We start from the raw sequence: 144,179 nt of genomic DNA, 5'->3' as shown, positions 1-144,179 counted from the left end.
GGGGGGGGGGGGGGGGGGGGGGAGGGGGGGGGGGGGGGGGGGGGGGGGGGGGGGGGGGGGGGGGGGGGGGGGGGGGGGGGGGGGGGGGGGGGGGGGGGGGGGGGGGGGGGGGGGGGGGGGGGGGGGGGGGGGGGGGGGGGGGGGGGGGGGGGGGGGTATCTTTATTATGGGTGATTCAACTTTATTACAGGAAATCAGCAAAAGACATAGACATAGAAACAGTGCATACAAATGCAAGCACAGATACAAGCCATAGACACAACGATAAAATCTAATTCACGTACAAAGCAGTACAAAGCAGTACAAAGCAGTACAAAGCAGTACAAAGCAGTACAAAGCAGTACAAAGCAGTACAAAGCAGTACAAAGCAGTACAAAGCAGTACAAAGCAGTACAAAGCAGTACAAAGCAGTACAAAGCAGTACAAATATTAACACAAACATATAACCTTTTCCTATTTCCATTACATGTTAATCTATGGTTACAGGAAACCCAAAACAACAAAACCACAGAGAAAACAACACTCACCCACCACAGACACTCGCTTCAAATAGCACACAAACCCACCAGCCCTCTCACCAAAACTACTACATTAAACCCCAGCAATCATTGGTCCACGGGAACGTGGTTCCCGGGAGCCCCCAAAAAATCCTCCTGCCTGACGAAAACCCCGGTCCCTGGCCGTTCCGTGCCCAAACTTTGGCGATGAACGTCGCCTCGCGGACCGACCGGGACTGAGGAAAAAAAAACCCAGCCGGGGGGAAAAAAAAAAAAACCCCCCGGCTGGGGATTTTTTATTCTAATTTTAAAAATTAGTTGAAAAACCTGAAAAGCAAACAGCATACAAGGTTACAACCCTACAGACCTTCAACAGGCACACACACACACACTTCAGCTTACACACAAACACACACTACCTCCCACATCAACCGCTCAGCTAACCCTCAGCACACATGCACACCGCTCCTCGGGAATGTGGTTCCCGGGAGCCCCCAAAAAATCCTCCTGCCTGACGAAAACCCCGGTCCCTGGCCGTTCCGTGCCCGAACTTTGGCGATGAACGTCGCCTCGCGGACCGACCGGGACCGAGGAAAAAAAAACCCAGCCGGGGGGAAAAAAAAAAAAAACCCCCCGGCTGGGGATTTTTTATTCTAATTTTAAAAATTAGTTGAAAAACCTGAAAAGCAAACAGCATACAAGGTTACAACCCTACAGACCTTCAACAGGCACACACACACACTTCAGCTTACACACAAACCCACACTACCTCCCACATCAACCGCTCAGCTAACCCTCAGCACACATTCACACCGCTCCTCGGAACGTGGTTCCCGGGAGCCCCCAAAAAATGCTCCTGCCTGACGAAAACCCCGGTCCCTGGCCGTTCCGTGCCCGAACTTTGGCGATGAACGTCGCCTCGCGGACCGACCGGGACCGAGGAAAAAAAAACCCAGCCGGGGGGAAAAAAAAAAAAAAACCCCCCGGCTGGGGATTTTTTATTCTAATTTTAAAAATTAGTTGAAAAACCTGAAAAGCAAACAGCATACAAGGTTACAACCCTACAGACCTTCAACAGGCACACACACACACTTCAGCTTACACACAAACCCACACTACCTCCCACATCAACCGCTCAGCTAACCCTCAGCACACATTCACACCGCTCCTCGGGAACGTGGTTCCCAGGAGCCCCCAAAAAATGCTCCTGCCTGACGAAAACCCCGGTCCCTGGCCGTTCCGTGCCCGAACTTTGGCGATGAACGTCGCCTCGCGGACCGACCGGGACCGAGGAAAAAAAAAACCCAGCCGGGGGGAAAAAAAAAAAAACCCCCCGGCTGGGGATTTTTTATTCTAATTTTAAAAATTAGTTGAAAAACCTGAAAAGCAAACGTCACACACACAAGGTTAAATCCACTCACCCTGTGCTCACACACACAGAGACGAGCACACACAGCCAAACACAGCCACAGGCTCTCACACATGCTCACACGCTCTGCCCGCTTACACGCTCGCTGCGGCCCTTACCTGAGACGCTGAAGAACGTGCTTCGACGCATGTTGTGGCTGCCCCTCCCTGACATCAAATGGTAGATTAGGGAAATCGGTAGCCTCGGGGACCTGTGAGACAACAGAAAGTGGTCAGCAAGTGCCAATCTGACAGCCGGGAATTGTCCCCGCTCTGAACCGATAAGTTTTCCACCCAAAACCCCACAAAACACAAAGCAACAGGAAAATTTCTATAACTGTTCCACCTAACTATGACTAGCTGCCAGGGCAGGGCAGCTCCGACCATAAGTGGTACAACATAGGTACGCATAATATAAGCCAATGCACAAAGTGCCAGTACAGACAATAAAATGCAATGCACTTACATACATTATAAGTACATACAGTATAAGCCAACACAGGTACACACAATAAAACCCAAGACAGGTACAAGCAAGATAAGTACATACAGTATAAGCCAACACAGGTACATGAAAGATAAGTACATAGACTATAAGCCAACACAGGTACATGCAAGATAAACCAACACATGTACATGCAACATAAGTACATACAGTATAAGCCAACACAAGTACATACAATATAAGTACATACAGTATAAGCCAACACAGGTACATGCAACATGAGTACATACAGTATAAGCCAACACAGGTACATGCAACATGAGTACATACAGTATAAGCCAACACAGGTACACACAACCTAAGTGCATACAGTAAAAGCTGACACAAGTACATACAGTATAAGCCAACACAAGTACATGCAACATGAGTACATACAGTATAAGCCAACACAAGTACATACAATATAAGTACATACAGTATAAGCCAACACAGGTACATGCAACATGAGTACATACAGTATAAGCCAACACAGGTACATGCAACATGAGTACATACAGTATAAGCCAACACAGGTACACACAACCTAAGTGCATACAGTAAAAGCTGACACAAGTACATACAGTATAAGCCAACACAAGTACATGCAACATGAGTACATACAGTATAAGCCGACACAGGTACACGCAACCTAAGGGCATACAGTAAAAGCTGACACAAGTACATACAGTATAAGCCAACACAGGTACATACAATATAATTACATACAATATATGCCAACACAGGTACATACAATATAGGTAGATAGATACAATACAAACAGGACTTAAGATCACTCTGGAAGATGAATTCCTGAGACCTATACCCTTTCAGAAGATGGAACCCATAGAACTACTGCAGTCACGTCAGGAGGGTATAAGACACTGCTCTAGAAGTCAAAGAAAATGTCATTGGGAAAAAAGGCACTACCGAAGCTGGTAGTGAGAAGGAAGACGGATGAGAACATCTTCGCTAATCCTACCTGGCTCAGAGTAAAAAGATAAAGAGGGCAGAATAAGAAAGATCCAGAAAGGCACATGAGTAGAATATAGGCAATATAGCACACATTAGTGCCGACAAAGCGTCGAGACGTAAGAAAGGCCTTAGGCGTGAAAGACAATGGACGCACACAACATAACACGGACGCAGATGACCTAACGCAAAGGCAAGCGCGAACTTTCCCCTTAGGGATCTGATATTGCAAACGCAAGATGAGCCACAGGAAAGGAAGACCTGTGATGATGGCACGTGATGATGAAATGTAGCTCGCAAAAAGAAGTTAGTGTCAAAGCAGTTAGGAAGACCCTCCAGACGCTCGGCCGGCCAACGGAAGGAAGCGGACTGCCGGATGACCGTGGCGAGAGCTGCGGACCCGAAGGCGAGCCCCTCGGGGGAAACGGCCGTGACTATGCCTAGTCGAGGAAAGCTGACGACGCAAAGTCCACGAGAACGTGGAGATGGGTCGGAACTGCCCTGCCCGGCAAAGGCTCTCGTGAGGCTGAGGACAAACCCTCTCTCTTTAATTGCAAAGAGCCCATCCCGCTACAGACCTCTCAGCTAAGCTGACGTGAAACTGCCCCCTGTGATAGTAAAGGCTTTTCCCCTTCTCCCGACCGCCGCCCCGACACTTAGCTTTTGAAAGACGAGCGGACAAAATCCATCCTCGGTCGGACGTGCGCGTTGAGATGTTCTCGATGTGTGTGATTCGGTGCTGCCGCTTCCCAGCTGTGGCTACGAGCCTGCTCAGGGTACCTAAGATACAACAGAAAATGTGACTATTGCCCTCAAAAACAGTAATGCCTGCAACTCCTCCGCACCGCAGGCCCAGCTCACCTCAAAACTTGATTTGACTCAGGAGGCATCCCAGAAGACACCTGCAAAAAGAAAATGTACACACTTAGGGTGCTGCTGCATAACCCTCCCCTATGACTCACCCTGCCTAAACACCGACTCACCTGCCCTCCTCTGTTCCTTGGTCATGCTTAGGGCAGCGACAGCATCTGCAAGGAAACAAAGCAAAAAAGCATGCTGAGATACTGGGAAAACACAACCTCCCTACCGTGACAAGTATGCCACACCGATACCTTAGGCTTGCACCCGCCTCGCATGAGCATCCTCGGCCGGGATAGATCACAAGTGGACCACCTAAAAGAATAAAAAAAAAGAAAAAAAAACAAGAGGAGACAGTTAGAGCTGCGCCAGAAACTGAGACCTCAGCAATAAAATTGCGAGTGTACGCTACGCAATGCTCACCTTGCCCGCTGGCCTGGACTGCAGCTCTCTGCCTTGACTTCCTAAAAGGAAAGGCAAAAGAGCTGTGACAGCCATAATTTATGCTTCCTCTACAGAGGAAAACAGTGACTGACCTGCTTGGGGGAAGCCCCTCACCCTAGATGCGGGGCTCGGCCCTGGATTTGATCCTTCTGCATCTGAAAGACAGTTAGGAGAAAAGTCAAAGGGCTGCAGGATAACTTAGAGGCTCCAGACATGTCATGTCCATTTACAAATCCCATCTAGACGCCAACTAGACCCCACATTACAAATTACAAGCCCCCGAGACGCCTCCGATTGCACCCGGCTACGGGGCAGGGCGGAGCAGCTCCGGCACAAATGTGTGCGGACACCCGTGACACGGGACGGGACGAGACAAACAACGAGGACAAAACACACACAGAAACCTGTAGGCAAAGAAAATGACTGCAAGGACTGATAAGATGAAAAATGAGATGACCAAAGTTAGACTGATGGTGAGCTGATGAGCCTCACAGATGCCTGGCAAAAGAAAATGCTAAACTTAATGATTCAGTCCAAGAACTGCAAAGATGAATGCCCAGGAGCCCTAGAGTCACAATGCTCTAACTCAGCTCACATGCTCACAAGTGCTAATCAGCCATAACGGAACCTTGCAGGGTGCAAGTGTCCATACAGCTGAGAACAAGACCTGAAAAGACCTCTGACAGACTGCTTCTAAAAAGAGATGCAATTCTGATGCCTGTCTGGGCTCCCGGGTGAAGAGTTCCGTGGCACGGCTGCCAGGGCAAAGAACGCTGAGATCACGGATGCTAGGAAAGGTTACTGAGAGGCCCCTCATACTGCTAAGGTAAAGAGACATGACATATCCAGACAGACAACACACAAAAGACAAGGGACACAAGACACACCGGGACTGCTCTGCCCTGCTGCCCGCCTCAGCACCGTAACCAAAACTGAGGCTTTGCTTTTGTGAGGCCTAAGGGGCCACATGTTGGCTACCCTCATCTCCAGAGCCAATTGAAAACCCCCACCCTGGGAGTCTGACCTAGCACCCCACTTTCATCCCCTCTGTGGTTCATAGCCCTCTACTTATCTCACAGACATCTGGCGATACTGCTCTGTATCGGGTGCAAAGGAAGGCGGCCTCAGCAGCTGCGGAGTTCCTGCTGCCACCGGGCTGGTGTCTCTCAGACAGCTAGATTAAAGAAAACCAAACATCAGTGCCTGATCTTGGCACCGCATGGGCCAAAAGCCACAAGTCTGCTACTCACTGTTGTCCTACCAATGGCCGATCGCCTGGAGTCACACACATCACCATGCTGAGACACCGATGCCACCATCACAGAGTACACCTGCATGAAGAGGACAGGAGATGATGTGGGATTGCTCAAAACTGCATGGACCCACGCTCCTCATCCCTACTTGCCCGACTTACCGGAATTCCTCAGTGGATCCGGACACCTACCCAGAAGACAGGGCTGACAAAGTCAGCAAACCCAGTCCTTCATCTGGTGGGGGATGGCAGCTTGACGTGCTCAGAGTGGCTTGACTAAGGCACAAAAACAAGAATGGAGACTTAGACTGGCCCCGGAAAGTGAGACCTCAGCAACAAGGAAGGCTACTGGTCACTGCTCACCTTGCCTTCCTGAACTTGACTGCTGAGATCCAGCTTTGCATCCTAAAAATAAAGACAAAGAACAGACCTGTAACAGGGTCACACTTACCACACACCCTGCACAGACAACTGTTGACTGACCTGATTTCAGGAACCCCCTCACCCAGGATGGGATGCGCAGCCATGGATGCAATGGACCTGCACCTGAAAGAAAGTAAGAACATAGGTCAAATACCAGGAGGATAACTCAAAATCTGCAAAAACCTTCTATCAACCTAGGAATATCATCTAGAGTCGAAGTACACCCAACATTACAAATTCCAAGTCCACAGGATTACTCCAATTACACCAGGCTAGGCAACAGGGCAGAGCAGCTCCGGCACAAATGTGTGCAGACACCCGTGACACAGGACAGGCAGGACAGGACAGACAACGGGGACACAACAAGAACAGAAATCTCTTGGCAAGGAAAATGGCTGCAAGGACTGAGAGAATGCAAAAGGAGATGACTGAGTTCAAACTGACGGTCAGCTGATGAGGCTCAGAGAACCCTGGAGGAAGAAGATGCTAACTGAAGGATTTATTCCAAGAACAGCAAAGATCGATGCCTAGGAATCCTATGCTCAGAATCCTCTGCCTGCCCTCACATTCTTACAAGTCCTAATCCACCACAATGGATCCAGGTGGGGCATAGCTGTCCGGACAGCTCAGAACAAGACCTGACAAGACACCTGACTGGATGCTTCCAAAGAGAGAACTTTTGACCGGGGAGCTCAGACAGGTATCAGAATCGCATCTATGGCCTGGGTGCCAGGCCAGGGAATGCAGAGATCACAGATGCTAACAAGGATGCCAGGTTTCCTGACAGGCCCCCCTAAGGTAAAAGACACGGCATACACAAACAACACATAATGCACAACAGACAAAGGAGACGAGACACACCAGGACTGCTCTGCCCTGCGCTCCTCAGCACTGGGACCAAAAGTGAGACGTGGCTTTTATGGGGCCTAAGGGGCCACTTCATGAACACCCCCCACCTCCAAATTGGACTCAAAAACCCCTCCCAGTAATTCCCAAACCAGCACCATGCCTTCATCCCCTCTGTGGGTCACAGCCCTCTACTTATCTCTCAGACATCCGGGGATGCCAGTCCGTCTCAGGTGCAGAGAAAGGCCACCTCGTCAGCTGGGAAGGTCCTGCTGGCAACGGGCTGGTGTCTCTCAGACAGCTAGATTAAAGAGAACCAAACATCAGGGCCTGACCTTGGCACCGCATCGGCCACAACCCCACCGCTCTGCTACTCACCGCGCTCCTAAGAAGGCCCGGCACCTCCTAACCCTGACCCTCTGCCACACGTGGAATGCATCTGCACCTGAAAGAAAGTTAGAACATATATCAAACACCACCAGGATAACTCAAAAGCAGCAAACACCTTATGTCAATCTAGGAAGAGCATCTAGAGCCCAAGTACAGGCCACATTACAAATTCCAACTCCCCATGGTTTGTCCTATTGCAGCAGGCCAGGCGGCAGGGCAAAAGAGCTCCGGCACAAATATGTGCGGACACCCGTGACACGGAACGTGACAAACAGGGGGACGTGAAACACGACACATCATGCTTGCGGTGAGGGCCTCGAGGGAAGAGGGCAAAAGGGACCCCAAAGACACACCAGGTAACAGGCACAGATGACAACACCAGACACACCGGAGCTGTTCTGCACTGCCCGCCTAAAAGCTGCCATCAAAAGTAGAGTTTCTCCCTTCACTTGTCCTAACATGCCCTTGGACATGATTGCTTCTGCCTCCGCTATTTGTTAAATCTGGCCCAAAAACTCCCAATCTCCTACACTCCCATCTCCAGGCCAAGGCCCCCGACTTATCTTTTGGATGATGAGTGATGGCAATCCACATTGGTCCTGAAATGAGTCTACCTCGGAGGGCCCGTGATAGCCTGTTAGCCTCTTGGTCAGCTACAAGAAAGAAAACCAAAACCAAAGTGTGAGTCCAGAATTATGGGGGACATACCCCAACCAGTCAGCTACTTGCCCGTTCCTGAGTGTGCCTGGCTCCCTCAGGCTCCAGCTTCATCCTGATTCCAAGGCTGTGGCCTTCATTAGGGGTGGCACCTGGGTAAGAGAAAGGCAAAGTTAAAAGGCATTGCTGTGAGTGCAGTGGATGACCTTGTGTGCTGCAAGACATGGGAATGCCTCAGCTAGGCTTCTGAACAGCCTTGTGGGGGGGGGCCCTCAAATAAACACCCTTTCTCACCCTGCTGCCTTCAAACCCCCTCCCAAGAACTCCTAACTGGATACCTGATCACCCACCCTCTCCCAGTCACAATCCTCAACTCACCTGAAGCCTCAATCTCAAACATCATCCTTGACACTGGGCAGATCTCTCTTGCGACATGATCAATCCGCTGAAATGTTGTTCTTGAGAGCTGAGCAATAACAACCACTTCTCTCCGCTGCTCACCTAGGCTGCTGGTATCCAGATTTATTTCCTAAAAACAAAGACAAAGAACAGTGCTGTAACACAGTCACCATACACACTTCTGCTGCAGAGACAAATGGGGCCTCACCTGCTCGGGGCAATCCCCTCAACGGGACGGGGCCCTCTGGCACAGATTTAATCCATCTCAATCTGAAAAAAAAGTTAGGACAAGAGTCAAACTGCTGCAGGATAACTGAGGAGCTCCAGATATCCTGTGTCCATCTACAAATCCCACCTAGAGTCCAACTACACCCCACATTACACATTCCAAGTCCCCGGGCCCTCTCCTATCGCACCAGGCTGTGCGGCAGGGCAGAGCAGCTCCGGCACATATGTGTGCTGACACCCGTGACACAGGACAGGCAGGACAGGACAGACAACGGGGACACAACAGGAACAGAAATCTCTTGGCAAGGAAAATGGCTGCAAGGACTGAGAGAATGCAAAAGGAGATGACTGAGTTCAAACTGACGGTCAGCTGATGAGGCTCACAGAACCCTGGAGGAAGAAGATGCTAACTGTAGGATTTATCCCAAGAACAGCAAAGATCGATGCCTAGGAATCCTATGATCTGAATCCTCTGCCTGCCCTCACATTCTTACAAGCCCTAATCCACCAAAATGGATCCAGGTGGGGCACAGCTGTCCCCACAGCTCCGACCAAGACCTGACAAGACATCTGACTGGATGCTTCCAAAGACAAAAGAGAGTCTGATGCCTGTCTGAGCTCCCCAGTCAAAAGTTTTGTGGCCGGGCTGCCAGGCCAAGGAATGCAGAGATCACAGATGCTAACAAGGATGCCAAGGTTTCTGACAGGCCCCCCCTAAGGTAAAAGACATGGCATACACAAACAACACATAATGCACAACAGACAAAGGAGACGAGACACACCGGGACTGCTCTGCCCTGCACACCGCAGCACTGGGATCAAAAGTGAGACGTGGCTTTTATGGGGCCTAAGGGGCCACTTCATGAACACCCCCCACCTCCAAATCGGACTCAAAAACCCCTCCCAGTAATTCCCAAACCAGCACCATGCCTTCATCCCCTCTGTGGGTCACAGCCCTCTACTTATCTCTCAGACATCTGGGGATGCCAGTCCGTCTCAGGTGCAGAGAAAGGCCACCTCGTCAGCTGGGAAGGTCCTGCTGGCAACGGGCTGGTGTCTCTCAGACAGCTAGATTAAAGAGAACCAAACATCAGGGCCTGACCTGGGCACCGCATCGGCCAAAACCCCACCGCTCTGCTACTCACCGCGCTCCTAAGAAGGCCCGGCACCTGCTAAGCCTGACCCTCTGCCACACCTGGAATGCAGCTGCACCTGAAAGAAAGTTAGAACATATGTCAAACACCACCAGGATAACTCAAAAGCAGCAAACACCTTATGTCAATCTAGGAAGAGCATCTAGATCTCAAGCACATCCCACATTACAAATTCCAACTCCCCAGGGTTTGTCCTATTGCAGCAGGCCAGGCGGCAGGGCAAAAGAGCTCCAGCCCAAATATGGGCAGACACCCGTGACACGTAATGTGACCAACAGGGGGACGTGAAACACGACACATCATGCTTGCGGTGAGGGCCTCGAGCGGAGAAGGCAAAAGGGACCCCAAAGACACACCAGGTAACAGGCACACGGCACAACACCAGACACACCGGAGCTGTTCTGCACTGCCCGCCTAAAAGCTGCCATCAAAAGTAGAGTCTCTCCCTTCACTTGTCCTAACATGCCCTTGGACAAGATTGCTTTTCCCTCCACTATTTGTTAAATCTGGCCCAAAAACTCCTAATCTCCTACACTCCCATCTCCAGGCAAAGGCTCCCAACTTATCTTTTGAATGATGAGTGATGGCAATCCACGTTGGTCCTGAAATGAGTCTGCCTCAGTGGGCCCGTGATAGCCTGTTAGCCTCTTGGTCAGCTACAAGAAAGAAAACCAAAACAAAAGTATGAGTCCAGAATTATGGGGGACATATCCCAGCCAGTCAGCTACTTGCCCTCTCCTGAGTGTGCCTGCCTCCCTCAGGCTCCAGCTTCATCCTGATTCCAAGGCTGTGGCCTGCATTAGGGGCGGTACCTGGGTAAGAGAAAGGCAAAGTTAAATGGCATTGCTGTGAGTGCAGTGGATGACCTTGTGTGCTGCGAGACATGGGAATGCCTCTGCTAGGCTTCTGAACAGCCTTGCGTGGGGGGCCCTCAAATAAACAAATAAACACCCTTTCTCACCCTGCTGCCTGCAAACCCCCTCCCAAGAACTCCTAACTGGATACCTGATCACCCTCTCTCTCCCAGTCACAACCCTCAACTCACCTGAAGCTTCAATCTCAAACATCATCCTTGACACTGGGCAGATCTCTCTTGCGACATGATCGATCTGCTGAAAAATTGTTGTTCTTGAGAGCTGAGCAATAACAACCACTTCTCTCCGCTGCTCACCTTGTCTGCTGGTATCCAGATTGACTTCCTAAAAAGAAGGACAAAGAACAGTGCTGTAACACAGTCACCATATACACTTCTGCTGCAGAGACAAATGGGGCCTCACCTGCTCGGGGCAACCCCCTCAACGGGATGGGGCCCTCTGACACAGATTCAATCCATCTCAATCTGAAAAAAAAGTTAGGACAAGAGTCAAACTGCTGCAGGATAACTGAGGAGCTCCAGATATCCTGTGTCCATCTACAAATCCCACCTAGAGTCCAACTACACCCCACATTACACATTCCAAGTCCCCGGGCCCTCTCCTATCGCACCAGGCTATGCGGCAGGGCAGAGCAGCTCCGGCACAAATGTGTGCTGACACCCGTGACGCAGGACACACAGGACATGACAAACAAAGCACACAACACACAGACAGAAATCTACCGGCAAAGAAAATGGGCGCAAGGACTGATACAATGCAAAAGGACATGACCGAGTTGAAACTGATGGTGAGCTGATGAAGCTCAGAGAACCCTGGAGGAAGAAGGTAACTGAAGGATTTATTCCAAGAACAGCAAAACCGGATGCCTAAGAATCCTATGGTCGGAATCCTCTGCCTGCCCTCACATTCTTACAAGTCCTAATCCACCAAAATGGATCCAGGTGGGGCATAGCTGTCCGGACAGCTCAGAACAAGACCTGAAAAGACACCTGACTGGATGCTTCCAAAGAGAGAAGAGAGTCTGATGCCTGTCTGAGCTCCCCAGTCAAAAGTTCTGTGGCCAGGCTGCCAGGCCAGGGAATGCAGAGATCACAGATGCTAACAAGGATGCCAGGGTTTCTGACAGGCCCTCCTAAGGTAAAAGACATGGCATACACAAACAACACATAATGCACAACAGACAAGTGACACGAGACACCCCGGGACTGCTCTGCCCTGCGCTCCTCAGCACTGTGATCAAAAGGTAGACATGGCTTCTATGGGGCCTAAGGGGCCACTTCATGAACACCCCCCACCTCCAAATCGGACTCAAAAACCCCTCCCAGTAATTCCCAAACCAGCACCATGCCTTCATCCCCTCTGTGGGTCACAGCCCTCTACTTATCTCTCAGACATCCGGGGATGCCAGTCCGTCTCAGGTGCATAGAAAGGCCACCTCGTCAGCTGGGAAGGTCCTGCTGGCAACGGGCTGGTGTCTCTCAGACAGCTAGATTAAAGAGAACCAAACATCAGTGCCTGACCTTGGCACCGCATCGGCCAAAACCCCACCGCTCTGCTACTCACCGCGCTCCTAAGAAGGCCCGGCACCTCCTAACCCTGACCCTCTGCCACACCTGGAATGGAGCTGCACCTGAAAGAAAGTTAGAACATATGTCAAACACCACCAGGGTAACTCACAAGCAGCAAACACCTTATGTAAATCTAGGAAGAGCATCTAGAGCCCAAGTACAGCCCACATTACAAATTCCAACTCCCATGGGCTTGTCCTATTGCAGCAGGCTACACGGCAGGGCAGAACAGCTCCGGCACAAATATGTGCAGACACCCGTGACACGGAACGTGACAAACAGGGGAACGAGAAACACGAGACATCATGCTTGTTTTGAGGGCCTCTAAGGGGAGAAGGCAAAAGGCATGCCAAAGACACACTAGGGAACACGGCACAGTGGACAACATGACGCAGACCGGAGCTGTTCTGCGCTGCCCGCCGGAAAGCTGCCATCAAAAGTAGAGCCTCTCCCTTTAGCTGTCCTAAGAGGCCCTTGGACAAGATTGCTTTCCCCTCTGCTAATTTTTAAATCTGGCCCAAGAACTCCAAATGGGCTACTCTCCCATCTCCAGGCCGTGACCCCCGACTTATCTTTTCAATGATGGGTGATGGGAATCCACGTTGCACCTGAAATAAGTCTGCCTCCGAGGGCCTCGTAATGACCTGCGTGCCTCTCGGTCAGCTACAATAAAGAAAACCAAAACCAAAGTGTGAGTCCAGAGTTATGTGGGCCAAATCCCAGCAAGGCAGCTACTTGCCCTCTCCTGAGTGGGCCTGGCTCCCTCAGGTTCCAGCTTCATCCTGACTCCAAGGCTGCGGCCTTTATTCAGAATGGCAACTGGGTTAAACAAAGGGAATGTCAAATGGCATTCCTGTGACTGCAGTGGATGACCTTGTGTGAGAAAGACATGAAAATGCCCCTGCTATGCTTCTGAAAACCTTGGGTGGGGGAGCCCTCAAATAAACACCCTTTCACACCCTGCTGCCTACAATCCCCCCCCCCAAGAACTCCCAACTGGATACCTACTCACCCTCACTTCACCTACTCTCAATTCTCAAATCCCCTGAAGCCCCAATCTCACGCATCTTCTTGGACACAGGGACGATCCCTCTTATGACATGATTGATCTGCTGAAAAATGTACTGGAGTTGACACACCCTGGAATCTGTGAAAGCTGCCCTCCTACTAAAAACAATAGAAGAAAAAAAAAAAAAAAAAACAAACACAAGAACAAAACCAGAAACTACAAACATATTTTACCCCCCCTAAACACAAAACTCGAAACCACAAACCTAAATACTCCCTGTATTCCATGGCGTTTTCTTCACTGTATTTCCCAAGCCTCTGTTACTTTAGATGCCCAGAAACACCTGCTGAAAATGAGCTGAGATAAGCTAAAAGAGACTCTTCACTGAAATGAGAGGAGAGCTCTTACCCCAGCAGTTCCCAGGGAGGGAATGAAGGCCCCCAGCCAAGGCTGGGGTTAATATACCCCTGATAGTGCCCGCCTCTTGTTCCCATGATGCCCTGGAAAAGGGAGGGGACTAATCCCACCGGGTATAAAAGCCCTCAGAAGAGCTGCAGCAGTTTGGCTCCTCTGACTCAGATTCAAGAGGAGCAAAGGGCTTGTTAAAGAAGAAAGCTCTTCATTGAAAAAACAGTGCTTTCCATTTTCACAGCGACTACTTGCAGCAGAAGAACAGAAAACTGGTAAGACATTAAACTTTTTCTTAAGGTTACATAGATAGATACATTGGGTGATAAGCTGCTGCCTTACATAATTAGTCTTTGGTAATTGCTAAGTAGAACATCATGTAGGACTGAGTAGGGTGGAGAAGAAGGATAATGACATAAATAGTCTAACTCCCATTGGGACTCCTAATTAGGCCTAACTGCATTAGAAATAAAAATGAGAAAAAAAACCTCCTGGGTGGCTTATGTGTTAAGTACACGCCGGGCTCGCTCTTCTCTAAGATACCGGCTCCAAAGGCACGGAAAAAAAGTGGCCAGAAATGAATACTTAAATTCTAAAAATGCTGAAAAAGACACAGCTTCCTTCAAGTGAACCCATAGAAATTAGACAGCGGGGCAGTTAGGTCCACTGAAACTGATAACATGACAAATAAACTGATTCTACCCTATAATTCGTTCTCCAAAAATATTGTGAAACGAAGGGTTCTCCTCAATTTAAATTCCTCAAGCAATGAAAAAACAGAATTTTTTCTGTCAATCAAAACCCTTAACAACGAGGGACAGCTGGGGAAGGTTTGCAGGAGGCACTTACGACTCACAAACTGACCTGACTTTCCGGTGGTGACGGCTTGTGTCTGTGAGACGTCTGGCGCGAGGCACGTTTTTCGGCAAGCGGCCGGCCGCTCTGGTCCGTAGACCTCTGAACGCCGGTGCTGGCCCTTATCCCTAGCAATGACAGCTAACTAACTCAGATTCAAGATGGTGATTTGCAAGAGGCACGTGGCACTACCAAAGTACCTTGAGGTGTCCCTGGTGCCAGCTGGAATCTGGAAGGCATACTTCACAAAACAGAATTTCAGGAGACACCGCACCGCTCCGGGCTACAGGCCCGTGAACGCGAACACCGGCCCTTTCCCCTGGCAAACGAAACTCACCTGCCCGGGTTGGTTCAGAGGAGGCGCTTGGGACTGACTACGCAGCCTGATTTTGCAGAGGTGCCGGTGTGGGCTTGAGAGGCATCCTGTGCCATGCAAAATATGAGGAGCCGGCTGGGCACTCGTGGCGGCTGAGTCCTGACCAAAAATGCCACCCCGTTTCCTAGGTAAACAAAACTAACCGTTCCGGGTTCCTGGTGTCCCTTTGCAGAAGGCGCTTGTTATTGTTAACGCAGCCTGAGTGTTCACTGCTGCCGGCTTGGGTCTGCAAGGCATCTGACACAATGCAGAATTTTAGGAGCCAAACAGCCGCTCCAGGCCACGGGCACCCAAACACCAAAGCTGGGTCTTTTCCCTGGAAAGAAAATGCAACAGACTACGTTCCTGATGGCAGATTGCGGGAGCCCCTTAAGACACTCAAACCAGCCTGACCTGCAAGTTGTGCCAGCTTACGACCTGGAAGCATCCTGTGCAATAGGGAATTTCAACAGGCAGCGGAACACGCTGGGCCTGAGGCGCCTGAAAAAAAATGCTGACCCGTTGCCCTGGGAAACGACGCTCAACGGCGCAGGGTCCTGATGGCAGATTCCGGGAGACGCTGGGCGCTGTCAAAGTAGCCTGACTTTGCAGTGGTGGCAGCTAGAGTCCGGGAGGCATCCTCTGCAATGCAGAAGTTCAGCAGGCGATGGGCCTCTCCGGACAACTGGCCCCTCAACACAGAGACCGGCCTTTTCCCCAATCAATCCACACTCACCAGATCACATTCGAGATGGCAGATTACAGAAGCCACTTAGCACTGTGAAACCAGCTAGAGTTGGAACTGATTCCACCTGAGGTCTAGGGGGCACCTGCGCAAGGCAAAAGGTCAGTAGGCAGACAGCCCCTAGGACCTGAACACAATAGGCAGCCCTTTACACAGGGAAGTGTAACTCACCGGCCGAGGTTCCTGATGGCAGACGGCAGGAGACGCGTGCTGAGGAAAAAGCAGCTGGAGTTGGAACTCGTGCCACCTTGGCTCGAAGAGGCATATTTGGCAATACAGAACTTTCAGCAGGCAGCCAGCAACTCCGGGCAAGGCCTCCTGAACACCACTGCCGGCCCTTTCCCAGAAGAAGAAAACTCAGCATCCCAGGTTCCTGATGGAATATTGCTGGAGCCATTTGGGACCCTCAACCGAGACTGACTGTACGGTGGTGGCAGCTTGGGTCTGGGAGCCATCCTGCGCAATGCAGAATTTTAGCCGGCTGATGGCCACGAAGGGCCCCTGGGCCCTGAATGTGAACACCAGCCCTTTTCTCGGGTAAGCGTGACTCAGCTGCCAGGTTCCTGATGGGAGATAGGAGACACGTGCCGAGGCCAAAGCGGCTGGTATTGGGACAGGGGCCAACTGGGTCTGGGAGGCAGATTGGGAAATGCAGAAGTTCAGAAGGCAAACAGCCGGCCACTCCGGGCCAAACGCCCCTGAACACTAATGCTGACCCTTTTCCCAGGTAAAGAAAACCGAGCAACCCAGGTTCCTGATTTCAAATTGCTGGAGGCGCTTAGGAGTCTCAAATCGTCTCGACTCGGCACCTGTGACAACTTGGATCTGGGAGGCATCCTGCGCAATGTGGAATTTCAGGAGCTAGCCGTCCACTAAGGGCCCCCGGCCCCTGAACGGGAACGCCAGCCCATTTCTCAGGGAAGCGTTACTCAACCACCCGGGTTCCTGATGGCAGATGGCAGGAGACACGTGCCGAGGGAAAAGGAGCTGGACTTGGAACTGGTGCCGGCTTGGGTCTGGGAGGCACATTTGGCAATGCAGAATTTCAGCAGGCAGTCAGCCGCTCGAGGCAAGGCCTCCTGAACAACGCCAGCCCTGTCCCAGAAGAAGAAAACTCAGCAGCCCAGGTTCCTGATGGAATATTGCTGGAGCTATTTGGGACCCTCAAACCAGCCTGACTTGGCGGCGGTGGCAGCTTGGGTCCGGGAGGGATCCTGTGCGATACAGAATTTCACCAGACAGCCGTCCACAAAGGGCCCCTGCGCCCTGGACACAAATGCCGCCCGTTACCCCAGGTAAGTGTAACTCACCAGCTCGGGTTCTTCATGGAAGATTGCTGGGGACATTCTGAACCTTCAAACCAGCCTGACTTTGCGGTGCAGGGAGCTAGGGTCTGGGAGGCATACTGTGCGTTGCAGAATTTCAGATGGCAGACAGCCAGCCCCTCTGGACCAGAGGCTCCTAAACACTAGTGCTGTCCCTTTTCCCAGGTAAGCAAAACTCAGCCCCCCAGGTTCCTTGTTGCAGATTAGTGGAGGCACTTGGGACTCTCAAATGAGCTCGACGCGAGTGAGGTGGCAGCTTTGGTCGGGGAGGCATCCTGAGCGATGCAGAACTTCAGCAGGCAGACGGCCGGCCACTCCGGGCCACGGGATCCTTAAAATTAGTCCTGTCCCTTTTCCCAGATAAGGAAAACTCAGCCACCCAAGTTCCTGGTGGCATATTGTTCGAGGCGCTTGGGACTCTCAAAAAGATCAACTAGGCACAGGTGGCAGCTTGGGGCTGGGACGCATCCAGACCAATGCAGAATTTCAGGACGCAGCAGGCCACTACGGGCCACTAAGGGCCCGGGACACCAATGCTGCCCTTTACACAGGGAAGTGTAACTCAGCAGCTCAGGTTCCTGAAGGAAGATTGCTGGAGCCACTTGAGACTCCCAAACCAGCTTGACTTTGCGGTGGTGGCAGCTGGGGTGCGGGAGGCATCCTGCCCGATGCGGAATTTCACCGGGCGGCCGGCCGCTAAGGGCCCCTGGGCACTGGACAAAAATGCTGCCCATTACGCAGGGAAATGTAACCCAGCCACCCGGGTTCCTGATGGCAGGAGACACGTGCCGAGGACAAAGCAGCTGGAGTTGGAACTGGTGCCGGCTTCGGTCTGGGAGGCACGTTTGGCAAAGCAGAAATATCAGCAGGGAGCCAGCCAATCCAGTCAGGGCGTCCTGAACACAAATGCCAGCCCTGTCCCAGAAGAAGAAAACTCAGCACCCCAAGTTCCTGATGGGAGATTGCTGAAGCCATTTGGGAGCCTCAAAGCCTCCTCACTCTGCAGCGGTGGCAGCTTGGGTCAGGGTGGCATCCTGCGTAATGCAGAAATTCAGCACGCAGCAGGTCACTAAGGGCCCCTGGGCCCTGAAAAAAGATGCTGCCCTTTACACAGGGAAGTGTAACTCACCAGCTTAGGTTCTTGATGGCAGATTTCTGGGGCCATTTGGGACCCTCAAACCAGCCTGACTCTGCGGTGGAGGCACCTTGGTCCGGCAGGCATCCTGCGCAATGCGGAATTTCAGCAGGCAGACAGCCACTCCAGGCAAGACCTCCGGAACACCACTGCCAGCCCTTTCCCAGAAGAAGAAAACTCAGCAGCCCAGGTTCCTGATGGCATATTGCTGTAGGAGCTTGGGAGTCTCAAACAAGTTCGACTCAGGTGAGGTGGCAGCCTGGGTCTGGGAGGGATCCTGCGCATTGCAGAATTTCAGAATGCAACCGGCCACTAAAGGCCCCTGGGCCCTGTATACCAATAATGCCCTTTACACAGGGAAGTGGAACTCACCAGCTCCGGTTCCTGATGTCAGATTGGTGGAGCCATTTGGGACCCTCAAACCAGCCTGACTTTTAGGTGGTGGCAGCTTGGGTCTGGGAGGCATCCTGTGCAATGTGAAATTTCAGCAGACATCCGGCCACTCCTGTCCCCAGCCTCCTGAAGACACATGCTGACCCTGTACCCAGGTGAGCAAAACTCAACCCCCAGGTTCCTTGTTGCAGATTGGTGGAGGCGCTTGGGACTCTCAAACCAGCTCGACTCGGCTGAGGTGGCAGCTTGGGTCTGGGAGGCATCCTGCGCAATGTGGAATTTCAGAAGTCAGCCGGCCACTAAGAGCCCCTGGGCCCTGAAAATCAAAGCCGCCCTTTACACAGGGAAGTGTAACTCACCAGCTCAGGTTCCTGATGGCAGATTGCTGGGCCCATTTGGGACCTTCAAACCAGCCTGACTTTGCGATGGTGGCACCTGGGGTCGGGGAGGCATCCTGCGCACTGCAGAATATGAAGAGCCAGCCGGCCACTAAGGGCCCCTGGGCACTGGAACCAAATGCCGCCCATTACACAGGGAACTGTAACTCACCAGCTCAGGTTCTTGATGGCAGATTGCTGGACTTACTTGGGACTCTCAAACCAGCCTGACTTTACGGTGGGGGCAGCTTGGGTCGGGGAGGCATCCTGCACAATGTGGAATTTCAGAAGTCAGCCGGCCACTAAGGGCCCCAGGACCCTGAAAATCAAAGCCGCCCTTTACACAGGGAAGTGTAACTCACCAGCTCAGGTTCCTGATGGCAGATTGCTGGGCCCATTTGGGACCTTCAAACCAGCCTGACTTTGCGGTGGTGGCAGCTGGGGTCGGGGAGGCATCCTGCGCACTGCAGAATATGAAGAGCCAGCCGGCCACTAAGGGCCCCTGGGCCCTGAAAACCAAAGCCGCCCTTTACACAGGGAAGTGTAACTCACCAGTTCAGGTTCCTGATGGCAGATTTCTGGGGCCATTTGGGACCCTCAAACCAGCCTGACTTTACGGTGGGGGCAGCTTGGGTCTGGGAGGCATCCTGTGCAGTCCTAAATTTCAGAAGGCAGCCGGTCCCTCCGGTCCCCAGGCTCCTGAACAGTCATGCTGACCCTTTCCCCAGGTAAGCAAAAGTCAGCAGCCCAAGTTCCTGGTGGCATATTCCTCGAGGCACTTGGGACTCTCAATCGAGCTCAACTCGGCTGTGGCAGCAGCTTGGGTCTGGGAGGCATCCTGCACAATGTGGAATTTCAGAAGTCAGCCGGCCACTAAGGGCCCCTGGGCCCTGAAAACCAAAGCCGCCCTTTACACAGGGAAGTGTAACTCACCAGCTCAGGTTCCTGATGGCAGATTGCTGGGCCCATTTGGGACCTTCAAACCAGCCTGACTTTGCGGTGGTGGCAGCTTTGGTCGGGGAGGCATCCTGCGCAATCTTAAATTTCAGAAGACAGCCGGCCCCTCCGGTCCCCAGGCTCCTGAACAGTCATGCTGACCCTTTCCCCAGGTAAGCAAAAGTCAGCAGCCCAAGTTCCTGGTGGCATATTCCTCGAGGCGCTTGGGACTCTCAATTGAGCTCAACTCGGCTGTGGCAGCAGCTTGGGTCTGGGAGGCATCCTGCACAATGTGGAATTTCAGAAGTCAGCCGGCCACTAAGGGCCCCTGGGCCCTGAAAACCAAAGCCGCCCTTTACACAGGGAAGTGTAACTCACCAGTTCAGGTTCCTGATGGCAGACTGCTGGGCCCATTTGGGACCTTCAAACCAGCCTGACTTTGCGGAGGTGGCAGCTTTGGTCGGGGGGGCATCCTGCGCAATCTTAAATTTCAGAAGACAGCCGGCAACTCCGGTCCCCAGGCTCCTGAACAGTCATGCTGACCCTTTCCCCAGGTAAGCAAAAGTCAGCAGCCCAAGTTCCTGGTGGCATATTCCTCGAGGCGCTTGGGAGTCTCCATCGAGCTCAACTTGGCTGTGGCAGCAGCTTGGGTCTGGGAGGCATCCTGCGCAATGGAGAATTTCAGCAGGCAAACGGCCGGCCACTCCAGACCGCAGGTCCCTGATCATTAGGGCTGACCCTTTCCACACGTAAGCAAAAGTCAGCAGCCCAAGTTCCTAGTGGCAGATTGTTTAAGGTGCTTGGGACTCTCAATCGAGCTCAACTCAGCTGTGGCAGCAACTTGGGTCTGGGAGGCATCCTGCGCCATGTGGAATTTCAGAAGTCAGCCGGCCACTCTGGTCCCCAGGCTCCTGAACAGTAATGCTGACACTTCCCCCAGATAAGCAAAACTCAGATGCCCAGGTTCCTTGTTGCAGATTGCTGGTGGTGCTTGGACTCTCAAACGAGCTCGACTCGGCTTAGGTGGCAGCTTACGTCTGGGAGGCATCCTGCGCAATGCGGAATTTCAGAAGGCACACAGACAGCCACTCCGGGCCACAGGCTCCTGAAAACTAATGATGACCCTTTCCCCAGGAAAGCAAAAGTCAGCAGCCCAAGTTCCTGGTGGCATATTCCTCGAGGCGCTTGGGACTCTCAAACAAGCTCGACTCAGCTGAGGTGGCAGCTTGGATCCGGGAGGCATCCTGCGCACTGGAGAACTTCAGCAGGCAGACGGCCAGCCACTCAGACCACAGGCCCCTGATCATTAGGGCTGACCCTTTCCCCACGTAAGCAAAAGTCAGCAGCCCAAGTTCCTGGTGGCAGATTGCTCAAGGCGCTTGGGACCCTCAAATGAGCTTGACTCAGGTGAGGTGGCAGCTTGGCTCTGGGAGGAATCCTGCGCCATGTGAAATTTCAGCAGGCAGCCGGCCCCTCCAGGCCGCAGGTTCCTGAAAACTAATGCTGCCCCTTACTCAGGTAAGAAAATCTCAGCCCCCCATGTTCCTAGTTGCAGATTGGTGGAGGCGCTTGGGACTCTCAAACGAGCTCGACTCGGCTGAGGTGGCAGCTTGGCTCGGAGAGGCAGCCTGCGCAATGCAGAATTTCAGCAGACAGCCTGTCACTAAGGGCCCCTGAGTCCTCAACACCAATGCTGCCCTTTACACAGGTAAGTGTAACTCACCAGCTCAGGTTCCTGATGGCAGATTGCTGGACACATTTGGGGGCCCTCAAAGCAGCCTGACTCTCCAGTGCTGGCAGCTTGGGTCTGGGAGGCATACTGCGCAATGCAGAATTTCAGCAGGCAGACGGCTGGCCACTCCGGGCCACAGGCTCCTGAACACTAGTCCTGTCTCTTTTCTCAGGTAAGCCAAACTCAGCCGCCCAGGTTCCTTGTTGCAGATTGCTGGTGGTACTTGGGACTCTCAAATGAGCTCGATTTGGCTGAGGTGGCAGCTTACATCTAGGAGGCATCCTGTGCAAGGCAGAATATCAGAAGTCACACAGACAGCCACTCCGGGCCACCGGCTCTCTAAAACTAATGCTGACCCTTTGCCCAGGTAAGCAAAACTCAGCCCCCCAGGTTCCTTGTTGCAGATTGATGGAGCTGCTTGGGACTCTCAAACGAGCTCGTCTCAGGTGAGGTGGCAGCTTGGGTCTGGGAGGCATCCAGGTGTTCCCCCCGACCCTGTGAGAAGCTCTCGCAGTCCTTCCATGAGACAGTGCCGGGAGCGGCCCATAAACCCCTCCACTCAGCAGCTCCATGCAAAAGGGAGCTGAGGCAAAGCCTCCCCCTAAAACAGCCTCGCCCTGGCAGGAGCCACCCCCTCATCATCCTCACACTCACACCTGGGCTGCTCCCAGCCCCCATCATATATTTTTCATATTTATATTCACATGTATATTTAGAATTTATATTACTGTATAATAAAAATTATATTATATATTGCATCTCTTCATGTTACTTACATAGATTTCTATTTCTATTTCTATTTCTATTCATAGTTTGGTACTATAAAATAAATATATAGAGATATAAAGATATATTTCTGTATGTCGATTTACATTTCTATAGTACTTATATTATTTAAAATAAAACCCCTGCCTCTAACGACATAAAAAGCTAAGACACCCCTTTCTTTAAAACACATTTAAAATTTTAAAAATAATTTTGTTTGTCATAATTCTATTCACATCTATATTTGTAATTTTCATTTGTTATATTTATAGATATATATATTGGAGAGAATACCTTTTTATATAATAATAGATACATTCTTTTGACACAATATATGTCTTTTACTTATATAAATATATATTAAATATTTATTGATATCGACATATATCTGATATATTTGCATTTCTAGTTTTATATTTTTTATGAAATCTCCAGCCCATACCCCAATAAAAGCCAAACAATCCCCAATTCATTTAAACTGTATTTAGACATAAATCCTGTCACAGCTGCGTTGCTCAGCAGTGCCCCAAGCTAATCTGACACTTGTTCATCTCCTGGACCTGAATCTGAACCCGCTCACCTTGATCGCACCTGGCAGAACCATTTTCGTACCTTCTTCTGGCATGTCTTGTTTTTGGTTTTTTTTGTCTTGAGTTTTTGTGCCCTTTATTGCCTCTCTTTCTTGCCTTGTTTCTTGGGGCTTTTACTCCCTTTTTCCTTGATTTTTTTCTGGCATTTCTTGGGGTTTTTTCTTCGTTTCTTCTTGCCCATTTTGGTGTTTATTCTGGTTTTTCCTTGCCCCCCTTGGGGGTTTTTTTTCAGTTTGTTTTTTTTTTTTTTCTTCCCCATCTTGGTTTTTTGTTGTGATTTTGTTTCTTGCCCATCTTGGGGTTTTTCTCTGGTCTGTTTTCAGGGATTTTTCTTGCCCATCTTGGTTTTCTTCTGTGGGTTTGTTTTTTGTTGTTTTTTTTTTTTTCTTTTCTTTTTCTTTTTTTCCCCCCTAGGTTTCTCCTTGCCCTCCTTGTTTTTGGTTTTTTTTGTCTGTCTTCCTTCCTTCCTTCTTTCTTCCTTTCAGTTCCTTTCCTTATTTTCTTTTTTTCTTTCTCTTCCTTTCTTTCTTTCTTTCCCTGTATTTCTAATCTTGGTTTTCATTTCTAGCTTTAGAATAAAAAAGCAGCAGTAGAAACTTTCAGGCTATCTGGGATTAAAAAAACTCCAAAATGAAAATGATTTAAAGAAAACTATTTATTTCCTGGGAACCTGAAATTTTCTACTGCTGCACGTGACATAGAGCGTTTATTCCTTCTTATAGATAGTTGATATTTCATACTTACTTTATACAGCGCTCCCTGCTGTGTGCACCGGCGCGCTGCAGGCACAGCGCCCCCTGCTGTCTGCACAGGCGCACTGCAGGCACAGCGGTGCGGCGACGTTCAGTTCTGTTTAATGAAACTCGGCTAGGTTCAGCTTGGTTCGCCTCTTGGTCTAAACTCATTTAAGTTCGGCTCTTCGGAACAATTCGCACAGTAACGCTTTACGGCACCTTTTACGACAGTCGCGCTTTACGGCACCTTTTACGACAGTCGCGCTATACGGCAGTCTTTACGACAGTCGCGCTTTACGGCAGTCTTTACGACAGACGCGCTTTACGGCACCTTTTACGACAGTCGCGCTTTACGGCAGTCTTTACGACAGTCGCGCTTTACGGCAGTCTTTACGACAGTCGTGCTTTACGACGTCTTTACGACAGTCGCGCTTTACGACGTCTTTTACGACAGTCGCGCTTTACAGCACCTTTTACGACAGTCGTGCTTTACGACGTCTTTTACGACAGTCGTGCTTTACGGCACCTTTTACGACAGTCGCGCTTTACGGCACCTTTTACAACAGTCGCGCTTTACGCCTGTATTTACGACAGTCGTGCTTTACGACGTCTTTACGACAGTCGCGGTTTACGGCACCTTTTACGACAGTCGCGCTTTACGACGTCTTTTACGACAGTCGCGCTTTACGACGTCTTTTACGACAGTCGCGCTTTACGACGTCTTTTACGACAGGCGCGCTTTACGGCACCTTTTACGACAGTCGCGCTTTACGGCACCTTTTACGACAGTCGCGCTTTACGACGTCTTTACGACAGTCGTGCTTTACGGCACCTTTTACGACAGTCGCGCTTTACGACGTCTTTACGACAGTCGTGCTTTACGACGTCTTTTACGACAGTCGTGCTTTACGGCACCTTTTACGACAGTCGCGCTTTACGGCCGTACTTACGACAGTCGCGCTTTACGACGTCTTTACGACAGTCGCGCTTTACGACGTCTTTTACGACAGTCGCGCTTTACGACGTCTTTTACGACAGTCGCGCTTTACAGCACCTTTTACGACAGTCGTGCTTTACGGCACCTTTTACGACAGTCGCGCTTTACGGCACCTTTTACGACAGTCGCGCTTTACGGCCGTATTTACGACAGTCGCGCTTTACGGCACCTTTTACGACAGTCGCGCTTTACGACGTCTTTTACGACAGTCGTGCTTTACGACGTCTTTTACGACAGTCGCGCTTTACAGCACCTTTTACGACAGTCGTGCTTTACGACGTCTTTTACGACAGTCGTGCTTTACGGCACCTTTTACGACAGTCGCGCTTTACGGCACCTTTTACGACAGTCGCGCTTTACGGCCGTATTTACGACAGTCGCGCTTTACGGCCGTATTTACGACAGTCGCGCTTTACGGCACCTTTTACGACAGTCGCGCTTTACGACGTCTTTTACGACAGTCGTGCTTTACGACGTCTTTTACGACAGGCGCGCTTTACGGCACCTTTTACGACAGTCGTGCTTTACGGCACCTTTTACGACAGTCGCGCTTTACGGCCGTATTTACGACAGTCGCGCTTTACGACGTCTTTACGACAGTCGTGCTTTACGGCACCTTTTACGACAGTCGCGCTTTACGACGTCTTTTACGACAGTCGCGCTTTACGGCCGTATTTACGACAGTCGCGCTTTACGACGTCTTTACGACAGTCGCGCTTTACGACGTCTTTTACGACAGTCGCGCTTTACGGCACCTTTTACGACAGTCGCGCTTTACGGCCGTATTTACGACAGACGCGCTTTACGGCACCTTTTACGACAGGCGCGCTTTACGGCACCTTTTACGACAGTCGCGCTTTACGGCCGTATTTACGACAGTCGCGCTTTACGACGTCTTTTACGACAGTCGCGCTTTACGGCACCTTTTACGACAGTCGCGCTTTACGGCACCTTTTACGACAGTCGCGCTTTACGACGTCTTTTACGACAGTCGCGCTTTACGGCCGTATTTACGACAGTCGCGCTTTACGGCACCTTTTACGACAGTCGCGCTTTACGGCCGTATTTACGACAGACGCGCTTTACGGCACCTTTTACGACAGGCGCGCTTTACGGCCGTATTTACGACGGACGCGCTTTACGGCACCTTTTACGACAGGCGCGCTTTACGGCACCTTTTACGACAGTCGCGCTTTACGGCCGTATTTACGACAGTCGCGCTTTACGACGTCTTTTACGACAGTCGCGCTTTACGGCACCTTTTACGACAGTCGCGCTTTACGGCCGTATTTACGACAGTCGCGCTTTACGACGTCTTTACGACAGTCGCGCTTTACGACGTCTTTTACGACAGTCGCGCTTTACGGCACCTTTTACGACAGTCGTGCTTTACGACGTCTTTTACGACAGTCGCGCTTTACGGCACCTTTTACGACAGTCGTGCTTTACGACGTCTTTTACGACAGCCGTGCTTTACGGCACCTTTTACGACAGCCGTGCTTTACGGCACCTTTTACGACAGTCGTGCTTTACGGCACCTTTTACGACAGTCGTGCTTTACGACGTCTTTACGACAGTCGCGCTTTACGACGTCTTTTACGACAGTCGCGCTTTACGGCACCTTTTACGACAGTCGCGCTTTACGGCCGTATTTACGACAGTCGTGCTTTACGACGTCTTTACGACAGTCGCGCTTTACGACGTCTTTACGACAGTCGCGCTTTACGACGTCTTTTACGACAGTCGCGCTTTACGACGTCTTTTACGACAGTCGCGCTTTACGGCACCTTTTACGACAGTCGTGCTTTACGACGTCTTTTACGACAGCCGTGCTTTACGACGTCTTTACGACAGTCGCGCTTTACGGCACCTTTTACGACAGTCGCGCTTTACGGCACCTTTTACGACAGTTTTTTTTCTTCCCAATTTGGAGTTTTTCCTGGGGTTTTTTTGCCAGTCTTGCGGGGTTTTTTCCAGATTTATTCTTGCCCATCTTGAATTTTTTTTCTGGGTTTTTTTCTGGGTTTTTTCTTGCCCATCTTGGTGGTTTTTTTCCCTTTTTTTTTTTTCCTTTTTTTTTTTTTTTTCCTTGGTTTTTTCAGGTTTTTTTCTGGTCCATCTTGCTTTTTTTCTTGCCCATCTTGGGGGGATTTTCTGTGATTTTTCTGGGTTTTTTGAGGATCTTCTCCTTGCTCATCTTGGTTTTTTTTTTTTGCGTTTTTTTCCTGCCAGTCTGGGGTTTTTGTTCTTGGTTTTTTTCTGGGTTTTTCCTTGCCCATCTTGGGATTTTTTTTCCGTTTTTTTTTCCTGGTTTATTTTTCCTGGTTTTTCCTGGTTTTTCCTGCGTTTTTTCTGGTCCATCTTGTGGGGGTTTTTTGGGATTCTTCTTGCCCATCTTGAGGTTTTTTTCCTGGTTTTCTGTGGGTGTTTTCTGCCGTTTTTCTTGCCCATCTTGGGGTTTTTTTCTGGGTATTCTCGCCCATGTTTGGTTTTTTTCCTTGGTTTTTTCTGGGCTTTTCTTGCCCATCTTGGTTTTTTTTTCCTGGTTTTTTCTTGCCGATCTTGGGGTTTTTAGCTTTTTTTCCCGGGTTTGCTCTTGCCCCTCTTGAGATTTTTTCCCTGGGATTGTTCTGGGTTTTTTCTTGATTTTTTTCTTCCCCATCTTGCAGTTTTTTTCCTGGATTTTTATGGGGTTTCTTTGTTGCCCATTTTGGGTTTTTTTCTGCTTTTTTCTGGGTTTTTCTTGCCCATCTTGGGTTTTTTTACTGGGTTTTTTGGGCCTTTTCTAGCCTATCTTGGAGTATTTTTCTGGGTTTTTACTTGGCCGGGACCAAAAAAAAAAAAGCAGCCAGGGTGGAAGGCAGCTGGGGATTTTTTATTCTCAATTTAACAATGAGTTGCAAAACCTGAAAAGCAAAAGTCATATACACAAGGTTAAATCCAGTCAGCATGCGCTCACACACGCAGAGACGAGCAGACAGACACAGCCACGTGCTCTCACACACACTCCTTCTTACACGCTCACTGTGGCCCTTCTCTGAGATGCTGAAGAAGGTGCTTTGACACATCTTCTGGCTGCCGCTCCTTGAGCTAAATGGCAGATCCTGGGGAAATCAGCAGCCTCGGCGACCTGTGAGACAACAGGAAGGGTCAACAAGTGGCTATCTGACAGCTAGGACTTGTCCCCACTCTGGACTGATGAATTTTCTACCCAAAATCCCACAAAAGACAGATGAACAGTAAAGTTGTTATAACTGTTCTACCTAACTGTGACTATGTGCCAGGGCAGGGCAGCTCCGATCATAAGTGGTACAGTCTACACACAATATAAGCTGACGCATACAGTGCAAGTGTACACAGAGTGTAAGTACACACAATATAAGGCGACATGCTTACATGCAGTGTAAGTACAGACAATATAAGGCGATGCACTTACATTGCATGTACCTATGCTGGCTTATACTGTACGTACTTATACTGTATGTAAGTACATACAATATAAGCCAACATAGGAACATACAATATAAACCACGACTTAAGAAAACTCTCTGGAAGATTACTTATTGAGCCCTGTATCCTTTGAGAAGATGGAACCTATAGAACTACTGCAGTCACGTGAGGAGGGTGTAAGATGCTCCCTCTAGAAGTTCAAGAAAATGGAAAAAAACCCACTACCAAAGCTGATAGTGAGAAGGAAGATGGATGAGAACATCTTGTCCCTGTGAGACATTCCTGTCTCAAAGAGGAAAAATGTAAAGATGCTGGAATAAGGGATATCCAGCAAGGAATGTGAGTAGAACATGGCACAGAAGAGAGCCGATAAAGCATTGAGATGTAACAAAGGCCTATGCCGTGGAAGACAATGGACACACACACCATAACATAGACACAGATGACATAACACAGAGACAAGTTGCAACTGCTTGGCACTTTCCCTTTAGGGACCCGAGAGTCCTAGCACAAGACGAGCCAGAGGCCAATGAGACCAAGGGAAAGGAAGCCCTATGACAACAGCACGTGATGATGAAATGCAACTCATTAAAGGAAGTTAGGGCCAAAGCAGTTAGGAGGATGCTCGAGAGGGTCAGCAAGCCTAGAGAAGGAAGCGGACTGCCAGGTGACTGCGGCTACAGCTCCGGACCTTAAGGCAAGCTCCACGGGGGAAAGAGCCGTGACGACTTCAAGTCGAGGAAGGCAGATGACGCAAAGTTCACGAGAATGTGGAGATGGGTAGGAACTGCCCTGCCCGGCAAAGGCTCTGGTGAGGCTGAGGAGAAACCCTCTCCCTTTACTTCCAGGGAGCCTGTCCCACTACAGACCTCTCCGCTAAGCTGACATCAGATTGCCTCCTGTGATAGTAAAGGCTTTTCCCCTTCTCCCAACCACTGGCCCCGACACTTAGCTTTTGGAAGACAAGCAAACAAAATCCATCCTCGGTCGGACGTGGACGTTGAGACGTTCTCAATGTGTGCGCTTCGGTGCTGCCGCTTCCAAGCTGTGGCTACAAGCCTGCCCAGGGTACCTAAGGCAAAACAGAAAACGTGACTATTGCCCTCAAAAACAGTAATCCCCGGGACTCCTTCGCACCCCTGCCCCAGCTCACCTCAAGTCTTGATTTGACTCCAGAGGCCGCCTGGAAGATACCTGCAAAAAGAAAATGTACACACTTAGCATGCTGCTGCATAACGCTCACCTAGGAATCAGCCCGCCTAAACTCCGAGTCACCTGCCCTCCTCTCTTCCCCGGCATGCCTAGGGCAGCGACAGCACCTGCAAAGAAACAAAGCAGAAAAGCATGCTGAGATACTGTGAAAACACAACCTCCCAACCCTGACAAGTATGCCACACTGATACCTTAAGCTTGAACCCACCTGGCATGGGCATGCTGGGCTAGGATAGATGGCAAGCAGTCCATCTAAAATAAAAAGAGGAATAATACATACCTAGAGCTGCACTAGAAACTGAGACCTCAGCAATAACAACTGTTTCGGTACCCTACTGAATGCTCACCTTGCCCACTCAGCCTTGACAGCTGCTCTCTGCCTTGACTTCCTAAAAATAAAGACAAAGAGCAGAGCTGCAGCAGCCACAATTTATGCTTCCTCTGCAGAGACAAACAGTGACTGACCTTCACAGGGGAATCCCCTCACCCAGAATGGGGGGCTCTGCCCTGGATTTATCCTTCTGCAACTAAAAGAAAGTTAGGATGAAAGTGAAAGGGCTGCAGGATAACTTATGGGCTCCACGTATCCTGTGTCCATCTACAAATCCCATCTAGAATCCAACTACACATTACAAATTCCAAGTCCCTGAGACTTCTCATATTGCAGCAGGGCAGAACAGCAGCTCCAGCACAAATGTGTGCAGACACCCGTGACACAGGACAGACAAGACGTGACAAACACTGGGGACACAACAGGAACGGAAATCTCTTAGCAAGGAAAATGGCTGCAAGGACTGAGAGAATGCAAAAGAAGAAGAGTTGAAGATGATGGCGAGCTGATGAGGCTCAGAGAACCCTGGAGGAAGAAGATGCAAACAGAATGATTTATTCCAAAAACTGCAAAGATGGATGCCTGAGAATCCTACAGTCAGAATCCTCTCCCTAACCTCACATCCTTACAAGTCCTACTCTGCTATAATGGATCATTGCGCAGCATGGCTGTCCGTACAGCTCAGAACAAGACATGACAAGACATCTGACTGGACGCTTCTAAAGAGAGATGCATTTCTGATGCCTGTGTGAGCTCCCCAGTCAAAAGATCTATGGCATGGGTGCCAGGGCGAGGAACGCTGAGATCACGGATGCTAGGAAAGGTTTCTGAGAGGCCCCTCACAGGGCTAAGATAAGAGACATGAGATATCCAGGAAAACACACAATACACAAGTGACACAAGACACACCAGGACTGCTCTGCCCTGCTGCGCACCTCAGCACTGTGACCAAAAGGGAGACTTTGCTTTTATGGGGCCTAAGGGGCAACATCTTGGCTAACCTCATTGCCAGAGCCAACTCAGACCCCCACCTCAGGGAGTCCTGACAAAGCACCCCACGTTCATCCCCTCTGAGGGTTGCAGCCCTCTGCTTATCTCTCAGACATCAGGGGATGCCTGTGTCAGGTGCAAAGAAAGGCCACCTCGTCACCTGGTAAGGTCCTGCTGGCACCGGGCTGGTGTCTCTCAGACAGCTAGATTAAAGACAACCAAACATCAGTGCCTGACCTTGGCACCGCATCGGCCAAAACCCCACCAGTCTGCTACTCACCATGCTCCTAGGAATGCCCAGCACCTCCTAACCCTGACCCTCTGCCATGGATGCAATGCATCCATACCTGAAAGAAAGTTAGAACATATGTCACACACCTCCACAATAACTTTAACTTTCAAGCTGGAAACACCTTATGTAAACCTAGGAATAGCACCTAGTGCCCAAGTAGAGCCCACATTCAAATTTCAACTCCCCAGGCTTGTCCCATTGCAGCACGCCATGCGGCAGGGCAGAACAGCTCCGGCACAAATACCCGAAGACACCCGTGACACAGAACGTGACAAACAGGGGGACATGAAACACGACACATCATGCTTGTGGTGAGGGCCTCGAGGGAAGAGGGCAAAAGGGACCCCAAAGACACACTAGGGAACACAGCACACCAGACAACAGGACACAGACCGGAGCTGTTCTGCACTGCCCACCTGAAAGCTGCCATCAAAAGAAGAGCCTCTCCCTTTAGCTGTCCTAACAGGCCCTTGGAGAAGACTGCTTTTCCCTCTGCTGCTTTTTAACTCTGCCCCAAGAACTCCCAACCTGCTACACTCCCATCTCCAGGCAGTGGCCCCCAACTTATCTTTTGGATGATTGGTGAGGGGAATCCACGCTGCACCTGAAATGAGTCTGCCTCGGAGGGCTCTGTGATGGCCTGTTAGCCTCCCAGTCAGCTACAATAAAGAAAACCAAAACCAAAGTATGAGTTCAGACTTATGTGGGCCAAATCCCACACAGGCAGCTACTTGCCCATTCCTGAGCGTGCCTGGCTCCCTCAGGCTCCAGCTTCATCCTGATTCCAAGGATGTGGCCTTCCATAGGAGTGGCACCTGGGTTAGAGAAAGGCAAAGTTAAATGGCATTGCTGTGAGTGCAGTGGATGACCTTGTGTGCTCTAAGACATGGCAATGCCTCTGCTAGGCTTCTGAACAGCCTTGTGTTGGGGGGGCCCTCAAATAAACAAATAAACACCCTTTCTCACCCTGCTGCCTGCAAACCCCCTCCCAAGAACTCCTTACTGGATACCTGATCACCCTCCCTCTCCCAGTCACCATCCTCAACTCACCTGAAGCCTCAATCCCAAACATCGTCCTTGACACTGGGCAGATCCCTCTTGTGACACAATGAATCTGCTGAAAAATTGTTGTGCTTCAGAGCTGAGCAATAACAACCACTTCTCTCGGCAGCTCACCTTGGCTGCTGGTATCCAGAGTTACTTCCTAAAAAGAAAGACAAAGAACAGAGCTGTAACACAGTCACCATACACACTTCTGCTGCAGAGACAAATGGGGCCTCACCTGCTCAGGGGAATCCCCTCAACGGGACGGGGCCCTCTGGCACAGATTTAATCCATCTCAATCTGAAAAAAAAGGTAGGACAAGAGTCAAACTGTTGCAGGATAACTGAGGAGCTCCAGATATCCTGTGTCCATCTACAAATCCCACCTACAGTCCAACTACACCCCGCATTACACATTCCAAGTCCCCAGGACTTCTCCTATCGCAGCTGGCTATGCCGCAGGGCAGAGCTGCCCCGTCCCAAATGTGTGCAGACATCCGTGACACAGGACAGACAGGACAGGACAGGACAGACAACGGGGACACAACAGCAACAGAAATCTCTTGGCAAGGAAAATGGCTGCAAGGACTGAGAGAACGCAAAAGGAGATGACCGAGCTGAGACCGATGGTGAGCTGATGAGGCTCAGAAAACCCTGGAGGAAGAAGATGCTAACTGAAGGATTTATTCCAATAACTGCAAAGATCGATGCCTAGGAATCCTATGGTCAGAATCCTCTGCCTGCCCTCACATTTTTTACAAGTCCTAATCCACCATAATGGATCCAGGTGGGGCATAGCTGTCCCTACAGCTCAGAACAAGACCTGACAAGACACCTGACTGGATGCTTCCAAAGAGAAAAGAGAGTCTGATGCCTGTCTGAGCTCCCCAGTCAAAAGTTCTCTGGCCCGGGTGCCAGGCCAAGGAATGCAGAGATCACAGATGCTAACAAGGATGCCAAGGTTTCTGACAGGCCCCCCTAAGGTAAAAGACATGGCATACACAAACAACACATAATGCACAACAGACAAGTGACACGAGACACCCCGGGACTGCTCTGCCCTGCACACCGCAGCACTGCGATCAAAAGTGAGACGTGGCTTTTATGGGGCCTAAGGGGCCACTTCATGAACACCCCCCACCTCCAAATTGGACTCAAAAACCCCTCCCGGTAATTCCCAAACCAGCACCATGCCTTCATCCCCACTGTGGGTCACAGCCCTCTACTTATCTCTCAGACATCTGGGGATGCTGGTCCCTGTCAGGTGCAAAGAAAGGCCACCTCGTCAGCTGGGAAGGTCCTGCTGGCACTGGGCTGGTGTCTCTCAGACAGCTAGATTAAAGAGAACCAAACATCAGGGCCTGATCTTGGCACCGCATCGGCCAAAACCCCACCACTCTGCTACTCACCGCGCTCCTAAGAAGGCCCGGCACCTCCTAACCCTGACCCTCTGCCACACGTGGAATGCATCTGCACCTGAAAGAAAGTTACAACATACGTCAAACACCACCAGGATTACTCACAAGCTGCAAACACCTTATGTCAATCTAGGAACAGCATCTAGAGCCCAAGTACAGACCACATGACAAATTCCCACTCCCTATGGTTTGTCCTACTGCAGCAGGCCATGGGCAGGGCAGAAGAGCTCCGGCACAAACGTGTGCACACACCCGTGACAGAGAACGTGACAAACAGGGGGGACAAGAAACACGACACATCATGCTTGTGGTGGGGGCCTCAAGGGGAGAAGGGAAAAGGGACCCCAAAGACACACTAGGGAACACGGCACACCGGACAACACCAGACAGACCAGAGCTGTTCTGCACTGCCCGCCTGAAAGTTGCCATCAAAAGTAGAGCCTCGCCCTTTAGCTGTCCTAAGAGGCCCTTGGAGAAGATTGCTTTTCCCACAGCCAATTTTTAATTCAGGCACAAGAACTCCCAACCTGATACACTCCCATCTCCAGGCCGTGGCACCCGACTTATCTTTTGGATGATTGGTGATGGGAATCCACGCTGCACCTGAAATGCGTCTGCCTCGGAGGGCTCTGTGATGGCCTGTGAGCCTCTCGGTCAGCTGCAATAAAGAAAACCAAAACCAAAGTATAAGTCCAGAGTTATGTGGGCCAAATCCCAGCAATGCAGCTACTTGCCCTTTCCTGAGTGTGCCTGGCTCCTTCAGGCTCCAGCTTCATCCTGATTCCAAGGCGGTGGCCTTCATTAGGGGTGGCACCTGGGTTAGAGAAAGGCAAAGTTAAATGGCATTGCTGTGAGTGCAGTGGATGACCTTGTGTGCTGTAAGACATGGCAATGCCTCTGCTAGGCTTCTGAACAGCCTTGTGGGGGGGGGAGCCCTCAAATAAACACCCTTTCTCACCCTGCTGCCTGCAAACCCCCTCCCAAGAACTCCTAACTGGATACCTGAACACCCTCCCTCTCCCAGTCACAATCCTCAACTCACCTGAAGCCTCAATCTCAAACATCATCCTTGACACTGGGCAGATCCCTCTTGTGACACGATCAATCTGCTGAAAAATTGTTGTGCTTCAGAGCTGAGCAATAACAACCACTTCTCTCCGCTGCCCACCTTGGCTGCTGGAATCCAGATTTATTTCCTAAAAAGAAAGACAAAGAACAGAGCTGTAACACAGTCACCATACACACTTCTGCTGCAGAGACAAATGGGGCCTCACCTGCTCGGGGCAATCCCCTCACCCGGGATGGGGCCCTCTGGCACAGATTTAATCCATCTGATTCTGGAAAAAAAGTTAGGACAAGAGTCACACTGTTGCAGGATAACTGAGGAGCTCCAGATATCCTGTGTCCATCTACAAATCCCAACTACACCCCACATTACAAATGCCAAGTCCCCAGGACTTCTCCTATTGCACCAGGCTGTGCGGCAGGGCAGAGCAGCCCCGGCACAAATGTGTGCAGACACCCGTGACACAGGACAGGCAGGACAGGACAGGACAGACAACGGGGACACAACAGGAACAGACATCTCTTGGCAAGGAAAATGGCTGCAAGGACTGAGAGAATGCAAAAGGAGATGACTGAGTTCAAACTGACGGTCAGCTGATGAGGCTCAGAGAACCCTGGAGGAAGAAGATGCTAACTGAAGGATTTATTCCAAGAACAGCAAAGATCGATGCCTAGGAATCCTATGGTCAGAATCCTCTGCCTGCCCTCACATTCTTACAAGTCCTAATCCACCATAATGGATCCAGGTGGGGCATAGCTGTCCGGACAGCTCAGAACAAGACCTGACAAGACACCTGACTGGATGCTTCCAAAGACAGAAGAGAGTCTGATGCCTGTCTGAGCTCCCCAGTCAAAAGTTCAATGGCCCGGGTGCCAGGCCAAGGAATGCAGAGATCACAGATGCTAACAAGGATGCCAAGGTTTCTGACAGGCCCCCCTAAGGTAAAAGACATGGCATACACAAACAACACATAATGCACAACAGACAAGTGACACGAGACACCCCGGGACTGCTCTGCCCTGCACACCTCAGCACTGCGATCAAAAGTGAGACGTGGCTTTTATGGGGCCTAAGGGGCCACCTCATGAACACCCCCCACCTCCAAATTGGACTCAAAAACCCCTCCCAGTAATTCCCAAACCAGCACCATGCCTTCATCCCCTCTGTGGGTCACAGCCCTCTACTTATCTCTCAGACATCTGGGGATGCTGGTCCCTGTCAGGTGCAAAGAAAGGCCACCTCGTCACCTGGGAAGGTCCTGCTGGCACCGGGCTGGTGTCTCTCAGACAGCTAGATTAAAGAGAACCAAACATCAGTGCCTGACCTTGGCACCGCATCGGCCAAAACCCCACCACTCTGCTACTCACCGCGCTCCTAAGAAGGCCCGGCACCTCCTAACCCTGACCCTCTGCCACACGTGGAATGCATCTGCACCTGAAAGAAAGTTAGAACTTATGTCAAACAAAACCAGGGTAACTCACAAGCTGCAAACACCTTATGTCAATCTAGGAACAGCATCCAGAGCCCAAGTACACCCCACATTACAAATTCCCACTCCCTATGGTTTGTCCTACTGCAGCAGGCCATGGGCAGGGCAGAACAGTTCCGGCACAAATACCCGCAGACACCCGTGACACAGAACGTGACAAACAGGGGGGACATGAAACACGACACATCATGCTTGTGGTGAGGGCCTCGAGGGAAGAGGGCAAAAGGGACCCCAAAGACACACTAGGGAATACGGCACACACCGGAGCTGTTCTGCACTGCCCGCCTGACATCTGCCATCAAAAGTAGAGCCTCTCCCTTTACCTGTCCTAAGAGGCCCTTGGAGAAGATTGCTTTTCCCACTGCCAATTTTTAAATCTGGCGCAAGAACTACCAACCCACTATTCTCTCATCTCCAGGCCCTGGCCCCCAACTTATCTTTTGGATGATCGGCGATGTGGATCCACGTTGCACCTGAAATGAGTCTGCCTCGGAGGACTCTGTGATGGCCTGTGAGCCTCTTGGTCAGCTACAATAAAGAAAACCAAAACCAAAGTGTGAGTCCAGAGTTATGTGGGCCAAATCCCACACAGGCAGCTACTTGCCATTTCCTGAGCGTGCCTGGCTCCTTCAGGCTCCAGCTTCATCCTGATTCCAAGGCTGTGGCCTTCCTTAGGAGTGGCACCTGGGTTAGAGAAAGGCAAAGTTAAATGGCATTCCTGTGAGTGCAGTGGAGGACCTTGTGTGCTGCAAGACATGGGAATGCCTCTGCTAGGCTTCTGAACAGCCTTGTGTGGGGGGGCCCTCAAATAAACAAATAAACACCCTTTCTCACCCTGCTGCTTGCAAACCCCCTCCCAAGAACTCCTAAACTGGATACCTACTCACCCTCCCTCTCCCAGTCACAATCCTCAACTCACCTGAAGCCTCAATCTCAAACATCATCCTTGACACTGGGCAGATCTCTCTTGTGACACGATGAATCGGCTGAAAAATTGTTGTGCTTGAGAGCTGAGCAATAACAACCACTCCTCCCCGCTGCCCACCTTGACTGCTGGCATCCAGATTGACCTCCTAAAAAGAAAGACAAAGAACAGAGCTGTAACACAGCCACCATACACACTTCTGCAGCAGAGACAAATGGGGCCTCACCTGCTCGGGGCAATCCCCTCACCCGGGATGGGGCCCTCTGGCACAGATTTAATCCATCTCAATCTGAAAAAAAAGGTAGGACAAGAGTCACACTGTTGCAGGATAACTGAGGAGCTCCAGATATGATGTGTCCATCGACAAATCCCATCTAGAGTCCAACTACACCCCAAATTACAAATGCCAAGTCCCCAGGACTTCGCCTATCGCACCAGGCTGTGCGGCAGGGCAGAGCAGCTCCGGCACAAATGTGTGATGACACCCGTGACACAGGACAGACAGGACAGGACAGGACAGACAACGGGGACACAACAGGAACAGACATCTCTTGGCAAGGAAAATGGCTGCAAGGACTGAGAGAATGCAAAGGGAGATGACCGAGCTGAGACCGATGGTGAGCTGATGAGGCTCAGAAAACCCTGGAAGAAGAAGATGCTAATTGAATGCAGTTATTGGAATAAATCAAAGATGGATGCCTAGGAAACCTACAGTCAAAACCCTCTACCTAACCTCGTAATATTACAAGTCCTAATCCACCATAATGGATCCAGGTGGGGCATAGCTGTCCCTACAGCTCAGAACAAGACCTGACAAGACACCTGACTGGATGCTTCCAAAGAGGGAAGAGAGTCTGATGCATGTCTGAGCTCCCCAGTCAAAAGTTCTCTGGCCCGGGTGCCAGGCCAAGGAATGCAGAGATCACAGATGCTAACAAGGATGCCAAGGTTTCTGACAGGCCCCCCTAAGGTAAAAGACATGGCATACACAAACAACACATAATGCACAACAGACAAGTGACACGAGACACCCCGGGACTGCTCTGCCCTGCACACCTCAGCACTGCGATCAAAAGTGAGACTTTGCTTTTATGGGGCCTAAGGGGCCACCTCATGAACACCCCCCACCTCCAAATTGGACTCAAAAACCCCTCCCAGTAATTCCCAAACCAGCACCATGCCTTCATCCCCTCTGTGGGTCACAGCCCTCTACTTATCTCTCAGACATCTGGGGATGCTGGTCCCTGTCAGGTGCAAAGAAAGGCCACCTCGTCACCTGGGAAGGTCCTGCTGGCACCGGGCTGGTGTCTCTCAGACAGCTAGATTAAAGAGAACCAAACATCAGTGCCTGACCTTGGCACCGCATCGGCCAAAACCCCACCACTCTGCTACTCACCGCGCTCCTAAGAAGGCCCGGCACCTCCTAACCCTGACCCTCTGCCACACGTGGAATGCATCTGCACCTGAAAGAAAGTTAGAACTTATGTCAAACAAAACCAGGGTAACTCACAAGCTGCAAACACCTTATGTCAATCTAGGAACAGCATCCAGAGCCCAAGTACACCCCACATTACAAATTCCCACTCCCTATGGTTTGTCCTACTGCAGCAGGCCATGGGCAGGGCAGAGCAGCTCCGGCACAAACGTGTGTACACACCCGTGACACAGAACGTGACAAACAGGGGGGACAAGAAACACGACACATCATGCTTGTGGTGAGGGTCTCGAGGGGAGAAGGCAAAAGGGACCCCAAAGACACACCAGGTAACATGGCACACGAGACAACACCAGACAGACCAGAGCTGTTCTGCACTGCCCGCCTGAAAGTTGCCATCAAAAGTAGAGCCTCGCCCTTTAGCTGTCCTAACAGGCCCTTGGAGAAGACTGCTTTTCCCACAGTCAATTTTTAAATCTGGCGCAAGAACTCCCAACCTGATACTCTCCCATCTCCAGGCCGTGGCCTCCGACTTATCTTTTGGATGATTGGTGATGGGAATCCACGCTGCACCTGAAATGCGTCTGCCTCGGAGGGCTCTGTGATGGCCTGTGAGCCTCTCGGTCAGCTGCAATAAAGAAAACCAAAACCAAAGTATGAGTTCAGACTTATGTGGGCCAAATCCCACACAGGCAGCTACTTGCCCTTTCCTGAGCATGCCTGGCTCCCTCAGGCTCCAGCTTCATCCTGATTCCAAGGCTGTGGCCTTTATTAGGAGTGGCACCTGGGTTAGAGAAAGGCAAAGTTAAATGGCATTGCTGTGAGTGCAGTGGATGACCTTGTGTGCTGTAAGACATGGCAATGCCTCTGCTAGGCTTCTGAACAGCCTTGTGGGGGGGGGGGGGGAGCCCTCAAATAAACAAATAAACACCCTTTCTCACCCTGCTGCCTGCAAACCCCCTCCCAAGAACTCCTAACTGGATACCTGAACACCCTCCCTCTCCCAGTCACAATCCTCAATCACCTGAAGCCTCAATCTCAAACATCATCCTTGACACTGGGAAGATCCCTCTTGTGACACTATCAATCTGCTGAAAAATTGTTGTGCTTCAGAGCTGAGCAATAACAACCACTTCTCTCCGCTGCTCACCTTGGCTGCTGGAATCCAGATTTATTTCCTAAAAAGAAAGACAAAGAACAGAGCTGTAACACAGTCACCATACACACTTCTGCTGCAGAGACAAATGGGGCCTCACCTGCTCGGGGCAATCCCCTCACCCGGGATGGGGCCCCCTGGCACAGATTTAATACATCTGATTCTGGAAAAAAAGTTAGGACAAGAGTCACACTGTTGCAGGATAACTGAAGAGCTCCAGATATGATGTGTCCATCTACAAATCCCATCTAGAGTCCAACTACACCCCACATTACAAATGCCAAGTCCCCAGGACTTCTCCTATTGCACCAGGCTGTGCGGCAGGGCAGAGCAGCCCCGGCACAAATGTGTGCAGACACCCGTGACACAGGACAGGCAGGACAGGACAGGACAGACAACGGGGACACAACAGCAACAGACATCTCTTGGCAAGGAAAATGGCTGCAAGGACTGAGAGAATGCAAAAGGAGATGACTGAGTTCAAACTGACGGTCAGCTGATGAGGCTCAGAGAACCCTGGAGGAAGAAGATGCTAACTGAAGGATTTATTCCAAGAACAGCAAAGATCGATGCCTAGGAATCCTATGGTCAGAATCCTCTGCCTGCCCTCACATTCTTACAAGTCCTAATCCACCATAATGGATCCAGGTGGGGCATAGCTGTCCGGACAGCTCAGAACAAGACCTGACAAGACACCTGACTGGATGCTTCCAAAGACAGAAGAGAGTCTGATGCCTGTCTGAGCTCCCCAGTCAAAAGTTCAATGGCCCGGGTGCCAGGCCAAGGAATGCAGAGATCACAGATGCTAACAAGGATGCCAAGGTTTCTGACAGGCCCCCCTAAGGTAAAAGACATGGCATACACAAACAACACATAATGCACAACAGACAAGTGACACGAGACACCCCGGGACTGCTCTGCCCTGCACACCTCAGCACTGCGATCAAAAGTGAGACGTGGCTTTTATGGGGCCTAAGGGGCCACCTCATGAACACCCCCCACCTCCAAATTGGACTCAAAAACCCCTCCCAGTAATTCCCAAACCAGCACCATGCCTTCATCCCCTCTGTGGGTCACAGCCCTCTACTTATCTCTCAGACATCTGGGGATGCTGGTCCCTGTCAGGTGCAAAGAAAGGCCACCTCGTCAGCTGGGAAGGTCCTGCTGGCACCGGGCTGGTGTCTCTCAGACAGCTAGATTAAAGAGAACCAAACATCAGTGCCTGACCTTGGCACCGCATCGGCCAAAACCCCACCACTCTGCTACTCACCGCGCTCCTAAGAAGGCCCGGCACCTCCTAACCCTGACCCTCTGCCACACGTGGAATGCATCTGCACCTGAAAGAAAGTTAGAACTTATGTCAAACAAAACCAGGGTAACTCACAAGCTGCAAACACCTTATGTCAATCTAGGAACAGCATCCAGAGCCCAAGTACACCCCACATTACAAATTCCCACTCCCTATGGTTTGTCCTACTGCAGCAGGCCATGGGCAGGGCAGAACAGTTCCGGCACAAATACCCGCAGACACCCGTGACACAGAACGTGACAAACAGGGGGGACATGAAACACGACACATCATGCTTGTGGTGAGGGCCTCGAGGGAAGAGGGCAAAAGGGACCCCAAAGACACACTAGGGAATACGGCACACACCGGAGCTGTTCTGCACTGCCCGCCTGACATCTGCCATCAAAAGTAGAGCCTCTCCCTTTACCTGTCCTAAGAGGCCCTTGGAGAAGATTGCTTTTCCCACTGCCAATTTTTAAATCTGGCGCAAGAACTACCAACCCACTATTCTCTCATCTCCAGGCCCTGGCCCCCAACTTATCTTTTGGATGATCGGCGATGTGGATCCACGTTGCACCTGAAATGAGTCTGCCTCGGAGGACTCTGTGATGGCCTGTGAGCCTCTTGGTCAGCTACAATAAAGAAAACCAAAACCAAAGTGTGAGTCCAGAGTTATGTGGGCCAAATCCCACACAGGCAGCTACTTGCCATTTCCTGAGCGTGCCTGGCTCCTTCAGGCTCCAGCTTCATCCTGATTCCAAGGCTGTGGCCTTCCTTAGGAGTGGCACCTGGGTTAGAGAAAGGCAAAGTTAAATGGCATTCCTGTGAGTGCAGTGGAGGACCTTGTGTGCTGCAAGACATGGGAATGCCTCTGCTAGGCTTCTGAACAGCCTTGTGTGGGGGGGCCCTCAAATAAACAAATAAACACCCTTTCTCACCCTGCTGCTTGCAAACCCCCTCCCAAGAACTCCTAAACTGGATACCTACTCACCCTCCCTCTCCCAGTCACAATCCTCAACTCACCTGAAGCCTCAATCTCAAACATCATCCTTGACACTGGGCAGATCTCTCTTGTGACACGATGAATCGGCTGAAAAATTGTTGTGCTTGAGAGCTGAGCAATAACAACCACTCCTCCCCGCTGCCCACCTTGACTGCTGGCATCCAGATTGACCTCCTAAAAAGAAAGACAAAGAACAGAGCTGTAACACAGCCACCATACACACTTCTGCAGCAGAGACAAATGGGCCTCACCTGCTCAGGGCAATCCCCTCACCCGGGATGGGGCCCTCTGGCACAGATTTAATCCATCTCAATCTGAAAAAAAAGGTAGGACAAGAGTCACACTGTTGCAGGATAACTGAGGAGCTCCAGATATGATGTGTCCATCGACAAATCCCATCTAGAGTCCAACTACACCCCAAATTACAAATTCCAAGTCCCCAGGACTTCGCCTATCGCACCAGGCTGTGCGGCAGGGCAGAGCAGCTCCGGCACATACGTGTGCTGACACCCGTGACACAGGACAGACAGGACAGGACAGACAACGGGGACACAACAGGAACAGGCATCTCTTGGCAAGGGAAATGGCTGCAAGGACTGAGAGAATGCAAAGGGAGATGACCGAGCTGAGACCGATGGTGAGCTGATGAGGCTCAGAAAACCCTGGAGGAAGAAGATGCTAATTGAATGCAGTTATTGGAATAAATCAAAGATGGATGCCTAGGAAACCTACAGTCAAAACCCTCTACCTAACCTCGTAATATTACAAGTCCTAATCCACCATAATGGATCCAGGTGGGGCATAGCTGTCCCTACAGCTCAGAACAAGACCTGACAAGACACCTGACTGGATGCTTCCAAAGAGGGAAGAGAGTCTGATGCATGTCTGAGCTCCCCAGTCAAAAGTTCTCTGGCCCGGGTGCCAGGCCAAGGAATGCAGAGATCACAGATGCTAACAAGGATGCCAAGGTTTCTGACAAGCCCCCCTAAGGTAAAAGACATGGCATACACAAACAACACATAATGCACAACAGACAAAGGACACGAGACACCCCGGGACTGCTCTGCCCTGCACACCTCAGCACTGCGATCAAAAGTGAGACTTTGCTTTTATGGGGCCTAAGGGGCCACTTCATGAACACCACCCACCTCCAAATTGGACTCAAAAACCCCTCCCAGTAATTCCCAAACCAGCACCATGCCTTCATCCCCTCTGTGGGTCACAGCCCTCTACTTATCTCTCAGACATCTGGGGATGCCGGTCCCTGTCAGGTGCAAAGAAAGGCCACCTCGTCAGCTGGGAAGGTCCTGCTGGCACCGGGCTGGTGTCTCTCAGACAGCTAGATTAAAGAGAACCAAACATCAGTGCCTGATCTTGGCACCGCATCGGCCAAAACCCCACCACTCTGCTACTCACCTCGCTCCTAAGAAGGCCCGGCACCTCCTAACCCTGACCCTCTGCCACACGTGGAATGCATCTGCACCTGAAAGAAAGTTAGAACTTATGTCAAACAAAACCAGGGTAACTCACAAGCTGCAAACACCTTATGTCAATCTAGGAAGAGCATCTAGAGCCCAAGTACACCCCACATGACAAATTTCAACTCCCCAAGGCTTGTCCTACTGCAGCAGGCCATGGACAGGGCAGAACAGTTCCGGCACAAATACCCGCAGACACCCGTGACACAGAACGTGACAAACAGGGGGACATGAAACACGACACATCATGCTTGTGGTGAGGGCCTCGAGGGAAGAGGGCAAAAGGGACCCCAAAGACACACTACGGAACACGGCACACACCGGAGCTGTTCTGCACTGCCCACCTGAAAGCTGCCATCAAAAGTAGAGCCTCTCCCTTTACCTGTCCTAAGAGGCCCTTGGAGAAGATTGCTTTTCCCACTGCCAATTTTTAAATCTGGCGCAAGAACTCCCAACCTGATACTCTCCCATCTCCAGGCCGTGGCCCCCGACTTATCTTTTGGATGATCGGCGATGTGGATCCACGTTGCACCTGAAATGAGTCTGCCTCGGAGGGCTCTGTGATGGCCTGTGAGCCTCTTGGTCAGCTACAATAAAGAAAACCAAAACCAAAGTGTGAGTCCAGAGTTATGTGGGCCAAATCCCACACAGGCAGCTACTTGCCCATTCCTGAGCGTGCCTGGCTCCTTCAGGCTCCAGCTTCATCCTGATTCCAAGGCTGTGGCCTTTATTAGGAGTGGCACCTGGGTTAGAGAAAGGCAAAGTTAAATGGCATTCCTGTGAGTGCAGTGGAGGACCTTGTGTGCTGCAAGACATGGGAATGCCTCTGCTAGGCTTCTGAACAGCCTTGTGGGGGGGGGCCCTCAAATAAACAAATAAACACCCTTTCTCACCCTGCTGCTTGCAAACCCCCTCCCAAGAACTCCTAAACTGGATACCTACTCACCCTCCCTCTCCCAGTCACAATCCTCAACTCACCTGAAGCCTCAATCTCAAACATCATCCTTGACACTGGGCAGATCTCTCTTGTGACACGATGAATCGGCTGAAAAATTGTTGTGCTTGAGAGCTGAGCAATAACAACCACTCCTCCCCGCTGCCCACCTTGACTGCTGGCATCCAGATTTATTTCCTAAAAAGAAAGACAAAGAACAGAGCTGTAACACAGCCACCATACACACTTCTGCTGCAGAGACAAATGGGGCCTCACCTGCTCGGGGCAATCCCCTCACCCGGGATGGGGCCCTCTGGCACAGATTTAATCCATCTCAATCTGAAAAAAAAGGTAGGACAAGAGTCACACTGTTGCAGGATAACTGAGGAGCTCCAGATATGATGTGTCCATCGACAAATCCCATCTAGAGTCCAACTACACCCCAAATTACAAATTCCAAGTCCCCAGGACTTCTCCTATCGCACCAGGCTGTGCGGCAGGGCAGAGCAGCTCCGGCACATACGTGTGCTGACACCCGTGACACAGGACAGACAGGACAGGACAGACAACGGGGACACAACAGGAACAGGCATCTCTTGGCAAGGGAAATGGCTGCAAGGACTGAGAGAATGCAAAGGGAGATGACCGAGCTGAGACCGATGGTGAGCTGATGAGGCTCAGAAAACCCTGGAGGAAGAAGATGCTAATTGAATGCAGTTATTGGAATAAATCAAAGATGGATGCCTAGGAAACCTACAGTCAAAACCCTCTACCTAACCTCGTAATATTACAAGTCCTAATCCACCATAATGGATCCAGGTGGGGCATAGCTGCCCGTACAGCTCAGAACAAGACCTGACAAGACACCTGACTGGATGCTTCCAAAGAGGGAAGAGAGTCTGATGCATGTCTGAGCTCCCGAGTCAAAAGTTCTGTGGCCCGGGTGCCAGGCCAAGGAATGCAGAGATCACAGATGCTAACAAGGATGCCAAGGTTTCTGACAGGCCCCCCTAAGATAAAGATATGGGATACACAAACAACACATAATGCACAACAGACAAGTGACACGAGACACCCCGGGACTGCTCTGCCCTGCACACCTCAGCACTGGGATCAAAAGTGAGACGTGGCTTTGATGGGGCCTAAGGGGCCACCTCATGAACACCCCCCACCTCCAAATTGGACTCAAAAACGCCTCCCGGTCATTCCCAAACCAGCACCATGCCTTCATCCCCTCTGTGGGTCACAGCCCTCTACTTATCTCTCAGACATCTGGGGATGCTGGTCCCTGTCACGTGCATAGAAAGGCCACCTCGTCACCTGGGAAGGTCCTGCTGGCACCGGGCTGGTGTCTCTCAGACAGCTAGATTAAAGAGAACCAAACATCAGTGCCTGACCTTGGCACCGCATCGGCCAAAACCCCACCACTCTGCTACTCACCGCGCTCCTAAGAAGGCCCGGCACCTCCTAACCCTGACCCTCTGCCACACGTGGAATGCATCTGCACCTGAAAGAAAGTTAGAACATATGTCAAACACCACCAGGGTAACTCACAAGCTGCAAACACCTTATGTCAATCTAGGAAGAGCATCTAGAGCCCAAGTACAGCCCACATGACAAATTTCAACTCCCCAAGGCTTGTCCTACTGCAGCAGGCCATGGGCAGGGCAGAGCAGCTCCGGCACAAACGTGTGAACACACCCGTGACACAGAACGTGACAAACAGGGGGACATGAAACACGACACATCATGCTTGTGGTGAGGGCCTCGAGGGAAGAGGGCAAAAGGGACCCCAAAGACACACGAGGGAACACGGCACACACCGGAGCTGTTCTGCACTGCCCACCTGAAAGCTGCCATCAAAAGTAGAGCCTCTCCCTTTAGCTGTCCTAAGAGGCCCTTGGAGAAGAATGCTCTTCTCTTTGCTAATTTCTAAATCTGCCCCAAGAACTACCAACCCACTATTCTCTCATCTCCAGGCCCTGGCCCCCAACTTATCTTTTGGATGATCGGCGATGTGGATCCACGTTGCACCTGAAATGAGTCTGCCTCGGAGGGCTCTGTGATGGCCTGTGAGCCTCTTGGTCAGCTACAATAAAGTAAACCGAAACCAAAGTGTGAGTCCAGAGTTATGCGGGCCAAATACCTGCAAGGCAGCTACTTGCCCTTTCCTGAGTGTGCCTGGCTCCCTCAGGCTCCAGCTTCATCCTGATTCCAAGGCGGTGGCCTTCATTAGGGGTGGCGCCTGGGTTAGAGAAAGGCAAAGTTAAATGCCATTGCTGTGAGTGGAATGGATGACCTTGTGTGCTCTAAGACATGGGAATGCCTCTGCTAGGCTTCTGAACAGCCTTGTGTGGGGAGGCCCTCAAATAAACAAATAAACACCCTTTCTCACCCTGCTGCCTTCAAACCCCCTCCCAAGAACTCCTAACTGGATACCTGATCACCCTCCCTCTCCCAGTCACAATCCTCAACTCACCTGAAGCCTCAATCTCAAACATCATCCTTGACACTGGGCAGATCCCTCTTGTGACACGATGAATCGGCTGAAAAATTGTTGTGCTTCAGAGCTGAGCAATAACAACCACTTCTCTCCGCTGCTCACCTTGGCTGCTGGTATCCAGATTGATTTCCTAAAAAGAAAGACAAAGAACAGTGCTGTAACACAGTCACCACATACACTTCTGCTGCAGAGACAAATGGGGCCTCACCTGCTCGGGGCAATCCCCTCACCCGGGACGGGGCCCTCTGGCACAGATTTAATCCATCTGATTCTGGAAAAAAAGTTAGGACAAGAGTCACACTGTTGCAGGATAACTGAAGAGCTCCAGATATGATGTGTCCATCTACAAATCCCATCTAGAGTCCAACTACACCCCACATTACAAATGCCAAGTCCCCAGGACTTCTCCTATTGCACCAGGCTGTGCGGCAGGGCAGAGCAGCCCCGGCACAAATGTGTGATGACACCCGTGACACAGGACAGACAGGACAGGACAGGAAAGACAACGCGGACACAACAGCAACAGAAATCTCTTGGCAAGGAAAATGGCTGCAAGGACTGAGAGAATGCAAAAGGAGATGACCGAGCTGAGACCGATGGTCAGCTGATGAGGCTCAGAGAACCCTGGAGGAAGAAGATGCTAACTGAATGATTTATTCCAATAACTGCAAAGATGGATGCCTAGGAATCCTACAGTCAGAACCCTCTACCTAACCTCGTAATATTACAAGTCCTAATCCACCATAACGGATCCAGGTGGGGCATAGCTGTCCGGACAGCTCAGAACAAGACCTGACAAGACACCTGACTGGATGCTTCCAAAGACAGAAGAGAGTCTGATGCCTGTCTGAGCTCCCCAGTCAAAAGTTCAATGGCCCGGGTGCCAGGCCAAGGAATGCAGAGATCACAGATGCTAACAAGGATGCCAGGGTTTCTGACAGGCCCCCCTAAGGTAAAAGACATGGCATACACAAACAACACATAATGCACAACAGACAAGTGACACGAGACACAGCGGGACTGCTCGGCCCTGCACACCTCAGCACTGGGATCAAAAGTGAGACGTGGCTTTGATGGGGCCTAAGGGGCCACCTCATGAACACCCCCCACCTCCAAATTGGACTCAAAAACCCCTCCCAGTCATTCCCAAACCAGCACCATGCCTTCATGCCTACTGTGCGTCATCACCCTCTACTTATCTCTCAGACATCTGGGGATGCTGGTCCCTGTCAGGTGCAAAGAAAGGCCACCTCGTCACCTGGGAAGGTCCTGCTGGCACCGGGCTGGTGTCCCTCAGACAGCTAGATTAAAGAGAACCAAACATCAGGGCCTGAGCTTGGCACCGCATCGGCCAAAACCCCACCACTCTGCTACTCACCGCGCTCCTAAGAAGGCCCGGCACCTCCTAACCCTGACCCTCTGCCACACATGGAATGCAGCTGCACCTGAAAGAAAGTTAGAACATATGTCAAACACCACCAGGGTAACTCACAAGCTGCAAACACCTTTTGCCAACCTAGGAATAGCATCTAGAGCCCAAGTACAGCCCACATTACAAATTTCAACTCCCCAAGGCTTGTCCTACTGCAGCAGGCCATGGGCAGGGCAGAACAGCTCCAGCACAAACGTGTGCACACACCCGTGACACAGAACGTGACAAACAGGGGGACGTGAAACACGACACATCATGCTTGTGGTGAGGGCCTCGATGGAAGAGGGCAAAAGGGACCCCAAAGACACACTAGGGAACACAGCACACCGGACAACACGACGCACACCGGAGCTGTTCTGCACTGCCCGCCTGACATCTGCCATCAAAAGTAGAGCCTCTCCCTTTACCTGTCCTAAGAGGCCCTTGGAGAAGATTGCTTTTCCCACTGCCAATTTTTAAATCTGTCCCAGGGATTCCCAACCTGCTACTCCACCATCTCCAGGCCGTGGCCCCAAACTTATCTTTTGGATGATCAGTGAGGGGAATCCACGTTGCACCTGAAATGAGTCTGCCTCGGAGGGCTCTGTGATGGCCTGTGAGCCTCTCGGTCACCTCCAATAAAGAAAACCAAAACCAAAGTGTGAGTCCAGAGTTATGTGGGCCAAATCCCAGCAAGGCAGCTACTTGCCCTTTCCTGAGCGTGCCTGGCTCCTTCAGGCTCCAGTTTCATCCTGATTCCAAGGCTGTGGCCTTCATTAGGGGTGGCACCTGGGTTAGAGAAAGGCAAAGTTAAATGGCATTGCTGTGAGTACAGTGGATGACCTTGTGTGCTGCAAGACATGGGAATGCCTCTGCTAGGCTTCTGAACACCCTTGTGGGGGGGGGGGGGGCCTCAAATAAACAAATAAACACCCTTTCTCACCCTGCTGCCTGCAAACCCCCTCCCAATAACTCCTAAACTGGATACCTGAACACTCTCCCTCTCCCAGTCACAATCCTCAACTCATCAGAAGCCTGAGTCTCAAACATCATCTTGGACACTGGGCAGATCCCTCTGAAGACATGATGAATCTGCTGAGAATCTGTTGTGCTTGACACAGCTTGGAATTTCAGGGAGTCTCACTCCTCCATTAAAGAAAAAAAAAAAACCAAAAAAAAAAAAAAACAATAACAACAACAACAACAACAAAAAAAACTAAACCAGAAAACAAAAATAAAAAAACCCAAAACACCTAAATCCCCACAAAAAAAAAAAAAACAGAAACTACCAAAAAATCAAAGAAAGCAATGAAAACCAACCAAAAACCCCAAAAAGAAAACCTAAGAAACAAAAAATTCCACCAAAAAAAAATCCAACCAAAAAAAAAAAAACAGTGCAAAACCAAAAATTTCAAAGGCACTTTACCACCCCTAAACACAAAACCCAAAATCACAAACCTAAATATTCCCTGTGTTCTATGCTGTTTTCTTCACAGAATCTTCCAAGCCTCTGTGCTTTAGATGCCCAGAAACACCTGCTGAAAATAAGCTGAGACGAGCTGAAAGAGCCTCTTCCCTGAAATGAGAGGAGAGCTCTTACCCCAGCACATCCCCAAGAGGGAATGAAGCCCCTCAGCCACGGCTGGGGTTAATATACCCCTGATGGTGCCCCGCCTCTCGTTCCCATGGCACCCAAGAAAAGGGAGGGGGCGAATCCCACCAAGCCCTCAGAGCAGCTGCAGCTGTTTAGCTCCTCTGACTCACATTCAAGGGCAGTAAAGGGCTTGTTATAGAAGAAAACTCTTCAGAAAAGTAACCGTGCTTTCTTTTTTGCAACAACTACTTGGAGCAGAAGAACAGAAAACTGGCAAGATATAAAACTTTGTGGTAAGGTTACATAGCTGGATAAATTGGGTGATTGGGTAATTTGCTGTTACCTTACATAATTATTCTGTGTTTAACAAAAGCCATCTAATAAATTCACACCCAAAACTCCAGCAGCCCAGCTGGCCCTACCAAATCTCTATGTTTATGCATACAGTAAACAAAACCAAAATCCCAGTAATACCTATGAGAACTCTGTGAAAGAAACCTATTGAAATTGATCCTACCTCAAATACAAAACAACCCATCCAAAGTTAGCTTCACTCAAAAAACAATTTACACAGAGTTAATAATACCAAGAAATAAAACAACACACCATATATCACCAATGAATATAACAGTGAAGAAAAAAAAACACTTTTTTTTTTGTTTTTTAAACTAACTTCTTTTATTAGCTAGAACAAAAGATTTTGCCAGGACTGTAACAACAACTTCTTCTCCTTCTGAAATGTCCCTTCTTCTTCCCAAATTCCTTACAACTTCTGAATTTACATCCAAGCAAAAAGCAAAATTCGTGCACTTGTGCATTCGATGCTCCTGTCAGATTCTCTGTTTCCCTCCACATCTTCTTACACTTTCAGTCTTCACGCTGTCCTGCCGTGATGAGTTTGACGGAAGAATTGGTAAACGTTAAGAGAGGATTTCCCTGCCTCCCTCCCCAGAGCTGGTTTCCTTAGCGCATTTCACTCAATCCCAAGCCGGCAACGATGCACGCTCACCTCAAGGCTCACAGCTGCTCGGCTAAACTCGGCTCTAGTCGGCTAAACTCGGCCATTGTCATCTGCATTCGGCTGGACTCGACCCTTCGGCACGGCTCGGCTCCCTTCGGCCGGACTCGGAGCTGTTCTGTGCGCTCGGGGCGCCTCGGCTCGCTTCGGCCGAACTCGGAGCCGATCAGTGCGCTCAGCGCGGCTCGGCTCGCTTCGGCAGAACTCGGAGCCGCTCTGTGCGCTCGGCGCGGCTCGCCTCGCTTCGGCCGAACTCGGAGCTGCTCTCTGCGCTCGGGGCGCCTCGGCTCGCCTCGCTTCGGCCGAACTCGGAGCCGCTCTGTGCGGCTCGGCTCGCCTCGCTTCGGCCGAACTCGGAGCCGCTCTGTGCGCTCGGCGCGACTCGGCTCGCCTCGCTTCGGCCGAACTCGGAGCCGCTCAGTGCGCGCGGCTCGGCTCGGCTCGGCTCGCCTCGCTTCGGCCGAACTCGGAGCCGCTCAGTGCGCTCGGCGCGGCTCGGCTTCATTCGGCCGAACTCGGAGCCGCTCTCTGCGCTCGGCGAGGCTCGGCTTCATTCGGCCGAACTCGGAGCCGCTCTCTGCGCTCGGCGCGGCCCGGCTCGCTTCGGCCCAACTCGGAGCCGCTCTGTACGTTCGGCGCGGCTCGGCTCGGCTCGGCTCGGCTCCCTGACGGCGGGCAAGCGGCGCCGCCTCACGTTAAACTCGCCCGGCTCGGGGCTCTCCTGCTGCCGCGTCCCGCGGGCGGCCCGGCCATCGCACGGACACGATCGGGAGCGCGGCGTTGCACAGGAGCTCATTGGGCTGTGACCGCACTCGCGCTAATTAGCGCGCACGAGAGCAGCGGGCTCGGTTCGGCTGAGCTCGGCTCGGTTCAGGCAGCCTCGCAAGCCTGGCCTCGGTTCGCTCGAGGCCGTCAGACTCCGCCGGTCTCGCCTTGGTTCGGCTGAGCTCGTTCCATTAGGCCGGAGGAGGCGTCGTTCGCTCGTGTTTTTTACAAATATCTTTCCATATTGACTGTATATTTCTATATTTAGTTTTATACTTCTATAATACTTCCATTATTTCAAATAAAAACCCCGTCTCTAACCAAATAAATTAAAAAAAACCCTTCTTTTAAAGGATATTGAAATATTTTTTATTTATACTTTGTATAATTACACATTCATATTTTAATTTATCGTTTCTTTGGATGTATTACATTAATAATGATATATTATATATATAAAATTTTAAAATAGATTTAAATTATTATTTAAATTATGTATAATATCTACTGCTACAACTAATTTTTTGTTATATTTTTAATTTTTATATTTATCTGTATGTATTTATTATATATTTCTAAACTTAGATTTCTACCTTTATATTATTTGTATTTATAATTTTTACTATCAAAACCCTGCCTATTGACCAATAAAGAAAACCCGCTTTATTTAAGTATTTTAAAAATATTTTCATGCTTATAATTGTCATATTTATATTTATAATTTGTTCATTATTAGATGAGAACACACCTGCTCCTGCACCCCAGTGGGGCTCCTTCTCCTTGGGACCTTGGGGTGCCCCAACGGCATCAGAGCCCCGAGTCTTCACCCCCTTCTCCTCTATTTAGAAACTACACTACAACTTTTTTCTGGAAACAAAGACATTACCTAAATCCTCTCCCCGTGTCCCAGACAGATGGATATTCAGTTATTAGTTGGCTGGGCAGCAGTTTCTTAAATATAATGATAAACAAGATGTGAACATTTTAGCTACAAGCAAATAGGCAAATCTGAACAAGGTACTGATGGCCAGCCACTGAAGTTATTTTGAAGGAATTTTTTAAACAATAAAATACTGATACCACAAAAATAAAGCAAAAAGCTAACTACTGGCTAAGAAAAAATTAACTTTTGACAGCAACAACATTCTAACTACACAGGCTTTTTCCCGATGTCATACCTTATAACTACCTCTCTTGGGAATTCTCATCATGTATCCCAAAAGGAATAAATACCTTAGAGCGTCCTAAAGCAAAACGTAGCACACATGAGCTCCTCACACTCCCGGGAGGCCAGCACAGCGTGCACTGAGTCTGCAATGAATTCTGCTCAGTGAGGGTCTGCAAACAAAGGTTCAACTGATGAATTTAACTGATTTTAAAGGGAGGTTTTCTAAGCACTGAGGCACAACAAAGAACAAGAAACAACAATTCTTAAAAAAATCTGCAAGTTTTATTTAGCATATATGCGACTGATTTCCACGCTGTTGCTTCTCACTTTGATTCGTCTGTAGGTTCAGGAAGATGACAATGCACACTCTGCCTTCCGTGAGCCCCCCACAGCAGCTGAGCGCTGCTCCGTGTGCTCAGATCATCAGGAACTGGATTACACGTGCCCGGATGGACTGGAACTGCTCTGCTGCAGATTCAGGAGACGATGGCAGAGAGGGGCTGGCCGAGGCGTCGTCCCAATTCCATTTCTGTGTGACTAGAAGCGGTTTGTTCCCAACAGCTGCAACAATCCCCAGCTCCCTTCCGTGGTGAGTACCGATGGCACACAAATGGCAGCCTGAGGAAATCGTGTTCTGGGCTCTAAGTGGGTGGGACAGGGTCTGATTTTTTGTTTTGTACTTGTATGATGATTAGTACAGCAGGGCTCTGATGGATGACATGGCAACACAGAACTAAAAACTCCTCGACAGGATTACATCGACTTCTAGGAAAAGACAAAAGCTTAGGACCCTTCTGAAATCTACTTTTAATCCAAAGCACGGGGATTGTCAGCATGCTGCACCTTCCAGCTTTTCAAAGCAGCTTACCTCTGAAGACCAGGAAACATTGATTTCTACAGAAACAATGGGCAACTCCTAGGCTAATCTCAGCACTACTGTTTAATAGGGGACCTGCCAGCGTGCCAGTCCAGCTTCAAGTGTGCTTTACTTCAGTCTAACATCCTCACACAATTCTTCTCACACCTTCCAACCCTGACATCTTATTTTCCCCTAAAGCTTCTCTTCATTAGCAATTTCCAAGTAACATGGTATTTTTACAACATTCAAAAATGTCATGCTGGACTGTGCTAGAGAGTACTCTGCAAATATAAGCTTAGCAAAGTTTGAATTGCCTTGTCCAGAGAAAAAACCTACAAGTGAACACCTACACCTGCCTACAAAGAGCTAACAAGCCCCCGGCAGCTACCAGCATCAAAGCACAGCAGATGTTTCTAATACAGGGTAAGGATAACAACATCACCTTTTGTTCTCTCCAGCTTCTTTTCCCTGCAGTCATATTTTGCTTCTTATGATTTTTTTAGTCTCTGTATCTTCTTGGACAGCACCGAGACCGACGACAAGGATATGAGAGTCTTTCCCTGCCGTAGGGAGAGAACCAGGAAAACAGTTAAAATAAGAACAGGGCAGTTTGAAATTCGTACTTGCAACGAGAAGCAGCGCCTAACTAACAGAACAAAAGTAAACAAAGCACGACACCTCCCTGGGGACAGAAGACTTATAAACACTCCAGGATTTACAATTCTAGCGACCATCCCCTTCAGGACAGCAGCCAAGTGTCCCATGGGGTGGTGCTGCACCAAAGAACCATCTGAGAGTGCCCAAAGAGTGAAATGCACAATATTTTGCAAAGACAAAAAATCTTGCAAAATAACAAAAATACAATAGATGTAAACTACAGGGCAAGAGTACAAGTGTTACCTTTGGGAGCTGGAACCATCCAAGTGAGCACCTGATAACTGGATCCTCACCAGAGTTTGAACCCTTCAGGACACAGAAGGGTTTTCCCCAGAAACTTCACAGACTGAGTTTTGACAGAAGCACGCTCGCCGGATCCTCAGAAACGTCACCCATTCTCCAGGCGTCTGGAGAGAACTGCAAATGGCTCTCACGTAGTTGGAGCTGGTTCTGTAAGGTCTCAGGGTGAATTTCACCAGATGCAACCAAATTGGGCCACTCCCAGTGGGACAGAAGGAACCCAAAGCTTGGGTAAGCAGACCTGCAGCAAATACTGAGGAAACAAACATAACAGCGTAAAAAATAATAAACCATCCTTTTTTTTTTCTCTTGCTTTTGTTTTTTCTTTTCTTAGTCAGATCAGCATAGCAATTAAAGAGAAGGTGAAAAACTCACCATTACTGAACATTTCATCATCGGTAAGCTGAGCATCCTTAGCACAGAGGACTCCGAAGTTAAAATTCACCGATCCCTGGGAAATAAAGCCAAATATCGTATCGTAAACAATCAAACAGCAGACATAAAAATTTGTTTCCTCTCAGGACTTTCAGGTACGTATGTATCTTTGCATTACACATTAGAACATACACTTTATACCATCACCTAACACATAATAATTTACCTTTAAATTTTGATAGTATAGCATGAATTTTTAACTTAAACTGGTGATCTATCATTATTAAGTTGGTGCATAAAGTTATTTCTGCTGTCACGTTCAAAAAAACATTAATTTTTTTTAACTGTAATGAGCAATTGATTTCGAAGTCATCACAAGCCCATCAAAATACAAAGCTGGGTTCACCGGACGGGTCTGTGAGCTAGAAGAAGTTAGGCTTGTACTTCCCTCTTGTTCTTCCAGAACCAATAAATCCTGTCAACAAAACCAGGATCTTTAGCCCGCTGCTGTGAAAGATTCTACAAGGATGATGGTTTGATTTGTGTTTAGAAGTTTTGATTTGAAATGGCCAGTCCAATGGATAAAGACAGTTTAAGTAGTATTACATTACTATTATTATTATTTCTATTATTATTTTTGCTAGTACTACTACTATTATTATCACCTGCTACTGGAAGAAACAAACCAGTAGCACCTATACTTAATTACTTTTATTTCCAGGAAATAATAAAGAAAAAGAACCAAACCAAAAAAAGTCACTTCCTACCTTTTATATCAAGGGATGAAAAATTTCTCTTGGGCTCTTCTCCAATTTATCAAGACTCATAGCACTGAAAGGCAAACAAAACAGTGCTTTATAGAAGGTCAAGTGCACGTTTCAAGGCTGAACCACCAACTGATTGCAGTGACAGCAGTTACAAAATGAATCCTTCCAAGGGCCTCTCTTAAATGGAATGTTCTGTGGAACTGCCATTTCTTTCCCAAAACACTAACTTCCAACACTTCCTAAACTTATTTTGCATTTTAAAAATAGAAATTAGTAAGACTCTGTGTGGAGGTCAGGTTTATTTCCTTCTAACGCACAGAGCTCTGTTCCATCACCCTTCACTTTGGCTCTACACAGAATCATGGTGAGCTTTTTAGGAGGGCTCAATAATCAATTCTATTTCTCTCTTTTCCTAGTTCTCTCTCTTCTTCAATAATTCAAGGCAAGTCAAATGAAAAATGACAAGTTCAGCATCAGAGTCACACTTTTTCCCTTTGTCTGGTCAAGAACAGGCTCTAAATCCACTTATTGCTGCCTTCAACGATTCAGACTTGCAAAACCATTCTTACATGTTTTACAGGTTTATCATAAAACCCACAGAACGCAAGCTCTGAATTACAGGAAAAGGTACACAGGCAAATATCTAAAGGGATCACTTAATTTTAAATACATACCTTGATAGAGAGCGCACTGAGAACCTTTCCGTGGGACTCTAAGGGACGCATGCTTTCTGAGCACCCTGTAAACAAGAAAAGCTACGATATGCTACAGGACATCCCCACTTTTTCCACATATTCAAATAGGATTTTTAATAAAAACAGTTCAGTTACAAAAGAAGGAAGAAAGCCAAGCTAATTTTACTCAGCTGTATTTACTGCCGATTTAGAGAAAAATGCCGGGCCCCGTCGCCCGTTGCGTCACACGCCGCGCCGGCAGCAGGGCCTGGCGGGAGCTGGAGTCTCGGGCTGACAGCCACGGCTCCGTCCCCCGCCACCGGGAGTTGCAGTCCTTCCCGGGCATCAAATGGATCCTTCGCCCCCGGGCAGGGAAGGACCTGAGGCAGCACCGCTCCTCCCGAATGCCCTCTCTTTTTCCCTCCAACTCTTTTTCTTTTTTTAACTCTGTTTTTCACCCCTTTCCCTTCCCTTCCCTTCTGCTCTCCTGCTTTCTTTCCTTTCCTTTCCTTTCCCCCCCCCCCCCCCTTTTTTTTTCCCTTTCCCTTTCCCTTTCTTTTTCTTGTATTTCTAATCTTGGTTTTCCTTTCTAGCTTTAGAATAAAAAAGCAGCAGTAGTAACATTCAGGATACCTGGGAGTAAAAAAAAATCCCAAAACTATAATGACTGAAAGAAAACTATTTATTCCCTGGGAGCCTGAAATTTTCTATTGCTGCACATGACACAGAGCTTTTTATTCCTTCTTATATATAGTTGATATTTTATACTCACTTTATACACCGCCCCCTGCCGTCTGCACCGGCGCTGTGCAGGCAGAGCGCTGCGGCGTCGTTCGGTTCTGTTTAAATAAACTCGGCTAAATTAGGCTTGGTTCGGCTTAGGTCTAAAATCGTTTCGGTTCGGCTTTTCGTCTAAATTCGGCTTTTCCGGCTCTTCGGCAGAACTTCGGCCCGGTTGGGCTAAAGTCGGTCATATTCGGCTCTTTGCCTAAATGCGGCCAATGTCGGCTACACTCGGTACCGGTTACACTCGGCTATCATCGGCTCTTCGTCTCAAGTCGGCCGTGTTCGGCTACAGTCGGTTCTTCGTCTCAAGTCGGCTGTGTTCGGCTACACTCGGCTCTTCGTCTCAAGTCGGCTGTTGTCGGCCACACTCGTCTCTTCGGCTCAACTCGGCTATTTTCGGCTGCACTGGGCTCTTCGGTTAAACTCGGCTGTTGTCGGCTAAACTCGTCTCTTCGGCTCAACTCGGCTATTTTCGGCTGCACTGGGCTCTTCGGTTAAACTCGGCTGTTGTCGGCTAAACTCGTCTCTTCGGCTCAACTCGGCTATTTTCGGCTGCACTGGGCTCTTCGGTTAAACTCGGCTGTTTCCGGCCACACTCGGCTCTTCGGGGAAACTCGGCTGTGTCCGGCCACACTCGGCTCTTCGGCTCTGCGGAACAATTCGGCCCGGCTCGGCTCCCTCGGGGCGGGAAGGCGGCCGTGAGAGGACCCCGGCACAGCGAGGCGTTTACCCAGATGCCTCTCACAAACCCGCCGAAATACGCCCGCCCGCGGCGCCGCTGAGACCACAGCATGTGTCGGGTACACTTGAAACGCCATAGAAAATACCACCGGGGCCGCGCCGGGGTCGGTATTCCGTGCAGGCAGTCCAGTTACACCCACCCCGGTCCTCCACTTCCCCGCCCTTTTCGCCGCCCTGCTGAGAAGGTCAATTAAAAGTCCGCGACATCCGCGACGCGCCACTCCCAAGGCGGCGGCCTCTCGGTGCAGGGCTGCAGTACCGCGCTCTGCCCACGAGATGGCAGCACTGCCGCCCGCCCCGGCCGGGGGCGCAGCGCGCCTCGGGGCTGCGGCAGCGAAGGCGGCAAAAAAGAACAGGGGCGACCCCCGCCGAAAACTGCTCTGAAATAAACGCCCCAAAACAACCGGGAAGAGGAAAAATAAACTTCTGCCTCTAATCTAATAGGATAAAACAAAACAAAACCCCAACAATTTCTTTAAAAAACAAAATTAAATATTTTATAAATTTTTTTTTCATATTCATATTCACATTTCTATTTAATAATGTATATTGATCTACACTGTCCATTTATACATTTGTTTTTATGAATACATTTCTATTCCATATTGCATATATCCCTAAAACTTAAATTTATTTTTATATTTTTATACATATTTTTACATAGTAAGTATATATTTCTGTTAGGATTTTTACTTCTCTAACACTCACAGTACTCAAAATAAAACCCCTGCCTCTACCCCATACATGGCAAATAAAACCCCCTTTCATTTCAACTGTATTTAAATTTTTTTAAAAAATATTTTTCAAATTTATATTTAAAATGTTTACTGATGTATGATCGATTTTGCATTTATATTTAGCGATTTATTTATAAATTTATATTCTATGTTACATGTGTTCCTATTACTTATATTTTTATATACTTTTACTCATATCTTTATATATTTATTATATCTTTCTGTGTTAGGATTTTTACATCTGTAACACATTATTTAAAATAAAACCCCTGCCTCTACCCACATTAAAGCCAAAAAGAACCTCAGTCTTCTCAACTGTATTTAAATATTTTTTAAAATTCTATTTTCCAGGTTCATATTCACTTTTACATTTAAAATGTATACTAATGTATACTCTTATTTGTATTCTCCATTCCATCTCTTCCTATTATTTATATTTACTTATATTTTGTGTTTACATATATATTTATATCTTGATTTTATATCTCAATATTTAGAAATATATAACAATAATATCTACATTCATATTATTTAAAATAAAAACCCTGCCTCTAACCCAATAATAAAAAAGACCCAAACCCTTTCTTTTAAAAAATATTTAAATAGCTTTTATCCTTATGTCTGATTTTTATATTCCTATTTGTATTTATAAAAATGTATGTTAATGTCTATTGCTTACTTATACATTTATCTTTAGCAATGTCAAGTTATGAATAAATTTACATTCTATATTACATCTGATGCGAGTAGTTATTTATATATTTTTATACATATTTTTGTACATTGATTAAATATTTCTGCGTCAAGATTTTTACTTCTCTAACACTTATAATATTCAAAATAAAACCCCTGCCTCTACTTAAATAAAAGCCAAAACATTCCCTTTCTTTTAAACTATATTTACATATTTTTATATTTATATTCTCGTATAATGTTATTTATATGCTATACTACAACTCTTCATATTACTTACATATATTTATATATAAATTTATATTCATGCTTTAGCAATTTCTCTTTATATATTTATTATATATTCCTATCTTAAGATCCACATTTCTATATTCCTTATATTATTTAAAATAAAACTCCTGCCTCTAACCAAATAAAAACCAAGGACACCCCTTTATTTGAACCAGATTTAAAATGCAGGAAGTAAATTTATTTTTCAAAATTATAGTGATATTTATATGGATATTTTTATTTATTTTATTCATAGATATATATATATTAGAGAGAACCTTCTAACATAATAATAGATATATATTTTCTGTATTGTATATTTCTTTTACTCATATTTATTTAAATTAAATATTTATAGAGATTTGTATTTGTATATATATTTGTATATCTGAATTGATATTTTATTTCTGTCATTTATTTAAAAACCCCAGCCTATAACCTAATAACACCCCCAATTTATTTTAACTCTATTTAAATATTTTTATATTTACAATCTATATTTATTTATCTTTGTGTGTATATATATAAATATAATAGACTATCATTTATCTATGTGATATGCTACAATTATATACCATGTATTATAGTTTTATGTATGTATCTGTTATCTATATTTATGTTTACCACTCTAATTTTAGATTTATTTTTAAATGTATATTTATTTCTATTTTCATCTCTATATTAAACCATGTCAGTTCATTAACCCGACACACCAGAGCCACAACAATACTGTACCTTTGTCAGCACCGGCACGCAGCACACGCCCATCCCATCGCAGCACAGCAAAACAAAACCTATTTCTATTACTAACGGAACAAATATCCCACAACGTCATTGAACCCTAATAAAAACTCAAATAAACCTAACTGTAAATAAATGTTAAATCCCACTATAAAGTAGCCCAAAACCTCCGCACATTGTCATCATAAACTTCCTCCTAAACCAATATCTCAAAAAACTCAAAAACAACTCAAAAACAACTCAAAAATGACACAACTGCTAATAAAAACAAACACCCATTAACAATTAAATCAAACCAACTCACTAGACTCAAAACTGCACAGCTGACCCTAAACATTACTAAAAAAAGTCCCCAAAGCTCTACCTTTATGTTAATGCACAAATAATAACCTATGATCTACCAAAGTTATTTGAAAAAATTTAAAAAAATAATTAAAACCATGAAAATAAAAAACCTAAACCATTAAAATACTAAAAAATATCACTACCCAAATTAAAAAACGTATTGCCTATAAAAACCCATCATTTAAACGCCCCTGTCCCAAAAAATAAAAAAAACTATCGAACCAGAAAGAAATCAGAACTTAGGAACCCTAAAACCATAGCGTTCAAAAAGTCACACCGCATCCCTTATCATACAGCAACTACAAACAACAGAAAACAATACAAGGAATTCTTAAAAACCACCTTAAAACCACTACATTGAAAAACATTTCAAAAATGAAAAACTGCATTTAACAAAAGCCATCTAATAAATTCACACCCAAAACTCCAGCAGCCCAGCTGGCCCTACCAAAGCTGTATGTTTATACATACAACAAACAAAACCAAAATCCCAGTAATACCCATCAGAAATCTATGAAAGAACCCTACTGAAATTAATCCTGCCTCAAATACAAACCAACCCATCCAGAAAGTCAGCTTCACTCAAAAAACATTTTACACAGAGTTAATAATACCAAGAAATAAAACAACACACCATATACCACCAATGCATATCATAGTGAAGGAAAAAAAAAAAACACTACATTTTTTTCTTTTTGTTTTTTAAGCTAACTTCTTTTATTAGCTAGAACAAAAGCTTTTGCCAGGACTGTAACAACAACAACAACTTCTTTTTCTTCTTCTCCTTCTAAAATGTCCCTTCTCACTCCAAAATTCCTTTCAACTCCTGAGTTTATATCCAAGCAAAAAGCAAAATTCGTGCACTCGTGCGTTCGCTGCTCCTGTCAGATTCTCTGTTTCCCTCCACATCTTCTTACACTTTCAGTCCTCACGCTGTCCCGCCGTGATGAGTCTGACAGAAGAATTGGCACAAGTTAACAGAGCATTTCCCTCCCTCCCTCTGGTTTCCTCAGCGCATTTCAATCCATCCCAGGCCTGCAGTGATGCACGCTCACCCCAAAGCTCACAGCAAGCATGCAGCTGCTCAGGCTCACTCGGCTCCAGGGCTCTATGCCTTGGATAGCCGAGGAAACTTCTGATGAGCCTCTGTTCCAATACACTGGAATGCAAACTCACCTCCATCTCAGAGCCTTGGCCAGTGACCTCGGCCAGCCCTTCCCTCACTTCCCTGGGGCACAATGACTTGCAGGCACAAGGATGCAAAGCAGGTTTTTGTCTTTTGAGTGCCAACAGGTCAAATATGTAGGCTTTGACATATCTAATTACCCTCTCTTTGAACTCTCCCAAGGACACTTTCAAAGAAAAGACAGAAGACTGCTGGTACATCCATATGGGATCAGGAGCAAAGCAGCAAGGATCCGAGGCCAGCGGCGCGGCCGGGCAGTGTCGCAACCCTGCCACCCTGTGACAAGGCACACGGCTGCAGAGCCCCAGAGCCTGCAGGCCCTGCAGCTGCCACACGGATGGACCTGGTTCCCTCCCCGGGTGCCCAGAGGGAAACCTGAGGGCAGGCGTCCACCCCGAGGGTGCACCCGCAGCCCCGGGCAGGCATGGAGTCGCCGGCTGCTCTCTGGGGACGAGACCCTCCCTGCAGGCCACACTGCCTCGTCCTCTCCCTCCCTGGGGGACAGGCACCTCCAGGGTCTGTGACCAGCCCCCTTCCGTCAGCATCCAGGGGCTCTGTCAGAGCCAGAGGGCTCAATTCATGGTGAGTACCCATGGCACGCAAATGGCAGCCCGAGGAAATCGTGTTCTGGCCTCTAAGTGCTTGGGACAGGGTCGGATTTTTTGTTTTGTACTTGTATGATGATTAGTACAGCAGGGCTCTGATGGATGACATGGCAACACAGAATTAAAAACTCCTCGACAGGATTACATCGACTTCTAGGCAAAGACAAAAGCTTAGGACCCTTCTGAAATCTACTTTTAATCCAAAGCACGGGGATTGTCAGCATGCTGCACCTTCCAGCTTTTCAAAGCAGCTTACCTCTGAAGACCAGGAAACATTGATTTCCACAGAAACAATGGGCAACCCCCGGGCTAATCTCAGCACTACTGTTTAATAGGGGACCTGCCAGCGTGCCAGTCCAGCTTCAAGTGTGCTTTACTTCAGTCTAATATCCACACAAAATTCTTCTCACATCTCCCAACCCTGACATCTTATTTTCCCCTAAAGCTTCTCTTCATTAGCAATTTCCAAGTAACATGGTATTTTTACAACATTCAAAAATGTCATGCTGGACTGTGCTAGAGAGTAATCTGCAAATATAAGCTTAGCAAAGTTTGAATTGACTTGAACAGAGAAAAAAACTACAAGTGAACACCTACACCTGCCTACAAAGAGCTAACAAGCCCCTGGCAGCTGCCAGCATCAAAGCACAGCGGATGTCTCTAATACAGGGTAAGGATAACAATATCACCTTCTGTTCTCTCCAGCTTCTTTTCCCTGCAGTCATATTTTGCTTCTTATGATTTTTTTAGTCTCTGTATCTTCTTGGACAGCACCGAGACCGACGACAAGGATACGAGAGTCTTTCCCTGCCATAGGGAGAGAACCAGGAAAACAGTTAAAATAAGAACAGGGCAGTTTGAAATTCATACTTGCAACGAGAAGCAGCGCCTAACTAACAGAACAAAAGTAAACAAAGCACGACACCTCCCTGGGGACAGAAGACTTATAAACACTCCAGGATTTACAATTCTAGCGACCATCCCCTTCAGGACAGCAGCCAAGTGTCCCATGGGGTGGTGCTGCACCAAAGAACCATCTGAGAGTGCCCAAAGAGTGAAATGCACAATATTTTGCAAAGACAAAAATCTTGCAAAATAACAAACATACAATAGATGTAAACTACAGGGCAAGAGTACAAGTGTTACCTTTGGGAGCTGGAACCATCCAAGTGAGCACCTGATAACTGGATCCTCACCAGAGTTTGAACCCTTCAGGACACAGAAGGGTTTTCCCCAGAAACTTCACAGACTGAGTTTTGACAGAAGCACGCTCGCCGGATCCTCAGAAACGTCGCCCATTCTCCAGGTGTCTGGAGAGAACTGCAAATGGCTCTCACGTAGTTGGAGCTGGTTCTGTAAGGTCTCTGGGTGAATTTCACCAGATGCAACCAAATTGGGCCACTCCCAGTGGGACAGAAGGAACCCAAAGCTTGGGTAAGCAGAGCTGCAGCAAATACTGAGGAAACAAACATAACAGCGTAAAAAATAATAAACCATCCTTTTTTTTTTCTCTTGCTTTTGTTTTTTCTTTTCTTAGTCAGATCAGCATAGCAATTAAAGAGAAGGTGAGAAACTCACCATTACTGAACATTTCATCATCGGTAAGCTGAGCATCCTTAGCACAGAGGACTCCAAAGTTAAAATTCACCGATCCCTGGGAAATAAAGCCAAATATCGTATCGTAAACAATCAAACAGCAGACATAAAAATTTGTTTCCTCTCAGGACTTTCAGGTATGTATGTATCTTTGCATTACACATTAGAACATACACTTTATACCATCACCTAATACATAATAATTTACCTTTAAATTTTGATAGTATAGCATGAATTTTTAACTTAAACTGGTGATCTATCATTATTAAGTTGGTGCATAAAGTTATTTCTGCTGTCACGTTCAAAAAAACATTAATTTTTTTTAACTGTAATGAGCAATTGATTTCGAAGTCATCACAAGCCCATCAAAATACAAAGCTGGGTTCACCGGACGGGTCTGTGAGCTAGAAGAAGTTAGGCTTGTACTTCCCTCTTGTTCTTCCAGAACCAATAAATCCTGTCAACAAAACCAGGATCTTTAGCCCTGCTGCTGTGAAAGATTCTACAAGGATGATGGTTTGATTTGTGTTTAGAAGTTTTGATTTGAAATGGCCAGTCCAATGGATAAAGACAGTTTAAGTAGTATTACATTACTATTATTATTATTTCTATTATTATTTTTGCTAGTACTACTACTATTATTATCACCTGCTACTGGAAGAAACAAACCAGTAGCACCTATACTTAATTACTTTTATTTCCAGGAAATAATAAAGAAAAAGAACCAAACCAAAAAAAGTCACTTCCTACCTTTTATATCAAGGGATGAAAAATTTCTCTTGGGCTCTTCTCCAATTTATCAAGACTCATAGCACTGAAAGGCAAACAAAACAGTGCTTTATAGAAGGTCAAGTGCACGTTTCAAGGCTGAACCACCAACTGATTGCAGTGACAGCAGTTACAAAATGAATCCTTCCAAGGGCCTCTCTTAAATGGAATGTTCTGTGGAACTGCCATTTCTTTCCCAAAACACTAACTTCCAACACTTCCTAAACTTATTTTGCATTTTAAAAATAGAAATTAGTAAGACTCTGTGTGGAGGTCAGGTTTATTTCCTTCTAACGCACAGAGCTCTGTTCCATCACCCCTTCCTATGGCTCTACACTGAATCATGGTGAGCTTTTTAGGAGGGCTCAATAATCAATTCTATTTCTCTCTTTTCCTAGTTCTCTCTCTTCTTCAATAATTCAAGGCAAGTCAAATGAAAAATGACAAGTTCAGCATCAGAGTCACACTTTTTCCCTTTGTCTGGTCAAGAACAGGCTCTAAATCCACTTATTGCTGCCTTCAATGATTCAGACTTGCAAAACCATTCTTACATGTTTTACAGGTTTATCATAAAACCCACAGAACGCAAGCTCTGAATTACAGGAAAAGGTAATTCACAGGCAAATATCTAAACTGATTACTTATTTGAAAACACATACCTTAATTCAGATATCACCCAGAATGTTTTTGTGGGCCTCTAAGGGAGACATATTTTATGAGTACCCTGTAAACGAGAAAAGCTAGAATATATATTACAGGACATCCCCACTTTTTCCACATATTCAAATAGGATTTTTAATAAAAACAATTAAGTTAAAAAAGAAGGAAGAAAACCAAGGTAATTTTACTCAGCTATATTTACTGCCGATTTAGAGGAAAAAAAAATTCACGGGTGCTGCAAAGAAAAAAAAAGTGAACCATAAACGCTTACAGTAGAATTTTAAAACAAGTGCTTGGATGAAAGAATCCCATGGTACGTGAAGTAGAAAAAAAGTGAAACCACTATCAGACCTGCCTATTTTCTCACCAGTGTACAAGAAAATCCTAAAAGCAGTATAAAGTCGCTGCCTAAAACCGGTCATGGGATGTAACCAAGAACAATTTAGGCATTTGTTAATCTAGACAGAAACCTTTTCTGGATGCTAGTGTCAAATCACAAGTTTTGTCTCTCAGAAGCTCGACAATGCTGGAAAGCATTTTCCCCGGGGCTCGGGAGGGCAGGGGCGGAAGGGGGGGGTGGCTTTGCAGCTCGCACCTGTGCCATCCGAAGCATACAGCCCGCCCGCTCCCTGCGCTGGGCATTCTCCCGGCCATCTCTGGCTTTACCGCCCAGCGCCGCTCCATCCGCTGTCACGGCACAAAGAGCCACGAGCACTAACGCAGGCAGCAGCCCCGCCATGCCGGCGATACCGCAGCGCTCCCTGCTCGCAGCGCCCAACACGCGGCGGAGCCGCCTCCGCCCGCAGCACCGGCAGCAGCCCGAGGGAGACGGCTGCAGCTCGGGGGCTCCTCCGGCGCCTCCGCCAGCCCGAGGGCGGCCGCCCCACCGGGACCGCGGCAGCGCCCGGCGCCGCTCGCCCGGGGGCGGCTCCTGCAGCTCCCGGCCCGCGGCAGCAAAGCACCGCCTCGCCCTCCGCCATCGGCGGGCGGCAGCGCCCCCGGCACCGCTGAGGGAGGCCGAGGAACCGGGCGGATGCTCCTTCCGTGCTGCTCAGCTCCGTGCGGGCGGCCAGACGGAGGCTTCGCCCCTCCAGCGTCGCTGACCCGCGCGGGAGAGGCGCCGGCAGCTGCCTGCGCACAGCCCCGCGCGACCGCCTGGCACGCCAGCCACTCATGTGCCGCGTCAGCCGTTGCGTCACACGCCGCGCCAGCAGCACGGCCTGCCGGGAGTTGGAGTCTCGGGCTGACAGCCACAGCTCCGTCCCCCGGGAGCCACCGGCAGCTGCAGTCCCTCCTGGGCATCAAACGGGTCCTTCGCCCCACGGCGGGGAAGCACCTGAGGCAGCACCGCTCCTCCCGAATGCCCTCTCTTTTTCCCTCCAACTCTTTTTACTTTTTTCACTCTGTTTTTCACCACTTCCCTTCCCTTTTCCTTTTCCCTTTCCTTTCCTTTCCCTTCCCCTTTGTTATATTTCTAATCTTGGTTTACCTTTCCACCTTTAGAATAAAAAAGCAGCAGTAGTAACTTTCAGGCTACCCGAGAGTAAAAAAAAAAAACTCCAAAACGAAAATGATTTAAAGAAAACGATTTATTCCCTGGGAGCCTGAAATTTTCTACTGCTGCACGTGACATAGAGCTTTTATTCCTTCTTATAGATAGTTGATATTTTATTTATATTTATCGTTTATATTGATGTATTATATTAATAACTATATATAATATGCACCTTATTCAAAAAATATACGGGAAATATTTTTTAAATTATTTACCATATCTACTGCTACAACTTATTTTTCCTTATATTTCTAATTTTTATATAAATCTTTAACGTGTTTATGATATATTTCTATACTCATATTTCTACCTTTATATTATTTGTATTTGTAATTTTTACACGAAAACCCCTGCTTTGGCAAAGAAAAAACAAAACCATCCATTATTTTAAGCTACCAATTTTTTTTAATATTTATATTTATCATAATATACAACAAATGATAGATATAGATAGATAGATAGATCACATCCATATTTATATCTATTTTATATCCATTTCCTATAATATTTTTAATAAAATATACACAGTATTACTTGTCTTATATATTGTATAAATTTATGTTATTTTACATTTACAATTTCTTATTAATTTTTTATATATCTGCATATAGTTGCAATACACTTATATATTTGTATTTTTGTTTGGGTTGTATTTACATTTATATTCTCTATTCATATATCTATAAACATACACAATACTCTCTTAAAATTAGAATAACTTATTGTAACATATAATGACTTATGTTACATGTTAAATTTTAAAAATTGACCGAATATATAAAAATAAAATTGGCTCATTCCCATTGCTACACATGTATTTCTTTTTTTTCAATATAGTTAGAAGCATAATTGTATTTTTAAAATCCAATTCCTAAATGAAATGACAGAACAAACCGCATCAAATTCCCACCAATATCTTCCAAAAACATCAAGAGACCTCCAACAGCCAAACAAGTGTCAGCGAAAAAACAAAGAACACTCTTTTCAATAACAATTCTCATCACGACAGAAAAATGGAACCAAAATAAAAGAAAATCCTATAGAAACACACACAGCAAATTACAAAAAGTACTAAAAAAAAGTCAAACCAATCTACTAAACTCAAGACAGTGCCACTGACCCTGAACGTTACTAAAAAAGAAAAAACCAACGCAATTCTACCTCTACACTAACTCAAAGAATAAACAATCCTCTGTAAAAATAACTTTAAACCTGAACTAATTAACAAAATGGAAAAACATCTCAACCACTAAAAACTAAGAAATTAACTACCCAAATAAATAAATACTTTAAAAACCCACCATATAAATACCCACGTTCCCAAAATAAACCCTGATAAACAATACTCAAATACATTAAAAGACAACAACAACAACAACCAAAAAAAGAAAATAAAGAAAGCAACAACAAGAATAATACCAAAAACCAAATAAACTGAAATCTGCAACAAAAAACTTATTCCCAACTGAATAAACCCATAGTGCCTCAAGCTATCAAAATAAAAATACCACCTAGAAACAAACACAAAGACTAAAGACAAACGTAACCATAAACAATGTCCCCCAAATTACCCGTAACCATAAAACATACACTACAATCAAACAAACCAAACAAATAAAAGCCCTGGAAGACGATAAACACACATGCAATTATCGAGATTAAAAACCCGCTGCTATGAACGACAGGACGCTTCCCCAAGCCCCCCAAAACAAACACTACACACTCACGCTAATAAAAGCCACCGTAACAGAATTAAAATGCGAACCGCTGCTTCGCGCTACGACCCGTAAAAAACATTGCGCGCCCTTCTAAACATAATACCCCGGCAAAAAAATATATATCCGACTACAAAACCCAATCCGAAACAAACCTTTATCATCCCTACCGGCACCGAGAACCGTGCCGCTCAGGAAGAACACCGTATCCCTTAGCGGACACCCGCTGCAAACCGAACCCAGCGATGCCATCAACGCCTCCAAAGCGCCTCCGAGCCACGGCACCGCCGAACTTGGAGCGGCCGAACCCCGCGCTCGCTGCCGGCCCCGGACGGAGCGCGGCTCCCGGCAGGAAAGCGGCTTCTGCGGCGGCCGCTCCGGCACGCGGGGCCGGCGCCGTCCCGGGGAGCCCCGCCCGCTGCCCCTGCCCGGCGGGGCCGGCACCGGGCCCGGGGCTACCGGCGGCGCCCGAGCCCCGCGCCCGGAGCGGACGGAGCGGCCGGCACCGCCCGGGCCGGCGCAGCAGCGCCCGCGCCGCCTCTGCCGCCCTTGGCCGGCCCGGCCCGGCTCCGCTCGGCTCCGCACGGCTCGCACCGGCGCGGCTCCGCCACTGCCGCCCTCGGCCGGCCCGGCCGCGCCGAATCCCCCGTGCGCCCCGGCAGCTGCCCGGGCCGTGCCAGCAGCGCTCCCGAGCGGGAACGTTCCGCGCCGGGCCGCGGGCACGGGCAGCGCCCTCCAATGCAGCGGCACAGCCCCATTGCAGCCCTGCAAACGCTGCCGGAGCTGCGGCTTCCCGCAAGCCAACCCCGAAACCGCAGATGGGGCGCACCTCACTTCAACAAGGGCAAAGAAATGTGTTCTCCCCTCCAATTTCACCCCCTAGGAGAGCAGAAAAGAAGGGGCGCTCCCCAAATGAAAGCCTTTGACTGATGGGAAAGGGCGATTTCGACCTCCATTCAAACCCTTGAAAAGGAGGGACACCAAGGCTGCCCCCTCCATTTAAACCCGAGGGTGGTGCAAATGGGGTGGCTGCCTTCAAATCAAACCCAGAATACCACAAGAATCCTTTTCCCATTCCCCTTAGAATAGAACGCAGGGGTTCCCTGTCACCCCCGGGATACCCCTAACAGCCTGGAAAAGGCAGCTTTTCCTGCAATCAACACCCTTAAAACCACAAGTCAAGAGGGATCCCCTCAGGTCAAACGCAGACAATAAAAGAAGAGGAGCTGCTTCCTTCTCCTTAATTCCTTTTGCCTTCATAAGCTCCATTTTTGTTCCTGGGAATCCGGGGAGGGACTGGCAAGATGAAATTGCAAAGGGGAAGGAGAAAATTCCCCTCTCCGAACCCACACGGGCTCACCTGTTCGGCCGCTGCTCCCCGGCACAAAGATTCGTCCCTCGGCACCTCCTTTAAGCGATGCTCCACGTACCCAAGCGCGAATCCAGGTGTTGCCCCCGACCCTGTGGGAAGCTCTCGCAGTCCTTCCATGAGACAGCGCCGGGAGCGCCCCATAAACCCCTCCACTCAGCAGCTCCATGCAAAAGGGAGCTGAGGCAAAGCCTCCCCCTAAAACAGCCTCGCCCCGGCAGGAGCCGGCCCCTCATCATCCTCACACTCACACCTGGGCTGCTCCGAGCCCTCATCGTCCTCACACTCACACCTGGGCTGCTCCGAGCCCCCATCATCATTACAGCTCACACCTGGGCTGCTCCGAGCCCCCATCATATGTTTTTCACAATTATATTCGCATTTATATTTAGAATTTAAATTACTGTATAATAAAAATTGTATTATATATTGCATCTCTTCATGTTACTTACATAGATTTCTATTCATAGTTTGGCATTATATCTTTGTATCTCTATATATTTATTATATATTTCTGTATGTTGATTTACATTTCTATAGTACTTATATTATTTAAAATAAAACCCCTGCCTCTAACGAAATAAAAAGCAAAGACAACCCTTTCTTTAAAACACATTTAAAATTTTAAAAATAATTTTGTTTGTCATAATTTTATTCACATCTATATTTGTAATTTTCATTTGTTATATTTATAGATATTATATATATTGGAGAGAATATCTTTTTATATAATAATAGATATATTCTTTTGACACAATAGATTTCTTTTACTTATATTTATATGTATTAAATATTTATTGATATCGACATATATATATGATATATTTGGATTTCTAGTTTTATATTTTTTATGAAATCTCCAGCCTATACCCCAATAAAAGCCAAACTATCCCCAATTTATTTAAACTATATTTAAACATAAATCGTGTCACAGCTGCATTGCACAGCAGTGCCCCAAGCTAATCTGACACTTGTTCATCTCCTGGACCTGAATCTGAACCCGCTCACCTTGATCGCACCTGGCAGAACCATTTTCGTACCTTTTTCTGGCATGTCTTGTTTTTGTTTTTTTTTTTGTCTTGAGTTTTTGTGGCCTTTATTGCCTCTCTTTCTTGCCTTGTTTCTTGGGGCTTTTACTCCCTTTTTCCTTGATTTTTTTCTGGCACTTCTTGGGGTTTTTTCTTCGTTTCTTCTTGCCCATCTTGTTGGGTTTTTTTGGTTTTTCCTTGCCCCCCTTGGGGTTTTTTTTTCAGGTGTTTTGGTTTTTTTTTTTTTTCCCCTTGGATTTTCTTGGCCTTCTTTTTTTTTCTTTTCTGGATTTTTTCTTCCCCATCTTGGTTTTTAGTTCTGATTTTATTTCTTGCCCATTTTGGGGTTTTTCTCTGGTCTGTTTTCAGGGATTTTTCTTGCCCATCTTGGGTACTTTTCTGTTTTGTTTTGTTTTGTTTTTTTTTTTTTTTTTTTTTCTCTGCCTTTCTTACGGTTTTTTCTGGTTTATTTTTTTTTCTGGGATTTTTCTCGCCCATCTTGGGGGTTTATTCTGGGCTTTTTCATGCCCATCTTGGGGTTTTCTTCTGCGTTTTTTTCTTGCCCATCTTGTTCTTGGTTTTCGTTTTTTTTTTCTTTTTTTTTTTTTTTTTTTGTTTTTGTCTTTATTTTGTTTTATTCCTGTTTTTATTTCTGTGGTATTTCTGGGATTTTTCTTGCTCATCTTGGATTTTTCGGGGAGGGGGGTTTCTCACCCATTCCGAGGTTTTTTTTTTTTTTTATGTGGGTTTGTTTTTTTGTTGTGTTTTTTTTTTTTTTTTTTTTTTTTTTTTGTTTGGTTTTTTTTTTTTTTTCCGTAGGTTTCTCCTTGCCCTCCTGGTTTTTGGGTTTTTTGTCTGTCTTCCTTCCTTCCTTCCTGTCCTTCCTTCTTTCTTCCTTTCATTTCCTTTCCTTATTTTCTTTTTTTCTTTTTCTTTCTTTCTTTCCCTGCATTTCTAATCTTGGTTTTCCTTTCTAGCTTTAGAATAAAAAAGCAGCAGTAGTAACTTTCAGGCTACCTGGGAGTAAAAAAAACTCCAAAACGAAAATGATTTAAAGAAAACGATTTATTCCCTGGGAGCCTGAAATTTTCTACTGCTGCACATGACATAGAGCTTTTATTCCCTCTTATAGATAGTTGATATTTTATACTTTATACAGCGCCCCCTGCCGTCTGCACAGGCGCACTGCATGCAGAGCGCTGCGGCGTCGTTCGGTTCTGTTTAATGAAACTCGGCTGAATTCGGCTTGCTTCGGCTCTTGGTCTAAACTCGTTTCAGTTCGGCTCTTCGGCTAAACTCGGTCGTATTCGGCACGTTGTCTAAATGCGGCTCAAGTCGGCTACACTCGGCTATCGGTTCCAGTCGGCTATCATCGGCTCTTGGTGTAAACTCGGCTGTTTTCGGCCGCACTGGGCTCTTCGGTTCAAGTCGGCTGTTTTGGGCCGCAGTCGGCACTTCGGGGAAACTCGGCTGTTCCCGGCCGCAGTCGGCTCTTCGGGGAAACTCAGCTGTTTTCGGCCACACTCGGCTCTTCGGGGAAACTCGGCTGTTTTCGCCCACACTCGGCTCTTCGGCTCTTCGGAACTATTCGGCCCGGCTCGGCTCCCTCAGGGCGGGAAAGCGGCCGTGAGAGGACCCCGGCACAGCGAGGCGTTTACCCAGATGCCTCTCACAAACCCGCCGAAATACGCCCGCCTGCGGCGCCCCTGAGCCCACAGCATGTCTCGGGTACACATGAAACGCCACAGAAAAATCCGTCGGGGCCGCCATGACGTCGGTATTCCGTGCAGGCAGTGCAGTTACACCCACTCGGTCCTCCACTTCCCCGCCCTTTTCGCCGCCATGCTGAGAAGGTCAACCAAAACTCCGCGACATCGGCCACGCGCCACTCCCAAGGTGGCGGCCTCTCGGTGCACGGCTGCAGTACCGCGCTCTGCCCACAAGGCGGCAGCACTGCCGCCCGCCCCAGCCGGGGGCGCAGCGCGCCTCGGGGCTGCGGGCAGCGAAGGCGGCAAAAAAGAACAGGGGCGATCCCCGCCGAAAACTGCTCTGAAATAAACGCCCCAAAACAACCGGGAAGAGGGGAAAAAAACTTCTGCCTCTAGCCTAATAGGATAAAAGACAAAACAAAACAAAACAAAACACAACACAAAAAATAAAAAACCAAAAAAAACAAAGAAAAAAAAAAACCCAACAATTTCTTTAAAAAACTATTTAAATATTTTTAAAATATTTTTTCATATTGATATTCACATTTCTATTTACAATGTATATTGATGTACACTGTCCATTTACACATTTCTTTTTATAAATACATTTCTATTCGATATTGCATATATCCCTACAACTTAAATTTATTTGTATATTTTTATAAATATTTTTACATAGTAAGTATATATTTCTGTTACGATTTTTACTTCTGTAACACTTGGATTATTTAAAATAAAACCTTTGCCTCCATCCACATTAAAGCCAAAAAGAACCCCTTTCTTCAAAACTGTATTTAAATATTTTTTTAAATTCTATTTTTCAGGTTCATATTCACATTTACATTTAAAATGTATACTTATGTATACTGTTATTTGTATTCTTCATTACATCTCTTCCTATTATTTGTATTTATTTATATTTTGTGTTTATATATATATTTATATCTTGATTGTATATCTCAATATTTAGAAATATATAACAATAATATCTACATTGATATTATTGAAAATAAAAACCCTGCCTCTAACACAAGAAGAATAAAAAAAAACCCAACCCTTTGTTTTAAACAATATTTAAATAGATTTTATCCTCATGTTCAATTTTTATATTCATATTTGTATTTATAATGTATATTAATGTCTATTGCTTACTTATACATTTATCTTTACCAATGTCAATTTCTTAATAAATTTATATTCTAGATTACATCCGATGCGAGTAGGTATTTATATTTTTTATATATTTTTATTCATATTTTTTATATTGATTAAATATTTCTGCGTCAAGATTTTTACTTCTGGAACACTTATAATATTCAAAATAAAAACCCTGCCTCTACTTAAATAAAAGCCAAAACATTCCCTTTCTCTTAAACTATATTTACATATTTTTACATTTATATTCCCATTGATAATTCATATTGCCATATAATGTTATTTATATTCTATACTACAACTCTTCATATTACTTACATATATTTATATTTAAATTTATAGTCATAGTTTAGCAATTTCTCTTTATATATTTACTATATATTTCTATCTTAAGATCCACATTTCTATATTACTTATATTATTTAAAATAAAACTCCTGCCTCTAACCAAATAAAAACCAAGGATACCCCATTATTTGAACCAGATTTAAAATTTAGGAAGTAAATTTATTTTTCAAAATTATAATGATATTTATATGGATATTTTTATTTATTTTATTCATAGATATTATATATATTAGAGAGAATAATAACCTTCTAATATAATCATAGATATATATTTTCCGTATTATATATATTTTTACTTATATTTATTTAAATTAAATATGTATAGATATTTGTATTTCTATATATATTTGTATATCTGAATTTATATTTTATTTCTATCATTTATTTAAAATTCCCAGCCTATAACCTAAAAAAAACCCCCAATTTACTTTAACTCTATTTAAATATTTTTATATCTACAATCTATATTTATTTATCTTTGTGTATATATATATATATAAAATAGACTATCATTTATCTATATGATAATATGTTACAATTATATACTATGTATTTTAGTTTTATGTATGTATCTGTTATCTATATTTATGTTTACCACTCTAATGTTATATTTATTTTTAAATGTATATTTATTTCTGTTTTCATCTCTATATTAAACCATGTCAGTTCATTAACCCGACACACCAGAGCCACAACAATACTGTACCTTTGTCAGCACCGGCACGCAGCACACGCCCATCCCATCGCAGCACAGCAAAACAAAACCTATTTCTATTACTAACGGAACAAACATCCCACAACGTCATTGAACCCTAATAAAAACTCAAATAAACCTAACTGTAAATAAATGTTAAATCCCACTATAAAGTGGCCCAAAACCTCTGCACATGCTCATCATAAACTTCCTCCTAAAATGATATCTCAAAAACCCCAAAAAACTCAAACACACCTTGAAAATGACACAACTGCTAATAAAAACTAACACCCAATAAAAATTAAATCAAACCAACTCACTAGACTCAAAACTGCACAACTGACCCTAAACATTACTAAAAAAAGTCCCCAAAGCTCTACCTTTATGCTAATGCACAAATAATAACCTATGATCTACCAAAGTTATTTGAAAAAATTAAAAAAAATAATTAAAACCATGAAAATAAAAAACCTAAACTATTAAAATACTAAAAAATATCACTACCTAAATTAAAAAACATATTGCCTATAAAAACCCACCATATAAATGCTCCTGTCCCAAAAAATAAAAATAAAAAAAACTATCCAACCAGAAAGAAATCAGAACTTAGGAACACCAAAACCATAATGTCCAAAAGGTCACACCACATCCCTTATCATACACCAACTACAAACAAGATAAAACAATACAATGAATTCTTAAAAACCACCTTAAAACCACTACACTGAAAAACATTTCAAAAATTAAAAACTGCATTTAACAAAAGCCATCTAATAAACTCACACCCAAAACTCCAGCAGCCCAGCTGGCCCTACCAAAGCTCTAGGTTTATACATACAGTAAACAAAACCAAAATCCCAGTAATACCCATCAGAAATCTATGAAAGAACCCTACTGAAATTAATCCTGCCTCAAATACAAACCAACCCATCCAGAAAGTCAGCTTCACTCAAAAAACAATTTACACAGAGTTAATAATACCAAGAAATAAAACAACACACCATATACCACCAATGCATATCATAGTGAAGGAAAAAAAAAAAACACTACATTTTTTCCTTTTTGTTTTTTAAACTAACTTCTTTTATTAGCTAGAACAAAAGCTTTTGCCAGGACTGTAGCAACAACAACAACTTCTTTTTCTTCTTCTCCTTCTGAAATGTCCCTTCTCACTCCCAAATTCCTTTCAACGCCTGAGTTTACATCCAAGCAAAAAAGCAAAATTCCTGCACTCGTGCGTTCGCTGCTCCTGTCAGATTCTCTGTTTCCCTCCACATCTTCTTACACTTTCAGTCCTCACGCTGTCCCGCCGTGATGAGTCTGACAGAAGAATTGGCACATGTTAACAGAGCATTTCCCTCCCTCCCTCCCTCCCTCTGCTTTCCTCAGCGCATTTCAATCCATCCCAGGCCTGCAGTGATGCACGCTCACCCCAACGCTCACAGCAAGCATGCAGCAGCTCAGGCTCACTCGGCTCCAGGGCCCAGAGCCTGCAGGCCCTGCAGCTGCCACACGGATGGACCTGGTTCCCTCCCCGGGTGCCCAGAGGGAAACCTGAGGGCAGGCGTCCACCCCGAGGGGGCACCCGCAGCCCCGGGCAGGCATGGAGTCGCCGGCTGCTCTCTGGGGACGAGACCCTCCCTGCAGGCCACACTGCCTCGTCCTCTCCCTCCCTGGGGGACAGGCACCTCCAGGGTCTGTGACCAGCCCCCTTCCGTCAGCATCCAGGGGCTCTGTCAGAGCCAGAGGGCTCAATTCGTGGTGAGTACCCATGGCACGCAAATGGCAGCCCGAGGAAATCGTGTTCTGGCCTCTAAGTGCTTGGGACAGGGTCGGATTTTTTGTTTTGTACTTGTATGATGATTAGTACAACAGGGCTCTGATGGATGACATGGCAACACAGAACTAAAAACTCCTCGATAGGATTACATCGACTACTAGGAAAAGACAAAAGCTTAGGACCCTTCTGAAATCTACTTTTAATCCAAAGCACGGGGATTGTCAGCATGCTGCACCTTCCAGCTTTTCAAAGCAGCTTACCTCTGAAGACCAGGAAACATTGATTTCCACAGAAACAATGGGCAACCCCCAGGCTAATCTCAGCACTACTGTTTAATAGGGGACCTGCCAGCGTGCCAGTCCAGCTTCAAGTGTGCTTTACTTCAGTCTAACATCCCCACACAATTCTTCTCACATCTCCCAACCCTGACATCTTATTTTCCCCTAAAGCTTCTCTTCATTAGCAATTTCCAAGTAACATGGTATTTTTACAACATTCAAAAATGTCATGCTGGACTGTGCTAGAGAGTAATCTGCAAATATAAGCTTAGCAAAGTTTGAATTGACTTGAACAGAGAAAAAAACTACAAGTGAACACCTACACCTGCCTACAAAGAGCTAACAAGCCCCTGGCAGCTGCCAGCATCAAAGCACAGCGGATGTTTCTAATACAGGGTAAGGATAACAATATCACCTTCTGTTCTCTCCAGCTTCTTTTCCCTGCAGTCATATTTTGCTTCTTATGATTTTTAGTCTCTGTATCTTCTTGGACAGCACCGAGCCCGACGACAAGGATACGAGAGTCTTTCCCTGCCGGACAGAGAGAACCAGGAAAACAGTTAAAAAAAGAACAGGGCAGTTTGAAATTCATACTTGCAACGAGAAGCAGCGCCTAACCAACAGAACAAAAGTAAACCAAGCATGATACCTCCCTGGGGACAGAAGACTTATAAACTCTCCAGGATTCACAATTCTAGCGACCAACCCCTTCAGGACAGCAGCCAAGTGTCCCATGGGGTGGTGCTGCACCAAAGAACCATCTGAGAGGTTCCAAAGAGTGAAATGCACAATATTTTGCAAAGACAAAAAATCCTGCAAAATAACAAAAATACAATAGATGTAAACTACAGGGCAAGAGTACAAGTGTTACCTTTGGCAGCTGGAACCATCCAGGTGAGCACCTGATAACTGGATCCTCGCCAGAGTTTGAACCCTTCAGGACACAGAAGGGTTTTCCCCAGAAATTTCACAGACTGAGTTTTGATAGAAGCACGCTCGCCGGATCCTCAGAAACGTCGCCCATTCTCCAGGCGTCTGGAGAGAACTGCAAATGGCTCTCACGTAGTTGTAGCTGGTTCTGTAAGGTCTCAGGGTGAATTTCACCAGATGCAACTGAATTGGGCAACTCCCAGTGAGACAGAAGGAACCCAAAGCTTGTTTTACCCAAACCTTGGGTAAGCACAGCTCCAGCAAATACTGAGGAAACAGACATAAAAGGGTAAAAATAATAAAGCTATTGCTTTTTCTTTAATCTTGCCCTTTTTTTTTTTATTCAGATGAGCAAAACAATGAAGGAGAAGGTGAAAAACTCACCATTACTGAACATTTCATCATCTGTAAGCTGAGCATCCTTAGCATAGAGGACTCCAGAGTTAAAATTCACTGATCCCTGGGAAATAAAACCAAATATATGACAAACAGTCAAACAGAAGGCGTAAAAATTTGTTTCCTCTACGGACTTTCAAGTACGTATCTTTGTATATATCCTACACATTACAACATACACTTTACACCATCTCCTAATATATAATAATTTACCTTTAAACTTTGATAGTATAGTGTGGAGAAATGGCTCCATGACAGAGGTCACGCAGACATTCGCTCGTTAGCCGACCAGGAGCTGGGAAAGTACCGAACACAGGTATTTTTGAGTTTTGCACCTGCAAGATAGCGTGTGCCTGGGCCTAGCTGGGTAGGATAACAAGTAGACAGAGAGACGTGGGAAATAGGGAATGTAGGCCCAAAGGAATGAGGAAGAGTTGATGGTATAGTTTAACCAATAGATCGCTTGGCTTACAGAATATTCATAAGCTTATTATGTGCTGTATAAGTGTCTGATACTCTCTGCAATAAACATAGCTTGCTGATCTCATATTGAGTGTCCGAGTCTTCCCTCACCCAAGAGTATAGCATAAAATTATTAACTAAAATTGGTGATCTATTATTATTAAGTTGTGCTTAAAGTTATTTTTGCTGTCATGTTCAAAACAATTTTTTTTTTTACTGTAATGAATGAGCAATTGATCTCAAAGTCATCACAAGCCCATCAAAATAACAAAGCTCTATTCACCGGGCAGGTCTGTGAGCTAGAGGGTAGTTAGGCTTGTACTTACCTCTTGCTCTTCATGAACCAATAAATCCTGTCAACAAAACCAGGATCTTTAGCCCGCTGCTGTGAAAGATTCTACAAGGATGATGGTTTGATTTGTGTTTAGAAGTTTAGATTTAAAATGGCCAGTTCAATGGATAAATAAAGACAGTTTAAGTAGTATTACTTTACTCTTATTATTATTATTATTGGTATTAGTATTATCAGCTACTGGAAGAAACAAACCAGTAGTATCTATACTTAATTACTTCTATTTCCAGAAAACAATAAAGAAAAAGAACCAAACCAAAAAAAGTCACTTCCTACCTTTTGTATCTCAGGATGATGAATTTCTCTTGGGCACTCCTCCAATTTATCAAGACTCATAGCACTGAAAGGCAAACAAAACAGTGCTTTATAGAAGGCCAAGTGCACGTTTCAAGGCTGAACCACCAACTGACTGCAGTGACAGCAGTTACAACATGAATCAGTCCAAGGGCCTCTCTTAAATGGAATGGAATGTTTTGTGGAACTGCCATTTCTTTCCCAAAATACTAACTTCCAACACTTCCTAAACTTATTTTGCATTTTAAAAACAGAAATTAATAAGACTCTGTGTGGACATCAGGTTTATTTCCTTCTAATGCACAGAGCTCTGTTCCATCATCCTTCACTTTGGCTCTACACTGAATCATGGTGAGCTTTTTAGGAGGGCTCAATAATCAATTCTATTTCTCTCTTTTCCTAGTTCTCTCTCTTCTTCAATAATTAAAGGCAAGTCAAATGAAAAATGACAAGTTCAGCATCAGAGTCACACTTTTCCCCTTTGTCTGCTCAAGAACAGGCTTTAAATCCACTTATTGCTGCCTTCAACGATTCAGACTTGCAAAACCATTCTTACATGTTTTACAGGTTTATCATAAAACCCACAGAACACAAGCTCTGAATTACAGGAAAAGGTACACAGGCAAATATCTAAACTGATTACTTATTTGAAAACACATACCTTAATTCAGATTTCACCCAGAATGTTTCTGTGGGATACTAAGGGAGACATATTTTGTGAGTACCCTGTAAACGAGAAAAGCTAGAATATATATTACAGGACATCCCCACTTTTTCCACATATTCAAATAGGATTTTTAATAAAAACAATTAAGTTTAAAAAGAAGGAAGATAACCAAGGTAATTTTACTCAGCTATATTTACTCCCGATTTAGAGAAAAAAAAAAAGGCCCGGGTGCTGCAAAGAAAAAAAAAGTGAACCACAAACGCTTACAGTAGAATTTTAAAACAATCGCTTGGATAAAAGAATCTTATGGAACGTGAAGTAGAAAAAAAGTGAAACCACTATCAGACCTGCCTATTTTCTCACCAGTGTACAAGAAAATCCTAAAAGCAGTATGAAGTCACTGCCTAAAACCGGTCATGGGATGTAACCAAGAACAATTTAGGCATTTGCTAATCTAGACAGAAACCTTTTCTGGATGCTAGTGTCAAATCACAAGTTTTGTCTCTCAGAAGCTCGACAATGCTGGAAAGCATTTTCCCCGGGGCTCGGGAGGGCAGGGGCGGAAGGGGGGGTGACTTTGCAGCTCGCACCTGTGCCATCCGAAGCATACAGCCCGCCTGCTCCCTGCGCTGGGCATTCTCCCGGCCATCTCTGGCTTTACCGCCCAGCGCCGCTCCATCCGCTGTCACGGCACAAAGAGCCACGAGCACTAACGCAGGCAGCAGCTCCGTCATGCCGGCGATACCGCAGCGCTCCCTGCTCGCAGCGCCCAACACGGGCGGAGCCGCCTCCTCCCGCAGCACCGGCAGCAGCCCGAGGGAGACGGCTGCAGCTCGGGGGCTCCTCCGGCGCCTCCGCCAGCCCGAGGGCGGCCGCCCCACCGGGACCGCGGGAGCGCCCGGCGCCGCTCGCCCGGGGCGGCTCCTGCAGCTCCCGGCCCGCAGCAGCAAAGCACCGCCTCGCCCTCCGCCATCGGCGGGCGGCAGCGCCCCCGGCACCGCTGAGGGAGGCCGAGGAACCGGGCGGACGCTCATTCCGCGCTGCTCAGCACCGGGCGGGCGGCCAGACGGAGGCTGCGCCCCTCCAGCGTCGCCGTCCCGCGCGGGAGAGGCGCCGGCAGCTGCCCGCGCACAGCCCCGCGCGACCGCCTGGCACGCCAGCCACTCATGTGCCGCGTCGGCCGTTGCGTCATACGCCGCGCCAGCAGCACGGCCTGCCGGGAGTTGTAGTCTCGGGCTGACAGCCACAGCTCCGTCCCCCGGGAGCCACCGGCAGCTGCAGTCCCTCCTGGGCATCAAACGGGTCCTTCGCCCCACGGCGGGGAAGCACCTGAGGCAGCACCGCTCCTCCCGAATGCCCTCTCTTTTTCCCTCCAACTCTTTTTACTTTTTTCACTCGGTTTTTTTTTTCACCACTTCCCTTCCTTCTTGCTCTCCTGCTTCCTTTCCTTTCCTTTCCTTTCCTTTCCTTTCCTTTCCTTTCCTTTCCTTTCCTTTCCTTTCCTTTCCTTTCCTTTCCTTTCCTTTCCTTTCCTTTCCTTTCCTTTCCTTTCCTTTCCTTTCCTTTCCTTTCCTTTCCTTTCCTTTCCTTTCCTTTCCTTTCCCCTTCCCCTTCCCCTTCCCCTTCCCCTTCCCCTTCCCCTTCCCCTTCCCTTTCCCCTTTCTTGTATTTCTGATCTTGGTTTACATTTCCACCTTTAGAATAAAAAAGCAGCAGTTCTGTGTCACGTACAGCAGTAGAAACTTTCAGGCGACCCGGGAGTAAAAAAAAAAAATCCAAAACGAAAATGATTTAAAGAAAACTATTTATTCCCTGGGAGCCTGAAATTTTCTACTGCTGCACGTGACAAAGAGCTTTTATTCCTTCTTATAGATTGTTGATATTTTATATATATTTATAGTTTATATTGATTCATTATATTAATAACTATATTTAATATGCACCTTATTCAAAAATATACAGAAATTATTTTTTAAATTATTTACCATATCTACTGCTACAACTTATTTTTCCTTATATTTCTAATTTTTATATAAATCTTTAATGTGTTTATGATATATTTCTATACTTATATTTCTACCTTTATATTATTTGTATTTGTAATTTTTACACTAAAACCCCTGCTTTGGCAAAGAAAAAACAAAACCATCCATTATTTTAAACTACCTAATTTTTTTTTATATTTATATTTATCATAATATACAACAAATGATAGATATAGATAGATAGGTATATCACATCAGTATTTATATCTATTTTATATCCATTTCCTCTAATATTTTTCAAAAAATACATGCAGTATTACGTGTATTATATATTGTATCAATTTATGTTATTTTACATTTACAATTTATTATTAATTTTTTATAGATCTCCATGTAGTTGCAATACATTTATATATTTGTATTTTTTTGGGTTGTATTTACATTTATATTCTCTATTCATATATCTATAAACATACACAATACTCTATTAAAATTAGAGTAACTTATCGTAACATATAATGACTTATGTTACATGTTAAATTTTAAAAATGGACCGAATATATAAAAATAAAATTGGGTCATTCCCATTGCTACACATCTATTTCTTTCATTTCAATATAGTTAGAGTCATAATTGCATATTTAAAATCCAATTCCTAAATGAAATGACAAAACAAACAGCATCAAATTCCCACCAATATCTTCCAAAAACATCAAGATACCTCCAACAGCCAAACAGGAGTCAGCGAAAAAACAAAGAACACTCTTTTCAATAACAATTCTCATCACGACAGAAAAATGGAACCAAAATAAAAGAAAATCCTCTAGAAACACACACAGCAAATTACAAAAAGTACTAAAAAAATGTCAAACCAATCTACTAAACTCAAGCCAGTGCCACTCACCCTGAATGACGTTACTAAAAAAAAAAAAAAACCAAAATTCTACCTCTACACTAACTCAAAGAATAAACAACCCTCTGTAAAAATAACTTTAAAACCTGAACTAATTAACAAAATGGAAAAACATCTCAACCACTAAAAACTAAGAAATTAACTACCCAAAATTAATAAATACTTTAAAAACCCACCATATAAATACCCATGTTCCCAAAAAACCCCCTGATAAACAATACTCAAATACATTAAAAGACAACAACAATAATAACAAAAAAAAAAAAGAAAATAAAGAAACCAACAACGAGAATAATACCAAAAAACAGATAAACTTAAATCTGCAACAAAAAAATAATTCCCAACTGAATAAACCCATAGTGCCTCAAGCTATCAAAATAAAAATACCACCTAGATACAAACACAAAGACTAAAGACAAACGTAACCATAAACAATGTCCCCCAAATTACCCGTAACCATAAAACATACACTACAATCAAACAAACCAAACAAATAAAAGCCCTGGAAGACGATAAACACACATGCAATTATCGAGATTAAAAACCCACTGCTATGAACGACACGACGCCACCCCAAGCCCCCCAAAACAAACACTACACACTCACGCTAATAAAAGCCACCGCAACACAATTAAAATCCGAACCGCTGCTTCACGCTACGACCCGTAAAATCCATTGCGCGCCCTTCTAAACATAACACCCTGGGGAAAAAAAAATCAGACTACAAAACCCAATCCGAAACAAACCATTATCATCCCTACCGGCACCGAGAACCGTGTCCACTCAGGAAGAACCCCATATCCCTTAGCGGACAGCCGCTGCAAACCGAACCCAGCGATGCAATCAACGCCTCCAAAGCGCCTCCGAGCCACGGCACCGCCGAACTTGGAGCGGCCGAACCCCGCGCTCGCTGCCGGCCCCGGACGGAGCGCGGCTCCCGGCAGGAAAGCGGCTCCTGCGACGGCCGCTCCGGCACGCGGGGCCGGCGCCGTCCCGGGGAGCCCTGCCCGCTGCCCCTGCCCGACGGGGCCGGCACCGGGCCCGGGGCTACCGGCGGCGCCCGAGCCCCGCGCCCGGAGCGGACGGAGCGGCCGGCACCGCCCGGGCCGGCACAGCAGCGCCCGCGCCGCCTCTGCCGCCCTTGGCCGGCCCGGCCCGGCTCCGCTCGGCTCCGCACGGCTCGCACCGGCGCGGCTCCGCCACTGCCGCCCTCGGCCAGCCCAGCCGCGCCGAATCCCCCGTGCGCCCCGGCAGCTGCCCGGGCCGTGCCAGCAGCGCTCCCGAGCGGGAACGTTCCGGGCCGGGAACGTTCCGCGCTGGGCCGCGGGCACGAGAAGCGCCCTCCTATGCAGCGGCACAGCCCCATTGCAGCCCTGCAAACGCTGCCAGAGCTGTGGCTTCCCCCAACCCAACCCTGAAACTTACGCCGCAGGCAGGGCTCACCTCACTTCAACAAGGGCAAAGAAATGCCTTCTCCCCTAAAATTTCACCCCCTAGGAGAGCAGAAAAGAAGGGGCGCTCCCCAAATGAAAGCCTTCGACTGATGGGAAAGGGCGATTTCGACCTCCATTTCAAACCCTTGAAAAGGAGGGACACCAGGGCTCTCCCCTCCATTTAAACCTTATGATGATGAAAATGGGGTGGGCTGCCTTCAAATCAAACCCATAACACCACAAGAATACTTTTCCCATTCCCCTTAGAATAGAACGCAGGGATTCCCTGTCACCTCCAGGATACCCCTAACACCCTGGAAAGGGCAGCTTTTCCTGCAATCAACACCCTTAAAATCACAAGTGAAGAGGGATCCCCTCAGGTCAAAAGCAGACAATAAAAGAAGAACAGCTGCTTCCTTCTCCATAATTCCTTTTGTGCTCATCAGCTCCATTTTTGTTCCTGGGGATCCGGGGAGGGACTGGCAAGATGAAATTCCAAAGGGGAAGGACAAAATTCCCCGCCCCAAACCCATACAGGCTCACCTGTTCGGCTGCTGCTCCCCGGCACAAAGATTCGTCCCTCGGCACCTCCTTTAAGCGATGCTCCACGTACCCAAGCGCGGATCCAGGTGTTGCCCCAGACCCTGTGGGAAGCTCCCGCAGTCCTTCCATGAGACAGCGCCGGGAGCGCCCCATAAACCCCTCCACTCAGCAGCTCCATGCAAAAGGGAGCTGAGGCAAAGCCTTCCCCTAAAACAGCCTCGCCCCGGCAGGAGCTGGCCCCTCATCATCCTCACACTCACACCTGGGCTGCTCCGAGACCCCATCATCCTCACACTCACACCTGGGCTGCTCCGAGCCCCCATCATCCCCACACTCACACCTGGTGCTGCTCTGACACCCCCATCAAATGCCTTTGCCATTTTCATTCAAATTGCCAGCCCCGCAGTCCACTTCCCAGCCCCACAGAGATTTCAGCCGCACCCCAAGAGGTGCCATCACAGCCGCAGGCAATATTCTAGCATCGACGGGGTTTTCAGGCGCGAGCTTGCCGCCCCCTTTCCCCACTCTACACATCCTGTTCTACTATTAGCGGCAATACCCAGCCCCTGCATCCATGTCACAGGCCTACAGTGATCTCGGCGCAAGAACAATACACTGCCTTTACCAGCCCTAAGGTTGCTGTCATGTGTTAAGCTGCAATCCCAGGCCCACAGTGATTAAGACCAGGCCCAGTGATTTCAGCTCTTGACCCACAAGCTTTATTTTACTGCCAGCTCTCTTCTTCCAGCTCCAGCTCTGTGTTTCTCCAGCTTCAAATGGCAGCATCTGGCTCTTGGCTCCAGCTGGGCAACAATTCAGCTCTGGCACGAGCCTCTGGAAGCCCACCCCACCATCCATATGCTGCAGTGATTTTAGCTCCCACCGAGCAGTCCCCAGTCACTTTGCACACCCCTGCATAAGTCGTCCTGGATGCCCACGGCCCCGTTCACAGGTCTAGTGCCTTTGCCATTTTCATTCAAATTGCCAGCCCCGCAGTCCACTTCCCAGCCCCACAGAGATTTCAGCCGCACCCCAAGAGGTGCCATCACAGGCGCAGGCAATATTCTAGCATCGACGGGGTTTTCAGGCGCGAGCTTGCCGCCCCCTTTCCCCACTCCACACATCCTGTTCTACTATTAGCGGCAATACCCAGCCCCTGCGTCCATGTCACAGGCCTACAGTGATCTCGGCGCAAGAACAATACACTGCCTTTACCAGCCCTAAGGTTGCTGTCATGTGTTAAGCTGCAATCCCAGGCCCACAATGATTAAGACCAGGCCCAGTGATTTCAGCTCTTGACCCACAAGCTTTATTTTACTGCCAGCTCTCTTCTTCCAGCTCCAGCTCTGTGTTTCTCCAGCTTCAAATGGCAGCATCTGGCTCTTGGCTCCAGCTGGGCAACAATTCAGCTCTGGCACAAGCCTCTGGAAGCCCACCCCACCATCCATACGCTAGCCCTGCAGTGATTTTAGCTCCCACCGAGCAGTCCCCAGTCACTTTGCACACCCCTGCATAAGTCGTCCTGGATGCCCACGGCCCCGTTCACAGGTCTAGTGCCTTTGCCATTTTCATTCAAATTGCCAGCCCCGCAGTCCACTTCCCAGCCCCACAGAGATTTCAGCCGCACCCCAAGAGGTGCCATCACAGCCGCAGGCAATATTCTAGCATCGACGGGGTTTTCAGGCGCGAGCTTGCCGCCCCCTTTCCCCACTCCACACATCCTGTTCTACTATTAGCGGCAATACCCAGCCCCTGCGTCCATGTCACAGGCCTACAGTGATCTCGGCGCAAGAACAATACACTGCCTTTACCAGCCCTAAGGTTGCTGTCATGTGTTAAGCTGCAATCCCAGGCCCACAATGATTAAGACCAGGCCCAGTGATTTCAGCTCTTGACCCACAAGCTTTATTTTACTGCCAGCTCTCTTCTTCCAGCTCCAGCTCTGTGTTTCTCCAGCTTCAAATGGCAGCATCTGGCTCTTGGCTCCAGCTTGGCAACAATTCAGCTCTGGCACGAGCCTCTGGAAGCCCACCCCACCATCCATATGCTAGCCCTGCAGTGATTTTAGCTCCCACCGAGCAGTCCCCAGTCACTTTGCACACCCCTGCATAAGTCGTCCTGGATGCCCACGGCCCCGTTCACAGGTCTAGTGCCTTTGCCATTTTCATTCAAATTGCCAGCCCCGCAGTCCACTTCCCAGCCCCACAGAGATTTCAGCCGCACCCCAAGAGGTGCCATCACAGGCGCAGGCAATATTCTAGCATCGACGGGGTTTTCAGGCGCGAGCTTGCCGCCCCCTTTCCCCACTCCACACATCCTGTTCTACTATTAGCGGCAATACCCAGCCCCTGCGTCCATGTCACAGGCCTACAGTGATCTCGGCGCAAGAACAATACACTGCCTTTACCAGCCCTAAGGTTGCTGTCATGTGTTAAGCTGCAATGCCAGTCCCACAGTGATTAAGACCAGGCCCAGTGATTTCAGCTCTTGACCCACAAGCTTTATTTTACTGCCAGCTCTCTTCTTCCAGCTCCAGCTCTGTGTTTCTCCAGCTTCAAATGGCAGCATCTGGCTCTTGGCTCCAGCTGGGCAACAATTCAGCTCTGGCACGAGCCTCTGGAAGCCCACCCCACCATCCATACGCTAGCCCTGCAGTGATTTTAGCTCCCACCGAGCAGTCCCCAGTCACTTTGCACACCCCTGCATAAGTCGTCCTGGATGCCCACGGCCCCGTTCACAGGTCTAGTGCCTTTGCCATTTTCATTCAAATTGCCAGCCCCGCAGTCCACTTCCCGGCCCCACAGAGATTTCAGCCGCACCCCAAGAGGTGCCATCACAGGCGCAGGCAATATTCTAGCATCGACGGGGTTTTCAGGCGCGAGCTTGCCGCCCCCTTTCCCCACTCCACACATCCTGTTCTACTATTAGCGGCAATACCCAGCCCCTGCATCCATGTCACAGGCCTACAGTGACCTCGGCGCAAGAACAATACACTGCCTTTACCAGCCCTAAGGTTGCTGTCATGTGTTAAGCTGCAATGCCAGTCCCACAGTGATTAAGACCAGGCCCAGTGATTTCAGCTCTTGACCCACAAGCTTTATTTTACTGCCAGCTCTCTTCTTCCAGCTCCAGCTCTGTGTTTCTCCAGCTTCAAATGGCAGCATCTGGCTCTTGGCTCCAGCTGGGCAACAATTCAGCTCTGGCACGAGCCTCTGGAAGCCCACCCCACCATCCATACGCTAGCCCTGCAGTGATTTTAGCTCCCACCGAGCAGTCCCCAGTCACTTTGCACACCCCTGCATAAGTCGTCCTGGATGCCCACGGCCCCGTTCACAGGTCTAGTGCCTTTGCCATTTTCATTCAGATTGCCAGCCCCGCAGTCCACTTCCCAGCCCCACAGAGATTTCAGCCGCACCCCAAGAGGTGCCATCACAGGCGCAGGCAATATTCTAGCATCGACGGGGTTTTCAGGCGCGAGCTTGCCGCCCCCTTTCCCCACTCCACACATCCTGTTCTACTATTAGCGGCAATACCCAGCCCCTGCATCCATGTCACAGGCCTACAGTGACCTCGGCGCAAGAACAATACACTGCCTTTACCAGCCCTAAGGTTGCTGTCATGTGTTAAGCTGCAATGCCAGTCCCACAGTGATTAAGACCAGGCCCAGTGATTTCAGCTCTTGACCCACAAGCTTTATTTTACTGCCAGCTCTCTTCTTCCAGCTCCAGCTCTGTGTTTCTCCAGCTTCAAATGGCAGCATCTGGCTCTTGGCTCCAGCTGGGCAACAATTCAGCTCTGGCACGAGCCTCTGGAAGCCCACCCCACCATCCATACGCTAGCCCTGCAGTGATTTTAGCTCCCACCGAGCAGTCCCCAGTCACTTTGCACACCCCTGCATAAGTCGTCCTGGATGCCCACGGCCCCGTTCACAGGTCTAGTGCCTTTGCCATTTTCATTCAAATTGCCAGCCCCGCAGTCCACTTCCCAGCCCCACAGAGATTTCAGCCGCACCCCAAGAGGTGCCATCACAGGCGCAGGCAATATTCTAGCATCGACGGGGTTTTCAGGCGCGAGCTTGCCGCCCCCTTTCCCCACTCCACACATCCTGTTCTACTATTAGCGGCAATACCCAGCCCCTGCATCCATGTCACAGGCCTACAGTGACCTCGGCGCAAGAACAATACACTGCCTTTACCAGCCCTAAGGTTGCTGTCATGTGTTAAGCTGCAATGCCAGTCCCACAGTGATTAAGACCAGGCCCAGTGATTTCAGCTCTTGACCCACAAGCTTTATTTTACTGCCAGCTCTCTTCTTCCAGCTCCAGCTCTGTGTTTCTCCAGCTTCAAATGGCAGCATCTGGCTCTTGGCTCCAGCTGGGCAACAATTCAGCTCTGGCACGAGCCTCTGGAAGCCCACCCCACCATCCATACGCTAGCCCTGCAGTGATTTTAGCTCCCACCGAGCAGTCCCCAGTCACTTTGCACACCCCTGCATAAGTCGTCCTGGATGCCCACGGCCCCGTTCACAGGTCTAGTGCCTTTGCCATTTTCATTCAAATTGCCAGCCCCGCAGTCCACTTCCCGGCCCCACAGAGATTTCAGCCGCACCCCAAGAGGTGCCATCACAGGCGCAGGCAATATTCTAGCATCGACGGGGTTTTCAGGCGCGAGCTTGCCGCCCCCTTTCCCCACTCCACACATCCTGTTCTACTATTAGCGGCAATACCCAGCCCCTGCATCCATGTCACAGGCCTACAGTGACCTCGGCGCAAGAACAATACACTGCCTTTACCAGCCCTAAGGTTGCTGTCATGTGTTAAGCTGCAATGCCAGTCCCACAGTGATTAAGACCAGGCCCAGTGATTTCAGCTCTTGACCCACAAGCTTTATTTTACTGCCAGCTCTCTTCTTCCAGCTCCAGCTCTGTGTTTCTCCAGCTTCAAATGGCAGCATCTGGCTCTTGGCTCCAGCTGGGCAACAATTCAGCTCTGGCACGAGCCTCTGGAAGCCCACCCCACCATCCATACGCTAGCCCTGCAGTGATTTTAGCTCCCACCGAGCAGTCCCCAGTCACTTTGCACACCCCTGCATAAGTCGTCCTGGATGCCCACGGCCCCGTTCACAGGTCTAGTGCCTTTGCCATTTTCATTCAAATTGCCAGCCCCGCAGTCCACTTCCCGGCCCCACAGAGATTTCAGCCGCACCCCAAGAGGTGCCATCACAGGCGCAGGCAATATTCTAGCATCGACGGGGTTTTCAGGCGCGAGCTTGCCGCCCCCTTTCCCCACTCCACACATCCTGTTCTACTATTAGCGGCAATACCCAGCCCCTGCATCCATGTCACAGGCCTACAGTGACCTCGGCGCAAGAACAATACACTGCCTTTACCAGCCCTAAGGTTGCTGTCATGTGTTAAGCTGCAATGCCAGTCCCACAGTGATTAAGACCAGGCCCAGTGATTTCAGCTCTTGACCCACAAGCTTTATTTTACTGCCAGCTCTCTTCTTCCAGCTCCAGCTCTGTGTTTCTCCAGCTTCAAATGGCAGCATCTGGCTCTTGGCTCCAGCTGGGCAACAATTCAGCTCTGGCACGAGCCTCTGGAAGCCCACCCCACCATCCATACGCTAGCCCTGCAGTGATTTTAGCTCCCACCGAGCAGTCCCCAGTCACTTTGCACACCCCTGCATAAGTCGTCCTGGATGCCCACGGCCCCGTTCACAGGTCTAGTGCCTTTGCCATTTTCATTCAAATTGCCAGCCCCGCAGTCCACTTCCCGGCCCCACAGAGATTTCAGCCGCACCCCAAGAGGTGCCATCACAGGCGCAGGCAATATTCTAGCATCGACGGGGTTTTCAGGCGCGAGCTTGCCGCCCCCTTTCCCCACTCCACACATCCTGTTCTACTATTAGCGGCAATACCCAGCCCCTGCATCCATGTCACAGGCCTACAGTGACCTCGGCGCAAGAACAATACACTGCCTTTACCAGCCCTAAGGTTGCTGTCATGTGTTAAGCTGCAATGCCAGTCCCACAGTGATTAAGACCAGGCCCAGTGATTTCAGCTCTTGACCCACAAGCTTTATTTTACTGCCAGCTCTCTTCTTCCAGCTCCAGCTCTGTGTTTCTCCAGCTTCAAATGGCAGCATCTGGCTCTTGGCTCCAGCTGGGCAACAATTCAGCTCTGGCACGAGCCTCTGGAAGCCCACCCCACCATCCATATGCTAGCCCTGCAGTGATTTTAGCTCCCACCGAGCAGTCCCCAGTCACTTTGCACACCCCTGCATAAGTCATCCTGGATGCCCACGGCCCCGTTCACAGGTCTAGTGCCTTTGCCATTTTCATTCAAATTGCCAGCCCCGCAGTCCACTTCCCAGCCCCACAGAGATTTCAGCCGCACCCCAAGAGGTGCCATCACAGGCGCAGGCAATATTCTAGCATCGACGGGGTTTTCAGGCGCGAGCTTGCCGCCCCCTTTCCCCACTCCACACATCCTGTTCTACTATTAGCGGCAATACCCAGCCCCTGCCTCCATGTCACAGGCCTACAGTGACCTCGGCGCAAGAACAATACACTGCCTTTACCAGCCCTAAGGTTGCTGCCATGTGTTAAGCTGCAATGCCAGTCCCACAGTGATTAAGACCAGGCCCAGTGATTTCAGCTCTTGACCCACAAGCTTTATTTTACTGCCAGCTCTCTTCTTCCAGCTCCAGCTCTGTGTTTCTCCAGCTTCAAATGGCAGCATCTGGCTCTTGGCTCCAGCTGGGCAACAATTCAGCTCTGGCACGAGCCTCTGGAAGCCCACCCCACCATCCATATGCTAGCCCTGCAGTGATTTTAGCTCCCACCGAGCAGTCCCCAGTCACTTTGCACACCCCTGCATAAGTCGCCCTGGATGCCCACGGCCCCGTTCACAGGTCTAGTGCCTTTGCCATTTTCATTCAAATTGCCAGCCCCGCAGTCCACTTCCCAGCCCCACAGAGATTTCAGCCGCACCCCAAGAGGTGCCATCACAGGCGCAGGCAATATTCTAGCATCGACGGGGTTTTCAGGCGCAAGCTTGCCGCCCCCTTTCCCCACTCCACACATCCTGTTCTACTATTAGCGGCAATACCCAGCCCCTGCCTCCATGTCACAGGCCTACAGTGACCTCGGCGCAAGAACAATACACTGCCTTTACCAGCCCTAAGGTTGCTGCCATGTGTTAAGCTGCAATGCCAGTCCCACAGTGATTAAGACCAGGCCCAGTGATTTCAGCTCTTGACCCACAAGCTTTATTTTACTGCCAGCTCTCTTCTTCCAGCTCCAGCTCTGTGTTTCTCCAGCTTCAAATGGCAGCATCTGGCTCTTGGCTCCAGCTGGGCAACAATTCAGCTCTGGCACGAGCCTCTGGAAGCCCACCCCACCATCCATATGCTAGCCCTGCAGTGATTTTAGCTCCCACCGAGCAGTCCCCAGTCACTTTGCACACCCCTGCATAAGTCGTCCTGGATGCCCACGGCCCCGTTCACAGGTCTAGTGCCTTTGCCATTTTCATTCAAATTGCCAGCCCCGCAGTCCACTTCCCAGCCCCACAGAGATTTCAGCCGCACCCCAAGAGGTGCCATCACAGGCGCAGGCAATATTCTAGCATCGACGGGGTTTTCAGGCGCGAGCTTGCCGCCCCCTTTCCCCACTCCACACATCCTGTTCTACTATTAGCGGCAATACCCAGCCCCTGCATCCATGTCACAGGCCTACAGTGACCTCGGCGCAAGAACAATACACTGCCTTTACCAGCCCTAAGGTTGCTGCCATGTGTTAAGCTGCAATGCCAGTCCCACAGTGATTAAGACCAGGCCCAGTGATTTCAGCTCTTGACCCACAAGCTTTATTTTACTGCCAGCTCTCTTCTTCCAGCTCCAGCTCTGTGTTTCTCCAGCTTCAAATGGCAGCATCTGGCTCTTGGCTCCAGCTGGGCAACAATTCAGCTCTGGCACGAGCCTCTGGAAGCCCACCCCACCATCCATATGCTAGCCCTGCAGTGATTTTAGCTCCCACCGAGCAGTCCCCAGTCACTTTGCACACCCCTGCATAAGTCATCCTGGATGCCCACGGCCCCGTTCACAGGTCTAGTGCCTTTGCCATTTTCATTCAAATTGCCAGCCCCACAGTCCACTTCCCAGCCCCACAGAGATTTCAGCCGCACCCCAAGAGGTGCCATCACAGGCACAGGCAATATTCTAGCATCGACGGGGTTTTCAGGCGCGAGCTTGCCGCCCCCTTTCCCCACTCCACACATCCTGTTCTACTATTAGCGGCAATACCCAGCCCCTGCCTCCATGTCACAGGCCTACAGTGACCTCGGCGCAAGAACAATACACTGCCTTTACCAGCCCTAAGGTTGATGTCATGTGTTAAGCTGCAATGCCAGTCCCACAGTGATTAAGACCAGGCCCAGTGATTTCAGCTCTTGACCCACAAGCTTTATTTTATCGTCTTTGTGCCAGCCCTATAGTTCCCGTGTTGTGTGCAGACCCGATCCCAGTCCCACAATGATAAGACCAGACCCGGTGATTCCAGCCCTTTCAGTTCTTGACCCACAAGCTTTATTTTACTGCCAGCTCTCTTCTTCCAGCTCTGTGTCCCATTCCGCGTTTAGTCCTGAGATCCACAGTGTGTATCCCTTGCAGCAATGACTGTTTCTGCAGCACTGCAGTCCCCACCCCGTCCCCAGTGATTTCAACTCCAGTCCCACAAGCTTTATTTAACTGCCAGCTCTTCTCTTGCACTTCCTGCTCAACATCTTCACAGTAGTGCCACACGATACTACTTGTGCTTCTCAGGACAGGATCTTTGTTTTAGCTCTAGTTCTTGAGCTCAGATCACAGCCCTCACAGCAATTTCAATTCCAACCATGCAGTTCACCTCCCCACTCCACAATCCCTATCCCAGCCCCACAGAGGTTTTACATCAAACCCTACCATATTTCTGTCTCCTCCAGCTCTGCTGCCTCAGCTCCAGCTCCTCAGCTTCCTACTGGCTGCAGCTAAAAGCTGCTCATGCTTCTCACTGCACCTTGGGGCTGTTGATAAGGCCACAAATCAGTTACTGCCATCATTACAATTTCAGTATCTCTAGAAGCTGTCCCATCCACCCACCCAGCCCTAAGTGGCAACCCTAAGTGGCATCCCAACTCTGGGGACACTGGAAGCCTGAAGCTCAACATCCACCCTCCCCCTCACCCTGGCTCTCAGCCCAGCACCTGCACAAAGGCCCCCTCACCTCCCCTCAGGCAGCTCCGGGGGCTGGGAACAGCCACTGGACTCCTGCCCCCCCATCCCAAAAGGCACTCTTGGGCTGGTTCTTGAGCCCTAGAACCCTCTGAGTCCCCACACCCTCAGCCCCTCGTTGGTAGCATAGGGCAGGGGCTAGGAACCCCCAGGCATAACCTGCAGGCCCTGTGCTGCAGCTCCATGCCTTCCTCCCATGGCATTTATCTAGCCTCAGCATTTCCACCCCTCCACATTGTTTTGGGCCTGACTCATGCCAAAATCATTATTCCACGCCCTGGGGTTTCATGTCCCCACTGCTCTCACAACTGGTGTTTCAGCCCCAGTCCCACAACCCTTACCGAATTAACATGAGATATCTAGTAAAGAAAACAAATCAAACCAAAAAGATGTATTAAAACAGGCAATACTAAAATAACACAATTAAGAAAAAAAACATTACAAGTAAAAAGAAAATAAAGTAATAAAAATACAAAAAGCAAGCTTTATTCCTCGTATTCTAAACATTTCTTTAAATCCAGAAACCGCGAAGCAGCTACTTCCCAGCCCCCAGTGACAGCAGGCGGCGCCCCCCCCCACCGCGCCACTCCAGGCCCCACACAAGCCGCCGGCTACCCGAGCCACGCAGGGCGCGGCAGAAAGAACTGGACACGGCCGGCCCCAGATACTACCGCAGGCGTCGCGCCCGTGCTCACCGGCGCTCCCCGGATCAGCTGCCGCGGGGGTCCCGTCATGGCGCAGCGCCGCTCCTCGGACCGCGCATCCGCAGCTCCCGTCGCTCCCAGCTTCACCGCCGAACTGACGCCACTGCCGCCCCAACGCCCGCTATTTATGCCCCACGGGCGGACAGCCAGCCAATCACAACCCGAAGCAGCGCCTGCCGGCTCCACCAATCCCAGCCCGCCCATTCCCGCCGCGCTCGGATCCGCGACTCCCCGCGGTCCCCTCAAGCGCTGCTCCAGCCGCCGCCATTGCTGCGGCCGCGTCCGCCCGCTCCCCGCCGCCTGCCCGTTTCCCTGGACCAGAACCTGATCCCGACCAGGACCTGAACTGGAAGCTCCCGGCCGCCCTTCCCGTCCGCAACAGCGCCTACCGAGGCAGCGGCAGCGGGGACGCTGCTCCGCCGGCTCCCAAAGCGGCGGTGGCGGGAGCGGCGCCTCAGGCGTACGGGCGAGCGGGGCCAGTCTGAGGCGGCGAGCCGCGACTGAGCGGGCTGAGATTGGCGGGACCGCCTCCGGTTTGAAAGGGCGGCTGTGATTGGACAGGGCGGACGGAGAAAGGCGGGCCGTGATTGGCAGGCTTAGGAGCCGTCAGGCTGCGGCCCGTGGGAGCGTGGGGCGGAGCTCGGCCTGCCCGAAGGGCTCGCAGGCGGCGGCGGCGGCGGCGGCGGCGGCGGCGGCGGCGGCGGCGGCGGCGGCGGCGGCGGCGGCGGCGGCGGCGGCGGCGGCGGCGGCGGCGGCGGCGGCGGCGGCGGCGGCGGCGGCGGCGGCGGCGGCGGCGGCGGCGGCGGCGGCGGCGGCGGCGGCGGCGGCAACCCCCGTCCCCTTCTCCCGTGCCCAGGTCCTGGCGAAAGGACCCCCGCAGAGCCCCTACCGGAGCGCCCCAACGGCACTCGGGGCAGGAGGCGGAGAGGAGTGTAGCCCGGGAGGGGTTCCGGGTCGTCTTTGCGACAGCAGGGCGGACTAGGGAGCGGCGGCGATTTGGTGAGGAGAGGGCTCGGGAGCGGGGAGGGCGTGCAGCGCTTCTGCGGGGACTTGGCCTGCCCCGCCTGGCCGAGATCAGCACCCTGGCCAAAGTTAAGTGCCCGCGTCCCCCTGCCCGCCCTCCGCCTGCTGCGGGCCCGCTGCTCACCCTCGTCGTCGGATGTTATAGATGATAAAACAATACTGGCTTTCACATTCATAGATTAGCTTTTTGCATTACAAGTATTTTGATGTGGTAAAACTTATTCTTACTTTGAACTGCTTTGTATAGTGTAATATGCCAGTTTATGTATGCACTGTATATTTCATATGAATAGTAGCATGATAAATATATGGTAGGCTTTAGCAAAATGTTAAAATAGAAACTAAAATACTTCTATGTAACTAACTCAGAAAATGGTGTAAAGCAATTATTCTGCTTCTTATAACTGCAGACTGCCCCTACCAAGTGATAAGATAATAGTGACACAAAAAGAGCTTAAGCATCCAGGAAGGATTTATCGACTCTTACCAGTGTTATCAGGGAGTGTGAAGCAACAGGATAAAACTACAGGAAGAAATAAAATATGTAGACCTAATTTACAGAACGTTCTGCAGACAAGTCAGAGGTTAAAACCAAACAAGAGAGTTCCTGGAACATCAAAAAGTCAAAGGAATGTTTGAATAATGTGTAAGTTAATGAATATGCCTGTAACCTCAGCAATGTAACAGTATATAGTGAACATGTTTTTAAGCTACCTCTGTGCTCTTTGGCTGTGTGCTAAAAGCATCCCAGTGCTGGATTATTTTGTCCTTTTATCCTTTATTAAAATTTTAAAAATTATAAAGAGTGAACTCTGTTTATCACATCAGTGAAGCTTAAGCTGATCTGCATCCAGGTGTTTTGGGACCTGCTGGGGCAGGCCATTGAGGTAAGCGTGGGGCTACCGCAGTGGAGGCCAAGTATTTCAACACAATAGCATAATCAGCAACGTTAATTAATTTTGTATTCTTCATGCAAGCCTCAGCCTAAAGAACGCTACCAGCCTCTACTAGGATTAATAATACGCATAGTAAGTGTTACTAGTATTAATATTTAGGTAAGAACTGTTAGTGTTAACACTGGCAGTCAGTGTGTTAGCTGGTGTTTACTGTGAAGCTCTGCTCTCCCACAGTATAACAAGGTCCTGAAGCTGTCCTCAGGTGCAGAGTTAGGTGAGCACTGCTGTCCTTACCACGATCCCCCGATGGAGCCACGCTCCAGAGACGGGCAGCAGTGACTCTGCAGACGCCTTCCCAAGGTGACAGAGCTCGCCCTCCTTCCCATCTGCAGTCAGGGGATGTGAAGGCAACCATTGCTGTCCTCGGCTTCATCATCTCCAGTGCAGCCAAGCACAGTATAGACAATGAGTCTGTCAAGTGAGCTGCAGCAGCTGGGACTGCCCAAAGGCAGGGGAAGCCCTCAGGGTGGCACCATCAGCCAGACCTGCTGGGATGTTGCTGACAGTTCCCAGCCCTGCCTTCTTCACACCCAGATGGAGGGCAGGCTGCCTGCTGTGCTGTCCTCCATCACCTCCCTTCTGTACCATCAGTCCCTGGGGGCTCCTCAGGTGCTTTGGTGAGGTTTGGCAGCTGCAGGTCTGGTGTGAGCAGAGGGATTCTTCTCTTCTCTCCCCTCATGAGCAAAGCATGCCAGCCAGCTGTGCTGTTTTACATGTGACTGACCCACAAAATTGCAGGAGACTGAGGACTCATAACAGGTGCAGGACAGGTTCAAAAGCAACTTGGGACAAAACCTCTGTCTTTGTCAGTCCAAAGGGACAGCAGAGCTCACATCTGCTCACAATAATCCTCTGGGGAGTAGAGCAATGTCTGTATGGAAAGATGACTGGGGGTAAAATCAGTGGAAACCGAGAAGTTACATTTGTATCCTAACAGGAGCTATAATGGGACAGAAATTTTAGGGTAAAATACAGGTGCTGTTCCCAGGATGGAGCTGGGTTAGCATGCTCCACGATGATTCCCCATGCAACCATAAGGACCTGCTAAGGGTGGTGGAGTGGAGTGGGGCACCACAACCAGGCTCTGCCAAAATCTTTGCAGGGGCAGCAACTCCATGGTAATTTGAAGCTTATTAATTGCATAGCAAGGGCTATTTGGCATATGTAGGAACACTTTCCAACCTAGCGTCTGAAGACCAATTTAGAGGAGGCGCCTCTAAGTCGAAAGCCAGCCAGACCTTATGTTCTTAGCACCATTCATTTAGAAGAAATCCTGTGACATTTGCAAATTTAAGAGGTGACACCCCCATTCAGACCATGGCTCCTGGGTGCGTACAATAGCTCTTTTCAACAGCAAGGAAATCTGCATGCCCTAGTGTCTCAAGGTCACTTCACCTGAGAGTCCAGAGACCCAAATCCAGCCAGAGTCCTAGTTCCCAAAAAACTTCTGCTATAAGAAATCCTTCAAAGTGTGCAATTCTAGGAGTGGAAATCCTACAGGAAACACGAGGCTTCAGGCTGCAAATGGGATCTCTTTTCCACACAATGGAAAACTCAGCAAGCCCTTCTGGCAAGACCAGTTCACAGGAGGCCCACAATTCTCAAGGGCCAGGCTTGAGAGATCCGACTCCATGGAAGCTTTAATCTGAAAAAAATCCTGTGATGTTGGTACTTTTAAAAGGCAGAATGGCACATTTAGACCTTGGCTGATGCTTTGGAGAGTGATTCTTTTACACAGTAAATAATGATTTCATTCCAATGTCTGTAGGTCACTTTGGAAACAGCCCCTGAAACCCAAGACCAAGAAGAGCCATACTTCATGACAGCTGCCATCTGGGAGGAATCCTATGACATTTGTGATTCAAGAAATTGAACCCAAAATTTCAACAGCTGATATGCAGATGCAAAAGACTGCTGTTTTCCTGAGATAAGAAATACTCCAAACCTAACATTCTGAAGGAGTTCAGAATACACACCCAGGACTGCCATACCCCCCAAAGCGCTACCTCCTGGCAGATTGTCTCTATGGTAAACCCTGTCACACTAGAAATGTTAGGAAGCAGAACCCAAACTACAGCACAAGCACCTGTAAGGAAAAAGTACCTCTGTTCATGAGATAGAACCCTTTCTGTTCCCTTCAGCCCCTGCAGCTGTTCTCATGCTTTCAGGGCACTTGATTGGTTCATTCCTAGATAAAACTTATGTCTTTATTTTCAAAGCTATTACCCATCTCTAGTCAGAGTTTCCTACATTCCTGTATACAAATAAGTGGATAGAGAGAGGGTTTCTTTCCAAATGAATTTAGAGATAAATTCCTTTGCTTTGCCAATACCTATAAAAATGAAAACCTTGAACGATTTTAGTATTCTACACCCATCCCTCCCTGTGAAATTTATGGCAGTTTTGGGTCCCTCTGGGAGACGACATCCAGCATGTCATGCTGGACTGTTCTAGAGAGTAATTTTCAAATGTAAGCTTAGCAAAGTTTGAATTGACTTGAACAGAGATAAAAACTACAAGTGAACACCTACACTTGCCTACAAAGAGCTAACAAGCCCCTGGCAGCTGCCAGCATCAAAGCACAGCGGATGTCTCTAATACAGGGTAAGGATAACAATATCACCTTCTGTTCTCTCCAGCTTCTTTTCCCTGCAGTCATATTTTGCTTCTTATGATTTTTTTAGTCTCTGTATCTTCTTGGACAGCACCGAGCCCGACGACAAGGATACGAGAGTCTTTCCCTGCCGGACGGAGAGAACCAGGAAAAAAGTTAAAATAAGAACAGGGCAGTTTGAAATTCATACTTGCAACGAGAGGCAGCGCCTAACCAACAGAACAAAAGTAAACAAAGCACGACACCTCCCTGGGGACAGAAGACTTAAAAACTCTCCAGGATTTACAATTCTAGCGACCAACCCCTTCAGGACAGCAGCCAAGTGTCACATGGGGTGGTGCTGCACCAAAGAACCATCTGAGAGGTTCCAAAGAGTGAAATGCACAATATTTTGCAAAGACAAAAAATCCTGCAAAATAACAAAAATACAATAGATGTAAACTACAGGGCAAGAGTACAAGTGTTACCTTTGGCAGCTGGAACCATCCAGGTGAGCACCTGATAACTGGATCCTCACCAGAGTTTGAACCCTTCAGGACACAGAAGGGTTTTCCCCAGAAATTTCACAGACTGAGTTTTGACAGAAGCACGCTCGCCGGATCCTCAGAAACGTCACCCATTCTCCAGGTGTCTGGAGAGAACTGCAAATGGCTCTCACGTAGCTGGAGCTGGTTCTGTAAGGTCTCAGGTTCAATTTCACCAGATGGAACTGAATTGGGCAACTCCCAGTGGGACAGAAGGAACCCAAAGCTTGTTTTACCCAAACCTTGGGTAAGCACAGCTCCAGCAAATACTGAGGAAACAGACATAACAGGGTAAAAATAATAAAACTATTGCTTTTTCTTTAATCTTGCCTTTTTTTTTTTTTTATTCAGATGAGCAAAACAATGAAGGAGAAGGTGAAAAACTCACCATTACTGAACATTTCATCATCTGTAAGCTGAGCATCCTTAGCATAGAGGACTCCAGAGTTAAAATTCACTGATCCCTGGGAAATAAAACCAAATATATGACAAACAGTCAAACAGAAGGCATAAAAATTTGTTTCCTCTACGGACTTTCAAGTATGTATCTTTGTATATATCCTACACATTACAACATACACTTTATACCATCTCCTAATATATAATAATTTACCTTTAAACTTTGATAGTATAATGTGGAGAAATGGCTCCATGACAGAGGTCACGCAGACATTCGCTCGTTAGCCGACCAGGAGCTGGGAAAGTACCGAACACAGGTATTTTTGAGTTTTGCACCTGCAAGACAGCGTGTGCCTGGGCCTAGCTGGGTAGGATAACAAGTAGACAGAGAGACGTGGGAAATAGGGAATGTAGGCCCAAAGGAATGAGGAAGAGTTGATGGTATAGTTTAACCGATAGATCGCTTGGCTTACAGAATATTCATAAGCTTATTATGTGCTATATAAGTGTCTGATACTCTCTGCAATAAACATAGCTTGCTGATCTCATATTGAGTGTCCGAGTCTTCCCTCACCCAAGAGTATAGCATAAAATTATTAACTAAAATTGGTGATCTATTATTATTAAGTTGTGCTTAAAGTTATTTTTGCTGTCATGTTCAAAACAATTTTTTTTTTTTTACTGTAATGAATGAGCAATTGATTTCAAAGTCATCACAAGCCCATCAAAAAAACAAAGCTCTATTCACCGGGCAGGTCTGTGAGCTAGAGGGTAGTTAGGCTTGTACTTACCTCTTGCTCTTCATGAACCAATAAATCCTGTAAGCAAAACCAGGATCTTTAGCCCACTCCTATTAAAGATTCTACAAGGATGATGGTTTGATTTGTGTTTAGAAGTTTAGATTTAAAATGGCCAGTCCAATGGATAAATAAAGACAGTTGAAGTAGTATTACTTTACTCTTATTATTATTATTGTTGGTATTAGTATTATCAGCTACTGGAAGAAACAAACCAGTAGTATCTATACTTAATTACTTCTATTTCCGGAAAACAATAAAGAAAAAGAACCAAACCAAAAAAAGTCACTTCCTACCTTTTGTATCTCAGGATGATGAATTTCTCTTGGGCACTTCTCCAATTTATCAAGACTCATAGCACTGAAAGGCAAACAAAACAGTGCTTTATAGAAGGCCAATTGCATGTTTCAAGGCTGAACCACCAACTGATTGCCGTGACAGCAGTTACAACATGAATCAGTCCAAGGGCCTCTCTTAAATGGAATGGAATGTTTTGTGGAACTGCCATTTCTTTCCCAAAATACTAACTTCCAACACTTCCTAAACTTATTTTGCATTTTAAAAACAGAAATTAGTAAGACTCTGTGTGGACATCAGGTTTATTTCCTTCTAATGCACAGAGCTCTGTTCCATCATCCTTCACTTTGGCTCTACACAGAATCATGGTGAGCTTTTTAGGAGTGCTCAATAATCAATTCTATTTCTTTTCCTAGTTCTCTCTCTTCTTCAATAATTAAAGGCAAGTCAAATGAAAAATAACAAGTTCAGCATCAGAGTCACACTTTTCCCCTTTGTCTGCTCAAGAACAGGCTTTAAATCCACTTATTGCTGCCTTCAACGATTCAGACTTGCAAAACCATTCTTACATGTTTTACAGGTTTATCATAAAACCCACAGAACACAAGCTCTGAATTACAGGAAAAGGTACACAGGCAAATATCTAAACTGATTACTTATTTGAAAACACATACCTTAATTCAGATTTCACCCAGAATGTTTCTGTGGGACACTAAGGGAGACATATTTTGTGAGTACCCTGTAAACGAGAAAAGCTAGCATAGATTACAGGACATACCCACTTTTTCTGCATATTCAAATAGAATTATTAATAAAAACAATTAAGTTTAAAAAGAAGGAAGATAACCAAGGAAATTTTACTCAGCTATATTTACTCCCGATTTAGAGAAAAAAAAAAAAGGCCCGGGTTCTGCAAAGAAAAAAAAAGTGAACCACAAACGCTTACAGTAGAATTTTAAAACAATCGCTTGGATAAAAGAATCTTATGGAACGTGAAGTAGAAAAAAAGTGAAACCACTATCAGACCTGCCTATTTTCTCACCAGTGTACAAGAAAACCCTAAAAGCAGTATGAAGTCACTGCCTAAAACCGGTCATGGGATGTAACCAAGAACAATTTAGGCATTTGCTAATCTAGACAGAAACCTTTTCTGGATGCTAGTGTCAAATCACAAGTTTTGTCTCTCAGAAGCTCGACAATGCTGGAAAGCATTTTCCCTGGGGCTCGGGAGGGCAGGGGCGGAAGGGGGGGTGGCTTTGCAGCTCGCACCTGTGCCATCCGAAGCATACAGCCCGCCTGCTCCCTGCGCTGGGCATTCTCCCGGCCATCTCTGGCTTTACCGCCCAGCGCCGCTCCATCCGCTGTCACGGCACAAAGAGCCACGAGCACTAACGCAGGCAGCAGCCCCGCCATGCCGGCGATACCGCAGCGCTCCCTGCTCGCAGCGCCCAACACGCGGCGGAGCCGCCTCCGCCCGCAGCACCGGCAGCAGCCCGAGGGAGACGGCTGCAGCTCGGGGGCTCCTCCGGCGCCTCCGCCAGCCCGAGGGCGGCCGCCCCACCGGGACCACGGGAGCGCCCGGCGCCGCTCGCCCGGGGCGGCTCCCGCAGCTCCCGGCCCGCGGCAGCAAAGCACCGCCTCGCCCTCCGCCATCGGCGGGCGGCAGCGCCCCCGCCCCCGGCACCGCTGAGGGAGGCCGAGGAACCGGGCGGACGCTCCTTCCGCGCTGCTCAGCTCCGGGCGGGCGGCCAGACGGAGGCTGCGCCCCTCCAGCGTCGCCGTCCCGCGCGGGAGAGGCGCCGGCAGCTGCCCGCGCACAGCCCCGCGCGACCGCCTGGCACGCCAGCCACTCATGTGCCGCGTCGGCCGTTGCGTCACACGCCGCGCCGGCAGCACGGCCTGCCGGGAGTTGTAGTCTCGGGCTGACAGCCACAGCTCCGTCCCCCGGGAGCCACCGGGAGCTGCAGTCCCACCTGGGCATCAAACGGGTCCTTCGCCCCACGGCGGGGAAGGACCTGAGGCAGCACCGCTCCTCCCGAATGCCCTCTCTTTTTCCCTCCAACTCTTTTTACTTTTTTCACTCGGTTTTTTTTTTTCACCACTTCCCTTCCTTCTTGCTCTCCTGCTTCCTTTCCTTTCCTTTCCTTTTCCCTTCCCCTTTCTTGTATTTCTAATCTTGGTTTACCTTTCCACCTTTAGAATAAAAAAGCAGCAGTTCTGCGTCACGTACAGCAGTAGAAACTTTCAGGCTACCCGGGAGTAAAAAAAAAAACTCCAAAACGAAAATGATTTAAAGAAAACTATTTATTCCCTGGGAGCCTGAAATTTTCTACTGCTGCACGTGACACAGAGCTTTTATTCCTTCTTATAGATAGTTGATATTTTATATAAATTTATAGTTTATATTGATGCATTATATTAATAACTATATATAATATGCACCTTATTCAAAAAATATACGGGAATTATTTTTTAAATTATTTACCATATCTACTGCTACAACTTATTTTTCCTTATATTTCTAATTTTTATATAAATCTTTAATGTGTTTATGATATATTTCTATGCTTGTATTTCTACCTTTATATTATTTGTATTTGTAATTTTTACACGAAAACCCCTGCTTTGGCAAAGAAAAAACAAAACCATCCATTATTTTAAACTACCTAAATTTTTTTTATATTTATATTTATCATAATATACAACAAATGATAGATATAGATAGATAGATACATACATCACATCCATATTTATATCTATTTTATATCCATTTCCTATAATATATTTAATAAAATATATGCAGTATTACGTGTATTATATACTTTACAATTCATGTTATTTTACATTTACAATTTATTATTAATTCTTTATATATCTGCATATAGTTGCAATACATTTATATATTTGTATTTTTGTTTGGGTTGTATTTACATTTATATTCTCTATTCATATATCTATAAACATACACAATACTCTATGAAAATTAGAGGAACTTATTGTAACATATAATGACTTATGTTACATGTTAAATTTTAAAAATTGACCGAATATATAAAAATAAAATTGGCCCATTCCCATTGCTACACATCTATTTCTTTTGTTTCAATATAGTTAGAGTCATAATTGCATATTTAAAATCCAATTCCTAAATGAAATGACAGAACAAACAGCATCAAATTCCCCCCAATATCTTCCAAAAACATCAAGAGACCTCCAACAGCCAAACAAGTGTCAGCAAAAAAACAAAGAACACTCTTTTCAATAACAATTCTCATCACGACAGAAAAATGGAACCAAAATAAAAGAAAATCCTCTAGAAACACACACAGCAAATTACAAAAAGTACTAAAAAAATGTCAAACCAATCTACTAAACTCAAGCCAGTGCCACTCACCCTGAACGACGTTACTAAAAAAAAATAAAAAACAACAAAATTCTACCTCTACACTAACTCAAAGAATAAACAATCCTCTGTAAAAATAACTTTAAAACCTGAACTAATTAACAAAATGGAAAAACATCTCAACCACTAAAAACTAAGAAATTAACTACCCAAATAAATAAATACTTTAAAAACCCACCATATAAATACCCATGTTCCCAAAAAAAACCCTGATAAACAATACGCAAATACATTAAAAGACAACAACAACAACAAAAAAGGAAAATAAAGAAACCAACAACAAGAATAATACCAAAAACCAGATAAATCTGCAACAAAAAAATTATTCCCCACTGAATAAACCCATAGTGCCTCAAGCTATCAAAATAAAAATACCACCTAGAAACAAATACAAAGACTAAAGACAAACGTAACCATAAACAATGTTCCCCAAATTACCCGTAACCGTAAAACATACACTACAATCAAACAAACCAAACAAATAAAAGCCCTGGAAGACGATAAACACACATGCAATTATAAAGATTAAAAACCCGCTGCTATGAACGACAGGACGCTTCCCCAAGCCCCCCAAAACAAACACTACACACTCACGCTAATAAAAGCCACCGCAACAGAATTAAAATGCGAACCGCTGCTTCGCGCTACGACCCGTAAAAACCACTGCGCGCCCTTCTAAAAATAACACCCCGCCAAAAAAATATATATCCGACTACAAAACCCAATCCGAAACGAACCTTTATCATCCCTACCGGCACCGAGAACCGTGCCGCTCAGGAAGAACACCGTAACCCTTAGCGTACACCCGCTGCAAACCGAACCCAGCGATGCAATCAACGCCTCCAAAGCGCCTCCGAGCCACGGCACCGCCGAACTTGGAGCGGCCGAACCCCGCGCTCGCTGCCGGCCCCGGGCGGAGCGCGGCTCCCGGCAGGAAAGCGGCTCCTGCGGCGGCCGCTCCGGCGCGCGGGGCCGGCGCCGTCCCGGGGAGCCCCGCCCGCTGCCCCTGCCCGGCGGGGCCGGCACCGGGCGCGGGGCTACCGGCGGCGCCCGAGCCCCGCGCCCGGAGCGGACGGAGCGGCCGGCACCGCCCGGGCCGGCGCAGCAGCGCCCGCGCCGCCTCTGCCGCCCTTGGCCGGCCCGGCCCGGCTCCGCTCGGCTCCGCACGGCTCGCACCGGCGCGGCTCCGCCACTGCCGCCCTCGGCCGGCCCGGCCGCGCCGAATCCCCCGTGCGCCCCGGCAGCTGCCCGGGCCGTGCCAGCAGCGCTCCCGAGCGGGAACGTTCCGGGCCGGGCCGCGGGCACGGGCAGCGCCCTCCAATGCAGCGGCACAGCCCCATTGCAGCCCTGCAAACGCTGCCGGAGCTGCGGCTTCCCGCAAGCCAGCCCCGAAACCGCAGACGGGGCGCACCTCACTTCAACAAGGGCAAAGAAATGTGTTCTCCCCTAAAATTTCACCCCCTACGACAGCAGAAAAGAAGGGGTGCTCCCCAAATGAAAGCCTTTGACTGATGGGAAAGGGCGATTTCGACCTCCATTCAAACCCTTGAAAAGGAGGGACACCAGGGCTGCCCCCTCCATTTAAACCCGAGGGTGGTGCAAATGGGGTGGCTGCCTTCAAATCAAACCCATAATACCACAAGAATACTTTTCCCATTCCCCTTAGAATAGAACGCAGGGATTCCCTGTCACCCCCGGGATACCCCTAACAGCCTGGAAAAGGCAGCTTTTCCTGCAATCAACACCCTTAAAACCACAAGTCAAGAGGGATCCCCTCAGGTCAAACGCAGACAATAAAAGAAGAGGAGCTGCTTCCTTCTCCTTAATCCCTTTTGTCCTCATAAGCTCCACTTTTGTTCCTGGGGATCCGGGGAGGGACTGGCAAGATGAAATTGCAAAGGGGAAGGAGAAAATTCCCCGCTCCAAACCCACACGGGCTCACCTGTTCGGCTGCTGCTCCCGGGCACAAAGATTCGTCCCTCGGCGCCTCCTTTAAGCGATGCTCCACGTACCCAAGCGCGGATCCAGGTGTTGCCCCCGACCCTGTGGGAAGCTCCCGCAGTCCTTCCATGAGACAGCGCCGGGAGCCGCCCATAAACCCCTCCACTCGGCAGCTCCATGCAAAAGGGAGCTGAGGCAAAGCCTCCCCCTAAAACAGCCTCGCCCCGGCAGGAGCCGGCCCCTCATCATCCTCACACTCACACCTGGGCTGCTCCGAGCCCCCACCATCCTCACACTCACACCTGGGCTGCTCCGAGCCCCCATCATCCTCACACTCACACCTGGGCTGCTCCGAGCCCCCATCATCCTCACACTCACACCTGGTGCTGATCTGAGCCCTCATCATCCTCACACTCACACCTGGGCTGCTCCGAGCCCCCATCACCGTCACACTCACACCTGGGGTGCTCCGAGCCCCCATCATATATTTTTCATATTTATAGTCGCATGTATATTTAGAATTTATATTACTTTATAACAAAAATTATATTATATATTGCATCTCTTCATGTAACTTACATAGGTTTCTATTTCTATTCATCGTTTGGTATTATATCTTTATATCTCTATATATTTATTATATATTTCTGTATGTCGATTTACATTTCTATAGTACTTATATTATTTAAAATAAAACCCCTGCCTCTAACGAAATAAAAAGCAAAGACAACCCTTTCTTTAAAACACATTTAAAATTTTAAAAATAATTTTGTTTGTCATAATTTTATTCACATCTATATTTGTAATTTTCATTTGTTATATTTATAGATATTATATATATTGGAGAGAATACCTTTTTATATAATAATAGATATATTCTTTTGACACAATAGATTTCTTTTACTTATATTTATATGTATTAAATATTTATTGATATCGACATATATATATGATATATTTGGATTTCTAGTTTTATATTTTTTATGAAATCTCCAGCCTATACCCCAATAAAAGCCAAACTATCCCCAATTTATTTAAACTATATTTAAACATAAATCGTGTCACAGCTGCATTGCACAGCAGTGCCCCAAGCTAATCTGACACTTGTTCATCTCCTGGACCTGAATCTGAACCCGCTCACCTTGATCGCACCTGGCAGAACCATTTTCGTACCTTTTTCTGGCATGTCTTGTTTTTGTTTTTTTTTGTCTTGAGTTTTTGTGGCCTTTATTGCCTCTCTTTCTTGCCTTGTTTTTTGGGGCTTTTACTCCCTTTTTCCTTGATTTTTTTCTGGCACTTCTTGGGGTTTTTTCTTCGTTTCTTCTTGCCCATCTTGTTGGGTTTTTTTGGTTTTTCCTTGCCCCCCTTGGGGTTTTTTTTTCAGGTGTTTTGTTTTGTTTTTTTTTTTTTTTCCCTTGGATTTTCTTGGCCTTCTTTTTTTTTCTTTTCTGGATTTTTTCTTCCCCATCTTGGTTTTTAGTTCTGATTTTATTTCTTACCCATTTTGGGGTTTTTCTCTGGTCTGTTTTCAGGGATTTTTCTTGCCCATCTTGGGTACTTTTCTGCTTTGTTTTGGTTTTTTTTTTTTCTCTGCCTTTCTTACAGTTTTTCTGGTTTATTTTTTTTTCTGGGATTTTTCTCGCCCATCTTGGGGGTTTATTCTGGGCTTTTTCATGCCCATCTTGGGGTTTTCTTCTGCGTTTTTTTCTTGCCCATCTTGTTCTTGTTTTTCGGGTTTTTTTTTCTTTTTTTTTTTTTTTTTGTCTTTATTTTGTTTTATTCCTGTTTTTATTTCTGTGGTATTTCTGGGATTTTTCTTGCTCATCTTGGATTTTTCGGGGAGGGGGGTTTCTCACCCATCCCGAGGTTTTTTTTTTTTTTTTTATGTGGGTTTGTTTTTTTGGGTTTTTTTTTGGTTTTTTTGGGGGGTTTTTTTTGTTTGGTTTTTTTTTTTTCCGTAGGTTTCTCCTTGCCCTCCTGGTTTTTGGGTTTTTTGTCTGTCTTCGTTCCTGTCCTTCCTTCTTTCTTCCTTTCATTTCCTTTCCTTATTTTCTTTTTTTCTTTTTCTTTCTTTCTTTCCCTGCATTTCTAATCTTGGTTTTCCTTTCTAGCTTTAGAATAAAAAAGCAGCAGTAGTAACTTTCAGGCTACCTGGGAGTAAAAAAAACTCCAAAACGAAAATGATTTAAAGAAAACGATTTATTCCCTGGGAGCCTGAAATTTTCTACTGCTGCACATGACATAGAGCTTTTATTCCCTCTTATAGATAGTTGATATTTTATACTTTATACAGCGCCCCCTGCCGTCTGCACAGGCGCACTGCATGCAGAGCGCTGCGGCGTCGTTCGGTTCTGTTTAATGAAACTCGGCTGAATTCGGCTTGCTTCGGCTCTTGGTCTAAACTCGTTTCAGTTCGGCTCTTCGGCTAAACTCGGTCGTATTCGGCACGTTGTCTAAATGCGGCTCAAGTCGGCTACACTCGGCTATCGGTTCCAGTCGGCTATCATCGGCTCTTGGTGTAAACTCGGCTGTTTTCGGCCGCACTGGGCTCTTCGGTTCAAGTCGGCTGTTTTCGGCCGCAGTCGGCTCTTCGGGGAAACTCGGCTGTTCCCGGCCGCAGTCGGCTCTTCGGGGAAACTCGGCTGTTTCCGGCCACACTCGGCTCTTCGGGGAAACTCGGCTGTTTTCGGCCACACTCGGCTCTTCGGGGAAACTCGGCTGTTCCCGGCCACACTCGGCTCTTCGGGGAAACTCGGCTGTTTTCGGCCACACTCGGCTCTTCGGGGAAACTCGGCTGTTTTCGCCCACACTCGGCTCTTCGGCTCTTCGGAACTATTCGGCCCGGCTCGGCTCCCTCAGGGCGGGAAAGCGGCCGTGAGAGGACCCCGGCACAGCGAGGCGTTTACCCAGATGCCTCTCACAAACCCGCCGAAATACGCCCGCCCGCGGCGCCCCTGAGCCCACAGCATGTCTCGGGTACACATGAAACGCCACAGAAAAATCCGTCGGGGCCGCCATGACGTCGGTATTCCGTGCAGGCAGTGCAGTTAAACACCCACCCGGTCCTCCACTTCCCCGCCCTTTTCGCCGCCATGCTGAGAAGGTCAACCAAAACTCCGCGACATCGCCCACGCGCCACTCCCAAGGTGGCGGCCTCTCGGTGCAGGGCTGCAGTACCGCGCTCTGCCCACAAGGCGGCAGCACTGCCGCCCGCCCCAGCCGGGGGCGCAGCGCGCCTCGGGGCTGCGGGCAGCGAAGGCGGCAAAAAAGAACAGGGGCGACCCCCGCCGAAAACTGCTCTGAAATAAATGCCCCAAAACAACCGGGAAGAGGGAAAAAAAACTTCTGCCACTAATCTAATAGGATAAAAGACAAAACAAAACAAAACAAAACACAACACAAAAAAAAAATTAAAAAAATAATTAAATATTTTTTAAAATATTTTTTCATATTAATATTCACATTTCTATTTACAATGTATATTGATGTACACTGTCCATTTATACATTTCTTTTTATAAATACATTTCTATTCCATATTGCATATATCCCTAAAACTTTAATTTATTTGTATATTTTTATAATTATTTTTACATAGTAAGTATGTATTTCTGTTACTATTTTTACTTCTGTAACACTTGGATTATTTAAAATAAAACCTTTGCCTCCATCCACATTAAAGCCAAAAAGAACCCCTTTCTTCAAAACTGTATTTAAATATTTTTTTAAATTCTATTTTTCAGGTTCATATTCACATTTAAATTTAAAATGTATACTTATGTATACTGTTATTTGTATTCTTCATTACATCTCTTCCTATTATTTGTATTTATTTATATTTTGTGGTTATATAATATATTTATATCTTGATTGTATATCTCAATATTTAGAAATATATAACAATAATAACTACATTCATATTATTTAAAATAAAAACCCTGCCTCTAACACAAGAATAAAAAAGCCCAACCTTTGTTTTAAACAATAGTTAAATAGATTTTATCCTCATGTTCAATTTTTATATTCATATTTGTATTTATAATGTATATTAATGTATACTGCTTACTTATGCATTTATCTTTACCAATGTCAATTTATAAATAAATTTATATTCTATATTACATCCGATGCGAGTAGGTATTTATATTTTTTATATATTTTTATTCATATTTTTTATATTGATTAAATATTTCTGCGTCAAGATTTTTACTTCTGGAACACTTATAATATTCAAAATAAAAACCCTGCCTCTACTTAAATAAAAGCCAAAACATTTCCTTTCTCTTAAGCTATATTTACATATTTTTATATTTATATTCCCATTTATAATTTATATTGCCATATGTTATTTATATTCTATGCTACAACTCTTCATATTACTTACATATCTTTATATTTAAATTTATATTCATAGTTTAGCAATTTCTCTTTATATATTTATTATATCTTTCCATCTTAAGATCCACATTTCTATATTACTTATATTATTTAAAATAAAACTCCTGCCTCTAACCAAATAAAAACCAAGGACACCCCTTTATTTGAACCAGATTTAAAATTTAGGAAGTAAATTTATTTTTCAAAATTATAATGATATTTATATGGATATTTTTATTTATTCTATTCATAGATATTATATATATTAGAGAGAATACCTTCTAATATAATCATATATATATATTTTCTGTATTATATATATATTTTTTACTTTTATTTATTTAAATTAAATATGTATAGATATTTGTATTTCTATATATATTTGTATATCTGAATTTATATTGTATTTCTATCATTTATTTAAAAACCCCAGCCTATAACCTAAAAAAAAACCCAATTTACTTTAACTCTATTTAAATATTTTTATATCTACAATCGATATTAATATATCTTTGTGTATATCTATATATATAAAACAGACTATCATTTACCTATATGATAATATGTTCCAATTATATACCATATATTATAGTTCTATGTATGTATCTGTTATCTATATTTATGTTTACCACTCTAATGTTATATTTATTTTTAAATGTATATTTATTTCTGTTTTCATCTCTATATTAAACCATGTCAGTTCATTAACCCGACGCACCAGAGCCACAACAATACTGTACCCTTGTCAGCGCCGGCACGCAGCACACGCCCATCCCATCGCAGCACCTCAAAACAAAACCTATTTCTATTACTAACGGAACAAACATCCCACAACGTCATTGAACCCTAATAAAAACTCAAATAAACCTAACTGTAAACAAATTTTAAATCCCACTATAAAGTAGCCCAAAACCTCCGCACATGCTCATCATAAACTTCCTCCTAAACCAGTATCTCAAAAACCCCAAAAAACTCAAACACACCTTGAAAATGACACAACTGCTAATAAAAACAAACACCCAATAAAAATTAAATCAAACCAATTCACTAGACTCAAAACTGTACAACTGACCCTAAACATTACTAAAAAAAGTCCCCAAAGCTCTACCTTTTTGCTTATGCACAAATAATAACCTATAATCTATAAAAGTTCTTTGAAAAAATTAAAAAAAAACCCATGAAAATAAAAAACCTAAACCATTAAAATACTAAAAAACATCACTACCTAAATTAAAAAACGTATTGCCTATAAAAACCCACCATATAAATGCCCCTGTCCCAAAAAATAAAAATAAAATAACTGTCAAACCAGAAAGAAATCAGAACTTAGGAACACCAAAACCATAGCGTTCAAGAAGTCACACTACATCCCTCATCATACACCAACTACAAACAAGATAAAACAATACAATGAATTCTTAAAAACCACCTTAAGACCACTACATTGAAAAACATTTCAAAAATTAAAAACTGCATTTAACAAAAGCCATCTAATAAATTCACACCCAAAACTCCAGCAGCCCAGCTGGCCCTACCAAAGCTCTAGGTTCATACATACAGTAAACAAAACCAAAGTCCCAGTAATACCCATCAGAAATCTAGGAAATAATCCTATTGAAATTAATCCTGCCTCAAATACAAACCAACCCATCCAGAGTGTCAGCTTCACTCAAAAAACAATTTACACAGAGTTAATAATACCAAGAAATGAAACAACACACCATATACCACCAATGAATATCATAGTGAAGGAAAAAAAAACCACTACATTTTTTCTTTTTTGTTTTTTAAACTAACTTCTTTTATTAGCTAGAACAAAAGATTTTGCCAGGACTGTAACAACAACAACAACTTCTTGTGCTTCTTCTCCTTCTGAAATGTCCCTTCTCACTCCCAAATTCCTTTCAACGCCTGAGTTTACATCCAAGCAAAAAAGCAAAATTCGTGCACTCGTGCGTCCGATGCTCCTGTCAGATTCTCTCTTTCCCTCCACATCTTCTTACACTTTCAGTCCTCACGTGATGAGTCTGACAGAAGAATTGGCACATGTTAACAGAGCATTTCCTTCCCTCCCTCCCTCCCTCCCTCTGCTTTCCTCAGCGCATTTCAATCCATCCCAGGCCTGCAGTGATGCACGCTCACCCCAAAGCTCACAGCAAGCATGCAGCAGCTCAGGCTCACTCGGCTCCAGGGCCCAGAGCCTGCAGGCCCTGCAGCTGCCACACGGATGGACCTGGTTCCCTCCCCGGGTGCCCAGAGGGAAACCTGAGGGCAGGCGTCCACCCCGAGGGGGCACCCGCAGCCCCGGGCAGGCATGGAGTCGCCGGCTGCTCTCTGGGGACGACACCCTCCCTGCAGGCCACACTGCCTCGTCCTCTCCCTCCCTGTGGGACAGGCACCTCCAGGGTCTGTGACCAGCCCCCTTCCGTCAGCATCCAGGGGCTCTGTCAGAGCCAGAGGGCTCAATTCGTGGTGAGTACCGATGGCACGCAAATGGCAGCCCGAGGAAATCGTGTTCTGGGCTCTAAGTGCTTGGGACAGGGTCTGATTTTTTGTTTTGTACTTGTATGATGATTAGTACAACAGGGCTCTGATGGATGACATGGCAACACAGAATTAAAAACTCCTCGACAGGATTACATTGACTTCTAGGAAAAGACAAAAGCTTAGGACCCTTCTGAAATCTACTTTTAATCCAAAGCACGGGGATTGTCAGCATGCTGCACCTTCCAGCTTTTCAAAGCAGCTTCCCTCTGAAGACCAGGAAACATTGATTTCTACAGAAACAATGGGCAACCCCCAGGCTAATCTCAGCACTACTGTTTAATAGGGGACCTGCCAGCGTGCCAGTCCAGCTTCAAGTGTGCTTTACTTCAGTCTAACATCCCCACAAAATTCTTCTCACAACTTCCAACCCTGAAATCTTATTTTCCCCTAAAGCTTCTCTTCATTAGCAATTTCCAAGTAACATGGTATTTTTACAACATTCAAAAATGTCATGCTGGACTGTGCTACAGAGTAATCTGCAAATATAAGCTTAGCAAAGTTTGAATTGACTTGTCTAGAGAAAAAAACTACAAGTGAACACCTACACCTGCCTACAAAGAGCTAACAAGCCCCTGGCAGCTGCCAGCATCAAAGCACAGCGGATGTCTCTAATACAGGGTAAGGATAACAATATCACCTTCTGTTCTCTCCAGCTTCTTTTCCCTGCAGTCATATTTTGCTTCTTATGATTTTTTTAGTCTCTGTATCTTCTTGGACAGCACCGAGCCCGACGACAAGGATACGAGAGTCTTTCCCTGCCGGACAGAGAGAACCAGGAAAACAGTTAAAATAAAAACAGGGCAGTTTGAAATTCATACTTGCAACGAGAAGCAGCGCCTAACCAACAGAACAAAAGTAAACAAAGCATGATACCTCCCTGGGGACAGAAGACTCACAAACTCTCCAGGATTCACAATTCTAGCGACCAACCCCTTCAGGACAGCAGCCAAGTGTCCCATGGGGTGGTGCTGCACCAAAGAACCATCTGAGACACAGAAGGGTTTTCCCCAGAAATTTCACAGACTGAGTTTTGATAGAAGCACGCTCGCCGGATCCTCAGAAACGTCGCCCATTCTCCAGGTGTCTGGAGAGAACTGCAAATGGCTCTCACGTAGTTGGAGCTGGTTCTGTAAGGTCTCAGGTTCAATTTCACCAGATGGAACTGAATTGGGCAACTCCCAGTGGGACAGAAGGAACCCAAAGCTTGTTTTACCCAAACCTTGGGTAAGCACAGCTCCAGCAAATACTGAGGAAACAGACATAACAGGGCAAAAAATAATAAACCATCTTTTGTTTTTCTCTTGCTTTTGTTTTTGTTTTTTTGTTTTTTATTCAGATGAGCAAAAAATTAAGGAGAAGGTGAAAAACTCAGCATTACTGAACATTTCATCATCTGTAAGCTGAGCATCCTTAGCATAGAGGACTCCAAAGTTAAAATTCACCGATCCCTGGGAAATAAAACCAAATATTATATAATAAACAGTCAAACAGCAGACATTTGTTTCCTGTAAGGACTTTCAGGTATGTATGTATCTTTGTATATATCCTACACATTAGAACATACACTTTATATACCATCTCCTAATGCATAATAATTTACCTTTAAACTTTGATAGTATAGCATAAAATTATTAATTTAAATTGGTGATCTATTATTATTAAGTTGGTGCTTAAAGTTATTTCTGCTGTCACGTTCAAAAAAACATGAATTATTTTTACTGAGCAATTGATTTCAAAGTCATCACAAGCCCACCAAAACACAAAGCTGGGTTCACTGGACGGGTCTGTGAGCTAGAAGTAGTTAGGCTTGTACTTCCCTCTTGTTCTTCCAGAACCAATAAATCCTGTCAACAAAACCAGGATCTTTAGCCCGCTGCTGTGAAAGATTCTACAAGGATGATGGTTTGATTTGTGTTTAGAAGTTTTGATTTGAAATGGCCAGTCCAATGGATAAAGACAGTTTAAGTAGTATTATATTACTATTATTATTATTTCTATTATTATTTTTACTATTACTAATACTATTATTATCACCTGCTACTGGAAGAAACAAACCAGTGGTATCTATACTTATTTACTTTTATTTCAAGAAAATAATAAAGAAAAAGAACCAAACTAAAAAAGTCAATTCCTACCTTTTGTAGCTCAGCAGGAAAAGTTTCTCTTGGGCTCTTCTCCAATTTATCAAGACTCATAGCACTGAAAGGCAAACAAAACAGTGCTTTATAGAAGGGCAAGTGCACGTTTCAAGGCTGAACCACCAACTGACTGCAGTGACAGCACTTACAACATGAATCGTTCCCAGAGCCTCTGTTCAATGGAATGTTCTGTGGAACTGCCATTTCTTTCCCAAAACACTAACTTCCAACACTTCCTAAACTTATCTTGTATTTTAAAACCACAGAAGTTAGTGAGACTCTGTGTGGAGGTCAGGTTTAAATTTATTTCCTTCTAAAGCACAGAGCTCTGTTCCATCACCCTTCCCTTTGGCTCTACACTGAATCATGGTGAGCATTTGAGGAGTGCCCAATAATCAATTCTATTTCTCTCTTTTTCTAGTTCTCTCTCTTCTTCAATCATTCAAGGTGAGTGAAATGAAAAATGACAAGTTCAGCATCAAAGTCACACTTTTTCCCTTTGTCTGGTCAAGAACAGGCTTTAAATCCACTTATTGCTGCTTTCAACGATTGAGACTAGCTAAACCATTTTACATGTTTTACAGCTTTATCATAAAACCCACAGAACGCAAGCTCTGAATTACAGGAAAAGGTACACAGGCAAATATCTAAACAAATCACTTATTTGTAAATACATACCTTGACAGAGATTGCACTGAGAATGTTTCTGTGGGACTCTAAGGGAGACAATTTCTGAATACCCTGTAAACAAGAAAAGCTACGATATATTACAGGACATCCCCACTTTTTCTACATATTCAAATAGGATTTTTAATAAAAATAATTCAGTTAAAAAGAAGGAAGAAGACCGAGGTAATTTTACTCAGCTATATTTACTCCCGATTTAGAGAAAAAAAAAAGTCATGGGTGCTGCAAAGAAAAAAAAAGTGAACCATAAACGCCTACAGTAGAATTTTAAAACAAGTGCTTGGATAAAAGAATCACATGGAACGTGAAGTAGAAAAAAAGAAAATTTGGGAAATTTAGTGACTCTAAGAAAATGGCCCGGGATTATATCAGGTTCAGTGCAAAGGACCAAAACATGATAAAACTAAGCTCACAGATGTTGCAAAAGCAGGGGAAAAAGTCAAGGAGGAAGACACAACTTAGGGGGGAAGATATGAGGGAAATGGCATGAATACTTTAAACAAAAAAAAAAAAAGAAAAAAGAAAAAAAACTTGCCCAAAGTCAAAGCCATCAAAATGCAGGCAGGCCATACGCCAGCAAGTGCAGGCACATGCAGCAAAGCTTGCCAAAATTGATCCCCACTGAAGGCCAAAACAGAAAAGAAGGACTTACAAACATGCTGGAATGGAGACACCATCAAAGGAATTGCAATTGGAGGAGAAAAAAAGAAAATTTGTGAAATTTAGTGAGTCTAAGAAAATGGCCCAGGATTATATCAGGTGCAGTGCAAAGGACCAAAAGATGCCAAAACTAAGCTCACAGATGTTGCAAAAGCAGGGGAAAAAGTCAAGGAGGAAGACAAAACTTGGAGGCAAAGGCATAAGGGACATGGCATGGATACTTAAAATCAAAAAAAAACTAAAAATAAAATCTTTCACAAAATCCCAATTTATTGGCTGTTTTAAAATGAGCTGCATTGCAAAGGACCAAAACATGATAAAACTAAGCTCAGAGATGTTGCAAAAGCAGGGGAAAAAGTCAAGGAGGAAGACAAACCTTGAAGGGAAAGATATAAGGGACATTGCATGGATATTATAAAAAAAAAAAAAAAAAAAAAAAAAAAAAAAGAAAAATTTCCCTAAGTCAAAGCCATCAAAAGGCATGGCATGCCATCAAGTGCAGGGACATGCACCAAAGATTCCTCTATTGGTCCTCATTGAAATCGCAATATTCCTTTTCCCTTTCCGAAAGGAAATTAAATTTTGACCCCAATTGGCCCAAGGCTATTCCCCACCACATAGATGGCATCAGGCTCAGGATATATGGAGGAGGATGGGGGGGTTTGGAGTGGTGGCATTTGTCTTCACAAGTCAGCATTACACATGATGGAGCCCAGCTACCCTGGGCATGGCTGAACACCTGCCTGGGGAAGTGCTGAGTTTGTTCCTTGTTCTGCTTTGTTGCATGCACTGCTTTTGCTTTACCCATTACACTTGATTATCCCTGCCTATGAATTGTCTCACTTTTGTTGCCATCATAGTGCAAGTGTTCAATTGTCATTACATTGCAAAGGTTCCACATTATTAAAGTTTCATACCTCCTTGGTGTTTGTTGTAGGCAGCTTCTCCAGGCACTGACTCCTCCTTGTCCTCACAACAGCCAACTGACTCCAGTTTCCACCAATCCACTCTTTTATAACACTCTTCTGATTGGCTACAGGTGTGGCTTGTTAAAGTCAGGTCTGCTCTTAATCCTTAATAATTGGCTCAGCTGCAACTCTTTAGGGGGTAAGATTACTTTCTATACCACCTTTATTTACCCACACTGTATCCCCCTACACTTTCATTCTTCTGATTCTTCTCCCAAACCCGCTGGAGGGGTGAGGGAGCAGCTGCCTAGGGCTGAGTAGCCAGCTGGGGTTGAACACCACAGCAGGATTTCTGGGAGCTGGTGAGCCCCAGTGGGGCTGTGAGAGCACTTCACATCCCTGGCAGTGCAGGGCGTGGGGGGCTGAGAGCAGGCTGCCTCCGAGATAAACTTATCATCACCTGCCTGTGAACCTCTCTCCTCCACAGCACACAAAGATTTTGGGATATCACTTGTAGGGTCAAGAACCTTGGCTACTTGTACTCAGGAGACCCTGAGACTCAGTTGGACCCTGACTAGAAGTTGCACACCTATTTTTCACAGAGGGCTTTTTGAAACTCTCTTCTTGTGCAAAGAGGAATAGTCAATTCTCTGCAGCCAGGCTCATGCTCAGAGATCCCCCCAAAACAACACCAGAGACCAGCAGCTCCAGCTCTGATTGCACTTGCCACGAGGCAAACATACTGCCAATATTTCCAGCTGCAGTTCTTTTCCTGACCAAGTTATCATAGATGCTCAGACCATATCTAATCCTGGAAATTAGGATTAGGTACTGCTAACCCCAAAGGTCTCTGGGAGACTCATTTCCTTCCAGATGGGATTCTTCCTCTCTCAGGAGCCAGCCAAAAAAATATCAATGTTTACTCTCAAGTGTACACAGATACTTCTTAATTTATTTTTTTGTATATGTGGTCTGAATGGACATAATCTTCTCAGTCCAGACCAAGGACAGCTCATGGCACGTTCACACCTGGTACAGATATTTATCACACACACATTTCTCCGTCACCTCATTCCACATCACCAGCTGGTGTCACCAGCATCCTCCTCCTGCATCTGAGCTCTGTCAATATCCAAGTGCTTTCCCAGGGCTCCTCAAATGGGTTTTATGCTACAACAGGACAGCAGCACTCGGAAGAATGAATTACACATCCCGGCCGGACAAAGAGACTCCGGGCTGCACTTTGCATAATTGCCACTGCAGGGGCCTCAGGCTGCAGAAGGAGGTTAATAACAACTCTCACTGCTTGTGAAGAGCCACTCCAAGCACTGGAATATCCTGAGCTGGAGTCACGGATTTGTCAGTACCAGCTGCTCTGGGCTCTGCAAAGGGATGCCCATGAGGAGCTTCTGCCTTACTCAGGGCTCTAACAGCAGCCACACCTTACAATCTCTTAAAAACACTCATTTTACAGAAAACATGGAGCTGTTTCCACTTTAATTTTGAAACATCACATTTTGCACATTATAAATATGTGATGTTTTACCACATGCTCTAAGAACAGACAGAGCTCCTCCATGGCTTGTCACAGGTAATGCACAAAGCACCCAAAAAATTAAGATCAGGTTTCCCTTTGGAAGGGGGAGTTCTGGGCATCAACTGTCTTAAAGAGTTAAATCCACAGCAAATCTACCAGCCCTGGTGTCCTAGATTCCAGTCATACTAGATCTGGTCTGGAGACTTCAGATTTGGGACTCAGATTTGAGTTCTATTGTTTGGAAACCAACTGCTGGGGAAAACACTCTTTGGAAAGGATTTCATTTATTTACAGAAATCTCCATAGAAACTACAGCAGAGATTTTTCAACCAGATGTGATGCTTCATTGTTAATTAGTTCATCTATTGGAACAACAGCTTTCCTATCATGAGATCTGGGCAGCTCAAATTTGAAGTGCTAACTCCAGGCTGCCCTTCAGATGGAAAATATGAGCAACACACTCAGCTTTTGGAACTGAAAACATCAAGTGTGTGGTGTACAAGCAGCAGACACTGTTAATCTCCAGACACCTCCATGGAAAAGAGAGGGGCAGAGCACCAAAGTGATTTCTCCCAGAGCATGTTACTACTCAGGTCCCTGTGCTCCAATTCACCTCCTATCACCTCAGTCATGACACCCTGAAATGAACTAAACCCCATCTTCACTGCAACATCCAATAAACAGCATTATTTACTGATATTATGGATTATATCTGGTGACTTTCTGCATCTAAACTCTGGGGGCCAGGGTGAATACCATGGAAAAAGATCAGAGTAACAGCAGATGATGCAGTGATTGGGAAAACAAAGCAGTCATTGCATCTGAGTCTCCTCAGTTTAGGAGCCAGGCTGGATGTATTTTTAGACCAACATTTACCTCTCTTCCAACCCAAACATAGCTCTATGTAACACCAACAATGCCTTCAAACAGAACAGTGGAGTGTGGTGCCATGATCATAAATAAAATTATCACCTGTCAGGCACAAGCTCTCACAAAACTCCTCAGTGTAAGCCAGGGGAGCTCTTGTCACTTGCCTTCCAGGCCAGTTGGCTTTGCCAATGGAAAGAGAGGCAGGGAATGGTGTTTAAAATGCCAAGAGACAGACAACCAATGGAACTTCCTGCATATTAAAATGTTGCACAACTAACTCTCCCAAAAATGTTCAATTCCTGGATCTACCATTCATTGCTGGTTTGTTCAATTTTTGTTTCTTTATTGCTACCTGTCCATTAAATTGGAGACAAATCCCAGACATTAAATTCATGGGAAACATTTGGTTTTCCTCTCCACCTTGACTGGCACCTTCCTGAGCTCCAGGAAGCATAGCCTGTTCACACTGACTAATGTGGGCTGCTTGATCCCCAAAGCTTTCAGTTAGCTTTGTTCTCTTCTTAGCTGGTGCATTCCCCAGAGGAGATAATGGATAACTGGTTTCAAGAACTTATTCTAAAGGAAATGGTTCATTGAATTTGACACACACATTAGTTGTATTGGGAGGGGGTGATTTAGGCTCTTGATTTAGAGAAAAAAATTATATGGCACTGGAGAGAAGGTATTAGAAGGAATGAAGAAGTAAAAAGGTAAAGTAGTTAACTGGGCTCCAGGATGCAATGTTGCTTAGCAAGCTTGGAAAAGAGAGATAAAAGAAAAAATTAAATTACTCATTAACTAATTCAGTTCCATCCTGCACCATTTCCTCCAGAAGAATCTGAAATTGATCCTGGCATTGTACAAAAGTCACCAAGTTTGGTGCTGAGGTGATACAGAAGTCAGTACTGGAAGGGTTTGATCTCCCCACAGTCTTGTGCTGCAAGTCCAAATGGATTTAAAGAGAAGGAGGGAGGAAGATTCACCACATTTGTGTCCCCAGTGGCTCTTGCCTCAAGCCAAACAAGCCACACAGCACCAGTGAGCACCCCACATCCTGTGTCAGCCCACTGAAGAGCCCCAGCAGCTCCTGGAACACTGACCCATCACTCACACAGCCAGGCACGCTGCTCCCAGCCCCAGCAGCTCCTGGAACACTGACCCATCACTCACACAGCCAGACTGCTCCCAGCCCCAGCAGCTCCTGGAATACCGGGACCCATCACTCACACAGCCAGACTGCTCCCAGCCCCAGCAGCTCCTGGAATACCGGGACCCATCACTCACACAGCCAGACTGCTCCCAGCCCCAGCAGCTCCTGGAATACCGGGACCCATCACTCACACAGCCAGGCTGCTCCCAGCCCCAGCAGCTCCTGCAGTGGGTGACAGGGAGCACACCCAAGGGACTGTCCCCTTACACACCCAGACCAGCAGAGAGAATAAAGTTACACCACAAACCTCTTGAGGACAGCAGAACTTCATTGTGAAACCCTCTCACAACAAGGAGGAAAAAAAATGTCAGGGTTTGACACAGGTTCTGTCTGCAAACTACAAGAGAGACTTTGTAACAGCAAAGAAATCACCAGCAAAAATCTGGTAGCAGGAGCTGAAAAGCAAATAGCTGGTGTAAATTGCTGGTAATTTTACATGCACTATCATCAAAAATAGGACAAAATTCACAAGGAACTTCCTTCCCCATGACCAATACAGAGGATTTAGTTTCTCTGTATTAGATGTGCTGGAGAGGAAAAGAAATCTGTAAGAAAGTAGGTGCTGTGACTGATCAATTTGTCAAAGTCAAACCACACAGATTCTTTCAAAACCATAAAAGGATTATTCATGTCATGATCTAATGACTTTTAAAGAGATGGAGAGTCCTCATACAGCCAAAGATAACATGCTGAAATTAAACACTTTTACCATTTGTTTTCTAATGGAAAAGTAGCACTAATTCCCCTTTTCTGTTTTAAGATATTCTGTTGGTTTTTGTTCAGGTAATAAATTCATCCTCCAAACTGAGTAAAAAAAGGACACTGTTCATTATTTCTCTGATTTTCTTCTGTGTTTTAATTTTTACACCAGGGAGGAGAAAAATACTTGATTTGGAGGTTTAACTTGCAACGTAAAAAGTAGAGTTGTATATTTACAAGTCCAGCTGAAGTCAGTTTGATTCAGCCCTTGCCTGGTTTTAATTTCACACCAAGATGACTCCTGAAACTCCCTCATGTCAAACTGTGGTGTTTCTTTACATACTCTGTGCTGTCAAAGCTGCACAACAGGACTGGAAAATTCGTCACCATATAACCCACTGACTCTAGAATCAACCTGGAGAGATTCCCTGACTCCAAAGAGATTTAAGCCACAATTTCTGAACAGAAGTCTTTAACTGTGCAAGAAACTAAAGTCTGTGCTTGGACCATGATGCATGTTCTGCTGAAATTTGGTTTTGGTGGAACAGGAATAGAAATGGCTGGGAAGAAGGTCCAGTGCCTTTGCTCTGCCTGAATCAGCTGTGAGATAAAATACATCCTTTCAAGTATTTCAGCTGGAAACAGGCTGTCTGGAGCAGGAACAGCTCCTCTGTTTGTACAGCACCTGACAGTTTTTCATGTAAGTAATAAATAAAACTAAGTGGGCAGAAGCACCAAGTAGTATCACTTTTCTGTCCTATAACTGCTTGCAGAGCAGTCAGTTCATCAGTAAGCAAATGGCAATAATGAAAAAACAAGACAGCTCAGTTCTTATCTTAGTACAAAAACACTAATCCTACTGAAACCCATTAGTATTTTCTATACAACTGTTCACACAAAGTGACTAACATGTATTAGGCACCTCCATTGTACACCAGAAAGGTGAGTTCTGAGAGGACTATCCAGCATTAGGATAGTAACAAGAGCAATTCTTTAAATAAGGAAGGCAATACTTAAATGATGCTTTCAGGTAGGAATTACAAAACACTAAACTCTTACAGATGGTGGGAGTGTTAATTTGGTGGTACACATTGCAGGGAAAAATCAACCATCCTTTCTGAGCAGTTTAAAATGCAGAGGCCTTGCCTGCCCCACAGCCTTTGGCAAGGAAAAGAATTGTCCAAGGCAGTGCATTGAAGTCAAACCTCAGGGGCTCATACATACAAAAGCTGCTCACTTGCCCTGCTCAGTGCCCTGGCATTTTACAGCCATCTCCATTCAAGCATTGCTTTCCATGTACTGTCAATTTTCTTGTAGGTACTGACGCAAGCAGCAAACAAGAGAGCCCCAGGCAGATTTCCCAGGTGGGGTCACAGATTACAGTAGGAATATGGCAATTTCCAGTTTTTATTATCAACAGGCAGTCACTGGACACACTAGGCGTAACTCTTAATAAAACTTTTAATATCAGACAAGAATTTTCAGGCACCAAAACAACACTTGCACCTGTATCTGGCATCCTGGTCTCTACTGGCCTTCTGTATTCCCCTCCATCAACACACTGGGGGTGGTGGTGTCTGTACAGCTGCTATATTCAAGAAACAACAAATACATTTTAAGTCTTCCCTCTCTTCACCCAGCAAACTGGACCAGAGATATGCTGCATAAATAACAGAAAACCAGGGAGAAGAGTAGAAAGTCATTTTACCCTGAAAGAATACAGGACGGTAAGAAAGAGCCCAGTGCTCCCTGATGCATCAGTTTCCTAAAGGTACACACAAGTTGTGGAATGCTTTGGCACCTGTAGCACAAAAACTCCAGAGAATTGTCACTACTTACAGTTTACTATTTATCATACATCCCTGTGCAGCTCTTTATCCATTCCAACAGAAATCCATAAAAACAATTGTCTTAGTAGCATTAAGCACAACTCGAATAGAGGGACACCCTCCAGCTCTGGAAGTGCTGAAGCACTATCCCATAAAGCCCCTATTTCAAAGAGCAGCAGCTACATCTTGTGGAAATATTTATGATTGCAGGTTTTATCCCTAATAAATATCCATTTTTTCCTGATATGCTCAGTCCTTTGCTGCCCTCTTTTTATGCACAATGTACAAAGTGAGCCTGCACCACACATTGATCTATTGTAGAGCAGCAGCTTCAGCCAATCAATCAATCAATCCCCCAGAGCAGTCTGGCTCATCACACCACAGCCACGATCCAGCACCAGGGAGCAAAGCTCAGACCTGGCCTCTGGGACTGAACGCTGAGCCCTTGCTAATTGTAGCCTAATAGCAGCAGCAGCTCCAGCGCCAGCCTCGTGTGCTGCCCAGGGAATCTGTGGATAATTCACCCTGCAAGTGGTCAAGGCCAGGCTGGATGGGGCTCCAAGCACCCTGGTCTCATGGAAGGCATCCCTGCCCATGACCAGGGGTTGGAACGAGATGATCTTGATGTCCCTTTTAAACCATTTTATTGCAAATCTAGTGAAAATTTGTTTCCATAACCAAGACATTTCCCAAATTAGACCAAGTACAATATTTCTCATTGTTGGAACCCAGGACATTCCTTTGGCTGCCCTGGAGGATTTGAGACCCTGGCATGGAGTCAAAGACACCTCTGCCTTTGGTTTTAGCCCATGGAAAAAATTACCAACTTTGTGTGAGGAGTTACAAGCCACAAGGGTTTGAGTAGAATGCTAGTGAATTTATCACAGGGTGGTAAAGTTGAATTTTGGGGCTTTTAGAATGGGGGTCCAAGAGGCAAAGATGGAGGAATCTGAGCATGTCCTGTCTTTCTCCTTCTGGTCCTCCATCTTCTGCTGTGATGGTAGCACTTTTGGATTGGTTTAGAGATGAGACAGACTGTCTAACATAGGTGATAGGTATTAGAAAATGGTTGTAAATAAAGTACACATAGTTTTTAGTATAAAACGATAACACTGCCCTGAGGGCGTTCAGTGTGCCTCAACCCAACCCACCAGACAGACCTCAGCAGGTCAGAAAGACAATGTCTTAGGTAAGAGCAAATAAACAACCTTGGGAATGAGAGCCAAGGAATCTCGACAACTTCTTTGGTCTTGAGTCCGGGAAAAAGAGACTTTCTAAGACCTCTGGGTCATCTCATCAATATGGTTATTTACAGAGGAACAGCCCAAGGGCATCTTACAAGCTGAAGTTGAGGCAGGGGATAGTGAACTTTGGTTTTGTGTACTCTTCTATGGCTATTTCTTCTCCTCTTCCACCTGCCACTTCCCTAAGCTGTAAGTTAGAAAGTACAGCACAACTTCCACAAGAGCCAGGCATTTAATATCATTGCCACTGCTGTCCCCCTCTCACATTAGTGCAGGAATCACAAAGAAAACCCCACAAATCACAAACCCGAAGCATGTTTATTAATTAACTTTGATCTATAGGGAGTTCCTGCTACGTACACTGAGCAGGAGCTGCCTCACAGAGGAGTGGATTCTGGACTTGAAGACGTTGCTGCTCATTTCCCACCTGCCCAGGCATAGCGCAAGGTCAGATTTAAGGGAAGGGCTCCAAGTGCAGCTCAGCACACTCAGCAGCAACAGCCCTTCTGAGGGAGATGCACCTACAAGTCAGGGAAGTGAGGGAATAACCTCCCAAGTAATTTCAGGTAATAACAGACAGACAGCAGGACTGATCTTATCCAAGTGTCTGCTATTGCCTAGGGCTGACTTCATCATGGCCTGTGACCTGCAGCCCAAGGCTCTCAAGGTTCTCCACTATGGGCAGGGCCAGGGAGATTGACTGACCATTTTATAGCCAATAGTGTCAGACAGACTAATGACATGGAAAACCCCAGAGAAGGAGAGCAGCCATCAGTCCTGCCATTAAACCCTCTGCTTAGCCGATCTGCAAAAACAAAATCACTCCAGCTCCTCCTAATTATCAAAACCCAAACCCACAAACCAAAGCCGAAGTTAAAATTCCAAATCTTTTTACATTACTAAACACTTGACAGCATTTGTGCAGGTTCAGTTTTACTTCAATCCGGTAACTCTGGAATGACTTCACTTAAGTGAGAGAGCAGCAAGAGCAAAATGGAGATAGTGCCCATGGCAACTCTCCCCAGCAAAGCCAGGTCAGGAGTATAGAACTCTGAAGTTATTACACAGGGCACAGACTGAAGGTACACTGATTGAGAGTTTTTTCTTTGAGCAATATGTGAAAATGCTATGAAAGACATTGTTAACTGGAAGCAGCAATTTAACATAAGTTAATAGATGTTTCCTACAAAAGATACAGCCAACAATATGGAAGTGTGAATCAAGAATTTTATTTTTTCCCCCACATACGTTAAAAAAGTGAATGAACACACAAGACAGCAAGTCAGAGAAAATAAACATATTTACAAGACAGTTAAGATATCAATTTTTTTCAATCTTCAAGATCAAGTCATCACAGATTTTTGTTAATTCATCATTTTCTTTAGTCTGTGGAAGAAAGAAAAGAGTGAGTTTCAGGTATGTCCAAACTATGTTAGAACCTTGTAGTGAGCTGATTGCAATAAGTCCTGTTTGCCAGTACATGCAATTGGAAGTCCATTTACATGATAGTGGCTCATGCAAATTTAATGTAAAGGAGAGTCTACTATGCCAAAGATCACATGGCATCCTTAGGAGCCTCAGGAAATGAGAAATGAAATCCAGTATATTGTTTCTGCTTCTTCCAGAGACATTCCCATAACACATGGAGACCAACTGATCCAGGGAAACAAGGCTTTTGGGGCTCAGCCTCTGTTAGATACACCAAAACTCGGGACATGGACAACCTAGATTTTAATCTTCACAAGAAGGACTCTGTAAAATGATGCCTTGATACTTTTACTGACATGTGAAAATTTCCAGTTTGTAGAAATTTCCATTCCTTATGGAACAATTAAACCATTTCAATAAGAACTCTTATAGTGCTACTGTATTTATGACAAGACCAAACCTAGTTCTGTGTTAAATGGTTTGTCTCATCTCTCCAGTTGCAGGCCTACTGTTTCCTCTGCTACGCAAACTTCAGCCATAAACCTGAAGACTCACAAATATGGGTTTTTTCCATAACAGGAATCTGTCAGCATTATCAACTTTTGAGTCTTCAATACTGGCAGCAACAAAAACACAGTAAAACTAAGAGCATGCACTTCCAGCAGTGACTTTTAATCTTCAGAAAGCTTATTCCTTTGAAAGCTTCCAACAAAGGATATGCCTTCACAAAACATTCTGAGACGTCGCCTATTCAATATGAAACAATACAAAGTACAAGGACTAATGGCCTGAACAACACTGAAAACTTGAGTCACATACAGTTAAATATGTGCTAACAGCTTACAAGTCATGCTCACGAACAAGCTGGGCCAGACAGTTATTCAAATTTATTCCCAGATTCTGCTCTGCACCATATGTAACTGTAATCACCACCTCCTTCAGTAACCTCTTGACACAGGAGCCCAGACTGGTTTGGAAATGAACCTTGCGCTCCAAAAAAAATCTAAACATACAGACAAGTCCTGACACGACACTTACATCAGGTCTCAATGGTAAGTTCCCGAAACCTGCCAGCCGAAACCTGCCAGGAGAGCAGCCATCCAAACCAGCACAGCCAGCAAGGCTCCTCCTAGCCCTGATACCAGGGAGTTCTTAGGCCAAGGCAATAGCTTGAGCAGACTCACCCATGGTGCTGTGACTGACCTTTTGTTCAAGGCTCCTCTCTAGAGACTGGATCCTCATCTGCTCCTTGCGCAGAGTGGCTTGCAGTGCTGCAGTCTCTGACTTGGCTTTGCTGCGGACCTGGGCAATTTCCTCATTGGCCCTGAAACAGGCACAACATGGTGCTTACATTCCCCTCAGACAGCACAGCAGAACTCTCAGAATCACACTAGATGCTTGTACTTGAGATTAATTACTAGATGAAGTATATTTAAGCCTGGTTTTGGCACTATTGAACCACATTCTGCAGCTACAGTGAAAACTGTGTGTGCCATTCCTGGTACCTGGCTTTTTTACATGGTACTTACTGCTGCAGCTTTTCTTCAGCATGGGCTTTCAGTGCCTGGTATCTCTGCTCCTCTTTTTTAATTCTAGCCAAGTAATCTTCTGCACATTTCTTCAGAACTTCTTCATTCTGACCCAAAACCCAAAGAAGTTCAGTTAGTTGTTTAAGCTAGTAGAGGAAGGGGTTTCCCCACTTGACAATGGGGTTATTTGACTACACCTGAGGGGCAGTATTTGCTCACTGCAGTTCCAGAAACAACTATGAAATCCCACATGCCTATATGGACTAAACTGCTTCCTTTCAACTATCTTAACCTTGCAAACATTTATTCATCATATTTGCCCCCAACAAATTATTCAGTAGCAAACTCTAGTAAATAAGGCCACTAAAACAACAGTCACTGATGGGTTTTGATTGGTTTGCTCCAATTTTTTTAAAATCAGCTTTGTATTAAGTTACAATTGCCACAAGAATAGCTAGAAATCCAACTTCACCAAAGAACCCACAGAAAGATTCAGGCTTTGGACCATGATGTAAAGAAATACAACACTAACAGCAAGAACATTACCCTGGTAACTCCATAGCTCCCAATATGAACATATTTTATTAGCCATTGTAGGAAGCTGAAACTGTTTGAAACAATTGCTAAGACTCTACTAATTGCAGGTCTTGAATTTAGTAATTGTGTTTCCAAGCAATGTTTATCTCTGTGCTAAGGAAAGGGCTTCTGAACTTAGAGTGGAGAGGGAAGGGACACAAGATGAAGGAAGCCTGACATGTTAGCAAAGAAGAAACTGAAGTTTTAACAGACACTATACCTGTTTCTAAAACCTAGACTAGCATGACACTTCTAAGGGACTAGTTTCTGAGTTTTTTAGTAAACAGGGACATTAAGATAATTGAACGAAAAAAATCTGAAGGCACTTTTTAAAGCACCAACTGAATCAATTTTCATGCATTTCATGGAGTAAGAAACCATAGCTTACACTCCTTACCTTCTTTCCTCCAGCCTCTGAAGAAGCTGCAGAACAAAGCCTTGACTTTAGCTTTAGAAAAAAGCCACAAGCATCTTAGTAGGGAGCACCTAATAACCTATTATTCTGACTTGTAATTGCACATCCTCTCCAGCATCCATTCAATATGGTGTAGGGAAAACAAGCTGCTCTTATGCAGCAGCTGCCACATGAGAGTCTTTATGATTAGCAAAAGAGATGTGCTGCAGCAAGAAAACAGCTCACTTCTGTTTGAAGAAACTTTGCCTTCTAAGATATTATCTTACTTTAAGTCAGTCACTAAATACAACAAATTAGTTTTTTAATAATCTTTAAATAAACAACTTAGCACCTGGTTTTACAGGTAGTCCTTACACTACCTAATTAATGGCTGCTCTAGAAATTACACCATTTCCTCTCCCAAAATAAATTAGATTTAGTGAAGGGTATTATTTGCATTAAATCATCTTACTTTGTGGTAACCCTCTAACACCTCTTTCTGTTTCTCAAGTCGTTTGAAGATTTCAGAGAAGGACTTCTCCATAGAGTTCAGATCTGAAATAGCTTGCTGCTTCTCTTCCATCAGCTTCTGTATTTCTTTCCTTGAGGCTTCCTTCTGCTTCTGAGCATCCTCTAGAGAGTGGAGTTAACCCATGATAGTTATTGCTTTAGCATAAAACCAGTTCCATAGTACAGACAATAACCACCACACCTTCAATTCTTCCCCTTAGGAAGGTTTCATAAAATAGCCTCTCACCTGTAAGGACACCCCGTCTGTGCTCTTAAGAAGTCTTTGTATCTTTGTTACACATTACCTCACACCAAACTTAAAGCCATTCAACGCCATGACCATGTGCTTGCCAAAAGCATTTTTTTTTCCTGCTCCACTAGAGTTTACTGTTACAGGAGCCTTGAATGTTGTGATAGAAGCAAGAATCCAAAAATATCTTTCATTAAACATGCACAACAGCTGGAAGATCTGGAGGAGACTGGGATAACAAGTCAGACTAGCACAGCAGACTTTCAGAAGAGGTTTGGGTCAGTACACCCAAGTTATGTTTCCCATTGCCTTAGAAGAGCACAGAAAAGCTGGCTCAGATGTGCCTAATTCAGCTTTGAGCTAAGAAAGTGAACTATACAAGAGCTTCACTGGATGTCTTTCCTAGTTTTGAAGCCACAAACTTGACTAAAGCAAAAGGCCAAATCCTCCAGCAACAACTTCTAGTGATACCTTGCCACTTAAATGATGCCAGAGAATGAACAATTAAACACAGAGTGCTGACAACTGGATCTGCCAGTTTTAAAAGACCAACAGCTCCAGTGAAGAATAAGAAAAAGTTGTGTTCATGCCTGATTCAAAAAGTCATCATTACCTATCAAGTGATATCATGTCTATGGATATGCATAAAATTGTGAGTCTATCTTGTCTTAAACCTTACATCCCAGCCCCAAACACACTCCAAGTGTAAATATGGAACTTACCCATAATTTGTGTTATTGTCTGTTCAAATTCAGCAACTATTTTTCTAAAAACCATGAAAAAGAAAAGTTGAACATACATTAGAAAAAGCATCTGGAATAACTAAGTAGATATAAAAGTCAGGACAGATTCATACCCCATTTCTTTGTACTCTGTATGAAGCTTATTATACTTCTGATTCCATTTCTCAATCTCCAGCTCTTTCTCTTGAACCTTTGAGGGTGAAAAGATAAGCCTTTACTTTTTGCACAACAAGAGATAAAAGATTTGATACTAAAAACACTCTGAAGGGCAACTTGAAATTAATACAGAGAGAGAAATAAGTTTTAATTTCTTAACAGAATCAAAATTGTTTAATTACAAACTTGACTCAAATAAAATTTAGATTAATACATAGATTTTGCATATATGATTCCCAGCACATTGCTAGTATCTTGTTAAGTGGCAAGATCAGAGTCAACTCAGCTATAACCTCTGAGAGAACACAATGGACCAAGGAACATTCTGGCAAGTGACACACATTTCCCTCTTATTTACAGGGCAGACAAAAAAAAGCACTTCACAAACCTGCTAATATTAACATATGAGAGAACAAATACCAGAAGGTAGTTCAAGATCAAAATGCTGTTTGCAGTAACTTTTACTCAACACTAAATTAGGGGAAGTGGAAAGGGGGAGGATTAAAAGATGCCTCAATTCATTTGAGAATAATGATAGCTAAACTAAAGCAGAGCTCACAGCAACAGAATTAAGCAGCACAAATACTCTTTGCTAAACACTTTGTGCAAGCTCCATAACAAGTTAAGAGCTGTAACCACAGAGCTGACTGCACTGTGGGAGGCCTTCAAAGACAAGAGGCTCAAAATACATAAAATAACCTGGAATTAAAAAAAAAATAAAAGAGAAAGTAGAAGCGCATGATTATTGCTAGTTTGCTGGTTTTGTCACAAAACTACAGAGTAAACTGTAGTACACTGATTTTTCAGTATTTTGGAGGAATCGAATTTTAAATATATTGCAATATTTCAGGTGACAGGAAGCAGGATACTAGCAAAAATAGAATGTACTATTAAGACAAGTAGTGATAGCTAAGCTAGGAAAAAATATTACAAAAGCAAAGTGAAAGTGGAAACAAATTGGAAACTGGCACTTGCAAGCTCAAAACGGGTTCAGTAGAATCCAAAAAAGCAGGCTTCCCTAAGTGCTCTATTTGCTGAGAAGGAAAACAGTTTTCACTTTCCTCCTATTCCTGAGTTGTTTCACAGATAGGAAAAAAAATAAAATTTAGCCTGTCTTCCTTTCAGGTTGATATTGTAATTCCAGGCATTTTTATTTAAGTGACTCAGCTGGAGTCATCCAGTCACACCTACAACAGTGTTTGCAGGTTTAAAGTAGCTCTTTCCAACATGAAAGAGCAGCATTTTAATGATATTACAAGTTTAACTCCCCGCTATTATATAGGTTCTTAGTTTTAGATCAATGCAATAAAAGCTGTCCCCTGCCCAAGCTACATTTATTTTCTTGTACTAGACAATATGCTGAGTGAAGGTCACCTCCTAAATGACACAAAGTAAAAGTCATTCCTACAAAAGCCACTATTTCTGCGCTCTAAAACAAAAGAAGAACTTAAGCAGCAAATAATCACAGGTCATCTTTGTTTGGTGCCCCTAATGCCACCGCCTACAGTACAGCAGTCAGGAATTTTGGAAGCTCCATCTTTTGCTGAAGTGATACAAGTAGCTTTAAGGATATTTATACTTAAATGCTCCTCTTACATTATTTAGTGTTTGTAAGGTAACATATCTCAGAAGTCATAATGAATCAAGTACTGCAGTTGTTGAAGTAAGTGGATATGTAAGTCTTCTTGCATCAGTCAGAAGATGGGCTTTTAAAGGCAATTTCTGCAATTACAGAACAGGCTTAAAATCTTACCAACTACTTCTTCCCTCCTTCACTAATGTTTTTATCCTCTGGAGTGAGCTCCAGACCTCACCTTCACTTTCTCAGCTGGACATGCTCTTATGCATTCAGGTCCCACAAGAAAAGAACTGATCATAGCACTGAACTGGCACTACAGCTTTATCTTTTCTTAGGGAAGTTACATAAGTCACTCTCTTCCACTGGCATGAAAACGTATTCCTGCTTGTTGAGTAAAAAGTACCCAGATCACTGATATTAAGCCTAACTATCCCATCTGATAACAGGTGCCTTCTCATAGTGACCAGATACAAGGCAGAACCTGACTAACAATGAAGTTTGTCCTATGTCCCTAAGTGTTAGCTCTAAAAAGTTCTATACCTACAGCACCCATCAAGTCCACAGCAAGCTTTTCAGAATGAGATACTTATGTCAAGTATGATGAGAAACACTTATCCCAGATAATCCAAACAAAAGAACCTTCCAAGGCTATGCCAAGTTCTCCTTTGGAAGGGCCACCATACCTCTCTCTTCACCAGTTCAACAGCTGCATCCATGTCTTTTTGGCTATATTTTAGCACATCTATAATAGCATCCACTGCAGTGTTTGTAGAAGTAGCAAAAGGGACTGGAGGAACATCACTACTCAGGGAGTCTGGAATTAGGGGATCAGCCTGTAAAGAAAAGAAAAATGCAAAGTTTAAACAGATTCTTACTGTCATACCACTGATAAGATGCATGCATGTTATTTGAAGTCAGTGTATCTCACTTAAACACACCAGATACCTGCACAACTTTGTTAGCATAAAACTTTCTTACCTTGAAGCTGACCACTTAGCTCTAAGAAATACCTAAGAGGTAGAACCAAAACCGCTATCCACCAAATACATCTATCAGAAGCAAAGCAGATGACATCATGCAGTTCCTCACAAGCAAGAGATCATTTCAGGATGAGCTGCTGCAGGCAGATCTGTTCAAACTGTAAACCATAGCTGCAAGAGCATCCAGCTTAACCTAAGTGCTTTTCATACCACCAATGCAATTACAAAATATAGCTTGCCTTTTGAAGCTTGACTTGCATTTAAAAAGATTGCTTGACTAGAGCATTCTTAAAAACAGCTCAAATTCCCTTAGACTATGTGAAAGGCATCAGCTTCCACAAAAAATACTTTTAATACTTAAGAAAATGTTCATCACATTGTTCAACTTCAATATAAATGGGTATCCAACCTGATTTAAAACAACCATTTAAGTAAACATTTATCAGATTCTGCAATCCCTAAAATACCTGCCTAAGTCTTAAATTCAGAACCTAGTCTATCCCCTTCCTAAACTATCAACATCAAGCCTGATAGCATTCCAGACACCCTTACAGAAGTTGTAAAAGTCCCCAGAAGATCTAGTCCTTTTGGTTTTTCTTCACTCTCAAGACTCACTAGAGGCTTTCCAGCTTCCTCAGGCACTGCACTTAAATCAACAACAGGCCTAAAAATGAACAAACATAACACCATTAAATTCAAGTGCTGTCTTTCTTTGCAAAGCTCCTGTACCAGCAGCAGTCAGTCCAGAGGCTGGGCAGTGATTGTCTCCCTGTACCCAGCACTGGTGAAGCCACACATTGAATCCTGTGTTCACTTTCAGGCCTCTCACTATAAGGTCAAGAGGTGCTGGAGCATGTCCAGAGGAGGGCACAGAGCTGGGGAAGGGTCTGGAGCACAAATCTGATGAGGGGCAACTGACAGGGCTCAGCCTGGAGAAAAGGAGGCTCAGGGGAACCTTCTCACTCTCTACAACCTGAGGGGAGTTTGTAGTGACATGAGGGTCAGTCTCCCAAGGAACAAGTCTGGATGAAAGAAACAGCCTCAAATTGCACCAGGGGAGGTTTAGATGGGATATTAGGGGAAATTCTTCACTGAAAGGGTGGTCAAGCATTGGAACAGGCAAGTCACCAGACCTGCAGTTATTTAAAAGATGTGTGTATGTTGCACTTGGGGACATGGCTCAGTGGGGAACTTCGCAATGCTGGGTTAACTGTTGGACCTGACAATCTGAAAAATCTTTTCCAAGCTAAACAACTCTGATTTTATGTAAAGTCAATACCTACCCAGGCTGAGATGGAGCTGTGATGATACTCTCACTTAATTCAATAGTACCATAAACTGGTTTTCTTGGACTGTCTCTCAACAGAGGGTCAAACTTCAAATACAGTGACTGTTTCCTCAAGGCTGATTCTTTGAACTGAAGGGGGGAAAGAGGCATAAACTGACAGATCTGCTTCAGAGCTCAACACACACATCCCATCCACACACAAATAATCCTCTGAAGAGTGGGTGAGCCTATTCTTCAGTGGCTAGAGCACTGTTCTCAGGAGGAAAATTACATAAGAGAACTCCATGCCCACATGCTTAAGTCCTTATGTAATATGAAGAGAGCTCAATCTGCTCACAGACTGAATCAAAAGAGCAAACATTAATGAACTATTCCCAACCAGAAGACACAGGGAAATAGTATTATAAGCTGAGAAAACAGTGTATGCCATTTCCTCTTCACTTATAAAATCATATGGACAAACACAGCATGACTAAAACAATTTCAATTCAGTGCATTCACTGCTCAGATATTCTCCTGCTTGGGTCCAGAATAATAGTAAGAATAACTAAACTAATTAAAACATGACAAACCTCACTTAGAGACAGATTTTCTGAAACTGGCTGTAAAGCAAAAGAGCTCAGAAAAACTTTCTAAAACAATGATCCTGCACTTTTAAAGCATCATCTTCTAGCAGTTTGGGCCAGAAGTGAAACATCATTCACCTCAGTTTCAGTGCTATTAAAGAAAAATAACACCTCAGCACACTGACAGCCAGAGACCTTTGATTTTTAGTTAAATTGCTTATAACTACATTTCCTTGCACCATCACCCCTTCCCCAGCCTTGTCATCACATTCCTTTGGAATACCTGACAATTTCTGTGGACAATTCAAAGTGAAGTTAATTCATTAAAACATTTAAGGCTTGACACTTTCATCTTTGCTTTCCTCACCACACTGACAGGAAGGTAAACAAAATATTTAACATCATACTTACTGATGAAGACCCAAACTGTTCCAGATAGTCTATGCCCATTCCAAAAACTGGAAAATGAAGAAACAATACAATGAAGATGCAATACTGCCAAATTGTTCTACCACAGACAGAAACAAACACATGTGCATAAAACAAATAAATCTCTGCTCTCAGTCTCAACTTCTAGCTCTTCATTGGTTAAAATGTCTTTCTATCCAGACCTGAAAAAAGCAAAGATCTCTAAGCTATGCAAACTTACAACTTCCATTTGTTCCCAAGTACTTGTAGGAACACATAGGGTTTAACACACAGTTGAAGGACTGTTGTTCTATGGCTAAAGCAACAGCTCCGATATTCTGTTACACACAAGGCCCCATGAAAGAGCAAGATTGTCAATCTCACCACTAAAATTAGCACACAGCTCATATTTGAAGGATAAATTATAACCATTTCCCAAATCAGTGATTCCACTCCAGTGTGAAGGTTAAATGACAGACTGCACTGCAGCCAAACCATTTGCTCATCCTTCCACACAACGCTCCTACCAGGAATAGCCCTTCCAAGGAGTTAAATCACAGCCATGTAAGGAAGCTCTCAAGACAAGCATCCTTGTCAGGAAGATCACTCAGCACTACTGGTTTCATATTATGGTGTAAGGCCTGCAGTAACCTACAAGTCTCACAAACACAGGTGTACAGCTCTCAAGCTCTCAGTTTACAAAGCCCTTAACACCAGAAATTATTTTAAGGGAGCAATTTTTCAGCCCAGAAACTGCCACTGATAAAAAGACAGCTTTTGTACCAGCCTAAAATCAATCCCCACAGACCACTGAATTCTAATAGCCAGCTTTCTCGACTTAGCTTAAACCAGAGGAAGTTCAAAATAGGCTTAGATACATTTCCCAGCACTGCTAGTCTTTGTGGGGTCTGGAGTCCTTTCAGAAGGGCAAAATGAGAGAAACAACTATCCATAATAGAACTTAGGTAGAAAATTATCTATACACTCAAACAATACATTTTCAGTCTGTCTAAAAGAAACGCCCTTACCTTCTGATGATGGTCTGAAGAGCTCTTCAGGTTCAGCACCAGCTGTCTCATCTGCTGTGCCTTCAATTCCAGGGGAACTAGGTTTAATTTCTTCTGCAGAGATTGACTTTTTTCCACTGTCAGTAGAGACCAAATTATCTTGAGAGGAAGCAACCTTAGCTGGAGATCTTTTAGATGGGCTCATTTGCTTCTCCTGGTAAGAAAAACAAAATCCTTTTAATTGTTAAAATAATTATTTTTAAATGCAATGAGAACCATTTTAATGATCAAATTGGTTTGTCATAAACTAACTGGGTAGCCAGTATAATAAAACAAAAATTCACAGGCATAAAAATTAAACTACCAACAGTGAGCACAGCTCAGAAGCCACACCTTTATGTTTGTCCTTACATGCAATTGCTGATCAAAAAAGATACTAAATACCAAGGCACCAATTTGGCTGTCTCTGATGTTACCTTCAAAACACAGGTCTGCACAGCTGACATTCCTTCTAGAGCTGCTAAAGATGCAAAAACCCACTAATTCTTAGACAAAATATCAGAAATAGGTTTCACAAGATTAAGTTTTAAGCCAGAGAACTCTGTTTCATGGAACAACTTTGTAAGATCTGTCTGTCTTTCCTATACCTTACCACTTCTCTTTTTCCTGGAAATTCAGTTTCTGCTTGACCTCCTGGCTTCTCATCTTGAACTTTTGTCACATCTTGTACCACACTCTGCTCAACAATTTCCCTAAAGAAAACAAACAAACAAAATAAAAAATATCAGTATTTACATCACACAGTTCAAATTCTGTATTATCAGATGAACTGAACAAAGGCAGCTTCTTTGAGAGATTCTACTGCAACAGCACAGGAAACTTTAAAGATGGTGGGGATGTAAATTTACTGTCTTGCCTGGTGACAACTTAGGTGACAGAAAGCTCTCCCACCATGAGAGGTAATGTCTCCTGGGAAGCAGAAAGTCACAGCAGCATCATTTATTTCTATTCACTTAACACTGCTCTCTTATTTTTATTTTCATTTGTTAGGCTCATTGCTTTTTTTAAGTTAAAGATAGGCTCTTTGTTTAATTAAGAACAGAATTACAAGCACCCTGCTCCCCTCTCCATGGCAAAGTTGTGATTATTGGTTTGAACTTCATTAGGGAAGTCCAATGCTCCACTGGTGCTGTCAGCAGTAAGTAAACTTTTCACCTTGGTAAACACTAACTGATCACGTTACACAGGGAGCAAGAGTGCAAACACTTCTGTCAAATGAACAATTTGTGCCAGTCTAGTTCTGGCAAGCACCTGACTGTCTATAGCAACATTAATAACTAGACTTTCTAGGAAAGGTAACAACATATTCCATCACCAAGTAAGAAGTCTGTGTGCTGCCAAGAAAAATGCAGCTTCAGAGCCAGGTCTTTTTACTAGAGATAGCATTTAGATACAAAGAACATGCAAGGAAGAAACAGCAGAGTTCAGCAGAGAACAAAACTGCCTGATCCCTTCCCATGCTGCACCATGCACAGCACTGCTGCTTACTTCCCTGTTTTATTTAAAGACAGTAGCAGTCTGATTCTCCACACTTTAATCTTGGAGAAGTGGGGAAAGCACTTCTTGAACAATGCTCTTTCCACCTAAGCCTGTTCTCTCCCATTCTCCAGACTTAAGAACACCTTTTGCCAAAAGATAGTCATCTCAGGAGTTCCCTTCCCCAGTTATGATCTTCCCTGTTGCAACATTAATTGTGTTACAGATTACAACAGACTGTGCCAGCCTGGGAGGGACACTGTCTAAGAAGCAGGAATGGACTCATTTTAGATACTATCTAACTTTGCTCACATGAATTCAAGGTGCTCCTGCATTCAGCCACAGATTCACTTACAGATTTTTGGGTTCTTCTTTCTCAGGAGTCTCACAGGTACTTGGCCTGTTATCCTGCTCCACTGGAAGAGGTTCCCTTCTTGGTAAGGCACTCTCCTGTTCCTCCGGCAGGCGAACTTTCTGAGGGCTGGGTTTAGAACGCTTGGGTGAGGTGGAAATTTTAGAGCCTCCTCCAAATGGATTAAAGTTTGGATCATCAAGCTTGTCCCAGTCAAACTGATAAGATGCTTTAGGAACAGGGATTTCATCCTCCACATTACTTTTATTTTGCTCTTCAATGTTATCTGGTTTTGTTTTGGTAATAGGAATTTTTTTGGAAGGTGGCTTAATTCCAGGTCTTTTACCTAGTTTCTTAGGAGGTGGTTTTCTAGCAGTGGCATTATCAAAGTCAAATTCCAGTTTTACTGGTCCAGCCTTGGTGACATCAGGATTTTCTGCAGGTTTCTCTTTGGAGACACTCAGCTCTTCATCAGGCTTTGATGCTTGTGCAGAGGCTTGTTCTGCTACTGAAACATTCTGAAGTTTTGATTCCCCAGTTTTAAGAGAGTTGCTCACATCAGAACTACTGGGCCCTAAGCTGCCAGGTGACTGCACAGCAGGTGTAGGTACCTCTGCTAATACCACTGAATTATCAGCTTGGCTTGCATCTGTGGAAGCAGACTTCACACCCTGCTCAGAGTCACCAACTACTTGCTTAGGTGACACCTTGGATTTGTTAGACTCCAGCTCACTCAGTGCAGATTCTTTTTCAGAGATGAGAGCTTTGTCTTCACTTAAACACTCTGTACTTGCTGTGGTTGAAGCAAAAGGAGCTGCATCATCCCACAGAAGAGAATCATTACTTTTTTCAATGGTTTTCTCAGAGCTGTTGGATACTTTTACAGGAGACTTTTGCAGATTTCCAGGAGAATGAGGCAACTGTACTGAACCTTGAAAAGGATTGATGTCGTTTAAGTTATCAAAATCAAGACTGTAGGAACCTCGACTCTTCACTGGCATCTCATCATCTGGGTAAGCAGCCACGCTGACCTTCTCTGGCATTTGTGTATTGCTTGTTTCAGCTTCAGGCTTTTGTTGACATGTGCTGCATTAAAAAAAAAGACAGTTACTTTGCAGGCATAGTTTGAAATTAGAAAAATTTGCACAAGTAGATTTGCATGGTCAGAGTAATCAGTTTGGTTTTTGGGGTTTTTTTGTGGTTTTTTTTTTTTTTTTTTTTTTTTCAATATGACAGCTGACAGCAAAATAAAACAGCAAAAATTCAGTTGTCACCTAAACATCCAAGGCTTAAGAGCTCTGATACTTATGAAGCATAGGGAGATCAACCCCTGAAGTTAACCAGTGCTCTTAAGCTACCTGCTCTACAGAGCCTTGATTCCTTATGCCAGTCATCCCTGGACACTGCTGTACTCAGCACAGCATTTGGACATTGCCATTTGGACACTGCCCTTTCACTAGGCAGTGAAACACTCACTGCTTAGGAGGAGTTATTGACAGTCAGCAGCTCAAACACAAACACAACTTGTGGTACCATCTTCATGCAGATTCATCTGAGTCATGACAGACTCAAGTCTGGGACCAAACAAAGTCATGATTCAGGTCCTCCCACACTAGTCATTACTCTGTCTGGACATTCTGGGAAGTATTTCCCCCCCGAAAACATGCACCACCATTTGATTTTGGAGGACCTACATACAAAACCAGACCCTGAACTTCAGGCACTCTAAATTCTGTACAACAGCAGATGTGAAGAGCAGAGCAATACACAAGAAAACACTTCTCCAGTAAGAGACCGTGCAAGATTTTCTAGTGCAAGATACAGGTTAAAGTGTTTATGTACTCACTATTGCTAAATATTCTACCAGTTACTGCTGCCCACTTTATTTCCCCAAACTCCACACAACTTCTGAAAGCTTAGCCTCAGACTACAGAGAGTTAAGTCATTACTTCCTGAAAGAGGATTTCCTCCCATTGTTTTGTCCCTCCATAAAGTTATTATTTTTATATGCCATCCTTATCTGCTGCAGAACAGAACATGATTAAAAGGCACTCACTAGAAACTCCACTTTGCTAAACTCGAAAGCAGAGGCGGGAGATAAGAGCTGAAGAAGTTGTTCTCACCCGGTTTGAGCACCTCTTCCCGGCAATAGCTCAGCCCCAGGCTGCGGCTACTCAGGTCCCTCCCACTTTCCTTCAGCGTTTAACCTAATAAATGCCAGGCAGGAGCGAGACACCTGCTCGGAGCGTCAGTCGCTTGTGACCAGTCCAAAGTGACCCCGTTCAGCAACACGGAGCCTTTTCACCGATTTGTTACAAACAAATCCCCACATTTTAAAACTAGACACGTTCAGCACAAGCAGTGCATTCATACAATCGTGCCCTAACTAAAACAATTCAGTGCTGATCTTTTAAACTCACTTGAACTTCATAAGTACTAAGTCTTTACTTATTTGTGCAAGCAATGAATTTGGGGCATAAATACCATAGCATTATTTAGTTGTGGTGATTAGTTCAGAAATAGCCTTCTGAACTAGACTGTACATGGAAATAAACAGTTGAAGCAAAGACACTTAAACATTAAAGTGTTGCCACCTTTTTGCCTTTCTCCCCCTTCCAACAACAAAAACAGGGATCAAACAAAAGTGCTGGGTAGTTAAAAACAAATAAAAAGGTGTATTTGCTTGGAGAAGGCAAAATTAAGACCTGAAACTTCTTGCTGGTGAGAATTACACATGTGTATACTAGTTTAAAGGGGGGCTAAAAGGCAGTAACAAAATTTGCATTTAATATTGTCATGACACCCCCAAATTGAAACATTACAGATTTTATGCTCTTCTACAAACAGCTACTATGAGCCACTTTGAGACTCAGGCTGCTAGACTATAAAAGGCACATAAACATGTTTACACTTGTGACTGATGGTATATTCACTTTGTGCTGCTAGATTAAAGAAAATCTTAATATCCCCTGGCTCAAGGTGTCAAATCAATCTAACCCTTCAGAAGATTTATCTCTTTAGATTTTAGTCCTCAAGATACAACAGTACTTCACATACAAGATAAGATATTTTAAGGCTTAGCTTCAGAATAGTTCCATTCTCACACAGAAACCTTACATCAAGTAGAGAATACAAAACTGTTTCTTACAGTATCTCTTCTCAAGCTATTTATCCATACCATTAGTTACCTTAATGAAATCAGTTACAGAGGAGTTAGGAATAAAGTTCAATAATTAATATTACACTCAAGATAAAATTTTCTTAAAAGTAATGACAGTTATCTTTGGAAAAGTTCATGCATTTGCCAATATTAATTTTGCTCCTCTTGCAAAGTTTACATCTTGTTATAGAATATTATACTTTAACTATACAGGACTACATTAGGGAAAGTTAACTCGAGCATGCCCCGTAAGGGTAACACACTACTCACTCAGCATCAGAGGGTGCAAATAAAACATCATCTGCCGCATCTTCACGGCAGTCGTCAAGTACAAAAGCAGTCTGAAGTTTGTCTGTCATAGCAGGACTCAGGATTTTTCTAGTGTGAGGATCTCTTTGAGGAGTTTGAAAGGTTACCTTTAAGAAAGGGGTGGGGGGGAAAGAAAAAGGAAAAACATGAGCGCAGTACTTCTCAAGTACCAAACAGCACATGCATTCAGTGGCAACTATCATAGAAGGAGAAAGAATAGAAATAATACAGAACCAGAAGTTTACCTTCATCGCTTTTCCCCCACTTTTTGGCGGCAAGTTTTCTTTCTGGGACAGGCGGAGAATAGAAGGTCTCCCTGTGGGTTCCGGCGGCGCAAAGAAAAAGTCGCAGTCTTCCGCTGTTAAATCATCCTTAAGGCTTCCTCCATTTTCTCCATTTTCTGTATTTAAAATCTGCAGACTCATTCTAGAACATCAACACACACAGCAGCGCAGCATGAATGAGAGGGTGTGGTCAGCCAGATGCACTTTGAGATAATGGAAGAAGTTGGCAACCTGGCACTGGCTAGCCAGGACTAACAGCTTCAAAGGGAAAGTTGGAAGCATGGAAAGGCTTCACAGGAAAAGGTCTATCTCAGGAGACTCTGAAGGATCTGAAAGCAGCAGTGCACAGCCCCTCTGCTTTTGGTAGGGGCTTGAGAAACTAATTGTGCCTTCCCCAGCTTACACTCTAGCCTGCCTGTCCTCTACAGGCAGCTGACACCTGCAGCGTTTCCTCCCTCCCAGCCCCTTCAGCAGTGGCCTTCAGCCGTGTCTCTCGGAACAGGGCACCCGGCTGAGCAACACAACTGCTCCTGCAAGGGCCACATGAGACAGATGACAGTCACCTGTTCACTCCCACGGCCTCATGTCTACATTGCACACCAGCTAACAGCAGAAACGAATGTGGTTAGTTAGGGTGTGTTTGGGATCAGAGTCCTGGATCAAATCAGCCTTTTCCTGCACTGTCTGAGCATATGCTGCTCTTGTAAAGCACAGAGTACTTAGGAATCCTTTGTAGAAGAGACATTATTGGTAAGCAAATGATAAAAGTCAACATTAGAAAGGTATTTCTGAAATATTCTTCTTACACTGGACATGCACAAGCTTTAGTAGATTGTTAAATACTGATCTACCTGTATTAGTGTGAAGGACTTGACACTAAAGCCTGGGCTGCTACCAAGAGTAAGGATGAAAATAACTTAGAAATAGAGAAAAAGCACATTTAAAACACACCAGGCAAGACACTATGTAGTTCAAGACACTTGAACTCTACCTGCTTTTTATTCCCATTGGAGCCATTGCTGTTTTAAAGGTTTAACAATAACACTCAGGGATGCGCAGCTGCTTTTGAAAAAAGAGCTAGACAGAAGGCAAGGAAGATCTAAACATAAGCACTGTCCATGAAGGATGACACCTGAGAAGTGCAGTTATTCATCTGGAAAACTGCTATCAAAGCAATTTATTTCATATGAGCTGATGTATTATCTTTTGTCACCTGTGCAAGATAGCCAGTATCAAGTGGAAGAGACCCTGGGTTTCTGCAATGTGTAACCATTCTAAGGGATCTCAAATGCTTGATTTGACCAACCATGTCATCCTTAGCCCCTTTTTCCATCATATATTCAGGATTAATCT

General features: G+C 46.1%; 1 protein-coding gene and 7 long non-coding RNA genes across 11 annotated transcripts; all 8 read right to left on the bottom strand.

Annotated features, from left to right (window-relative positions):
* Positions 1-29,448: 29,448 nt before the first annotated feature.
* LOC131083906 (uncharacterized) lies at positions 29,449-30,121 on the bottom strand. The gene is made up of 3 exons (XR_009114493.1): positions 29,817-30,121; positions 29,678-29,721; positions 29,449-29,576 (listed from the first exon to the last, which is right to left on the bottom strand). It is a non-coding gene; the product is annotated as an uncharacterized LOC131083906 (long non-coding RNA).
* A 24,897-nt stretch (positions 30,122-55,018) lies between these two features.
* Positions 55,019-57,445, bottom strand: LOC131083343 (uncharacterized). Of its 3 annotated transcripts, XR_009114424.1 has the most exons (4): positions 57,181-57,445; positions 56,409-56,473; positions 55,735-55,798; positions 55,383-55,442 (listed from the first exon to the last, which is right to left on the bottom strand). It is a non-coding gene; the product is annotated as an uncharacterized LOC131083343 (long non-coding RNA). The 3 variants fall into 3 exon arrangements; XR_009114423.1 differs by lacking the exons at positions 55,383-55,442; positions 57,181-57,445 and adding an exon at positions 55,019-55,043 and having other exon boundaries at positions 56,409-56,623; XR_009114422.1 differs by lacking the exon at positions 57,181-57,445 and having other exon boundaries at positions 56,409-56,623.
* Positions 57,446-61,405: 3,960 nt separating this feature from the next.
* Positions 61,406-63,672, bottom strand: LOC131083340 (uncharacterized). The gene is made up of 3 exons (XR_009114419.1): positions 63,659-63,672; positions 63,202-63,319; positions 61,406-61,673 (listed from the first exon to the last, which is right to left on the bottom strand). It is a non-coding gene; the product is annotated as an uncharacterized LOC131083340 (long non-coding RNA).
* A 1-nt stretch (position 63,673) lies between these two features.
* On the bottom strand, positions 63,674-64,961 carry LOC131083345 (uncharacterized). The gene is made up of 3 exons (XR_009114427.1): positions 64,859-64,961; positions 64,091-64,166; positions 63,674-63,968 (listed from the first exon to the last, which is right to left on the bottom strand). It is a non-coding gene; the product is annotated as an uncharacterized LOC131083345 (long non-coding RNA).
* Positions 64,962-76,479: 11,518 nt separating this feature from the next.
* LOC131083341 (uncharacterized) lies at positions 76,480-114,974 on the bottom strand. The gene is made up of 3 exons (XR_009114420.1): positions 114,863-114,974; positions 113,858-114,744; positions 76,480-76,805 (listed from the first exon to the last, which is right to left on the bottom strand). It is a non-coding gene; the product is annotated as an uncharacterized LOC131083341 (long non-coding RNA).
* LOC131083344 (uncharacterized) lies at positions 97,335-100,371 on the bottom strand. Of its 2 annotated transcripts, none has more exons than XR_009114425.1 (3): positions 100,173-100,371; positions 99,715-99,832; positions 97,335-98,736 (listed from the first exon to the last, which is right to left on the bottom strand). It is a non-coding gene; the product is annotated as an uncharacterized LOC131083344 (long non-coding RNA). The 2 variants fall into 2 exon arrangements; XR_009114426.1 differs by having other exon boundaries at positions 97,338-97,962; positions 100,173-100,367.
* Positions 100,449-103,277, bottom strand: LOC131083342 (uncharacterized). The gene is made up of 3 exons (XR_009114421.1): positions 102,992-103,277; positions 102,397-102,461; positions 100,449-101,785 (listed from the first exon to the last, which is right to left on the bottom strand). It is a non-coding gene; the product is annotated as an uncharacterized LOC131083342 (long non-coding RNA).
* A 12,004-nt stretch (positions 114,975-126,978) lies between the features above and the next one.
* Positions 126,979-142,967, bottom strand: TACC3 (transforming acidic coiled-coil containing protein 3). Its single transcript, XM_058024339.1, has 15 exons — positions 142,788-142,967; positions 142,504-142,649; positions 139,077-140,159; positions 137,838-137,937; positions 137,207-137,399; positions 136,182-136,228; positions 135,200-135,333; positions 134,469-134,580; positions 133,620-133,769; positions 131,315-131,391; positions 131,181-131,224; positions 130,171-130,331; positions 128,729-128,835; positions 128,403-128,523; positions 126,979-127,157 (listed from the first exon to the last, which is right to left on the bottom strand). The coding sequence occupies exons 1-15, from the start codon at positions 142,965-142,967 to the stop codon at positions 127,092-127,094; spliced, it is 2,721 nt and encodes a 906-aa protein (XP_057880322.1). The 3' UTR covers positions 126,979-127,091.
* Positions 142,968-144,179: the final 1,212 nt, after the last annotated feature.

Source organism: Melospiza georgiana, chromosome 5, assembly GCF_028018845.1.
Source record: "Melospiza georgiana isolate bMelGeo1 chromosome 5, bMelGeo1.pri, whole genome shotgun sequence".
NCBI classification, from domain to species: Eukaryota; Metazoa; Chordata; class Aves; order Passeriformes; family Passerellidae; genus Melospiza; species Melospiza georgiana.
The sequence above is the reverse complement of the archived record's forward strand: the minus strand, read 5'-3'. Positions and strand labels throughout refer to the sequence as shown.

What these genes read in the sequence shown, in the direction of transcription:
- TACC3 (XM_058024339.1), bottom strand. Translation starts at nt 142,967, where the DNA reads ATGAGTCTGCAGATTTTAAATACAGAAAATGGAGAAAATGGAGGAAGC. An exon ending in AACAGTTTGGGTCTTCATCA is followed by an intron (nt 135,334 to 136,181) that starts GTAAGTATGATG and finishes TCCCCCCTTCAG; the next exon opens with TTCAAAGAATCAGCCTTGAG. An exon ending in ACAGAGTACAAAGAAATGGG is followed by an intron (nt 131,225 to 131,314) that starts GTATGAATCTGT and finishes CATGGTTTTTAG; the next exon opens with AAAAATAGTTGCTGAATTTG.